Below are 144179 nucleotides of genomic sequence, written 5' to 3' on the forward strand. Positions count from 1 at the left end.
AAGTGGACATTCAATCTCCAGAATGTAACGTTTTGGGTAACCTTATTAAAACAGCAATAAAATATCAAGCAATCGTGAATAAAAGACCAAAAAGAACAGCTTGGCAAGCAAAAAGGTGTTGGGAGGGTTTGGTTGTGTTATACTGTAGATTCTTGAAGGATTCCAGCACTTGGGGGTGGGGAAGACTGAAAACTCTTTGGCAATACTTGGATAGCTCTCTCACAGCAATAACTCAGCACTCTTTTTTTTTTTTTTTTCATTATCCAAAGTAATGATCAGATTTACAAATCGTTGATTTTATTTTAGTCCGTAATGAAGGAATGAAAGAAGTAGCACGGTGAACAAAGTAGCATCCAGTTTTGGTCACCATATTATAAGAAAGATCTGGAAAGAGTGCAGAGAAGAGCAACAAAGAAGATTAAAGAACTGGAGGCTAAAACATATGAAGAACAGCATGTCTAGTTTAAGGAAAAGAAGGACCACATGTGACATAATAGCAGTATTCCAATATTTGGGGGGGGGCAGCCACAAAGACAAGGAGGTTAACTTATTTCCCAAAGCACCAGAAGGCACGACAAGAAACAAAGGATGGAAACTAATCAAGGAGAGAAGCAACCTGGAATTAAGGAGAAACTTCCTGACCGTGAGAACAATTAACCAGCTTGCCTTCAGAAGTTGTGGGTCCTCTATCACTGGAAGTTTTTAAGAAGAGACTGGACAACCATTTGTTTGGAATAGTATAGGGTTTCCTGCCTGAGATGGGGGTTGGACTAGAAGACCTCCAAGGTCCCTTTCAACTCTGCTATTCTATTCTGTTCTGTTCTGTTCTGCTCTGCTCTGTTCTGCTCTGCTCTACTCTACACTCTACTCTACTCTACTCTACTCTACTCTACTCTACTCTACTCTACTCTATTCTATTCTATTCTATTCTATTCTATTCTAAATGTCTTAGTCCAAAATGTGTGAACCCCTGCAAAAAGATGAAATAAACCAGCATGTGAAGAAGGACAGGTAAAGCCTGAAGGCAGAGTCAAGAGAGGAATCAGCCTAGAGTCGTTACATTCCCACAAGTGATCTAATTCCAACTCCTCTTGAATTCCATTAACAATTATCTAGAGCCAATTTAGGGCTGACCGTTAGTTGACTAGAATATGGTGGCTGTCAAAAATCAGTTCGATGGGTCTTTTTTTCTGTAGCCCAGTAAGGTATACCTGCAGCAGCTTGAAATGGCCAATGGGAGCTCCTGACCACCCTTCCCCGACAACCACAATGACCACAATCAAGATTTTGCTAGGAAAATATCACATCTGGGAAAGATGTACTTTAAAATCCGAAAAATCAAAAGTTAACTTGAAGCTGCCTCAGCTGTGGACCAAGAAAGAGCTGTAGACAACTTCATGAGGACATGGCATTTAACAACAACAAAAAAAAAGGTTAGTGGGGAGTATTGAGGTACATGAGGATAAGTCTTCCAGGCATGACATTCCTCTAATTAAAAATATGTTTCAAAATTGGACTTAATGGTAAATTAACAAAGGGCAGAATATCAAGGCTTATGATGTTCCACCAATGCATTTATGTGGCCAAAGAACTCCAAGTGATTGTAACATTCCTTGGCCACTGTTTAAAAGCTTTGACTTTCCTAAGCTTCATTTTGTTTATTCTGAACATTTTGGCATGGCTGAGATTTCTTCCTTTTAACCACTGCAATTTACCCTAACCCACCAGAAGGGGAAATATCTACCTGCCTTTCTTTGCCCATCCAAAATATAAACAAAGAAACTGTTCGGATCGACCCTCTTTCTGGGTAAAGAGAGACATGTTCAGTCTTTAGCTTTTTTTGCTCATCGCATCAACATGTCACAGATGCTTTCCCCTCCAAACCCATGAAAATAAACAAGGAAGAGAAAACCTTGCGCCATCTGGAAGGGCTTAAAACATTGACCTAAGGACCAACTTAACCTCTTGCTAAAGACGAGGCATTATTAGCACATGAAGGTGAACACTTTGGCTGTGGGAAGAGATTGCTGGGAAAAATCTGCTCCTGCAAACGTGGCATGCCTGGCTGAGGAATTCTGGGCGTTGAAGTCCACAAGTCATAAAAGGGCCCAGTTTGAAGACCCCTGCGCCAGAGTCTTTAGAGAGGGACCATCATAATAACATGTGGCCCAGCGGTTCAGTTCTGCCATCGGCACATGGACAGAATTGGAGAGAAGACTGTTGATGGCAATTCACCCAACCCTAGCTAAAGTGAAATTTAAAAATTGGGATGGATGATAAATAAGAGAAGGGAGCAGACCCTTTCAAAAGAAGATGTTAAATATTAGGGGGGGTGTGTGTGTGACACCTTGCTTAAATGTATTGGGAGATCCATAACTCAAGTTCATTGTTCGGGGGGGGGCTATTCTAGCACTGCCCAAACTTAATGAGCATAGACTTTCCATAGAGAAACCCAGTGAATGAATTTGACCCAAGGCTTTTTTTAAGCCATGATGATTTCAAATGCTTTCTAATTACCAATGGGGACCAAACATGTAAGAAGTAGGCTTAACTTCTGCCAATAGATAATGAGAAAAAATAATGCTCTAGCATACAACGGGAGTATATCTGTATCCTATACATACAGTAGGATAGCATTTGATATAGATGGAGATTAGATAGATAGATAGATAGATAGATAGATAGATAGATAGATAGATAAATGGATGATAGCGAGAGACAGACAGACAGACATATGGAGATGATAGATAGATAGATAGATAGAGACAGATAGATAGAGATAGAGATAGATAGATAGATAGATACATACATACAGAGATAGATAGAGATAGAGATAGAGATAGATAGATAGATAGATAGATAGATAGATAGATAGATAGATAGAGAGATAGATACAGAGATAGATAGAGATAGAGATAGAGATAGAGATAGATAGATAGATAGATAGGCAGACAGACAGACAGACAGACAGACAGACAGACAGACAGATAGATAGATAGAGGCAGGCAGGCAGGCAGGCAGACAGAGAGATAGACAGACAGACAGACAGGCAGGCAGGCAGACAGGCAGATAAATAGATAGATGATATAGATATAGGTATAGATAGATGGACAGATATTAATGATATATAGAGATGATATAGATACATAGATAAATCTAAAGACTTATTATATATAAATATGTACCTGTGATTTCCTTTTTAAAGAGAAATCTTAATGGTCAAAAATCCCCACACAGGTTCTCACTGAGTTGCGTACTGTCAAAAATGGAGCAAGCTGTAAATTACGACATTTGAAGCAAAAAAAAAAAAAAAAGTTTTGAAACAAGGAGAAGATGGTACCTTTCAAGAAGCAGCCTTTCTCGGTCTTTATGTGTGCATGAGCAAAATCACAGGTCAACATATCCTTTCTTTTTTTTAAAAGAAAATTGTTTTGATGCTTCAAGAAATATTATTTTTGCAAAAAAAGCATTTCCCTAAACTGAAATCAAAACAATTTCTTTTGGGCAGACTCTGTGCTAGATTTGGCTGACTGAAAAAAAAAAGAAAAAGAAAAAAAAAAGGAATTTTGGAGCCATGGTGCTTGAGTCAATGAAAATGTCAGGATTACAGAATGAGTATGATTTATCTCAGTGTGTTTCCTGGCAGCTTAATCAACCTAAGCATTTATTATTCAGTTTATTTGGTCCAGATGCTATTGAACCTTCTGAAGTTCTAAGTTTGTTGGAGGTTTCGGAGGAATGAACTGCATTTCCTAGGCCTTTAAAAAAAAAAGAAGTTGTTGAAGGAAGCTGATAAAATGCAATATTATTTTATTTTTATGATGTTATTTATGGGACGTCTGGAATAGCTGGCTTGATACACATTGAAGGGTTGTTTTAAACAATGTGAGATCAGTTTTCTATTAGAATAAAGCTAATATAACATTTTTGTTGAGTTTTTGACTTTGAATGTCTGAGAGAATGAAGGTTGAATGAGCTTGGTGTAGGGTCCCCTACTTGGGTGGGGGGGTTGGACTAGATGACCTCCAAGGTCCCTTCCAACTCTATTCTATTCTGCATTCTATTCTATTCTGCATTCTATTCTATTCTATTCTATTCTATTCTGCATTCTATTCTATTCTGCATTCTATTCTATTCTATTCTGCATTCTATTCTATTCTGCATTCTATTCTATTCTATTCTGCATTCTATTCTATTCTGCATTCTATTCTATTCTGCATTCTATTCTATTCTGCATTCTATTCCATTCTGTATTCTATTCTATTCTATTCTATTCTATTCTATTCTATTCTATTCTATTCTATTCTACTCTACCCTACCCTACCCTACCCTACCCTACTCTATTCAAGAATGTCTCCCGCCACTGTTGGCAATAACAGAGTTCCTTACAAGCACGTCCAGTTCCCGGCTGTTGGAAACGGGAACTTCCACCCACTTTCAATCCAGCTGAAAAAGTCGCCTGGCAGAATCAACGTTGGCCACAGCTGGAAGGAGAAGGGAGCCTGTCAAAAGGACAAGCTTGACTCAGGAAAGTCCTTCTCAAAGCCCGGCAGGCTCCAGACGAGACCGACAAGTAAGAAGAGGTGTCTACGTTTTTCGGGGTGAGTGGCGTTGGTGGAGGAGAGAGAGAGAGAGAGAGAGAGAGAGAGAGAGAGAGAGAGAGAGAAGAGCAAGGGGAAAGCAGGCGCTCCGCTTCTCCTCCGATCGGCCCACCCCTTCCCCAACATTCCAAGTTTTCCCAGGCCCGGAACTTTTCAGCCACCAATCGCCTTCCTTCTCTCGGTCCTCCCCTCCATCCCCTTCCCCTCCTGTCCCCCGCTCGGGCCCGTCCTCCCCCCCCCCACCCCTCTTCCACTGATTCCTCTTGCAACGAGGTGGTGCTGAAGTAGCGCGCGAGCCTTTCCCTCCGCCCCGGAGAAGGAGGGAGTGAGGATAAAGGCAGATAGCGGGTCGGGCTCGTAGGCCAGGAGAGGTGGAGGGCCAGGGCAGCCGGCGGGAGGGGGGGGGAAAGAGGAGGAGGAGGAGGAGGAGGAGGAGGCAAGTCAAGGCGCCTGCAAAGAACTTCGCCGCTGCCCAGCGACTCCCGCGGCTGGAAGCGCCCGAGTGGGTCGGCAGCTATGCTGGGGGGGAGCGGTGCTCCGCGGCTGGGGGGTCCCGGGGCGCTTTAGGCAAGGCAGGGCGAGGCTGAGCTGCGACGGGGCTGGAGAGAAGCCCGAGGGCGCCGTTTCCCCGCTTGCCTTCCTTCCTTCCCTGGAGCTGGGGAAGGAAGGCGCCCCCCCGGGAGAAGAGGGGGAGCCAGCCCAGCGGTCCCCAGGCAGTTGAGGAAGAAGAGGAAGAGGAGGAGGAGGAGGAGGAGGAAGGGGCAAGGATGAGCCTCTTGTCAGCCATCGAGACCACCGCCGCCTCCGTTTACCAGCCGGCCCAGTTGCTCAACTGGGTCTACCTCTCCTTGCAAGACACGCACCAGGCCAGCGCCTTCGACGCCTTCCGCCCGGAGTCTTCCTCCGCCCAGCACTCGGAGCTCAGCTACCCCAACAAGGGCAGCGCCGAACTGGGCACCTCTGCGCTCAGCTCCAGCTACCTGAACAGCTTCCTGCAGCTCCAAAGGAGCGAGGTGAGCGGCTCCCCCGGGGATGGTGTGTGTGTGTGTGTGTGTGGGTGGGTGGGTAGGTGTGAGGGGTGGGCTCAGACCCCCCCCCGCCCCGCCCCGCAAAAATGCTCTGCGGGAAGTCTGGAAGGGGGGGTCGGTGGAGAAGAAAGAGGAGGGGGCGTCTTTGCCGCGCGACCCTCGGGATTCAGCCGGAGGGAGTTTTGACTTTTGACGGCTGGCTCTGCCCAGGGAAGGAGGAGGGGAGGAGAGGCGAGCGAGGGAGGGAGGGAAGGAGGGAAGGAAGGGGGGAGGGAGCGGGACGGGACGGGGAAGGGAAGGACTTGGGGAAAGCGTGCGGAAAAGTTAGCTCATCCTTGAAAACTTTTGCGCCCGCCATGATGCCTTTTTTTTTTTTTTTTTTGTGCAGTAGGTTGGCTTTCGGGAAATGATTTCGGGATTGGTCCCTTCCTTCCTTCCTTCCTTCCTTCCTTCCTTCCTTCCTTCCTTCCTTCCTTCCTTCCCCTCTATCGCGGAGAACCCAAGCGCCCGCCCGCTGCAAAAGCAAAAACGGGCCGGCCTCCGTTCCCTTCCCCTTCCCTTCCCTTCCTCTTCCCTTCCTTCCTCTTCTTCTCCCTCCCTCCTTCCTCCCTCCCTCCCTTGCCCTCCCCTTCTTCCCTTCCCTTTTCCTTCCTTTCTCTTCCTCTCCTTCCTCCCCTCCCACCTCCCCTTCCTTTTCCTTCCTTATTCCTCTCCTTCTTCCCTCCCTCCCTTTCCCCCTTCCTTCCTTCCTTCCTTCCTTCCTTCCTTCCTCCTCCCTCCCTCCTTCTCTTCCCTTCCCTTTTTCTTCCTTCCTCTTCCTCTCCTTCTTCCCCCTCCCTTCCCCTCTCCTTCCCTTCCCTTCCCTTTTCCTTCCTTCCTTCCTTCTTTCGTTCCTCCCTCCCTCCCTCCCTCCCTCCCTCCTCTTTGCTGGATTATTTGAAAACTAGAAGGTATTTGGTGATTCAATCAGCAGAGTTTATCTATAATAAGAGGAAAAAATGCCTTGGAAAGAAATTGTGGGATCTCTATTCTTGGCTTAGTTTGGTCTTAAGCAAAGTGAGGAGGAGGAGGAGGAGGAGGAGGAGGAGGAGGAGGAGGAGGAGGAGGAGGAGGAGGGGGAATAACTGGTGGGCCTGAATGCGTGGGACAACCGAATAACGGGTTGTGACTTGAGTGCCAACACCGTTCACTTCGGTTTCCTATTTTGATCACTGGGCAGTGAGTTATTTTGAGAGACCCGGGGGAGGGGGACATATGTGAAGGATGCCCTCACCTCTTCAGGCTCAAGGCAGAGTTCACTGGAGCTTCACAACATGGGTATTGTGGTCAGGCATTACCGAGGCGTAGGGCAGGATGAGAATAAATATTGACCTGTAAAATCTGGGGAAGAAGACACGGGCACACATGTTACCATTGCAAATCAATGTTTGCATGGCCCGTGATGAACGTCTGGATCTCAGATCACCCAAGAGTAGCCCTGCTGGATCAGGCCAGGGTCTACCCAGTCCAGTCACGGGAGGGGGGGGGGCTCACAATGACAATCCCTCAACCATCATTGTGCTAAACTAGACAGGTTTCATTTTCCCTCTTCCAGAAGGCCTCAGGGTAGGTAGATGATAGAAAGCGCTGGTGGGGAGTGGACTTGGGTTCCCACAATGGCTAGTAGGATACTTTGAGGATGCTTGCAAGCAGAAGATGGAAAGGCGCTCTTCTCTTGCCGTTCATTGTTCTTCTGTGACCAGGATTTGGAGGCAGGTTGTCCCCAGTCCAAAGATAACACTGAGTCTTTTTTAAAAAATATTTTATATATAGTGGAGTGGAATGGAATGGAATGGAATAAGAGTAGAGTAGAGTAGAGTAGAGTATAGAGCAGAATAGAATGCAGAACAGAAGAATAGAATAGAATAGAATAGAATAGAATAGAATAGAATAGAATAGAATAGAATAGAATAGAATAGAATAGAATAGAATAGATTATGGAATAGAGTAGACTAGACTAGACTAGACTAGACTAGAATATGGAATAGAGTAGAATAGACTAGACTAGAATAGAATAGAATAGAATAGAATAGAATAGAATAGAATAGAATAGAATAGAATAGAATATTGAATAGACTAGACTAGACTAGACTAGACTAGACTAGACTAGACTAGACTAGAATAGAGTAGAATAGCAGAGTTGGAAGGGACCTTGTAGGTCATCTAATCCAACCCTCCCCCATCCAGGCAGGGAGACTCTACACCATTTCTGACAGATGTTAGTCCAGTCTCCTCTTGAAAGCTTCCAGAGATGAAGCTCCTACAACTTCTGAAGCCAGTCTGTTCCATGTTCCTCATTATTTCTAGGTTGAATCTCTCCTTGATCAATTCCGTCCCTTATTCCTTGTCTGGCCTTCTGGTGCTTTGGAGAATAGGTTGACCCTCCCTCCTCTCTGTGACAGCCCCTCATATATTGGGAGACTGCTATCATGTCATCCCTGTTCATCTTCACTAGACTAGCTGTGCCCAGTTCCAGCAGCCGTTCTTCATATGTTTTAGCCTCCAGTCCCCTAATCGTCTTGGTTGCTCTTCTCTGCACTTTTTCTCCAGATGAGAAAGTCTCTAGATGACGGTTTCTTAGCCTGGGAAGCTTGAAGATGCATATAGTTCAGTTCCAGCAGAAGTTCTAGAAGTTGATATCTTCGGGTTTCCAAGATTGAGAAACTCTGGTCTAGGAGTATTGTCTTTAAGAGATCTGTCTTTCAGGAAAGTATCCAAAGCCAACATCATTGCGTCTTGCGCAACTTGAATTCCCCAACTTAGTTAGGCAGTTTTCCAAATTCTCTGTCAATAACCTCACGGGATGACCCCACCCCTCCCTATCCTAGTGGGCAGAGAGAGGGAGACAAATGCCCTGCAGAAGTCTAGGGTCATCTCTGTAGGCTGTCTGTAGGAAGTCAAACAAACATCCCAGAGAAAAGCAATTAATTTCTTAGTTTTATTCTCAAAAAGCCATGCAAACATCTTGATGTCAACCTGGTGTTCAGATTGTGGTTTCCTTCCTTCCTTCCTTCCTTCCTTCCTTCCTTCCTTCCTTCCTTCCTTCCTTCCTTCCTTCCTTCCTTCCTTCCAGCAAGTGGCTTCTGAGTCTGTTGCCTCTACTCTTCCAAATGTTAATTCATGCCAAATGTTGCAGTTCTTCCAAGTGCTATATGCCTTTTGATCTGCAGTCACCAGTTTGGTTGATTTTAGAGACCAGAGAGATGAATTCCTTCAGTGTTTCCATGGTCTCCTTGTCGACCTGCATTCCCAGTCTGCAGTAGTCATTATCTTTGTTTTCTTGACGTTAAGGCAAAGCCCAATTTTTTTTTTCACTTTCATCTTTGACTCTCAGGATTAGCCACTCCAGATCCACCTTGCTTTCCACCAGCAATGATATCATCTGCATATCAGAGGTTGTTGATGCTCCTACCACCGATTCTAACCCCAATGGACTAATGTTGTAGACTAATGCCATTGAAGAGTAAGGATAAATCACTGTGTTTATGAGAGCTGTGAAAAGAGCAGAATCCCTCTTCCGTTCTGAACCACACTTCCTTTTCACAGTTTAATCTTGGATGTGTGTAAATGTTGACCTTTGCAACTGGTTGCGAAACTATTTCCCCCTCCAATCTTTTTTAACCCTCCCAACGAAGTGGTCACTCTGCCAATGTTTGCAGAATGCCTTCAGGCAACGCAGGAAAATGACGTGACGTGGTGGGCTGAATATCGCAGCAAGAGTTGCGTGCTTGATACCTACCCCTCTGTGGGATATCGGGGTGGGTCAGTTGTGTGGCTTGCAGGAAAGCTGCTTGCCAAGTGTGAGATGAAGTGGCTGCCAGCAGATGAAGTAAGGGCATTTTTCAAAGGTTAGCTGCTCTTAAATTTTAACCCGCCAGTAACCAAAAGAAAGTAGATGTGAGTAGACTGGTTGGCTGGCAATGTACGGAAGAGCCCATTGTTTGTGTTGTTGCTTGCAATGCTGCAGCAACGCTTGAGTAAAAACAGAAGTCTTGGTCCAGCTTGCAAAGGGCAAGGATCGGTTCAGTTACTCAATGCAGTAATTATTGCATCCTCTAAAGTAGGAGTGGGGGAACCCTGGCCCTTTTATGACTTGTGGACGTCAACTCCCAGAATTCCTGAGCCAGCCTCAGGAATTCTGGGAGTTGAAGTCCGCAAGTCATAAAAGGGCTATAGTTCCTGACTCCTGCTCAGGCAGGGCTTTACTTTCATTCACAAAAAAACAGATTCCACAATACAGCTGTTATTTATTTACACGCCATAAGCTGCTGCACTATTTCTGTGGCTACAGATTAATACAGCTCGGGAAATTTGCTCCACCTATTCGTCTTCCTGAAGCTTTTAGTCTTCAAGCTTTTAGATCAGTTCTTTCCCAATCTGGGCCAATGGTGTGAACTTCTGTAACTCACAGAGTGCCTCAGCCATGACGGCCCTTGCTGAGAGTTATGGGAGCTGAAGTTCGTACATCTGGAAATTGTCTGGTTGGGAAACACTGCTTTAGATTATATGAATATTCCTTACTGCAGTCATCTTGCCTACCACGGGACGTTAGAACCATCAGGAAAATGAAACATCGCTTTTTGTCTCAAGCTTGGGGTTATTTTCACACCAGCTGTGACTGTCCGGCTCCATTGCTTTCAAGAGGACCTCACCACACACAGTTCTTGTTGGACCTGGTCCAGTATCAATAAAGGAGAATATTTGCAGCTTAGGGTTGAAATGAGGGATCCTTGGTGCTCTCTGAGCTTGGTTGTTTTCTTGTAGACGTTTCATTACCCAACTAGATAACATCATCAGTGATGGAAGGGAATGGGGTTTGTGGACCAGAGGAAGGAGAAGGAGAAGGAGAAGGAGAAGGAGAAGGAGAAGGAGAAGAAGAAGAAGAAGAAGAAGAAGAAGAAGAAGAAGAAGAAGAAGAAGAAGAAGAAGAAGAAGAAGAAGAAGAAGAAGAAGAAGAAGAGGAAGAGGAAGAGGAGGAGGAGGAGGAGGAGGAGGAGGGGGGGGGGAGGAGGAGGAGGACTGTGGGATCCTTGGTGCTCTCTGAGCTTGGTTGTTTTCCTGCAGACATTTCATTACCCAACTAGGTAACATCATCAGGGCTAGAAGGGAGTGAGGTTTACAGGGAGGAGGAGGAGGAGGACTATGACTACGACTGTGGGGTCCTTCGTGCTCTATGTCCTTGGTTATTCTCTTGCAGACATTTCATTACCCAACTAAGTAATATCATCAGCACTGATGCCATTACATAGTTTGGTTAAAAAAAATCTGCAAAAAAAAAAATAGTCACCAAGCTCAGAGAACACCAAAGACCCCTTATCCGGTATCTGGCAAAACTCACTGGCCATCACAATCTCGGCTGGCCAAGGGGCTTTCTTCAATTCCAGAATTGTTCCCAAAGCTTGCCCTCTGAGTCCACTGTAGGCATTCTGCCCATTATAGGACACATTTCCAGGAGAAAGATGAATGAAGTCATAGCTTTACGGCTGCCGTTCCGCAGCGTTGCGGACTGAAATAAGGAAGACTTCGTGGAAGGAGAGTACTGGTGTGTGTTTGGGTGCAAAGATCCGAAGTGTAGAATAGTAGGCCGTGCCTTCTTCTGGGCGGTCGTTCTTCAACGCCACCCAGATAGCAGGTGGAGAACGTGGCTTCTGCTGCAAGGCTGCCGAAGGGATGAAGAAAAGAGTTTTTATCACCCTCTTCCCACCCCTTTATGGCCTGTCCTCCCTGCCCACTAGATAATCAATATTTCCCATCTTGCACGCAAACCTCTTAGCTTGGAAGGGGCTACCTGCAACTCAGAGGTGGCCTCTAGTTTCTTTATTATTATTATTATGGATCATCGCACAGTCAGCCAGATGTTCAGACTGGATTTGGCATTTTGTCTACCTATCGAGTCCTTACCCAGGACCTGGGATAGGCAGATGTGGATGTTGGATGGTATTACAGATATCGTCGCAGGATGGAAGCAGTTCCTAGTAAGGCCGCCTTTTGCAATTGACAATAGCAAATTTGTCAATGCAATGGTGTTCAAGTGGTGCTCCAGTTGTTTTGGGATTGCACCCAAGGAGCCTATTACTATTGGTACTACCCTTGCTTGCTTTTGCCACAGTCTTTCTATTCTATTTGTAGGTCTTTGTATTTTGTTATCTTCTCCAGTTCTTTCTCGTCTATTCTGCTGTCTCCAGGCACTGCCACGTCCACTATCCAGACTTTTTTGTCTTTCTTATCGACAATTGTTAAGTCTGGGGTGTTATGTTGCAGGTGCTGGTCTGTTTGAATTCTGAAGTCACAGAGCAGTTTAATTTTATCATTTTCTATGACTTTCTCTATTTTATGATCCCACCAGTTTTTGCTTACAGGCAAATGATATTTTTTGCAGATCTTCCAGTGCACCATTGTTGCTACTTTGTCATGCCGCTGCTTGTAATCAGTCTGTGCAATCTTCTTGCAACAGCTTACCAAGTGGTCCACTGTTTCTTCAGCTTCTTTGCATAGGCGGCACTTACTGTCTGTTGCTGTCTTCTCAATTTTGACTTTGTATGCATTTGTCCTTAAGGCTTGGTGGTTATTATTATTATTATTAAATTTTTATTAAGTAAACATTTAAAAACAGGTTGAACACAGTGTGACTTTTCTGGCTACTATTTTGCCATACATATTATACCATATACCATATATCTTCCTAGTTGTTGATCTTTTGTACCATTTACGTATTGCATTTTATACGATTTACATATTTATATATTTACATACATATTTACATCTATTTATAATATAACTTCCCTTTCCATTCTTATTTCATATTCTTTCTGATCTCTATCTTACGCTCACTTTGAGGTTGGAAATCTACACTTTCTCTCTTCTAGACGACCTTTCTCTGTTCTGATTTTTTTCTCCTCGAGTCTAACCAATAGTACATCTTATCCCGACCTTCGTAATACTCTGTTTCATCCTTGTCTTTAATTTCTAAGGATAATCTATCGATCTCTGCACATACCAATTTTTTTTTTTAATTAGTTCACTCTCCACCGGGGAATTTCTGTTTTTCCAGTTCTGGGCATACATCAACCTTGCTGCTGTTATGATATGCAACACTAGATACGTCTCTCCTTTGTTAAACTTCCCATCTATCATTCCCAGTAAAAACAATTCTGCTCTGGAATCCATCTTCAGTCCCAACATTTCCTCTAACCAAGTCTTTATTAACCGCCAAAATTCTTTGGCTTTGGAACAGGTCCACCACATATGATAGTAAGTGCCTAACACAGTGTTTCTCAACCTTGACAATTTTAAGGCATGTGGACTTCAACTCCCAGAATTCCACAGCCAGCAATGCTGGCTGTGGAATTCTGGGAGTTGAAGTCCACGTGCCTTAAAATTGTCAAGGTTGAGAAACACTGGCCTAACACTTTCTTGCACTTCCAGCATTGTGGCCTCTAGTTTCTCGGATCATGCCTTCGATATTCATCAGCAACGTGACTGAAAATCTAGTTATTTCATTTGTGGGTGTTTCTGTCTTGTTTGGGGAGGGACCTTTTTTTTTTTTTTTTAAGGGTGGTGATAGGAACGGAGGGAGAACTATAATCCTCACCGGAAGTCACTGCAAAGACAGAATGGGACTCTGTTCCTTCCTGGTGGTTAATCTGCCTGAGCAAAAAGGAAAGAAAAACAAAGAGAATGGATAGCCTGATTGGCTTGGAGCCAGCAGGGATGGAGTTATCAGGCGGCTTTTAAATGCCCACGTTGTGCTTGCTCGGAGATGTGATTGTGAAAAGGCCACTAGAGAGAGGAAGTTTTCTCCACTTTTGAAGGAACCACACTTGATGTTCCTCTGGGAAGGCAGGTGCAAGAGAGAAACAAACCCTTTATTAACTCCCTTGTGCCTCGCTGGACTGATTTTGGAAATGTGTTGGCTTGGTTTCGCTCCAGATCAATCCTGGGCTTGTTGTAAGCCTACAGCTGACTCGGTTCAGCTGTTCTCTTGGCACACTTTCTCCCTGTGACCCAGTTAAATGCATCTGCGAATACAGCTGCTGTGTGTACGTGTGTGCAAGGAAACACACCCTCTTGAGGGCCCTCCCAACCCATGTGTGGCTCCCACTAGAGAAATCTCAGTGGCCTCAGTTCTGCAGAGTGACCCACAGAGAGGTGGGGGAAGAAAGCAAATTTTAAAAAACAGCAACAACAACATAACAGCTTCTTTGTCCCAGTGATGGGACCTGGGTTGAAGAATTTTTTTCCCTCCCCCTGTTTGAAAGTTCCTTGTCATCTTGGCAAGCCAACTGGTCATCGTCTGAGAAGATGAAAAGAAAAATAAAGTTCTTATACACTAGAACTGCCTAGGAAATGTTTTCATTATCTAATGACGCCACGATGTAAAAAAGATGTTGAGACTCTAGAAAGAGTGCAGAGAAGAGCAACAAAGAGGATTAGGGGACTGGAGGCTAAAACATACGAAGAACGGCTGCTGAAATTGGGGATGTCTAGTCTAATGAAGAGAAGGACGAGGGGGTGACATGATAGCAGTCTTTCAATATTTGAGGGGCTGCCACAAATTCATATTTGGGAGAAGTGTCATGTTGCTGTCACATGCTCAGCCATGTCATGTCATGTGGTTCAAGTGAAAACATTTCCTTTTATACAGCCTTAGCATGCTCAATTAATGCTCAGTTAAATTCCCCAATAATTTAATTTATGGAGGAAATCGCATTGGAATGTGTAAATGGTGTTTTAATGCACAGCTAAATAGCAAAAACCTTGCAGCACATACAGCATTGCAATGCAATGTTGCTATTCTATTTTTTGATGCTGAACAAATCATGCCTCAATGTTTTTTTTTTCCTGAAAAGGGGATAATTATATGTTTACAATTGTCTTTCCATCCTCCTGCTTGAATTACTCTTGACTTGGACATTTACTTTTTTTTTTTTGAAACGTAGTGAGCTTTGGCCATGTGGAAGGTGTCCCTCATTCGCTAGCCGATTTTACCCCAAAACAAACTCTTTATTTTCTTGCTCCCCACCCCCCTTTGTCAACTGTATCCTGCCTTGGCCTAGCTGCGATGGAAGGGTGATGATTATGAGCACCACATAACATAGGTGGAATATTTGGGAAAGGGCAAAAGGAAGATAAAAATACAGCAGCAACTGGTTAAGACAGCACAAGAGAAAGAAGGAAGGAAGGAAGGAAGGAAGGAAGGAAGGAAGGAAGGAAGGAAGGAGAGTGGGAGGGAAGGAGAAGAGAGAGAGAAAAGAAAGAAAGAAAGAGAAAGAAAAAGAAAGAAAGAAGGAGGGAGGGAGAGAGGGAGGGAGGGAGGGAAGGAAAAGAAAAGAAAGAAAAAAGAAAGAAAGAAAAAGGAAAGAAAAAAGAAAGAAAAAGAAAGAAAGAAGCAGAGGGAGGGAGAGAGGGAGGGAGGAAGGAAGGGAAGCAAAAGGAAAGAAAGAAAGAAAGAAAGAAAGAAGAAAATAAAGAAAGAGAAAAAGAAAGAAAGAAAGAAAGAAAGAAAGAAAGAAAGAAGCAGAGAGGAGAGGGAGGGAGGGAGGAAGGAAGGGAAGGAAAAGAAAAGAAAAAGAAAGAAAAAGAAAGAAAAAAGAAAGAAAGAAAAATGAAAGAAAGAAAAGAAAGAAAAAAAGAAAAAAAGAAGCAGAGAGGAGGGAGAGGGAGGGAGGGAGGAAGGGAAGGAAAAGAAAAGAAAAAGAAAGAAAAGAAAAGAAAGAAAAAAGAAAGAAAGAAAAGAAAAGAAAGAAAGAGAAAAAGAAAGAAAGAAAGAAAGAAAGGGAAAAAGAAAGAAAGAAAGAAAGAAAAGAAAGGAAGAAGAAAAGAAAGAGAAAAAGAAAGAGAAAGAAAAAAAGAAAGAAAGAAAGAAAGAAAGAAAGAAACAAAGAAAGAAAGAAAGAAAGAAAAAAAGAAAGAAAGAAAGAAAGAAAGAAAGAAAGAAAGAAAGAAAGAAAGAAAGAAAGAAAGAAAGAAAGAGGCTAGAGCAGACAGACTCTGAATGGCTCCTGTTAAAGAGAACTCACAAAACTGCATGGCAACGCCTGCGTATGTGACTGGCATGCTGACCGAAGCAACTGGGTAGGAAAAATAAAAAGCGCCATTATGCGCCAGCCTTTTCTCTCCCTCTGACTTTTCCCACCAAAGGAGCTGCCTCCTTCACAAACCTCGCTGGCTGCATAAAAATCAGCAGCACCCCAGTTAAATGACCCTCTGAAAAGAAGCCGTTGGTTGTTCCGTTGGGAATGGAAGGGTTGAAAGATGCCCCCTTTCCGGTTGTTGTTTTGCTATCGCTTATCAAATCTGACAATGATTTGATATCAAATATCAAGCGGGTGGCTTGATATTTCTGGATCAAACAGTTCCTGGACACCGTCATAAATAAATCTGGCAATTGGGAAAAGGTTTGGAGTTGTTGCAGTTATCGGTCTGCTCCAAAGGGCCCAGTTGCGTTAGGGATTCTGGCTGAATGACGATCTAGGATTGACTTAATCCATTAGCTGGCCTGATTGCCCAACTTTCCTTAGAGAGGAACATTTCAAAAAGGCAACTTTGGGCACTCATAAAGTGGGTGGAAAGGAAGTTTCTGCCAAAAACTTCGCAGGAGAAAAAGGCTCTCTTCCTAGGATGGTGTCCATGATGGGGCAAGGGGGAAATAAAAAAAAAAAGTCAAGATGCAATCAAAGTCTTGACCCTCACTTAGGTGTAGTGGTGGCCACTGCCTTAACTTGTTTGACCCAGCCTTGTAGACACCCCTGCTAATGTTCATGGTTCAAATAACCCCTAGTCCTCCATCTTAGCAAAGGAATCGTGGTTGTTTTGGAATTCCCAAGCAACCCACATGACCAAATTCAACAGTTTGGAAAAGATGGTGATGATGAAGATTGATGATGAACATTGAAGATGATTAATGATGATTGATTATGATGATTGATGATGAAGATTGAAGATGATGACAAATGATGATGATGACGATTGATGATGATGACGATTGATGATGATGTTAATGATGATTGATGATGGTTGATGATGACAGATGATAATGATTGATGATGATGATTGATAATGATAATTGATGATGACGATTAATGATGATGATGGTTGATGATGACTGATGATGACTGATGACTGATGATGATGATGATTGATGATGATTGATGATAATGATTGATAATGATAATTGATGATGACGATTAATGATGATGATGGTTGATGATGACTGATGATGACTGATGATGATGATGATTGATGATTGACGATGATGAATTGGATGTTAATATGCCAAAATGCGAAACACCAGCCTCAAAAGATCCTTATTTCCAACTACAGTATTTTAGAAATTTTCTCAAAAAACAAAAGCAGTTGGTTATCAGTAAACTATAATCAAAGCTATGGTTTTCCCAGCAGTCATGTGTAGCTGTTGGAGTTGGACCGTAAAGAAGGCTAATGGCTGAAGAATTGATGTTTTCTAATTTTGGTTTTATTCTTGAGAGTCCGTGGGATGCAGGCAGCACACACAACCACATTCCCTCCGGTCCGCAGAAAAACCTCTCCATGCAACTGGTCCTCGGTGCCCAAAAGGTTAGGGACCTCTGCTTTATAGCATCTCTCAGTCTGATTATTTTCTTGCCAAGAAAAGTTTGCCTACTCCATTAGAGTTGCCTAGGACTAATTAACTCCAGAACTGGCTCACTCATTTTAAACAATGCTAAATATTATCAATCTGATGCATCTTTTTCTAGTTAACCAATGCTATTAATCTTCAGGCCTCACAGCAGCCACCCGTGTAACTTTTCACAGCCAAGGAGAGCGGAAGTTGGATTAGGAAAAAACAAACCCCAAACTATTATGCTTTGCAAGTTTGAGAAGAAGAGGAAGGCTAAGGAGGAATGAGATGGTGGGGGGGGGTCAAGACGTTGTCCACAATATCTTTCGAAGAGCTCCAGATGTCACCAGGAAGGTGGACAACTTGACAGGTCATCCTTGACTTACAAACGGCCGTTTAGCGGCTGTTCAACCTTTCAACAACCCTAAGAAAAGGGACTTATGACAGTGTTCACACTTAACAGCCATTGCAGGGTCGCAATTTGGGCGCTTGGCTGCTGGCCTGTATTTGTGATGGTTGCACAATCCTAGGCTCATGCGCTCACCGTTTGGGTCCTTTCCAACAAGCAAAGTCGACGGGGGAAGAAGCCATGTTTGCTTAAGCGATTCCCTTAATGACAGTGGCACGAAAATTTGTGAAATCGCGGGCAGCCCTCTTAGCTACTGCCTCGCTTAGCGACAGACGTTTTGGGCTCTCAGTTGTGGTCGCACGTTGAGGACTCCCTGCAGTGAATTCATTTGGTTCGGAGCTGAATCCGATTCAGCGACGTTGCACTACATTCCCAAAGTTCTAGAAGATACAAAAAAAAAAGAGAAAGAGTTGAACGAATAGGACAGTGATGGCGAACCTTTTAGAGACCAAGTGCCCAAACTCTGGCCCCAGCCCCACTCCACCCTCCTGCCCTGCCCCCACTCTGCCCCCAATCCCCTGCCCCACCTGCCCACAGGACCACTCACCCCCTCCAGGGCCCGCCGAAGATCGCCCAGGCAGCCCAGCAGCGCTATGGCGGCCATACCCTCTGCCCATGCCCTGCAGCATCAACTGCATGATGGGGTGCGAGGGCAGAGTCTTGTCTACACAGCCTGGCTGCCATGTCCTTGGCTGCGCTGGTCCGCATGGGCCACGCTCAGGGGCAACTCTCCTTCAGGGGGGCTGCTGGAGAGGAGGGGGTCGCGGGGGGAGGCAAGACTAGGGCAACGGCACTTGTGCCCACAGAGAGGGCTCCGAGTGCCGCCTCTGGCACCCGTGCCATAGGTTCACCACCACTGGAATAGGATATTAACAAAGGAGAATAGCTGCCTCCTCTTTTTTATAATTCCACCCTTTTTTCTGCTGATTAACCAGAGGTTTTTGCCTGCTGTGTAAGTTACATTTATTTCTTTTTGCCATTCTGGCCTATTATTCAAAACGGGGGCGCTTATCTTTTTCTCTTTCTGTCCGTCTGTTTCCAACATTCTTTTGCGCTCTGATCAGTCCAGGAAATGGAGCCCAGAAACTTAATTAAAGTTATCTACCCTCCAGACAAAAGTCGGGGGGGCGAAGCTCCTCTTTCCTCCTCCTCCTCCTTCTTCTTCTTCTTCTTCTTCTTCTTCTTCTTCTTCTTCTTCTTCTTCTTCTTCTTCTTCTTCTTCTTCTTCTTCTTCTTCTTCTTCTTCTTCTTCTTCTTCTTCTTCTTCTTCTTCTTCTTCTTCTTCTTCTTCTTCTTCTTCTTCTTCTTCTTCTAAAAAAAATCTCAGAAAGTAAATCAGGAAAAGAGAGCCACAGAAACACTCTTTCAGCTGAACATTGCCCGAGAGAAAATTCAGACGGTTCAATGGTGAATGCCTTTCCTTTCTTTCATATTTTGTCTCCTCGACTGGTTAAGGAAGCTGATAACCAAACTGCGTCAGGAAGGTTTTTTTTTTTTCTTTTCTTTTCCTGCTTTCCATAAGCCCTGGAAAGTCAAACCGATAAGTCAGAGATTGGAAAAGAAATAAAATGTTGAAGGGAGAGGGGAAAAAAAAAAGTTTTGGACCAAAAAAACCCCCAAAGTTTGGAATTGCTGACTGGTTTCCGTTTTGCTGAAGCAGGGGAAGATAGACTTTGCAGCTTTCGGTTCAGTCTGTTGCATCTTGTCACCAAGTGTTGCAGGACTGGAAAAAGATTTCGGCCTAAATCCTTGGAAAACCATGTCCAAAAAGAAAAGAAAAGAAAAGAAAACAGAGCGGAGGAAAAGAAATGAGCTGTGTCAATATTTGAGATAACTATTTGTTGGGACGCATACAGATGGCGCTGGCACTTGGATTGCAAACGTTGAGAAGGTTGAGTTTGATTTTTTGGGTGTCAGCAATGAAATAATGACATTTTAACAAGGTTAGCTTTGTGCTTTGGGATCGAAGTAACAGTTAGCTCATGATGTGAGCAGAAAATGAGAAAGCAGCAGTTGGAGGATCCGTTTCCCCAACGTCCTTCCTTGCTTCCTTCTGATTCTTTCCTGCATACGTTGGAGATTTTATTCTATTGATTTATTCGGTTAGAATATTTATATAGCTTCTCCGTCTTCAGTAACCCTGAGCAGCTCACAATAATTTTTTCACACAGGTCAACCTCCCCTGCTATCTTAGTCTGTGATATCTGCAGACAATAATGTTTTATGTAGGTATGTAGGTGTGTAGATATGTCCCGCCTTTACTATTTCTACAAATAAATCAAGGTGGAAAACATACCCAACATACTTTCCTCCGTTGTTTTCCACATAACAACAATCTTGTGAGGTGGGTTGGGCTGAGAGAGGGTAACTGGCCCAAAATCACCTAGTCAACCACCTGAGGCAGGACTAGAACACACTGTCTCCTGGTGATTGACCCAGAGTTACCCAACTGGCTTTCATTGGCAAGGAAATATATTGGATAGTACAATGGGTGTCTTCTGTTGGGAAGGAAAAAAACGAGACAGTATCAGACTCATGAAGCTCAGTAGCACAATGGATGGATATAAATGAGTGTGTAATAATGATAGTCCTTTTTTTCCCCCCTAGTAGAAAAGTTGTACTGTCACTACTCTATAGCAAGTAGTATAGAGTACTACTTGACCCCAAAGAATAGCAAGCCTATTCTTTGGGGTCAAGCTGAGTCAGGGCAAAAAATAACATAAATTGCTCCAGAACAGCAGTTCTCAACCTGTGGGTCAGGACCCCATTTGGGGTCGGATGACCATTTCACGGGGGTCGCCAAACAACGCAGTCCGCCATTTTTTTCCCCTTTTCCTTAGCTGTGCTACTACTCCCTTTTATTCTATTGGCTTTTGAAAGCCAATAGAATAGACTCTCTTGAACAGAGTCTAATTCTATTGGCTTTCAAAAGCCAATAAGAATTGTCCAGGCTATCTCTGCCCTGCTGCAAACGATGCTGCACCAGTTGAGTAGTCCTCGACTTACGACCGGTTGAGTAGTCCCCGACTTACGACCGGTTGGGGGTCGCGGCATTAAAAAGGTTGAGAACCACTGCTCCAGAAGATCAAAACATAATTTAGGAGATTGTTTTTAAGTGAGCAGGCAATCATCCTGAATATACTTTGCAGAACATTTTGTTGTTGTTGTTCCAATCTTCCTTGATAGATGTGGCAATGAAACAACTGAATCTTCTCTCACAAGTTTTATTCTTCCAAATCTTTATTCAGGGGGTACGTTATATTAACAGTCGTGAAAAACAGGAAAAGTAGGTCGAACTTAATAACAGATCACGGAATGTTGTTTATAATTGGACCACGTAAAGAAACACACAAGTGTCTACAGGCCTATTAAATGCAGAAGTACACCTGTTGGGCTGGAAAATGGCTCGGTGTTTTACACTAAATGGAGGGACATTTCCAAAGCCAGGTCTCTCAATCCAGTTGACTTCCGACAGGCTGTGTTTCTCTTAGGTTGAAAGGTCAAGTCTCATTTGCAGCCAAATGGTTTGAGATGTTGTATAAACAACATCCAGCTGGTTCGTCCTTTAGAAGTTCCAGATTGGAGCTAATTCCACTGTCCCAACATCCGTTTGATGCATCTTTATACGTAAATTAACCCATTCATTTAAAAAGGCAGAGATGGGTTAGCCAGGTAGTCAGTTAAATGAAATGGTCAGCTAAAAGCAATTTTCAGAATAATGAGCACGGTTTAGTCATCTCGCTCTGATGGATACTGGAGCTTCCATCAGTTCACCCTCCACCCTCCCACAGATGAGTGACTGCAATTTCTCCAGAGGAAATGAAAACAAACAGACAAACCCTAATAAAATGTCCACATCTTCCAAGATATGAGCAAATCCTTGGACAGTCCTGCCAAATTCCAGAGTTTTCGTAAGACGTGCCTCTGCGGTGCTTCTCGAAAACTTAGGAATGTGGTCTTCTTGTGAGCGAAAGTGACTTCATTGGACACGCCCATGTCATGAAATGGACATTTGTCTTTTTCTTCTTGGGTTCTTTTCTTTCCTGATCAAGCCTGATTTCCTGAGATCTAATCAACTCCAGTCATAGCATGGACCAGATGAGATCTGCTAGCTGAAGTGCCGGAACCAGGGCTGAAAAAAGTTTGTCAGCCTCTAGCTTTGTGCATAGCAGTCCTTTCCAGCTAGGTGGACAAACTCTTACAGCCACGTTGTATATCCTTGGCAACTGATAACATGTAAAATTGCCATTTTATTTTATTTTATTAAAAAAAATGTTACTTCTTTAATATTGGATGGAATATGTCTGTCTGCCTTAGGCTGGTAATGGGAAACCTTTTAGAGACCGAGTGCCCGAACTGAAACCCCGAACCCACTTAGTTATCACAAAGTGCCAACACGGCAATTTAACCTGAATACTGAGGTTTTAGTTTAAAAAAAAAAACCTCATACATTAACATTCTTTGTCTTAAAAGAAACAAAGCTTTCAATGATACAAACAAACTTTTTATTGAAAGGCAAAAATTTGCATTTGGCATGCTTTTTGAACAATTCATTTGATTTTTGCTGTTGTATGTATGCTGATAATTTGTCTAACCTTGGCTCATACTTTGTAAGTTTGAGAGCAACACATTTCTCAAGCCCCTTCCTAGCTAAAAGGAGCCTCCAGAGCGAGCTTGCTTGTTCTGGAGGCTTGTTTTCACAGGATTGCTCTTAAGAAGATGAGGCGTGCTCACTCCGGAGGTTTGTTTTGGCTAGGAAGGGGCTTGAGAAATGGTTTTTTCCTGCAAAAGCTTAGCCAAAGAGTGAGGCGCGCATGCCCACAGAGAGGTCTCTGAGTGCCCCCTCTGGCACGCATGCCATAGGTTCACCACCACTGGCCTAGGCTGTTGAGCGGGCGGCTCTACTCTTCCGACGTATGGTGAGGTGCTAGATAAATGTCAGGAATGAAGATTTAAGGTCCAGTAAAGCTGATTTATTGCCCCTGCCTATTCACAAGAACCTAATTTAGCACTAAATAATTTAAATTTAAATTTAGTCCACACTAAATTGGCCCTAGATAAGAGTCAATGCCATTCATGGGGGGGGGGAGACTGGACTTGGATCGTTTGTGGGAATGTAATGATTCCATGTAGATACCTCTCTTGACTCCATCCCTAGGCTCTTCCCCTTTCCCCCCTACAATAATATGGCAAATCTGCACGTTGAACAATTTATATGATTTCTACCTCCTCATCTGCACGGGGCCACAGTCTTGCAAAAAATGTTTTCCTGGGTGTTTCTCTCTCCAAGTCGTGAAGAGAAACAGTCTCTTAGATATCCCACAGAGCCAATTCATTTCCATCTTATTGAGCAACAGATATTACGGTACGAAATAAATCCAGCTTGCAAAAAGACAACAACACTTTAATCCCCCTCTTAGGAAATTGAAACTATTTTATTTATGTGTGCTCTTTGTTTTTGTTTATATGATTGCACTCGTATGCCATTTGATCAATCAACGTTGTACGGAAGACTGCCTCGCTCAGATGATACCGCTGCTAAGTTACGGCAAATTCTATAAACGCCCTAAAGACATGATTATTGGAAAGAATGAACATTCTGGATCATATTGTTTTGGAAACAGAGCAACTTTCTTGAGTTTCTGTGTACTGATTTATTTGCTGCTAAGTCGTTTGATCAGTGTAACTGCGCTGTTCCTTGGGCAGATAGTAAATTTCTTCTGCTTTGACCTCCAGACTGATCTCTTTTAAGACCTGCCATTTATGTCCCTCGGTTTGGCAAAGGTACTAGAACCGTCCTGAAATTATATATAAACAAAGCTCCAGCTCAAAATGGAATCGCAATCGCAAGATTTTTGAGCCAAACATTTAATCACCACGGAGGTATAACGGCCTCCATAAATGTTGCATTTATTTAATTTTTTTAACACATATTTTCCGTGCCTCTTTTTTTTTTTTTTTTTCCCTACTGGACTTAACAAAGTCCTTGCTCTGGTCTCACCTCCCTCTGTTCCTCTCCTCTTCTAACATTCACAGGATCAGAGACACCAGTAAAATGTTCTGGCTATTTTTAAATTTGAACACAGGCACAGCCTAAATGGAAGGCCCAGAAATGAGTTTGGATTTGTACACCTCTGGGTTTGGAAAAAAGGTCAAAGAGCCGAACTCTTGGCAATTTAACCATGCGAACAACAAATAAGCCTGTGTGTGTGTGTGTGTGTGTGTGTGTGTGTGTGTGTGAAGTGTAATTTGCAGAGTGAATGCTATTTTTGTCCCTTATATTGTACCAATGAGCTTATGGCTTCTCTTGAGTATTTGTAGCTAATTGATTAGAGTAGAGTAGAGTAGAGTAGAGTAGAGTAGAGTAGAACAGAGGAGAGCAGAGCAGAACAGAGGAGAGCAGAGCAGAACAGAACAGAACAGAATAGAATATGGAATGGAGTAGAGCAGAATAGAATATGGAATAGAATATAGACTAGACTAGACTAGACTAGAATAGAATAGAATAGACTAGAATAGAATAGAATATAGACTAGACTAGACTAGACTAGACTAGACTAGACTAGACTAGACTAGACTAGACTAGAATAGAATAGAATAGAATAGAATAACAGAATTGGATGGGACCTTGTAGGTCACCTAGTCCAATCCCTCACCGAAGCAGGAGACCCTACACCATTTCTGACAGATGTTAGTCCAGTCTCTTCTTGAAAGCCTCCAGGGATGAAGCTTCCACAACTTCTGAAGGCAAACTATTCCACTTGTTGATTGTTCTCACTGTCAGAAAATTTCTCCTTATTTCTAGGTTGAATCTCTCCTTGATCAGTTTCCATCCGTTATTCCTTGTCTGGCCTTCGGGTGCTTTGGAAAACAGGTTGAGCCCCCTCTTCTCTGTGGGGGGATTATTTATAATTGTTTAGCACTCAGTGGATGAAATGGCACTGCTGGGAAAGAGTTAGAAAAGTCCACTAAGATTCCACCCTGGTCTCCTGTAGTCCCCATTCTCCTTTGCATTGTTGGTTGTTGTTGTTGTTGTTGTTGTCCCTTTTGACTTGGACTCTCTTTCTTTGTCATGGCAGGAACTCGGCTATAAGAAATCTCTTCCTTTTCTAAGTTCTACTCCATCTCCAGTTGGTTTTGAAGGCAGAAAAGATGGGAAAAAGCAAATTTGCAAAGTTTGCAGTGGCTGGGACTTCAAGAGAGCATCCTAACCTTATTAGTGGTCATTTGGCTCCCTGTGGCCTCAAGAACTTCCTCTAGTTCTGTGGCTTTTTTAGAGCAGATGTGAGTTGGCTTGCTAGATCTATGTTGCTTTTCTCCCTAAGTATCATAGCTTAGGATTGGCTTAGCACCAAGAAGAAGACCCCCAACAGCCGAAACTCATTGGCTGAATCTGAGTCAAAGGATGCTCTGTCATTGAGTTGTAGGAATAAAGTCAAGGCAGAAATCCATATCAGTTGTTCTACATTCTTGGATAAAAAGCAGGATCAGAATTTAACCGATATAAATAATAATGTATGTCCAGGTAGATACTGTTGTGGTTCCGGCTAATGAAACATTCCAAAGAACTTCCAGGCATTTATTTTCCTAAAAGTCTTTTATTGTTACAAAATGTCGGCACAGGCACAACAGAGGGATGCTAGGATCTAAGTTCTCTTCCTCTGAGCAGTTAAATTATCAGCATGTTCCCTCCCTAAATTAGCCATCATATCTCACATTATCCAATTAGTTCGAAGGTCAAATGTTTTCTTCCTCTTTCTTTCCCGGGCTTTACCCCCAACCCCCCTTCTGCTCTGTATTAACCCCATAATTACCAGACAATTCTACATATTGTCAAAAGCAAGAATATACAATATTTACAGCGTTGACAGATACCCTGGATTAGGTTAGTCTCAGGACTGATCCGATTGCATATTCCTTTCCATTTTTTCCCCCTGTACTTCACGTTTTCTTCTTTTCAACCCCCTAACTTATTTATCTATTTATTTGTTGTGGCAGGCCATGAACGAGAGAAAAAGAAGCATACGAATGACACACTCTTGCAATTGTGATGGAAATGTTTTGAAAGGATTGTGATTTTTTTAATCATTCCTTTAAAAAAAAAAAAGAAAGAAATTCTTTTTTTTTTTTTTTTGCCTCCAGAAGTTGTGGGTGCTCCATCACTAAAGGTTTTTTGAAAAGAGATTGGACAGCTGTTTGTCTGAAATGGTATTTCCTGCCAGAACAGGGGATTGGACTAGAAGACCTCTAAGGTCCCTTCCAACTCCATTATTCTGTTAATTTGATGGGGCGGGGATGATTGTTCCCATTTTTAAAAGAAATGGGAACCGGAATCCTTGAAAGTTTATCCCACAGCTGTTAACAAACTAGGGTTAAATCACAGTTTTGTTTTTCTGCCTGCTCCAGATGGGATGTAGAAAACATTTTGAACTGGCCACATTGTGAGTCTGAAAAGCTGCTTTTTGAGTTGAAATATTGTTGTTTTGAACTTGCAGAGGATTATGTTGTCCATTCTGAGCGATACTTTGAGGACACTTGAGTGAGGAATTGGTGTTTTGAGCTGGAAACAATCCTGGGATCTTTGGAGCAAGCCATTTTGGCCTTGAAACAAAACATGAGGTATTCATGTTTGGATTTGAAGCACTTTGTGTTAGACCTAAGTGTGTTCAGTTGCAATCCTTCCAGTGGAAACTGAGAAGCAGTCATTTTAAGGTGTGATGGTGTTCCTTCAACACAGGACAGGGCTATTTCAGTAAAGGATAATTTCCAGGAACTTTGTGGGAAACGTGAGGTTAAACTGATACCAAACATAGATATGTAGCAGACACTTATAAACAAAATTTTAATTCTTTGACGTGGTGGTGCAGTGGTTAGAATGTGGCATTGCAAGCTAATTTACTGCCCACTGCCAGGAGTTCGATCCTAACCAGCTCAAGGTTGACTCAGCCTTCCATCCTTCCGAGGTCGGTAAAATGAGGACCCAGTATTGTTATTACCCCAGTATATATATATATATATATATATATATATATATATATATATATATATATACACATATATATATATATATACACACTTCCAATTTTACGCGGGAGAAAACCCAAACAACCAAAGACCTACATACAAATACCCGCGAAAACCTCAGAAAACACACATATATATATATATATATATATATATATATATATATATATATATATATATATATATATAGGTTGCTAACAAAGAATAAAGAAAGAACTGGTATAGCTATTTCTAGTTCCTTTAACTCTCTTCAGCCAGACTTACTCTTCTGAGATTCGAACCTGGGCTATCTGCATGTTAGGCAGTTGTTGGTGACTGCTGCTTGTGGATGGCTCTAGATTGAGCTGATACAGGCAAAAGAAAAGAAAAGAAAGAAGATTTCTTTCTCCCATATCTGGGCTGACAGGGTGTTCATTCAAGGTAAATATATATATATATATATATATATATATATATATATATATATATATATAAAGGAAGCATTTGCCAACAATAAAATAATAGAGGTCAGTGAAGAATCAAAGGTTAGCTGAACGTATGGCAACAATAACACAACTTAAAAAAATGTGATTCTAAAAAGTAACCCAAGAGTTGGCCGTGTCTCTGTTTTACCATATTGCAGAAAAATAAATAATTAAAATAGAGTCGGTTCGGTGTTGTGGTTTAAAGGCACCAGGCTGGAATCCAGGAGATGCGAGTTCTAGTCCCACCTTAGGTATGCAAATGAGCCGGGTGACTTTGAGCCAATCAGCAGGAGACTGTGAGTTTTAGTCCCACCTCAAGCACAAAAGTTAGCTGGCTGATTTTGGACCAGTTCCTCTTTCGTCTCAGCTCACCTCAAGGATTGTTGTTACAGGGAAAAACAGCAGAAGGAAGGAGCTCCAACTTGAGTTATTTACAAGTAATAAAGATGGGATTAAAATTATATAAATAATAAAATAAAAATAAAATAGGAAGAGATTCTGGGTCTAAAAATCTATTCTCTGATGTTGCTTTATTCCTTGTAGCTAATGCTGGGGCTGGCTGTCATTTTGGAAAGATAATTCCATTTGGCCTAATTCAGAAAAAGAAAGATGCTTGGGCTAAGTTTCTTCAGGCCCACTTTAAAATGTTGTTAGTTAATTTTACAGAGGCGAAACTCTGTCTGTCTTGCTTCTGAATGCCTACGATTTAACGTAGCAACTCGACCCGGCTCCAGTTACAATAACTTCTATAACCAACACAGCTTCTCCCTTCTGAACTGATGGAGAGATGGGGAACTTTCCAAATTTCTTTAAATGCTGAGGGATAAAGTCTAGGCAGAGTTGCGCATCTATTATTTTTTTTCTCCTCCCTAACGATCAAAGCAAACATCCCTGATCTGAATTCCTCATGATTTAATAGACATATTCAAGGAGTGTTCTTGGCCTTGCTGTCTCTCCTGGATTCCCCCCCCCCCAGCCTCACAGTTAATATTTTAAATGGTTGAGAAAAGCCAAAGCTGGCTAGATGCTGCTGAAAACTATGTTTATTTTGTTGTTGCTGTGAGGGCCAAAGGAAGCTTTGTGGGACGTTTTCAAAAGAGGGTGGACCAGAATTCATTTGGGAGGGAGTTTAAAAGAGATGAAATACATTTCTTAAGCCCTGGCAAAAATGTAATACCCCTTAAAACCTCCAAATCTCCTAAAAGGCAAAAAGCTGCAGCCTAATTGCAATCCAGCATTGCAGTTTTAAGTTTCAGTCATAAACCTCAAAACAGTCTATATGACCTGTTGCTTTCACAAAGCCTAGGAATAAACATGACATCTAACTTGTCACCATGATGTAAAAAAGATATTGAGACTCTAGAAAGAGTGCAGAGAAGAGCAACAAAGATGATCAGGGGACTGGAGGCTAAAACATACAAAGAACGGTTGCTGGAATTGGGTATGTCTAGTTTAACGAAGAGAAGGACGAGGGGGGGACAGGATAGCAGTCTTCCAGTATCTCAGGGGCTGCCCCAGAGAAAAGGAAGTCAAGCTATTCTCCAAAGCACCTGAAGGCAGGACAAGAAGCAATGGATGGAAACTAACAAAGGAGAGAAGCAACCTAGAACTAAGGAGAAATTTCCTGGCAGTTAGAACAATTAACTAGTGGAACAACCTGCTTCCAGAAGTTGTGAATGCTCCAACATTGGAGGTTTTTAAGAAGAGACTGGACAGCCATTTGTTTGAAATGGTATAATATGGTTTCCTGCCTGAGCAGGGGGTTGGACTAGAAGATCTCCAAGGTCCCTTCCAACTCTGTTATTCTATTCTATTCTATTCTATTCTATTCTATTCTATTCTATTCTATTCTATTCTATTCTATTCTATTCTATTCTACAGCATTCTAATCACTATTCTATTCTATTTTATTTTATTCTATTCTATTCTATTCTATTCTACAGTATTCTAATCACTATTCTATTCTATTCTATTCTATTCTATTCTATTCTATTCTATTCTATTCTATTCTATTCTATTCTACAGTATTCTAATCACTATTCTATTCTAATCATCTATTCTATTCTATTCTATTCTATTCTATTCTATTCTATTCTATTCTATTCTATTCTATTCTATTCTTATTCTATTCTATTCTATTCGCAAATGATATTCCAAATGTATAAAAGGAAGAAAGCTTTATAATGATACAGCATGTCCTAATCGTGGTACGCCAATCCCACACCATCTCATCTGGGTTCAGTGAAGGCCCACAATCTTCACCCTTCAAACTCCTGGCCCAACGGCAAGCGTTCATCTTGAAACATCTCTTAGAAGATAGATTGGCAGAAGTGAGAATTCATCTCTCTTTTCCCTCGTCAGCCCCCCCCCCTCTCCTCTTTATACAATTTCTGTTTCTGGGGATGCCAGAGGTCAACCTCCATGGGATGAATGTTTAAAGTCAATCCCTCGGAGGAGTTAGGAATCAAACAGCTTAGCATGTCACCGAATGGTGACAATGGCTTTGATCTGCCTCAAATATCCACTTGCGGATGTTGCATTGGATGAGGAGATAAAGTGAAGGTCACATCAGCAAACTGCTTACTCAGACTTGTTCTGCTCTATGTCCAAGGCTTGTTCGAAAGCGTAACCCTTCCTAGCCCTCCTCCCTTCCCAAAGGACCCCACTTGGCTGCAATATTTAACATTCCCAATTTTCATTCCTTTAGTTTGAGGATCCAGATGATGTCATAATTTCCACCAAAAGCCCTTAATTTTCACAGGGGCTTATGCTTCAGTTTGGGCCATAAGACTGTTCCCCAGGCTGGAAATCGGCACAAAAGGATGTGATAGTTGACCTTTTTACAAGATTAGGCACTCCACACATTTGTAGGTGCTTGTCTGACCCTGCACCCTCTGAGACCACTTTGCAAGATGCAATTTTGAAACAAAAGACTCATGTTTTTGCAGGCCAAAATAAAGCACGTTCATTGACTCCTCTACGTCAGCCATTTTGCCATTGTTTTATTTAACAAGTTTATGTCGAAGAACAATGATTGTTCAATCAACCTGTGTAATCTCCTGTAATGTTACAATAACATTAGGCGATATTGTCCTTTGTTTCTTTTTTTAGCTTAGTGAGATTTGCAGATCTGCCCATTTTATGGCTGGAGAGGGCTTATTCCAGGCCTGTTCAGCAAACTGTATCTTTAAATCTGGGGTTAGTTTTTAGTTTTTAGGTGTGAGGAGCTAGCTTGCCATCATCTGACAGCGCCGAGCATATTTTGAAGGGAAGCAAGAATTTGCAACGTCAAGGTGTATTGCAGTACACTAATATCCGAAAGGAATTGTGGTATGCTTAGACGTCCGATTGGGGGCTTGTAATGTTTTATTGTTTTACTTAAAATGTTGACATGGCCAACTGTCTTGTGGAGCATGACTCTGGGCAGCTAACGACAGTATTAAAAATATAAAAATATTGTTTTAATCGACTTCATAAAATGATATACACAATTTAACAAAAAAACAGTAAAACAACAAAAAGCTGCCTAATTAATGGATAACTTTAACGTTTACACAGATTCTGACCAGTGTCTTCATCTAAAGTTTAATTAGGCATGAATTAGGCACATTTTTGAATGAAATGTATGTAAGTGGCAGTTACCTTTTATACACACTTACCATCCTCCCCCCGTCCTTAATCCAGGGATGTTTTATCCTTTTGGTAGTTTTTTTTTTAAAAGAAAATGTTATTGATTTTCTAGTTCTACATTTAAATATTTGAAAAGCAACATGGCAACTGGGTTGGTCCATAATTCAATAACATACAAATCTCTTTAGTGCAGATCTCAAACGATTGCATTAAATATTTCCTCTCTTTTCCCCTTAGTATTCACTGTCTCATATTTAAATTAATACAATTCTTATTATATCGATTAAATAAAGATAACTTTCTTACATTTATCAATAATTTTTAGTTTATACATATCTTAGTTGTTTTAACATCTTTTTAGACAATCAATGTCCTAGTTAGTTTTTCCCAATTTTTAGTTTCCTGTTAATATTTAAATTTAATGTTTAATATTTATAATTTCCAAGTTTTAAATAACCCTAATTCCCTTTATCACAATTCATCACAAGATCTCATCTTCAGGATACATGTCTTATCTATTTGAATTCACACCATCTTACATCAACCAATTAATAATACAATATAATATTCTTATTTTCTGGTAATTACCAAATTACCAAAAATTATCTTTGGGTAGGTTTACCAATCCCATCAAAATTCCAGCAAATGATTGGGGGGGGGGCGAGGAGGGCTAAAACATATGAAGAAGGTTGGCAGGAATTGGGTACGTCTAGTTTAATGAAAAGGACTAAAGGTGACATGATAGCAGCGTTCCAATATTTGAGAGGATGCCACAAAAAAGAGGGGGTTAACTTATTCTCCAAAGCACCAGAGGGCAGGACAAGAAACAATGGTTGGAAACTGACCAAAGAGAGAAGTAACCTGGAATTAAAGAGAAATTTCCTAACAGTGAGGACAATTCACCAGTGGAACAGCTTTTCTTCAAATGTTGTGAGTGCTCCATCACTGGAGGTTTTTAAGAAGAGACTGGACAGCCACTTATCTGAAAGGCTATAGGATCTCCTGCTTGAGCAGGGGGCTGGACTAGAAGACCTCCAAGGTCCCTTCCAACCCTATTCTGATGGATGGATGGATGGATGGATGGATGGATGGATGGATGGGTGGATGGATGGATGGAAAGAATGCCTTTTTACTCATCCCACCTAACTTTCCATGAATTCTTTCTTAAATAGCTTTTTTAGAGGTGCCCAAGTTGGTGCCAAGTTAGGAGGTTGGACTAGAAGACCTCCAAAGTCCCTTCCAACTCTATTATTCTGTATTCTATATAAATTTGGGAAGAAAAAAGAATAATAAAATGCATGACTGAAGAATCCTTTTGAGTGATCTCTTTCCATCCAGATGGGGGAGGAAAAGTAATATTTAGAATAGAATAACAGAGTTGGAAGGGACCTTGGAGGTCTTCTAGTCCAGCCTCCTGTTCAGGCAGGAAATCCTACACCATTTCAAACAAATGGCTGTCCAGTCTCTTCTTAAAAACTTCCAGTGTTGGAGCATTCACCACTTCTGGAGGCAGGTTGTTCCACTGGTTAATTGTTCTCACTGTCAGGAAGTTTCTCCTTAGTTCCAGGTTGCTTCTCTCCTTGATTAGTTTCCACCTGTTGCTTCTTCTCCTGCCTTCAGGTGCTTTGGAGAACAGCTTGACTCCCTCTTCTTTGGGGCAGCCCCTGAGATATTAGAATAGTGCTATCATGTCCCCCCTCGTCCTTCTCTTCCTTAAACTAGACATTCCCAATTCCAGCAACTGTTCTTTATATGTTTTAGCCTCCAGTCCCCTGATCATTGTTGCTCTTTGGCTGATGGTCCCAATTTGTATCTTAATCTGGATCTTTGCCCTCCCCCTTTTTTAATTAAAAAAACCCGACCTAGTCACGCAGACACAATTAACCATGTTTGAGTTTCCTATCCTGAGATGTAACATTGGCCTTTCCTTTGTGTGTGCATAACAGGAACATGTGTGAGTAAGAGCATGTGAGTAATATCAGCTCGGAGAGGTGAAGAAAGGATTTTGGAAGGCTCCCAGTAGGTTGACATCCATAACACTTCCTCTGGCTGTTTTCTTGCCAACGATGAATTTCCCTTCTGCAATATAGCTTCAAGAGGGATGCTCTCAATGCAATCCCCATAAATCAAAGGAGACAACTAGAGATAACCAAGACTTAGTCGAGCAATCCAGAAATATTCCCATAAGGGCTTCATAAGGAGTTCTTTCCAATCCCAAAAGATGTTAAGGATGGGTGTATCGCACACTCTGTTGTAGGTTGATTGATCATGCAGTGAGGCTGGCTGGGCCTTCTCAATCTCTGTCTCTTAATCAGGAAGTCCATACCTGGCCCTCAAGAGGAAAGCACCAGGCAAGTTCTGTTTCCCAGCGCACAAACTATAATCCAGAATTCCAGGAGAGAAGTCTGTTCGAGAAGGGGGAAAGGAAGTGGGCCACGCCAGGCGAACAGCAGGAAAGGCTAGGAGTGAAGTTCATCTGAAGGGCAGCAGGAATGTTGCCAAGGATGACACTAGCCTAGTCCAGGGGTAGGCAACCTTGGCTTTTTTATGACTCGTGGACTTCAACTCCCAGAATTCCTGAGCCAGCCATGCTGAGGGGAAAGGGAGAGGTTTCCAAGCTGAGCCAGGCTGGCTCAGGAATTCTGGGAGTTGAAGTCCATGAGTCCTAAAAGAGCCAAGGTTGCCTACCCCAACCTTGGACGAAGATTAAGAGCAGAGGTCTTCAACCTTGGCTCTTTTATGACTCTTGGACTTCAACTCCCAGAATTCCTGAGCCGGCCATGCTGAGGGGAGAGGGAGAGGTTTCCAAGCTGAGCCAGGCTGGCTCAGGAATTCTGGGAGTTGAAGTCCACGAGTCCTAGAAGAGCCATGGTTGCCTATCCTAGGATGAAGATTAAGAGCAGAGGTCTTCAACCTTGGCTCTTTCATGACTCGTGGACTTCAACTCCTAGAATTCCTGAGCCAGCCATGTTGAGGGGAAAGGGAGAAGTTTCCAAGATGAGCCATGCTGGCTCAGGAATTCTGGGAATTGAAGTCCACGAGTCCTAGAAGAGCCAAGGTTGCCTACCCCTGGCCTATGGTGAAACTGAGATTGCAGAGAGCAATAAGAAATGAGCTTTTGGTCTTAGATGATTGCAAAGATCCTAGGGATGTGCTCTGAGTGCTTTTGGGAGAAAAAGGAGGCACTAAATTGCTCCTCCTTGTCTACTGGGATTCTCAGAATTATTCTCTCTCTTCCTTGCCAGATGCAGTGGCCATCTTTAAAGAAGCAACACGTAAACCGAGAAATGCTTCCTTTTGCTCTCAGTTTACATAATCATCACTTACGTAACTGATTCTTTTTTCTTTTTTAATGAACCAGAGTGGTAGAAATGTAGGGAGAATGGCACAGAATCACAGAATCACATTGCTGGAAGGGACCTTGGAGGTCTTCTAGTCCAGCCCCTTGCTCAAGCAGGAGAGCTTACACCATTTCAGACAAGTGGCTGTCCAGTCTTTTCCTGAAAACCTCCAGCGATGGAGCCCCCACAACTTCTGAAAGCAAGCTGTTCCGTTAATTAATTGTTGTTACTCAGCAATGGAATTTTTTTGTGGTCGTAAGTTGAGGACTACCTGTATGCTAAATATTTCGATGGGAGCGCTTCCTTTCTACGCTCTGCTCAACCTCGCAGTGAACTTGCCTTGAAAAACCCATGGAAGGGAAAGAAATGTTCATGAAGTCAGAGGGAGCAGATTATGTTTTTCGATCTGACCTCCGGTTCTTGAGTCCTACTGGATCAGCGGTTCTCAACCTGTGGGTCGGGACCCCATTTGGGGTCGAACGATCATTTCATGGGGGTCGCCAAACAACACAGTCCGCCATTTTTTCTCCCTTTTCCTTAGCCACGCTACTCCCTTTTATTCTATTGGCTTTTGAAAGCCAATAGAAGAGACTCTCTTGAATAGAGTCTAATTCTATTGGCTTTCAAAAGCCAATAGGAATTGTCCAGGCTGTCTCTGCCCTGCTGAGCCCACCAAAAGTCCCATTCTGCAAACAGTGCTGCACCAGTTGAGTAGTCCTCGACTTATGACTGGTTGGGGGTCGTGGCATTAAAAAGGTTGAGAACCACTGTATTGGATGGAACTTGACTTGAGCTTCTTAGAGTTGCAGCAGTCCTCAAATAAACCCTAAACTGCTTGAGTTCTGGAGGAAGTTCAGACAGAGGTTGCTTCCTTTTCTTGCAAAAGTTTTAACTGTGTATAGTTTACCCAAACGAAAGGCAGGGAACTTTGAAGGTTCTCCGTTTCATTCCCTACCACTCAAGATGAAACTAGAGTCCTTCCGCCAGCCAGGAAGGAGAAAAACCAAGACTGAAGAGAAGGAAGCAGCAGATCAAAGGGTCTGTGAAATTAATCAGAGTCCTTTTTAAAGAGCCCAACGAGGCTGTCTTTGTCTCCTTGGGATGTCTGCCATCTCAACCTGTCCATGCAGATAACCCAGAACTCTTGTTGTGTTAGCCATCTTGACTATCTATTCCATTCACTGCCTTCCCTTTTATTTCTCTTAGTCTGGAAGAAACAAGAGAAAGCCAGAAACAACCAACACTTTGTTGTTCAACTGCTGAATCTGTTAAAAAAAAAAAAAAAAAAAAAAAAAACACAACCAACCCAGAAAACAAAGGAAATAAAGCAAAGTGGGGAGGGGAGACACCAGAGGTCTGGCCCTTTGTGACAGGCAGCCCAGCCACAAAATGGCTGTCAAAGGCAGGGAGTGGTGAATCAATCTCTCTCTCTCCCTCCCTCCCCCCCCCCTCTCTCTCTCTCTCACACACACACACACTTTCTCTTTCTCACTTTCTCATTTTTTCTCTCTATTTCTCTCTTTTTCTCTCTTCACAATAATGTCTTGGTTCTATAAAAAAGGGTTGCTGGGATTAGGTATGTCTACTTTAATGAAAAAAAGGACTAGGGGTGACATGATAGCAGTGTTCCAATATCTCAGGGGTTGCCACAAGAAAGAGGGAGTCAAGCTATCCTTCAAAGCGCCTGAAGGCAGGAGAAGAAGCAAGGGATGGAAACTAATCAAGGAGAGAAGCAACCTGGAACTAAGGAGAAATTTCCTGACAGTGAGGACAATTAACCAGTGGAACAACCTGCCTCCAGAAGTTGTGAATGCTCCAACAGTGTCTGAAATGGTATAGGGTTTCTTGCCTGAGCAGGGGGTTGGACTAGAAGACCTCCAAGGTCCCTTCTAATTCTGTTTTATACTCTACTCTACTCTACTCTACTCTACTCTACTCTACTCTACTCTACCCTACTCTACTCTACTTTATTCTACTCCATTCCATTCCATTCCATTCCATTCCATTCCCAGTTTCTCATATGGCCTCTTGGAAAAATTATTTATCTACCCTTGCATGTCCTTCACAGAGAGAAGAATTTCCACCATTGGACTGTCTTCTATATATTGCCCTTTTTTTAATTCTCAGGATTTTAATTTCTCAGTTCAGCCAGAATTTGAAAGCAGATAGAGCTTTGCAAACACAAAGAAATATCCTAGAAAGTCAAGGTCCTTTTTTTTCTGACTTTGAACTTATACTAAAACAAGCAGGCATCTCAAACAAGAAAAACCCAGCCAGGGAGCAATTAACAAGGCATAGTTAAGTGACCACAGCAACAAAATAAAAACAGATGTAGATCTAACTTCTCTGTATGGTTTCCTTTTGTAAAATTCAGAACAGAGTATTTAAGGCCGTTTTAACCCGCCACAAATAAGCAATTACTACTTATTTTACGTGTTTGACCTTTACTGACGTTTTAAAATGTCATATATATATATATATATATATATATATATATATATATATATATATATATATATATATATATATATATATTTTCAATAGCTCTTTGGGTGCCAAGAATGTCCTGGCTTGTATGTGATGTGTGTGTGGGGTGTGTGTGTGTGTGTGTGTGTGTGTCTCTATGATTATTATTTTTTTTAAATCGTTCTCGTCTGTAACTACGCAAGGATTATTGAAAGCCGGAGCATCAAATAATAGCTCTTTGTGTCTGAATCGCGCTGCTTTTTCCATTTCCTGAATGCCTTAATTCATTCTTCATCCTGGGGACTTCCAGATGAGTGGTGAACTTCAGTGCCCATAATCCACTATATCGGAAGAGGAAGGCCAAAGAAATAATAATAATAATAATAATAATAATAATAATAATAATAATAATAATAATAATAATAATAAATTGACAAATTCACTATTAGTCAATTGCAAAAGGCGGCCTTACTAGGAACTGCTTCCATCCTGCGACAAGATCTGTAATACCATCAAACATCCACATCTGCCTATCCCAGGTCCTGGGTAAGGACTCGATAGGTAGACAAAATGCCAAATCCAGTCTGAACATCTGGCTGACTGTGCGATGATCCATAATAATAATAAAGTTGGAAGGGACCTTGGAGGTCCAACTAAGGCAGGAAACCCTGTACCATTTCAGACAGATGGTTGTCCAGTCTCTTCTTAAAAACTTCCAGTGTTGGAGCATCCACAGCTTCTGGAGGCAAGTTGTTCCTCTGATTAATTGTTCTCACTGTCAGGAAATTTGTTTTTTAGTTCCAGGTTGCTCCTCTCCTTGATTAGTTTCCATCCGTTGCTCCTTGTGCTGCCTTAAGGCGCTTTGGAGAATAGCTTGACTCCCTCTTCTTTGGGGCAGCCCCTGAGATACTGGAACCCTGCTATCATGTCCCCCCTTGTCCTTCTTTTCAGACATACCTAATTCCAGCAACCTTATACTGTATGTTTTAGCTTAATGGTCTTTCTAAGTAGACCACAGGGAGAAGTATAAAACCGAATGTGGGTGCAATTTACATTGGCTGTTGCAAGCTCAAAATTAACAGCAATCCCCCCAGTGCGCCCCCCCCCCCCCGACTAAGGGAGGATTGTAACACACCTATCATGGCAATGAAACATGAACTTCTGGTGTAATAGAACTGGCAGCAGTTGTCTCTGGTGCAGTTATTTATATCGTTAAAACAAAGCTTTGTTTACAAGGAAGAACTGGGCAAGAGAGCCTTGCACTCAGCTGGGTTGCTGAAAACCCACGGAAGATTTGTTAGGAACCGGGCCCCAACTTTGGTTTATTCATTTGATTTTCCACAGGAATCAAATACTAAATAAATTTATACCAGTGGAATTTGAAGAAATGTATTTACGCCGCTCTCTCTTTGACAACTTGGTCGTCATCTAATGACCAATGGTTATCTCTCTACTCATCAGTCTGTTACCCTTCTGGCTATCCCTTGATTATCATGGAACGAAGGCTGAAATGGGCCTTGGAGGTCCTCTAGTCCAACCCCCTGCTCCCCCTATACCCGTTCCGGACAAATGACTGGCCAATCTTTTCTTAAAAACCTCCAGCCATGAAGCACCTACAACCCCCGGAGGCAGGCTATCCCACTGATTACTTGTTTTCACTGTCAGGAAACGCTATGATTCATTCATTCTGAACCTCTTCCCCTTTTCACATTCAGTTGAATCATGAAGGTTAATTACCATCTTTCTGAATGTGCGTGCAATGCAGTTTCGTATTTGCTGTAAATGCTGGTTTTATTAGACCAGGGAATTTTAGACCCTGAAAGAAGAAGTCTCTACATTAATCTTCTAGATGATTTGGCAAATATCTCTATCTCTATCTCTATATCTTCATCTATATCTATCTATCTATGTCTATGTCTCTACCTATATCTATATTTATTTATTTATTTATTTATTTATTTATTTCTAAAATTTATATGCCACCCAATCCCAAGGGACTCAGAATGGCGTACAAAATTAAAACAATAACCTGACAATAAAACAATAAAATAAATACATTCATACAGCGTTTCCGATCATATATATATCATCCATCCATCCATCCATCCATCCATCCATCCATCCATCCATCCATCCATCCATCCCTATCTATCTATCTATCTATCTATCTATCTATCTATCTATCTATCTATCTATCTACAGTATCTATCTATCTATCTATCTATCTATCTATCTATCTATCTATCTATCTATCTACTTATCTACCTATCTACCTACCTACCTATCTACCTGCCTACCTACCTACCTATCTATCTACCTACCTACCTCTATCTATCTATCTATCTATCTATCTATCTATCTATCTATCTATCTATCTATCTACCTACCTACCTACCTACATCTATCTATCTATCTATCTATCTATCTATCTATCTATCTACCTACCTACCTACCTACCTACCCACCCACCTACCTACCTACCTCTATCTATCTATCTATCTATCTATCTATCTATCTATCTATCTATCTATCTATCTATCTATCTACCTACCTACCTACCTACCTACCTACCTCTATCTATCTATCTATCTATCTATCTATCTATCTATCTATCTATCTATCTACCTACCTACCTACCTACCTACCCACCCACCTACCTACCTCTATCTATCTATCTATCTATCTATCTATCTATCTATCTATCTATCTATCTATCTATCTATCTATCTACCTACCTACCTACCTACCCACCCACCTACCTACCTCTATCTATCTATCTATCTATCTATCTATCTATCTATCTATCTATCTATCTATCTATCTATCTATCATCTATCTCTACGTATCTACGTATCTATATCTGTAGCATCCTGAAAAAAATCATGCTAGGGCTTATATTAAGAGCATCCTGAAAAAAAAAAAACCATGCCAGGGCTTATCATAACCTTATAATTGTTCCTGTCTTAATTTCAAGTATGGCTTTGGTTTGAATGCAGGATGAATGAGAAGGGCTCCCTCAGGGGTGAAAAGAGAGTCATCAGATTTTTTTCTGTTTTTCCTTCCCAGGCCTTGAACAGCAGTCTGTATAAGAGCGGCTCTCCTTACGGCTCTCTTAATAACATCGTGGATGGCTTAAATTCCCTGACGGAACATTTTTCGGACATTTCCCTTTCCTCAGATGCCCGCAAGCCGAGCAAGAGACCCCCACCCAACTATCTCTGCCATCTTTGCTTTAACAAGGGACACTACATCAAAGACTGCCCACAGGTAAGGACCTGCCATCTTGGAGGCCTACGTCCTGCAAAGGAGAGGGCGAACACGTAGTCTCCGTCTTAACGACCACAGTGGAACCCCCAGAATTTTCAGTTGCTATGCGAGACAGTTGCTAAGTGAGTTTGCCCCCCCCCTCATTTGCCGCCGTACAGATAGGGCCGCAAATGGAGATGCCCGATTTCTGTGGGAAAGCGAAACATTCGTTAAGTGAATTTTGCCCCCATTGGACGGCTTGCCGTTAAGTGAATCCCTTAGCTTGTTAAATTAGTCAGTTGGAAAAGTTGCTTTAGGAATATCAAAATCCTGTTTATACTTGTATTCCATGAATAACTTTATTGGAACATAGAATAATAGAGTTGGGAGGGACCACGGAGGTCTACTAGTCCAGCCCCCTGCTCAAGCAGGAGACCCTATATCATTTCAGACAAATGGCTGTCCAGACTTTTTTTGAAAGCCTCCAGTGATGGAACGGCCACAATTTCTGGAGGCAGGTTATTCCACTGGTTAATTGCTCTCACCATTAGGAAATTTCTCCTTTGACCTTGGTTGCTTCTCTCCTTGGTTAGTTTCCATCCATTGTTTCATGTCTTGGCTTTTGGTGCTTTGGAAAATAATTTGCCCCCTTCCTTTTTGTAGGAGCCCCTCAAATATTGGAACACTGCCATCATGTCATCCCCCCCCCCCAGTCCTCCTTTTCGTTAGGCTACACATACCCAGTTCCTGTAACCGTTCTTCGTATGTTTTAGACTCCAGCACTTTGATCCTCTTTGTTGCTCTTCTCTGCACTCTTTCCAGAGTCTCAACATCTTTTTTGCATTGTGGTGACCAGAACTAGATGCCGTATTCCAAGTGTGGCCTTACGAAGGCCTTGTAAAGTGGTGCTAACACTTCACGTGATCTTGATTCTATCCCTCTGTTAATGCGGCCTGGCATTGCATTGGCTTTTTTGGCTACTGCCGCACACTGTTGGCCCATATTTATGGGATTGTCCACTAGGACTCCAAGATCCCTCTTGCAGTTACTGGCATTAAGTCAAGTTTCACCTAGTCCAGGGGTAGGCAACCTTGGCTCTTTTATGACTCATGGACTTCAACTCCAGCTATGCTGGCTCAGGAATTCTGGGAGTTGAAGTCCACGAGTCATAAAAGAGCCAAGGTTGCCTACCCATGACCTAGTCTATACCTATACAGTTGGGTTTTTTTTTCTTCCTTATATAAGGGTAGAACTTTACTTTGATCTACATTGAGTTTCATTTTCTTAGACAGGGATCCAGGTTTTGGCTTGGAATGAGGTTCTAAAGATCCTGAAGATTGGGAGAATGCATAACAGTCAACTTGAACCATCTTATACGTGTTGGAATTAGTTAGATTTCTTTTTTACCAGGTTTAAAAATACTCCTTCAGCTATGTACGTACAGGCAAGACCTAATCTCAAACAATAGAAAATTGGAACCAGTGCCCAGGAGAGATGAGGAAGCTGACCAGATACAAAGCAAGTAAGAAGAGCAGAAGAAGAAAACAGCAGATGGTATAAAACAGGGGTCTTCAAACTTGGCCCTTTTATGACTTGTAGACTTCAACTCCCAGAATTCATCAGCCAGGCACATGTGCCTGGCTGAGGAATTCTGGGAGTTGAAGTCCACAAGTCATAAAAGGGCCAAGTTTGAAGACCCCTGATATAAAATAACCTGAGCTTGCTGTCGTTAGCTAAGATTGCACTAATTTGGGGGCTCTGTTGAATTAGCAATTAGCCTTGTCAGCTTTTTTTTCCCCTAGTGCAAAGTCAGTCAGTGCAGACCAGATGCAAAAGAGTGATGGATGCACAAAGTGGAGTCTACTAAGCATTGAGGCATAGGCACCTCTGTGTGCCAACTTCAGACAGGATTTTTAACAGGCAATGCCACCCTTCGTTCCACTAAAAAAAATTGTGGACTTTCAGGAAGTGTGAGCAGATGTTGGTCTTCTCGGTGTTTTGATAAGTGTTGGATTGTTTCCTCCAGAATAACAAACAGGCATGGATAGGAGCCAGTTCATCGCCTGGAAAAAGCCCTTATGTGCATCTTTACAAGTTCACCTCCCATTAATGAGGGCTTTAGACTATACTGATTCCTTGGGTCAGGGACCTATTGAATATTTAGTATGCGTGTGGGAGAGAAAAGAGGGAATGAGGGAGGATCACACAGCCTGTTTGATTTCCTCTCATCTTTTTTTCTTCTCAAATTTGGATAAGGTCTTTTGAAAACAAAACAAAACCAAACCTTGCATAACAAAGGTTAAGTTCTTTAGCACAGGGGCTTTTGCTTAGTGCCTCCCACTGCTCTCCTTCTTCTCAACCCAGGTAGATTCAAATCAAGATATTAGCGTGTGGTTGACACAGGTCAACCAGCTGAAAAGCAAATGTTCTTGCCAGTATTTTTCTTTTCTTTTCTTGAGCTTCTGTCAAAGTCTGCTTCCTCGGTTTTCGCCTTCTAGCTTTCTGATCCTCTTTTATCCCCAGGAGAGAAAGAATGGGAGAGGGGGAAGGGAGGGAGGAAGGGAGGGAGGGAGGAAAGAAAGAAAGAAAGAAAGAAAGAAAGAAAGAAAGAAAGAAAGAAAGAAAGAAAGAAAGAAAGAAAGAAAGAGGGAGGGAGGGAGGGAGGGAGGGAGGAAGAAGGAGAGGGAGAGAGAGAGAAAGAGAAAGAAAGAAAGAAAGAAAGAAAGAAAGAAAGAAAGAAAGAAAGAAAGAAAGGAGGGAGGAAAGAAGGAAGGAAGGAAAGGAAAGAAGGAAGGAAGGAGAGAGATGGAGAAAGAAAGGAAGGAAGGAAGGGAGGGAGGAAGGAAGGAAGGAAGGAAAGAAGGAAAGAAAGAAAGAAAGAAAGAAAGAAAGAAAAAGAAAGAAAGAGGAAGGGAGGGAGGAAGAAGGAGAGGGAGAGACAGAAAAAGAAAGAGAAAGAGAAAGAAAGAAAGAAAGAAAGAAAGAAAGAAAGAAAGAAAGAAAGAAGAGAGGGAGGGAGGAAGGAAGGAAGGAAAGAAAGAAGGAAAGAAGGAAAGAAGGAGAGAGAAAGAAAGAGAAAGAAAGGAAGGGAGGGAGGGAGGAAGGGAGGAAAGAAGGAAAGAAGGAGAGAGAGAGAGAAAGAAAGAGAAAGAAAGGAAGGGAGGGAGGGAGGAAGGGAGGAAAGAAGGAAAGAAGGAGAGAGAGAGAGAAAGAAAGAGAAAGAAAGAGAAAGAAAGGAAGGGAGGGAGGAAGGAAGGAAAGAAGGAAGGAAGGAAGGAAGGAAGGAGAGAGAGAGAGAGAGAGAGAGAGAGAGAGAGAGAGAGAGAGAGAGAGAGAGAGAGAGAGAATGAATTTATTTGGCAGAACAGGAAAAGGTCTCGAGAGGGGAGGGGACCGAAATTTTGGTTCTCACTGTGCTCAAAACACACCTGGCATCTCCTGGGAAATGGCCAGATTCCCCCATCTGATGACGAAGATGAATGCGGACACAAAGCTGGGGGGAAACCATTTGCCAAGACTAGGCCTGGTTTACAACCATAAAAGAAATAATCACTTTTTATTTTTATTTTTTTGCTAAATTATCGCAGGGCAAAATTATCACAGGGCTTTCCTTAAGCCAGCAATTCAGGGAATGTTGCCCCCTCTGGTGACTTTTCTTGCCCCAGTTCTTAAGTTGTTGAGCTACTAATACGGTTGTTAAATGAATTTAGCTTCCCCATTGATTTGGCTGGTCCGAAGCTCATAAAAACGGGATACGTGAGCCTGGGACACTGCAACCGTCCTAAGTACAAGCAAGTTTCTCAAGCCTCTGAATTTGGATCACATAGGGAAGCTTGCGACGGTTGTAAGACTGAAAAATGCCCTTAAGCCACTTGTCACAGTCGAGCAGGTTGCTAAACCAACAATTGTTAAGTTGAGAAATATCTTTATGTACTGGGGGTGAAAAAAAAAAACACAACAGAATAAGAATTGCAGGCCCGTTAGCATTCCTTGTAAAGTCCACTGAGAAAGTTTTTTTTTTTTTCCCCCTCTCCCCTGAAATACATTTCTAAACGCTCAACTGCATCATTCCTACTTTGGCACTCATAAGCTGCTAATGGGAACCAGATGTGAGATCAACCCCCCCCCCTTTCTCTCCAAATAAAAACAGCCTTCTTTTTTTTGGTGCATCAGGTTTCTTGGAGGAGAAGATTCCTAGAACAGCTGAAACTTTAGAATCCAAGCAGTAAAATAACACTGGGAAAGTTTTCGAAACAAAGCGGGGTGGGGTGGGGGGTTGGGGGGGTGAATGGAAATGCGGATAGCAAATCAAGGCTAGCAAATTTGGCCATGTGTTTCCCCAAGAGAGGAAGGAAGTCAGGAGTTTTGCAATTCTTGTCCAGCTTCCAGTCCACAAATTTAATTGTTGCTGTTGTTGTTTAAGATTCCTAGGGATAGGAGAACATGTATAAGTTTATGCAACTATTAAAATCACGCGCAGACAAAAAAATTAGACAACAGGCAATGCTGGGAGTGGAGTAGCTTGTCTTTCCCGAGTTAGGGCTGTCTAACTAACACAGCCATTTCTTCGGAGAGTGTCCTATAACAGAGGTCCCCAACCCCCGGTCTGTGGACCGGTACTGGGCCACAGCATGCCAGCAACTGGTCTGCACAAACAAGCAAAGCCTCATCCGTGGGATGCAGGCAGCACACAAAACTACGCACTCTCTGGTCTGTGGAAAACCCTTTCTCCACGGAACTTGTCCCTGATGTCCAAAAGGTTGGGGACCTCTGTCATATGAGATAATTGGTACCATTAATTGGTTTCAGGATGCGTAATGAGTATCAAAAAATGATGATTCCCAAACAATGTTTTCCCGGAAGGAATCAATCAATCAATCAATCAGAATAGAAGCTGGAAGGGACTTCAGAGATCTTCTAGTCCTCCAAGCTCCCTTCCAGCTCCTATTCTATTCTATTCTATTCTATTCTATTCTGTTCTCTTCTGTTCTGTTCTAGTTTAGTCTAGTCTAGTCTAATCTAGTCTAGTCCATTCCATTCTAGTCTAGTCTAGTTTATTCCATTCTGTTCTGTTCTGTTCTAGTCTAGTCTAATCTAGTCCATTCCATTCTAGTCTAGTCTATTCCATTCTGTTCTAGTCTAGTCTAGTCCATTCCATTCCATTCTAGTCTAGTCTAGTCTATTCCGTTCTGTTCTGTTCTAGTCTAATCTAATCTAGTCCATTCCATTCCATTTTAGTCTAGTCTATTCCGTTCTGTTTTAGTCTAGTCCATTCCATTCCATTCCAGTCTAGTCTAGTCTAGTCTATTCCATTCTGTTCTGTTCTAGTCTAGTCTAATCTAGTCCATTCCATTCCATTCTAGTCTAGTCTATTCCGTTCTGTTCTAGTCTAGTCTAGTCTAGTCCATTCCATTCCATTCTATTCTATTCCATTCTATTCTATTTTGTTCTGTTCTAGTCAGTTCTAGTTTAGTCTAGTCTAGTCTAGTCCATTCCATTCCATTCTAGTCTAGTTAGTCTAGTCTAGTCTATTCCATCCTATTCTGCATTCTATTCTATTCTACATTCTATTCTACTCTACTCTACTCTACTCTACTCTATTTACTCTACTCCTATTCTATTCTATTCTATTTTCTATTCTATTATTATTTGCGACCTTCTGACAAGCAAAATCAATGGGGAAAAAACAGATTCGCAAAAGAACTGTGTTACAACTGTTGTGATGCCCTTAACAAAAGGGGCAAGACAGGTTGTGGAACTCAGTGGTCTCACCTAACAACAGAGACTTTGGGCACCATGGGCTTGTATGGTGCCCTTGCTGCTCATTTAAGAACCGGAGTGATGCATGCGAAGGCTAGGCTAGGCGGGGCCAAGATCAGCAACTGCTCTGAATGAGAGTCTGATGGGGTTTCTCTCTTGAACGGGATGGGACTTAGAGAGAGAGAGAGAAGGCAGTTGCCTGACATCTGGTGTAATATGAGATAGGAGAACCGAAGCTAGTCAGCCAGTGAGGAGCTGAATGTTTGCATTCCCCAAAGGTTATCTCAACACGGGGCCTGTCCAACTCCTGTTTGAAACTATGGGGGGAAGATCCAAATACGAAAAAGTTGTTGAGACTTTGGAAAGAAAGTGCGAAGAAGAGCAACAAAGAGGATTATAGGCCTGGAGACTAAAACATATGAAGAACAGTTGCAAGATTTGGGAATGGCCTCATTAGACTTAATTAAATTTCTTCAGCTTCAGGGATATGTCCTAAGGCTAATGCAGGCTAGGGTTTAATCTGCATTAAACAAGGTTACATGGAGAGTATGAATAAATCACGTTCACCTTATTATTTCTTCTCTCATAAATAATACTGTCAATTAAATTGGGGCAATGAACATTTCAGAATAAATTTCTAGCTCTTCTTCTCTTTTCCTCCAAAATTGAAGGCTTTTAGTGGAATCCAGTTTTACACAGTGATTTTCGTGGACATTAATTCAATTTCTGGAATCGCTGACACACTTGAAGTGATTTCTGGATAAAACTAATGAAATTAAACTTACACATACTTGAGTTGAATGAGTGAATGAATTTGACAGTTCCCATAAAACTGCTTCCTCCAATTATTTTCAATGGCTCCATAAATATGTGTTTTTGCAAAACACTGATATTTACAGTGTTTACACTTTTTAGAGTAGAATAGAATAGAATAGAATAGAATAGAATAGAATAGAATAGAATAGAATAGAATAGAATAGAAAACAGAGTTGGAAGTGCCTTGGAGGTCTTCTAGTCCAACCTCCTTCTCAGGCAGGAAACCCTATACCATTTCAGACAAATGGTTGTCCAATCCTTTCTTGAAAACTTCCAGTGATGGAGCAACCACAGCTTCTGGAGGCAGATCGTTCCACTGGTTAATTATGCTCACTGTCAGGAAATTCCTGCTTAGTTTTAGGTTGCTTTTCTCCTTGATTAGTTTCCATCCGTTGCTTCTTGTCCTGCCTTCAGGCGCTTTGGAGAATAGCTTGACTCCCTCTTCTTTGGGGCAGCCCCTGAGATATTGGAATATTGGCTATCATGTCCCCTCTTGTCCTTCTCTTCATTAAACTAGACATATCCGATTCCAGCAACCGTTCCTTATATATTTTAGCCTCCAGTCCCCTGATCATCTTTGTTGCTCTTCTCTGCACTCTTTCTAGTGTCTCAACATCTTCTTTTTTTTTCCATCATGGTGACCAAAACTGGATGCCCTATTCCAAGTGTGGCCTTATCAGGGCATTATTAAATGGTATTAACACTTCACGTGACCTTGATGCTATCCCTCTGTTTAAGAAAGGAAAGAAAACATTGTCTTAATTTATTAAAGAGGTCAGAGATTGGTCTTCTGCAAAAATGCATCTCATGGGTGTTACCTGCTTAGGAGCCTTGAGCTTGAACAGATTGCAGCCTATTCAATGTGGTAGCCTGTCTTGAACTGCGATGGTGATTCTTCTGCTGTAGCTTCTGCTTATTCTACTTATCATAAACAAAAACCCTCCCTAGTGATAACTGTATCAGCAGCTCAGGGCTAACCGGCTAATTGTGAATCCTATGACTGTTTACTGTTTTACGTTTCCTCCCAAAGACTAAGTGGTTCTAATCTAAATTAAGAAAAGAGGTGGCCCCCCAAAAGGAAGATTGAGAAGGCATGTGGGGGGCCCTGAGTGGATAGTGTAGGCAGAAAGGGAGAAGCCAGGCCTCCACTTTAAAAAAAAAGGAAACAAAAAACCTTCACACCCAAAAGTGAAGGCTTCCTGCCAGATGTGAGTTTTAGAAAGGGGACATCGTTTTTTTTGTTTTTTTTTTCAGGATGGTTTGCTGATCCAGCAGTCCCACAGCTTCCCTTTGCTCTGCTGAAGCCGCTAAGATTGAGCCTCACATCCGTTTGCGAGGACCAGCAGATAAACCCTGTGCCTTGGTCGTTTGGTTGTGCCTTAACAACCATTTAGCCCAGTGGTTCTCAACCTGTGGGTCGGGACCCCATTTGGGGTCGAACGACCATTTCACGGGGGTCGCCAAACAACGCAGTCCGCCATTTTTTCCCCCTTTTCCTTAGCTGTGCTACTCCCTTTTATTCTATTGGCTTTTGAAAGGCCAAAAGTCCCATTCTGCAAACGGTGCTGCACCAGTTGAGTAGTCCTCGACTTACGACTGGTTGGGGGGTTGCGGCATTAAAAAGGTTGAGAACCACTGATTTAGCCAAATTGGGTGGGGAAAAAGAAGCACAGTAATTTATCATCCGGTCTCCTTTTCAATGGCGCAGGACTGGACAAATTCCTTTCGTTGGCCCTGTGCACTCTCATAGACTTCCCTAAGGAGAACAGAATGAGTTCTGCCCTCAAATTATTTCCACACAGCATGTACTCACCATGAAAACAGTGAAGACTTGTGGTCTTCCTGCCTCGTTTCTTGAAAGATAAAGTTTATCACAGAGTCTAATGAAGAGAAGGACTAGGGGTGACATGATAGCAGGCATTCAATATTTGAGGGGCTGCCACAGAGAAGAAGGGGGTCAACCTATTCTCCAAAGCACCTGAAGGCAGGACAAGAAGCAGCAGATGGAAATTTGTTCAGGAGAGAACCAATCTAGAACTAAGGATAAATTTCCTGACCATGAGAACAATTAACCAATGGAACAGCTTCCTTTCGTATGTTGTGGGAGGTTTTGAAAAAGAGACTGGACAGCCATTTGCCAGAAATGGTGTAGGATCTCCTGCTTGAGTGGGCGGTTGGCTTAGAACAGGGGTAGGCAACCTTGGCTCTTTTATGACTCGTGAACTTCAACTCCCAGAATTCCTGAACTAGCAAGGCTCAGCTTGGAAACCTCTCCCTTTCCTCTCAGTGTGGCTGGCTCAGGAATTCTGGGAGTTGAAGTCCACAAGTCCTAAAAGAACCAAAATTGCCTACCCCTGGCTTAGAAGATCTCCAAAGTCCCTCCCACTTTGATATTCTGTATTTTATTCTGCCTCTCAAGTGAAGCCCAAGACCCCCTTTTTGTGCAGAATGCGGAATGATGAATTCAAGTTACGGGAGTGGAGATTCCAGTTACATTTTTAGAGGGATGGGGGTCTTTCTAACTCAGAAAGTTTGACAAGAGAACCAAAAGCGGAGAGTTGAATGTGCTGCCTTCCATTGTGCATGTTCAAGAGAAGGCTGAACAGAGACATCTGTTTGGAATTGCTTTCTTTGGATTGCTGCAGGGAATTGGAATCTGTAACGTAACTCTTCCTTCCAACTCTACAACTCAACATTTTATGAAACTTCCTTGCTGTGTTCTTTGCTGTGGCTGGGAATGCCGGCCAACATGGCATATTCCTCCCAGCCAGTCTAGGAAAAAAAAAACTCTGTTTCCATACCACTGTGAGGTCTTCTGCTGCTGATCGTGCTTGATGGGAGAAGATTCCCGTCTGTCTTCTCTGCATTTAATATTGTTTTGCATAATTTACTCTACTTTGTTTAGAGTTCATAAGGGACTCGGCTAGGGGAGGAATAGGGAACTAGACAGATACACAGAAGCCTTAGGTCTCTGTTGCTTAATACGTTTTACTGTAACATTATTATATGTATCTTAACATGTCGGGGACTAGAAACCCAACATGTGGATTTTTAGGAAATTAATGCTGCATGCAATATTTCCTTCTCCTGTCTGTGTAGAATTAGCTCTAAACTTCACCGTTGGCTGAGAAACAACCTCATAGTAATTTTCTGCTATGAGAAAGTACTGCTAATTTCCCTTGTCACCAAAGAGGTCCTGAAGAGAAAGAAGACCAGACAGGTCTTTGAGGAAAGGGTGGCAGAGGAAATAAGAGAATAAATAAGAGAATGGGGTTGAGCTCTTCGAAGCAGAGGATGGAAGGAATGTAACAGAATAACAGAGTTGGAAGGGACCTTGGTGGTCTTCTAGTCCAACCCCTTGCACAAAGCAGGAGATTCTGTACCATTCCAGACAATCTCTTCTTAAAAACCTCCAGTGATGGAGCATCCACAACTTCTTAAGGAAAACCGTTCCACTCACTGTTTTGTCAGGAAACTTCTCCTTCGTTCTAGGTTGGTTCCCACCTTGATTAGTTTCCGTCCATTTCTTCTTGTTCTGCTTTCAGGTGCTTTGGGGAATGGGTGAACCCCCTCTTCTTTGTGGTGGAAATGTCAGAGGGCAGAAAGCATAAAAAGCTACGGATTTAAGGAAGACTGAAGTTCATGTTGTGGTTTGAAAGAGAAAGCCAACACTTTGGTTGCAGGGCTTCAATTCAACCAGAAATTGGTGCAGCAAAATCTTCGAGATGAAGATAGTTGCCTGGCTGCCTGGAGTTCAAAGCATTAATTGCGTAGGATGTTCTTTAGATGATGTCTGGGGAGGATATTTCTTTCCTTTGAATGTACTTCAGACATGATAGTTAAAAAGCTGTTCTCAAGACTGAATTGCTATATATTTAAAGACGGGATAAACGCTGCACTTTCTCCCTTGAACCTTCTCTGACCTCTTTAGGGTGGCCTGCCAAACTCGGCTGGAAAGCAAAGAGGGGCCAGAATTGTTGTTGTTCCAGGCCAGACTGAAACAAAAGAGGAGGGGAGAAACTCAGCTTTTCCCATGGATATGTTGAAATATTCCCTTTACCCTGGCTCCATCTGTAACCTGGAGGAACGGAATCGTGTGTGGAAAAAAGCCACTTTAACCAACACTTTTGATCTGCAGTTGCAGACAGTGGAATTCATATTACTATTTGGTCCATTGTTTATATGCTTGGGTTTTGAACAAATTCTTCTGCCCTCATTTAGGTATGTGGAAAACTTGCTGGATCCTTAACGAAAGTTGTAAATCTTAGAGAGAATCAGCCATGTGGGCAGAGTAAATTTTCCTAGCAGGCCATTTGCCATGAGAACTGGGCAACTGTTGCAACTTCTTGGAGACTTAAATCATTTTAGGATTTATACATAGAAAACCCATAATTGTAAAAGTGAGGACTCCTATATCCGTGCTGCAAAAAATCAGTTGACCAGTAGGTGGTGGAATTTATTCCCATCGCCACCACCATATCTCTTTGCTGACATCTAGTGGTTGCATGTGGTTTAGCAACCCTGATCTGATTATCATATTTAAGTCAAGGATACTGTTAACACACTGTGTCTCAACTGTATATTATTAGGATGAATAAAAGCAGTAGACTAGACTTGTCCTCAATCTGTGGAGTTCTCTAGATGTGTGGACTTCAGCTTCCCCAATAATGGTCAGTAATGACCACGCATATTGGGAATTCTGGAGTTAAAGTCCTCACATCTGGTGGCCACCCAGTTGTGGAATGCTCCACTAGAGAAAACAATGGGAGCAATCATAGACTCATAGGATTGGAGATCTTCTAGTCGAACTCCCTGCTCAAGCAAGAATCCTCATACCATCTTGGACAAATGGTTGTCGAATCTTTTCTGAAATTTCCAGCCATGGAGCACCCACGATTCTGGGAGGCAAGCTATTTCATTGCTTAATAGTTGTGAACATAGGCAGCTTTGCCTCCATCACTGCTGTCTTCAGTTTCTTTAATCCAATTTCTGCTGGGCATCATGTTTCATGTTACTACACACTTTGTTCAATCTACTTAGCTAGAAAAGTGTGACAGGCACCTCACTGTCCCTATTCTATTAGCCATCAGTTATTGGGTCTTTCTCCTGGAGTCATTATGGGAGCAGTGGTGGGATTCAGCTGGTTCGCACCAATTCAGCAAAACCGGTAGCTAATTTTTTTGTTGAGTTTGCAAGGCCCAGAACAGCCCTCCGGAAGTGCATGGACACTATTTCCAGAAGTCCATTCTGGGCCTCAGAGGCCCGGAGGAGGCCTTCCAGGCCCAGAACGGCCCACCAGAAGTTTGTGGACACTGCTTCCAGAAGTCCATTCTGGGCCTCAGAGGCCCAGGCCCAGAATGGACTTCTGGAAGTGGTATCCACGCAGAGAACCGGTTGTTCACGTGTTTGAATCCTATCACTGCAAGGGAGCCTTCTTTCTCTTGAACCAGATTAAGTTCACTCAGCTATAATTCTGATCCCATATATCTTACCTGAGATGGTGTGGTGGCTCAGTGGTTAAGGTGCTGGGCTTGTCGGCTGGAAAGCTAGCAGCCTGGGCTCAAGACTTGAGCTATCTGACAGGGTGAGCTCTCGTCCTCGCCGTAGCTCCTGCCAATCTAGCAGTTCGAAAGCATGCAAATGCGAGTAGATAAATAGATACCACTGCACTGGGAAGGTAACAGGGCTCCATGATGTCATGCTGGCCACACGACCAGGGAAATGTCTTTTGAGAGCACTGGTGCCAAGGCCTTGAAACGGAGATGAGCAGCGCCCCCCCCTAAATGTGGCAACAATTACTGGAGCAACATCTGGAAGGACTCCTTTTAGAGCTAACTGAATGAACCAGGAATATATTTATGTACTTAAATTACAGAGTTTTCTGTTCCTTTTTGAACTGCACTCCACGGGGAGTGAATGCCGGATATCTTACCAGCGCTGAAATTTTCATTCGGCGTGGTGTTTTGTTTATTTGACTTCCCTCCACGCAGCTGTTTCTCGAGCGGTAAAAATAGGTCGCGGCTAAATTTGCTTTGGCACCTGCTGCTTTACAAAATGGAGGTAACGAGGAAGGTGGGGAAGGGGCTGCTGCTTGAAGAAATGTTTAATAAGAATAATTTTTTTATTAACGTCCACAGAAGATTTTTGTATATGTTCGCAGAAGACTTTTGAAAATGCTGGGCAGATGGAGGGAGGTCATTTCCTTGGCGCAAAGTGGCAGTGCGTTCTTGGGTCGGGAAGGAACCATTCTGGTGTGAAATGTGATGTTCCTATTTACAGTCAGTCCTTAACGTATGACCACGTTGCTAAGTGAGACAGTTGTTAAAGTGGGTTTTCCCCATTTCCCAACCTTTCTTGCCACTGTTTGTTAATTGAATCCCTGCAGTTGTTAAGTCGGTAACCAGGTTGTTGAGTGACTTTGTCAGAAGGTTGCAAAAGCTGATCACGTGGCCCTGGGACCCTGCAACCATCCTAAGTACACGCCAGTTTCCCAGCATCCAAATTTTGATCACGTGACTATGTGGATACTGCAATGGTTGTAAGTGTGAAAAATGGTCATACATCACCTTTTCCAGTGCTGTTGTAGCTTTGAATGGTCACTAAATGAACTGTTGTAAGTCAAGGACTGCCCGTAGTTAGTTATTTATTAAATTTATAAGCCCCCTATCTCGCTGTCCATCCTTCTCCTGCCTCAGTTGTTTCTCTTGCGAGGCAAGGCAAGGTGACCCAATAGGAACTGATTTTTTCACCTCTTAAAGTTTCGAAACATGTTGTATGGGAAAAACAACTTGATTCAATACAGCCAAAGATGATCTCCTAGGACAGTTGAGTTAAGTTGATCTCCTAGGACAGGGGTCTTCAAACTTGGCAACTTTAAGACTTGTGGACTTCAAATCCCAGAATTCCTTAGCCAGCCAGGGCTGGCTGAGGAATTCCGGGAGTTGAAGTCCACAAGTCTTAAAGCGGCCAAGTTTGAATACTCCTGTCCTAGGTGGATTAAGTGCTGAAAGCCTAAGTGACCTCTTCTGGAATCTGACATTGCTTGCCAGAAAATCACCAAAATGAATAGAATAGAATAGAGATGGAAGGGACCTTGTAGACCTTGTAGACCATCTAGTCCAATCCCCTGCCCAAGCAGGAGACCCTACACCATTTCTGACAGAGGGAAGTCCAGTCTCTTCTTGGAACCCTCCAGGGATGAAGCTCCCACAACTTCTGAAGGCAACTTCATTCCATTGGTTGATTGTTCTCACTGTCAGGAAATTTCTCCTTATTTCTAGGTTGAATCTCCCCTTGATCAGTTTCCATCCATTGCTTCTTGTCCTGTCTTCTGGTGCTTTGGAAAATAGGTTGACCCCCCTTTTTTCTGGGACAGCCCCTCAGTTATTGGAAGAGTGCTATCATGTCTCCCCTGGTCCTTGTCTCCACTAGACTAGCCATACCTAGTTCTTGTAACCGCTCTTCATATGTTTTAGCCTCCAGTCCCCTAATCATCTTTGTTGCTCTTCTCTGCACTCTTTCTAGATTCTCAACATCTTTTTTATAGTATGGTGACCAAAACTGGTTGTGATATTCTAGATGTGGTCTTACAAAGGCTTTATGGAGTGGTATTAGTACCTCATGTGATCTTGACTGGATCCCTCTGTTAACACAACTTAGGATTGCAATAGCTTTTTTAGCTGCTGCACACTGTTGATTCATATTTAACTGATTGTCCACTAAGACTCCAGATCCTTCTCACAGGTACTGCTGCTAAGCCTGGTTTCACCAAATCTATCTGTGTCCTTTTGCCTAATTGTGAGACTTTACTTTTCTCTACATTGAATTTCATTTTGTTAGGTAGGGCCCATTGTTCCATCTGTCAAGATCCATCTGGATCTGGAGCCTATCTACGGTGTTGGCTATTCCTGCCAGCTTAGTATCCTCTGCAAATTTGATATAATAGACGGTAGAGAAAATCTTGTATCAAAGAAAAGTCTGCAGGAAATGTAGATATGGTGAACAGCTTAGGATTCAATGGCTGCTTAGTCGTTGCAGACTTCTTTGTCAGGCTAATTTAAATTAGCCAAAGCAGTTACAAAAAATATATTCCCCCCCCCCCCCATTGCTTCTTCACTCCTTCACCCACCTTCTTTCTTCTACTTGGAGACTGTCACTACTCCCCTAAATTCAAAAGCAGACCAAGTTCAGAGATTAGATTGCTTTTAGAATTTGTAAGGTACTGTAGGATGTATATTTTAATTGCATTCCCTGGATAGTTCAGCCTAATGGAATGTAATCCTGGAATCTCTACAGTCAGTTGCAGAGTAATGTTGGAAGCAAGGAGAAAAATAAATCTAGGCTGAGCAAGACCCCCCCCCCAAAAAAAAGAAAAAACGAAGAATAAGAACTATGTCTGCTGTTGAAGCCACTAATGATATAAAAATAGACTTTTAATGATGTAGGTGGATCCCGCCTGAAGCACAGATAGCTTTTGTCTTCCATCAGTTTATTTAGTGACCATTGCAGCCTCCCCCGTGGTCATGTGATCAAAATTGAAAACCTCCAATGATGGAGCACCCACAACTTCTGCAAGGGAGCCTTTCTACTAATTCATTGTTCTCATTGTCAGGAAATTAGTTCTAGGTTGCTTCTCTCCTTGATACGTTTCCCTCTGTTACTTCTTGTCCTGCCCTCAGGTGCTTTGGAGAACAGGTTGTCCCCCTCGTCTCTGTGACAACCACTCAAATATTGATAGATTGCTAATCGTATCACCCCCTAGTCCTTCTCTTTGTTAGACTAAATATATCTAATTTCCTTAGACAGGTCATTCCACTGATTAATTGTTCTAACCGTCAGGAAATTTCTCCTTAGTTCTAGGTTGCTTCTCTCCTTGATGAGTTTCCATCCATTGCTTCTTGTCCTGCCCTCTGGAGCTTTGGAGAATAGCTTGACTCCCTCTTCTTTGGGGCAACCCCTGAGATATTGGAACACAGCTATCATGTCCCCCCTAGTCCTTCTTTTCATTAAACTAGACATACCCAATTCCATCAACTGTTTCTTATATGTTTTAGCCTCCACTTCCCTGATCATCTTTGTTGCTCTTCTCTGTACTCTTTCTAGAGTCTCAACATATTTTTTACATCATGGTGACCAAAACTGGATGCAGGATTCCAAGTGTGGCCTGACCAAGGCCTTGCAAAGTGCTATTAACACTTCACATCATCTTGATTCTATCCCTATTCTCCACCAGGCAGCAGGATTGCAGCTTTTGAAGTCCTTTGAAGTTTGTTCCTTGCCAGATTGTCTTGTTCTCATCAGAAAGAAAAAATGCTAATCTTTACAGCTTCCTAATAGAGTGGCTTTAAGTGTCATTTTGGCAGAAGAACTGGACTGCCATTTCAGCTTCTAGATGTCAGCTGATGTTTATCGGTGCCTTTTAAGGCAGGCATTTGCCATGAAGCTGTCACAAGCCTACAACAGCTGTAATGTCCTCTCATCGTCCATTGCATTGTTTCCAAGATAACCATTTCCTGTCCATTAATGGGCCATGTTTGTGTCTTGTAACAAAACCTCCATTTTCAGCGCTTCTCTTTCTTGCTAAACTGGAATCAGCACATGCAGGTTAGCCAGTGTTTAGAAAATCCCTCCTCTGTGTAGATCTTTGTTTCTTTTTACACTGCCTTGATTGTGTTCAAAAATAGTTTCGGGCAAGTGTATCAGCCTACACTGGAATCCATTCGTTGTTTCTGATGCCGAGGTCAAAGGTTGTCTCCTGACTTACCAGCTTCAGGAGTCCAAAATGTTTTCTGGTTACTTTACAGATTGGGACATGGTTCATTTGGGATTAGTGTCCAGAAACAGGTGTCACAATAAAAAAAAAAAGAGTAGGGTACTTGATAGATATTTCTTTCTCTGATAACTGATGACAGAGCATTGTTCGAATGGAATGGAATAGAATAGAATAGAATAGAATAGAATAGAATAGAATAGAATAGAATAGAATAGAATAGAATATATGGATGGAATGGAACAGAACAGAACAGAATAGAATAGAAAATATGGAATAGAATAGAATATAACAGAATAGAATAGAATAGAACAGAATTGAACAGAATAGAACAGAATATAGAACAGAAAATAGAATAGAAAATAGAAAATAGAATAGAATATAGAATAGAATAGAATATAGAATATAGAATAGAATATAGAATATAGAATAGAATAGAATAGAATAGAATAGAATAGAATAGAATAGAATAGAATAGAATAGAATAGAATATATGGATGGGATGGAATGGAACAGAACAGAATAGAATAGAATAGAAAATATGGAATAGAATAGAATAGAATAGAGTAGAATAGAGTAGAACAGAGTAGAGTAGAGTAGAGTAGAGTAGAATAGAACATAGAATAGAATATAGAATATAGAATAGAATAGAATAGAATAGAATAGAATAGAATAGAATAGAATAGAATAGAATATATGGATGGGATGGAACAGAACAGAATATAATAGAAAATATGGAATAGAATAGAATAGAATATAGAATAGAATATAGAATAGAATAGAATAGAATAGAATAGAATAGAATAGAATAGAATAGAATAGAATAGAATATATGGATGGGATGGAATGGAACAGAACAGAACAGAATAGAATAGAATAGAAAATATGGAATAGAATAGAATAGAGTAGAATAGAGTAGAGTAGAGTAGAGTAGAATAGAATAGAACAGAACATAGAATATAGAATATAGAATAGAATAGAATAGAATAGAATAGAATAGAATAGAATAGAATAGAATATATGGATGGGATGGAATGGAACAGAACAGAACAGAATAGAATAGAAAATATAGAATAGAATAGAATAGAATAGAATAGAATATAGAATAGAATAGAATAGAATAGAATAGAATAGAATAGAATAGAATAGAATAGAATATATGGATGGAATGGAACAGAACAGAACAGAATAGAATAGAAAATATGGAATAGAATAGAATAGAACAGAATAGAATAGAATAGAACAGAATTGAACAGAATAGAACAGAATATAGAACAGAAAATAGAATAGAAAATAGAAAATAGAATAGAATATAGAATAGAATAGAATATAGAATATAGAATAGAATATAGAATATAGAATAGAATAGAATAGAATAGAATAGAATAGAATAGAAGAATAGAATAGAATATATGGATGGGATGGAATGGAACAGAACAGAATAGAATAGAATAGAAAATATGGAATAGAATAGAATAGAATAGAGTAGAATAGAGTAGAACAGAGTAGAGTAGAGTAGAGTAGAGTAGAATAGAACATAGAATAGAATATAGAATATAGAATAGAATAGAATAGAATAGAATAGAATAGAATAGAATAGAATAGAATAGAATATATGGATGGGATGGAACAGAACAGAATATAATAGAAAATATGGAATAGAATAGAATAGAATATAGAATAGAATATAGAATAGAATAGAATAGAATAGAATAGAATAGAATAGAATAGAATAGAATAGAATAGAATATATGGATGGGATGGAATGGAACAGAACAGAACAGAATAGAATAGAATAGAAAATATGGAATAGAATAGAATAGAGTAGAATAGAGTAGAGTAGAGTAGAGTAGAGTAGAGTAGAGTAGAATAGAATAGAACAGAACATAGAATAGAATATAGAATAGAATAGAATAGAATAGAATAGAATAGAATAGAATAGAATATATGGATGGGATGGGATGGAACAGAACAGAACAGAATAGAATAGAAAATATAGAATAGAATAGAATAGAATAGAATATAGAATAGAATAGAATAGAATAGAATAGAATAGAATAGAATAGAATAGAATAGAATAGAATAGAATAGAATATATATGGATGGGATGGAATGGAACAGAACAGAATAGAAAATATGGAATAGAATAGAATTAGAATAGAATAGAACAGAATAGAATAGAATAGAATAGAATAGAATAGAATAGAATAGAATAACGGAGTTGGAAGGGACCTTGGAGGTCATCTACTCCAACCTCCTGCTCAGGCAGGAAACCCTATACCATTTCAGACAAATGGTTGTACAATCTCTTCTTAAAAACTTCCAGTGTTGGAGCATTCAACACTTCTGGAGGCAGGTTGTTCCACTGATTAACTGTCAGGAAATTCCTCCTTAGTTCTAGATTGCTTCTCTCCTTGATGAGTTTCCATCCATTGCTTCTTGTCCTGCCTTCCAGTGCTTTGGAGAATAGCTTGACTCCCTCTTCTTTGGGGCAACCCCTGAGATATTGGAAGACTACTATCATATCACCCCGAGCTCTTCTTTTCATTAAACTAGACACACCCAATTTCAGCAACTGTTCTAGAAATTCAATACTTTTTTCATGTGATGATACCATAAAAGGAGACATATTAGGGTTATAATAAATGGTTCATGAAGTCTTCAAAGAGTGCAGAGAAGAGCAACAAAGATGATTAGGGGACTGAAGGCTAAACCATTCAATGGACATTTGAATGGAACTGGGAACATCTAGTATAATGAAGGGCTATCACAGAGAAGAAGGGGTCAACCTGTTTTCCAAAGCATCTGAGAGCAGGACAAGAGATAATAGATGCAAACTTATTAAAGGGGGATCCAAGCTAGAACTAAGGAATTTCCTGTCAGTGAGAACAATTGATCAACGGAATAGCTTGCCTCCCAGAGCTGTGGGTGCTTCATCACTACAGGTTTTTAAGAAAAGATTGGACAATCATTTATCTGGAATTGTATAAGGTCTCCTGCTTGAGCAGGCGGTTGGACTAGAAGACCTTCAAGGTTCCTTCCAACCTTGTTATGCTAGGTTCTAGGTTCAGGTTGATTCTCGGTGAGTTCATCAGCATATCCTGGTAGAATTATTGGGAATAAAACAAAGTTATCATTAGTCTGCTCTACAGCCCTTGAATTTTCCAGGATTATTCCCATCCAAATACTAACCAGGACTGAACCTGCTTAGCTTCTTACCTCAGACATTTTGTTCAGGCAGATGCTGCCACCTGCTGAGGTAACAGGTGAAGATGGGAGTGTAAAATACAGCACGATTCGGTCTTGGTTTTTTATTTTCAAAAGGCCTGATTTGATAACAGACTGTGCAGCCTGTCTTGTTTGTAACTCAATCAAACCACACAAAAAAATATGGTGAATAGTTTAATAAACAGAGGAAAGTCCTCTTGGTAACAGCCCTTGTGCCAAAATAATCAAATCTGTGAGCTCTCTCTCTCTCTCTCTCTCTCTCTCTCTCTCTCTCTCTCTCTCTCTCTCTCTCTCTCTCTCTCTCTCTCTCTCTCCCCCACTCTCTCTTCTGGCATCGCATGTTCTGAGTTTGGAAAAAGTGAATATCAGAATTGAATTATTGGTTCAGAGTAGCTTAATGAAGCTACGTTCGGAGCTCAAAGAAAAGCATACAAACTTACTTTTATTTCTCATCTGTTGACGTGTAGTCCTCAATGGAACTACATCTACATGGAGGGAAGTGTGTAATGGGGTGCCCCAGGGCTCTGTTCTGGGCCCAGTGCTCTTCAATATCTTCATCAATGAGTTGAATGAGGAGATAGATGGGAAACTCATCAAATGTACAAATGACACCAAACTGGCAGGAATAGCCAACACTCTGGAAGATAAGCTTAAGATACAGAAGGATCTTGACAGACTTGAACATTGGGTGCTAGCTAATTAAATGGAATTCAATGGTGAATAAAGTAAGGTTCTACATTTAGGCAAGAAAAACCCAATGCACAGGTACAGTATAGTAGTTGCTCAATAGTAGTAACTGTGAGAGGGATCTAGGAGTCTTAGTTGACAATCACTTAAATATGAGCCAGCCATGTGCTGCAGTTTCAAAAAAAACCCAGTACAGTTCTAGGCTGCATTAACAGAGGGATAGAATCAAGATGATGTGAAGTGTTAATACCACTTTATAATGCCTTGGTAAGACACACTTGGAATTCTGCATCCAGTTTTGGTCACCACGATGTAAAAAAGATGTTGGGACATTAGAAAGTATGCAGGGAAGAGCAACAAAGATGATCAGGGGACTGGAGGCTAAAACATACAAAGAATGGTTGCTGGAATTGGTCTAATGAAGAGAAGGACCAGGGGTGACATGATAGTATCTCAGGGGTTGCCCCAAAGAAGAGGGAGTCAAGCTATTCTCCAATGCACCTGAAGGCAGGAGAAGAAGCAACAGATGGAAACTAATCAAAGAGAGAAGCAACCTAGAACTAAGGAGAAACTTCCTGACAGTTAGAACAATTAACCAGTGGAACAACCTGCCTCCAGAAGTTGTGAATGCTCCAACACTGGAAGTTTTCAAGAAGAGATTGGACAATCATTTGTCTGAAATGGTATAGACTAGAAGTTGTCAATGCCTCCAGAAGTTGTGAATGCTCCAGTACTGAGCATGAAGAAGATCCCGTGCAGTTTTCGGTGGAAACAAACCCCATCACATAGAACGGGTCTTTCTTGTACAGGCCACAAATTGTACTTTGAATACTGTGAAGTGGTTGAGATTCTTGGAAGTCTAAAATTAGAGCTTGGAGAGAGAAGCCTGGAAAGATCTTTCCATTATAAATGGCATCTTCTGTTTTCTGGTCCTAACACAACCCTTGTTTATTTCCTGTGATGGTCCTGTTTCTTTCAAAGCCTTGAATGAAGGTTTGGCCAGTCTTTCTTCAAAATAGATCCCTGAGGTCAGACGTTCTAGCCTCAATTTACCTCAGTGGCATCTATGTAAAAATAGGCCTTACCAAGTTCAGCAGGATTTATGGCCAGGTGCCTATCTTAGATAGTTAGCCCTAGATAGTTTAGCTATTTTGAATTCGAGTACATTCAAGGGAAACTTTCATAAGATGATCTCCACTTGGAGAGCTAAGTGTGATCCCAATTATATCTAAGTGAACTCTTCTAGCAGAATGCCAAAGCTCTGAAATGGACTATCACAAGACATGGAATTGAGAAAGACAAAACAAACAGTAAACTGAGAAATGTACCTGGTCTTCTTTGCTTTCTGTCTATAAAAATACAACCATGAGGGCTAGAAAGTTGATGAGGAATATTAAATGGAAAACAGTAAATACTAATCTCTGATATTTCTAGAGCCTTTATATTATCTATCTATCTATCTATCTATCTATCTATCTATCTATCTATCTATCTATCTATCTATCTATCTATCTATCTATCTATCTATCTACCTACTTACCTACCATATCTATCTATCTGTCTGTCTATTATCATTCCATTCTATCATTTGTGCGTGTCTATCTATCTACCATTGTTCCATTTATCTCTTTCTCTGAAATGTATAGATTCCCCATCTCACTCATATGTATTTCAATGATTTGTTATTAAAGTCATAATATTATTAAAGCAGAAATGTAGCAAATGAATTACTATTCTATCATATTTAAAAGAGTGAAGCATCTGCTAAATTTTAGCAATTTTTAACACAGTGAAACACTCTTGAAAAAAAACCTCATACAACTCCATGCTGCATCAAAATAAAAAATCAATTTGGGTGTGTTTTCACAAACAGTGTGAAAAAAATATTTCAAATTAGAAATGTTTTGAGCTTGATCAAGGTCACGTTGATATGTTCTGACATACTTTTGTTCCAAGCTCTGAACATTTCCAGGAAGTTTAAAGCAAGCCACCCAATTTGCAACTCAAAACAACAGCCATCGAGCTTGAAAATTAGTTCCCAAATAGTAAACATTTTACATCCCTTCTTATTTTTTTTGGGGGGGGGATTGGGGTTTTTTTTTTTTTTTGTCTTATACCTTTGCCCTCCTTAGGAAAGATCTTTGTTATTTTGTAGTGCACAGAAACAAGTGCATCAAAATAATCGTTTCCAGTGATATTCTACATCGTTTTGCCTAGAGATGCCCGTCTCGTTATTTCTTTTTTTAAATAAAATAAAATAAAATGAAAGAACTGTGTAAGGTTACTCTTGATCTCTCACCTGTTCCTGCAATTCATATCTTCTGAAATTAGATCTATCTATCAGTCTGCTGCATTTTTAAGGCATTTCAAGCTGGTCATAGATTTTCCAGCAGCTGGCAGCACAAACTGTAAATATAAATTTCCCATTGCTCAAACATTATATTAACAAACGAGACTTTCTTCTCACCTTTCAATCAGACAATATTAAACTTATTCATTTTCATTCACACTCTTTTTCCAAATTTAGTTTCAACAATATTGCCTACGCTGCTAACATTGGATGTTTTTGCATTGACAACAGATGGAAATGTAGCCATCTTTTACCTTTTGCTTTTAGAACTAGATGAGGCTGGGAGGGGGGATGTGAACAAGAATCCAGCTGGACATAACAACACTAAACCTAGCCTGAGAAACAAGGTTATTGTAACCAGAGCTGATAAGGAATTGGCGGGCTGGAGAACTGGAGAGGAAGCCCGCCTTTCAAGCTAATTGGGGAATGTGATTTATGACTGATTATTGGAGGAGGGAATTGTGCTTTGATACTATGTGCTCAGGGGAGGGGAATTCAGTTTTTGGCTTGATTATGCAGTATCGATGTTATGCTACTCAAAATAAAGATTCTTTAAAGTAAACAATGCCTCGAAGTTGTTTTGAAGAGTTTCATCTGTCGGAACCATGACATCAAGCCAAAAACTGAATTCCCCTGCCTTGTAAATCTTAAGTGATAACTTATCCATTGGATTTTCAAACCACTTTTTTTATATATATATATAAGTAAGGAACAATGACTTTACTCTTTTTTAAATTCAATTTGTTAAATCGGTAAGAGATTTCCCCCTCCCCTCCTCTGGCTTTCTGGCTCCAAATTCTCCTGTTACTTTTAACCCCTCTGTAGATTCTACATCCAGACTTTTATTGGTGAACACCCTTTAGGCAAGAGATGGATAATAGCAGTTAAGAGAATTGGTCCAAAATTACTTTGAGAGATACTTAGAATGTAGAACGTAGAATCAGAAACGTGGTGGCGCAGTGGTTAGAATGTGGCACTGCAGGCTACTTCTGCTGACTGCCAGCTGCCAACAGTTTGATCCTAACCAGCTCAACATTGACTCAGCCTTCCATCTTTCCAAGGTTGGTAAAATGAGGACCCAAGTTGTTGGGGGCAATCTGCTGACTCTATACACCGCTTAGACAGGGCTGTGAAGCATTGAGAAGCAGTATATACCGCGTTTCCCCAAAAGTAAGGCCTACACAACAATAAGCCCTAGCTTGATTTTTGGGGTAGGCCTAATATAAGCCCTATCCCAAAAATAAGCCCTTGTTTTGGGGTGAGGCACACACCTAAAAATCAAGCTAGGGCAGGGGTGGGGGTGTGGAGCTTCCCCACCTGCCCCACACCCACTTACCTTGCAACCAGGCCTCTCCTTGCCGCCCACTTCTTCTGGGGGGGTCTTCTGCAGCCAGGTCTGCATTTCTCAGTCACAGGGCTTTCCGGAAGGCCTTCTGCAGCCAAGAACCGAGCTATGGATTCTCGGTTCTTCTATTCTATTCTATTCTATTCTATTCTATTCTATTCTATTCTATTCTATTCTATTCTACTCTACTCTACTCTACTCCACTCCACTCCACTCCACTCCACTCCACTCCACTCTACTCTACTCTACTCTACTCTACTCTACTCTACTCTACTCCACTCCACTCCACTCCACTCCACTCCACTCTATTTTCTATTTTCTATTTTCTATTTTCTATTCTATTGTCTGTGCCCCACTTTTCCCAGGCTTGTCTTTTGTTGGTGAAAGATTTTGAGCAGAAGCAACGTGCATCTTTGCCACAAAAATGGGTTTTCTATTATGTTGCTTCAGATTCTTGAGCAGAGCAGGGGAAATCTCCAGCTTCCCGAGCTTGTGGTGTCTGTCATTTAGTGATTGATTCCGAAGCAGACCCACCCCAGATCAAGGCAACGGCCCATGATTTACACTCTGCAGAACTGATCCTTCCATATAAGGAAGTTTAGCTTGGAGGCATGCTCAGATTTCAGAGTTAGAGATGAGGCAGGGATCCCATTTACTTTTTTTTTTTTTTAGGTTTACCCCAGTTTGGTGGGTGTTTAAAGCTCCTTCTTAACCTCATCTCTAATAGTTCTCACACACACACATACACATTCATGACAAAAAGGTCTGGCATCTGGAATTTGCACACTCACCGCATTATGCAGAGGCTTTGCAACACAAGTCATATTTGGAGGCATGCTTCTAAGTGTTACCTACCCATAATAGACAAGCCAGCTCTGAGAAGCCGTGTCTGGTGTCAGTTTTCCTCCTCTGCCCACACACTGTGTGTCTTTTTTTCATCTTTATAATTCCAATGCTTTCATTATTCTGTATTTATTTCATAGCTAGGGTCTGGCATCTGAAGCTCACCAGTCTTCATGCAGAGGCCATTTAAAATATCTTTCTCTTTAGCTTTGACTGGACTTTTTTGCTCAAAACTGAAAAACAATGAAATTTGGGGTTTAGATTTTGTTTGATTAACAATGATTTTGGAATTCTAGAAATCACCTACAATGTCGTGAAGTTTTGTAAAGCAAAAGGGTGAGGTTGTAATTTTTGTTTCGGGTTATGCTGCGTGAAAGAAGTCACTCCTTTTTTTTTTCTTTCTTTGCCTTTTTCTGTTTCTTTCTCTCAAGTTCTCTAACTTTTGTTTCTTTTTGTATTTTGGTCTGTAATTTAATAAAATGTATTAAAAATGAATTAAAATTCAGAGAGAGAGAGAGAGAGAGTTGAGAAATACTAGATGTGATTGGCAGCAATTTCACTGGCGTGGCTCCACTTCAGAGGGGAGCAAATACAGATGTGCTGTTGCGTAATGCCTTGAAATGTCAGCTGCATCCAAGAGATTCCCAGTGGATTAAATTCAGAGAAATGATTTCCTGGGTTTAAGAGGGCAGAGAGAATCTCTTAGGTAGATCCTGGAAAACATGGACTTCTAATTGTTAAAAACATTTGATTATCTTTTTTTCAGGACAGCTGCATTTGCTGTGATTCTTGGCCAAGGAAAGGGAGAATTCATGTGTAATGTTACAGCCTCGAATAAGCAGATATTTTGTTGGCAATGGCCACAATAGCCATTATAAAACAAATCTGTGGTTCTTCAATTGTCCTTCCTTTACTAATCTCTACAGCAGGGGTCTTCAAACTTGGCCCTTTGGTGACATGTGGACTTCAACTCCCAGAATTCCTCAGCCAGCAGTCCTGGCTGAGGAATTCTGGGAGTTGAAGACCACAAGTCATCAAAGGGCAAAGTTTGAAGACCCCTGATCTACAGTGTTCTTGACAAGATTTCGGAAGTGGTTTGCCCATTGCCTCCTTCCTAGGGCAGAGAGAAAGTGACTGGCCCAAGGTTGTCCAAATGGGTTTGTGGTAAAGCAGAACTAGAACTAGAACTCAGTCACCTGGTTTCTGCTTAACCACTACACCACATGGATTTTGATTGACCTTTCCATCTTCCCCATTTATTGAGGTGTTGCTAGTTTGGGTTTGAAACTCACCCCAATGACTGCTCTGCTGAAGACTATTTTAAGTAGACAGGGATTTATGGTGACCAAAGCACCAGGAGTTCACTCCCAATGACCCTGACCTTGTGTAACCTCCCCATCACAAGACCCTCACTTAACACACCCACACCCACACCCAAAGCCCTTCTAAACAGAAGAACACTGACATCCCCTAAACCAGGGGTAGGCAACCTTGGCTCTTTTATGACTCGTGGACTTCAACTCCCAGAATTCCTGAGCCAGCCATGCTGAGGGGAAAGGGAGAGGTTTCCAAGCTGAACCATGCTGGCTCAGGAATTCTGGGAGTTGAAGTCCTAAACTCTGCTGAAGATGTCACCTAGCCTGGTAATGAAACGTTCAGAAACCAACCCACAAGCTCGGAGACAGAAACTTCACCCTCATGTTTGAGTTTATTATCACTCAACATTTCTGTGCAATTTTGTGGTGGTTGTTTTTTTTACCATCCCCTTGGCCTTTTTTCCCATTTCAGTTTGGCCTCTGTTGCACTTTTTCTTAGCTCCTTCAGTCATTCCAGTCTATAGTGTTTCAGAATTACCCTTTTGCGTTGGAAGTGCGAAGTATAAATGAACATAGAAACAGCAAATTTGTATTGGGGTTTTTTCCCCCTCAACTGTGTAACCACTTGGGGCATTTCCTGCCAGACTTTCAACTCTGCTTTAAGTACTGACCTTTGATCTAAGTATGGCATCCCATAAATATTATCAGCTTGTTGGCATTAACCAGATGAGTCCGCCTACATGGAAAAAGCTGAGATCACTCAAGCAAAGGGTGTGGAGAGAGAGCCCACTGGGAATTGCTTAATAAATAATGCCCACACTTGGAAAAATGCAGACATGACTGTGGGGTCCGATGTGCTCATAATCCACCATTCTATTGGAAATGAAGTTAGATTGGTTCACGATGAGTATTTCTCTCCTATGTGAGACTCTGTGATTTGAGCTAGGGTAAAGTACTAGGAGAAGAAAGCTCATCTCCAAGGATTTATAGTAGGAACTAGAGCCATGGGTCAATGCCACCTTGCATAGGCCATCTGTTGATTCCCAACAGTACAGATAGACCTCTGTTCACAGCCATCCATTTATAGTGGCCATTTGAAGTTACATCGAAAAAAAGTGACATGCCCATTTTTCACACTTAGGACTGTTGCAAGCAACCCCGTGAATACAATTTGGGCAATTGGCAACAGAGAGATCCTTGGTGCTTCTCTGAGCTTGCTTGTTTTCTTGCAGACCTTTCATTACCCAAACGAGATAACATCATCAGTGCCCGCAAGGAGTGCAGTTTGCTGTCTGTTTATATTCTGGTGTCTTGCCTGTCTGGGTGGGTGGATGGGTGGGTCTTAAGTATTCTTTGGTTGGGTTGTTTACTAAGGGCTATTTGGCATTAGTTTCTTGACTGGGATCTTGCTTACTTGATTGTTGGTCTGAGGTTGACCTTGGAGTTAATCTATGTTGATCTGAGTGCTGATTGCTAGTGATGGAGAGGTACTGGGGTCTTTTTGTTTCCTTTTGGGCTGATGTTGATTGTCTCTTTTGGGTACTCTACAGATGTTGTTAAGATCTATGTGTCTATTGATGGCTGATTTGTCAGAGTGCCAGGCTTCTAGAAATTGCCTGGCATGTTTGGATTCAGCCTGGTCTAGGATGGTCACATTTTCCCAATGGAAACTATGGTTAAATCTGTCTATAAGTTGTGAAATGAAAGAATTTCCATCATGCCTTTTGACTGCCAGTTGGTGTTCATGGATGCCTTCTGCCAGTCTTCTGCCTGTTTGTCCTACATAGTGGATGTTGCAGTCCTTACACTGCATGTTGTAGAAGACTCCTGTTTTTTCTTCTGGGGTTGCTGGGTCTTTCGGTCGGCTTAGGATGCTTTGAAGGACTTTAGGTGGCTTCTGTGCTACGCTGATTCCATGTGGTAGTAACAGTCTATTTGCAGTTTCTGAGATACCCTTGATCTATGGCAGTGTAATTCTTTTTAGAGTTTGTGTTGGTGGTGCTGTATTGGGTTGAGTGGTCCGGGACTTTTTGATGAAGTTGCGTGGGTATCCATTTTGTTGGAATGTGTTGTATAGATCAGAGGTCCCCAATCTTTTGGGCACCAGGGACTGGTTCCGTGGAGAAAGGTTTTTCCACAGACCACACAGTGTGTCGTTTTGTGTGCTGCCTGCATCCCATGGGTGGGACTTTGCTTGTTTGTGTGGACTGGTTGCTGGCATATCGCAGACCGGTACCAGTCCACAGACCCCTGATATAGACATTCCATTTCCTTTTTCTGCTGTTCCAGGTTGCTACAGTGTGTTTGGGTTCATTTAAATAAAGTTCTTACACAGCTTCTCTTGTGGGAGATTGAGTTGTTGCTTTGGCAGTGGAGAACCTGGTTAGTATGGGTGGTTGGCAACTGGCTTATACTGATGACGGTTGCAGTGTCTCAGAATCACATGATCTCCATTTGTAACCTTCCCATCCATCAAAGCAAAGTCAAAGCGGAAAATCAGATTGGCTTAATGATCGCATGACAACAACAGTGATTAGCTTAAGAAGCAAAAGAAATAAGGTCAAAAAAAGGGGTGAAACCCACTTAAACAACTGTCTAGATTAGCAATGGAAATTTGGGACTCAATTGTAGTCTTACATGGAGAACTAGCTGTAGTGCCATAATCTGAAATGTTAGCCTTTCCCATTGCCACAAATGTACTGCTCCATGGTAGTTCTTGATTTTAATATATCATGTTTCCCTGAAAATAAGACGGGGTCTTATATTATTATTTTTTTGCTCCAAAAGATGCATTAGGGCAGGGGGTCTTCAAATTTGGCCCTTTTATGACTTGTGGACTTCAGCTTCCAGAATTCCTCAGCCAGGCACACTGGCTGAGGAATTCTGGGAGTTGAAATCCACAAGTCATAAAAAGGACCAAGTTTGAAGACCCCTGTATTAGGGCTTATTTTCCGGTCAGGGCTTATATTTGGGGAAATACGGTACTAAATGCATCTGTCTGGCTGACAATCTTAACTGAGACTTATTAAGGGTGGGGAATTATTAAGGGTGGAGCGTCCTAGGGCTTATTTTCAGGGAAACATGGTAGACGTTTATTTTTTCAACTTTTTTTAAAAACCTTGGCCATCTTGATTAATCACCTCTATAAAATAAAATAAATTTGTTTCCTGTTGCAGCAACCACCTTGAAGCAACGGTTGAATTCAACGGTGCAACAAATGGTGGTAATTTGGCCCCAATCTATAAAGAAATTGCTTCATGAACATATTTTGGGAATATGTTGGATTCATAATCTACGTACGCCATAATTATATGCACAGCATGCATGCACGTCTTTTAATTTTGATTTTACCAGGAGATTCTCTAAGTATAGCGAAAGAGAAATGATCTTTTTTCTTTAGGATCTTATTTTTTATAATTAAGACAAGTGAAGCTCATGTTTTTACAGCCAGCTATACAGAGATGAGGGTGTGTAAGTCCTCAGACTTCAATCAGCTTCAGAAAAGCTAACTGTGAATTAATATTGGGCTGTAAGCTGCTTTTTTTTTTTAAAAAAAAGGGATAAAGCAAAAATATATCTGCGCCAAAACCAGGCAACTCCCAAACCATCTGTTTTCTAATATTTTGCAGACATGCACAGTCATAGACAATTGATTCCATCTTTCTTCCCTGAATAAAGATAACAGTCACAAGTTTGCCTGAATTTAAAAGAGCATTAACCAAGACATAAAAGGAGGGTTTGTGCGCTTTTTCAGAGACTTTAAATGTATACAGGTTTTATACATGAAACAAAAGGGCCTGTGGTCTATGAATATTTCTTTCTTTCTATCTTCCTCTTTGCTCAACCAATTTCTCTCTCTCTCATTATGCTAATAGGACAGCCAAAATATTCTCCCGGTCTTAAAAGTTGGAATCCTGATTTTCCTATATTACATAACAGAATAACAGAGTTGGAAGGACCCTTGGAGGTCATCTAGTCCAACCCCCTGCTCAAGCAGGAAATCCTATAACATTTCAGACAAATGGCTGTCCAGTCTCTTCTTAAAAACTTCCAGTATTGGAGCACCCACAACTTCTGGAGGCAGGTTGTTCCACTGGTTAATTGTCCTCCCTGTTAGGAAGTTTCTCCTTAGTTCTAAATTGATTTTCTCCTGGATTAATTTCCATCCGTTGCTTCTTGTCCTGCCTTCTGGTGCTTTGGAAAATAGATTGACCCCTTCTTCTTCTTTGTGGCAAGGGGGAAGAGTTAGTGCCAAAGGCCAGGAAATTAAAAAAAAAAAAGTTTCACTTTAAAAAAAAAACGATCAAACAATCTTTGCTTTAATGTAGGCCCAAACATTGAAAATATAAAAATGTTATAAGAGAAAGTCTATTGGTAACCACATTCTTAAAGGAGAAACAGAAATAATGCTCTATCCAGCAAACATCATCTGATAATTATTGTCTTTATAAGATTTTGTTTTATGCCTATCAGAGGATACGGGTTGTCAGTCCAACTACTATAGGGTTTCCGTGATTCATGGATATTTATTCATTTATTTAGATCAATTTACATAGCCACCAACCTCGCGGAACCTCAGCTAACAAAAATTTAAACACTGCAATAAGCGAAACGAAACTATATATTATATGCTGAGGAAACTATGCAACCAACGGATATGAGAGTCCTTGGTGCTCTTGGTTCTTTTCTTGCAGATGTTTCGTTATCCAACTGGATAACATCACAGTTCAGCACAAATATCCTCTTCTGTGGGTACAACAAATGTGATCTCAACTACTTCTCCAGGCTTCAAAAAAAAAACAAAACACCAAAAACAACCAGATCATAAGGACTACTATATCTTGGGTAAGGTCAACCAAATCTTGAATGGGATTATCTTCTGAAGATTAAAACTTAAGGTTCTGCTCCTCAACCTGGACCAGAAGTTCTATTTTCCTACACAATTCTAAGAGAGGAGAGCACTGTTCTGATTCTCTTTGTAAAATATGCTGTTTTCACGCACACACACACACACACACACACACACACACACAAGGTTTTCAGGCTGTGTGTCTGCAGCAAAATTACTCAGAAGACACACAGTCTATCATAGTGGCAAACAAACAAGGATCAATAAAGGTGACTAATATAATTTCATGTTAGCAGAATAGGAAAAATCTTGGGTTTTTTCCCCCAGAAGTATAAATCTTGGTTGCAAGCTCCAAATGATTTTGGGGTGTGTGTATGTCAAAGAGGGCTGTTTCCATGGATTTTATTCATAATTCAATTAAGTAAAAGGAATTCTGATTCTTCTCTACACCAACTAGCATTTGATTGAGGAATAAAACTTTTCCTTAGCGCCCCAAAATTGCTTTTTTTTTTTCCTAAAACAGCTTTGCTCTTTGACATATTGCTTGGTGTGGTCTCTTCCTGAAGCATCCAGCGTAACTTGGCTTGTTAGACTGAAAAATTGGTTGGCATTCCTTTTTAATGGACAGAATTCAATTCTAGACTGTTTTTTTTTTTTTGGTTTTTTTTGTCCGTGCAGGCTGAAAGACTCACATCTGTTTGTCCATATTATAAGTTCCCACAGCAACAAGTGGGGTTTGGTTGAAGTTGATCCCTCTACAATTACCCCAACCTTTTGTGGGACAAAAGTTTTCTTTTTGTTTTTTAAATGGACTCTGATATAAATATTTATCCGGAGACTTTGAAAACTCCCGTCTTTGTTTGGGCTCGTCTTTTTATCCCTCAGCATCACATTGTTTGGTAATACTTCATAAAATGCACGGTATTGCACAAGCCGTGCTTTCCAAGCTAGATTTCCCGTAACTGACTCCACAAGTTCCTGGAGATGGATAAAAATAGAAGAATGTGTGCCCAGAGCACTGACTTGTGCGAAGGGCAATAAGCCCAAGGGGCAATAAGCCCAACCTCAGTCTAATCAAGACGTGGCTGAAATTTAAAATGTTGCTTCAAATTACTAGGCCAACATTCAACAGATTTTTAAGAGAAAGATAAAGTTTACCCAACAATTATTTTTATTGGGTGTTATTACAGATTGTGATGCTAAAGAAATTAATTTGATGTTGAATTTGATAACAGCTGCAAGGTTATTAGTAGGGCAATATTGGAAGAAGGATTGCTTGCCTACTATAGAAGAATGGACGATTAAAGTGTCAAATTTAGCAGAAATGGCTAAGACTCCTGCTTATTTGAAGGATCATTCACAAGAAAGATACATTTTGGTCTGGAGAAGATGGATAAATTATATTCAGAATAAATATGGGACTAAAAAGTTTCATTTAGCCTATGAGTGAATTTTAGAGTATTATTATGATATTATTATTATTATTACTATTAGTATTGTTTAACTATTTGGGGACTGTATTGTTTAATAATTAGGATATTAATTTGTTTATGTTCTCATTATTATGTTCACTTTTAATTTGCTTATATTTATGTTAAAGGGGAGTTAAAGTGCATTATGGATTTGGTTATTTATATAGTTGGTAATGTTAGTTAGATTATGATTATCATATTTGTAACCCTGTATTCAGCTCTGGGAAGTGGGGGAGGGAGAGGGGGGTTATTTTGGATGGGTTAATATTGTAATTTTTATAAAACTTTTTAATTAAAAAAAAAAATAGAAGGATGTGTGCCCAGAGCACTGACTTGTGCGAAGGGCAATAAGCGCAAAGGACCTGAGGAAGTAGCTACCACTTCCAACCTCAGTCTAATCGAGACGTGGCTGAAATTTAAAATGTTGCTTCAAGTTACTAGGCCAACATTTGGGGTTTGAGAAGAATGAATGAGACTAGTTTCGTACATTTCATGGGAGAAGATTCTCACATTTTGGCTCTTGCGTTCGTATCTTCACTTCTCCCTCTTTGCATCATTCTTCCATTTTCACACGAACATAAAAATCCCTCCTTAAAAAAAAGGAAAAGAAGGACTAGGGGTGAGATGATAGCAGTATTTCAGTATTTGAGGGGCTGCCACAAAGAAGAGGGGGGTCAACTTATTTCCCAAAGCACCAGAAGGCAAGACAAGAAACAATGGATGGGAACTAATCCAGGAGAGAAGCAACCTGGAATTAAGGAAAAACTTCCTAACAGTGAGAACAATTAACCAGTGGAACAGCCTGCCTCCAGAAATCGTGGGTGCTCCATCACTGGAGGTTTTTAAGAATAGATTGGACAGCCCGTTGTCTGAAATGGTATAGGGTCTCCTGGTTGAGCAGGGGGTTGGACTAGAAGACCACCAAGGTCCTTTCCAACTTGGTTATTCTGTTATGTAATATAGGGAAATCAGGATCCCAACTTTTAACACTGGGAAAATACCTTGGCCGTCCCTTCCACCTCTATTCTGATTGAACTTCTGGTCTACCAATCTAGAATCTAATCCAGCAATGTTCAGCTATATAAGATAAAATCAAAGAGTCCAAAGAATTTGGACTCTCAAAATTCCATACGGCCATTAAATGTTTGGTGGAACTTCTCATTGGAAAGATTGGAAATTTGTCCGTTCTTAAATATTTTTGTTTATTTATGTTCTCCATCACATCGGTTCTCCTCAGAACGAAAAGAAACTTAAGAATCCTTTTTAAAACAAAAAACAAAAACAAAACCAACAACTCTTCTTTCTGAAAACTACATCTGCAGATGTTGAGATACTTTGCTTTATGGTCAATGCAGCATTGAAGATTGGACTTAAAGTTTTCACTCCCTTTCTTTTGGTGAAGAATGATTATTTCCTCTTTGGCAAAGCCCGTTAAGACCCTTGGCTTAAAATTACCAGAGAACCTGAAACACAGCCAACGTTGAAACGTTGGGCTGATATATCTTACACTGTGTAATATCTTGGGAAATATGAATGGATTAACATCTATATCAGAGGTTTTCAAACTTGGTCCTTTTATGACTTGTGGACTTCAACTCCCAGAATTCCTCAGCCAGGCACGTGTGCCTGGCTGAGGAATTCTGGGAGTTGAAGTCTACAGGTCATAAAAGGACCAAGTTTGAAGTCCCCTGATATAGATGGAATCTTAAGTATTATAACAAGAACAGATTTTAATCTCTCCCCCCCCCTTCCAGCTCTCCAAAGAATTCATAGGTAATTCAGATAGAAGCACATTGGTGTGCAAATGAAACACATTTAGTGTGCAAATGAGTTTCTTTGTCTTGCATGTCCCTCTTCCTTCTTTCGGATCTTCGGTTCGTCTCCGATGTCCAACATTTCCAAAATGTATCCTTGGCTTTAATTAAGGGAACAGAATGTGAGTCTACAACAGTGGTTCTCAACCTGTGGGTCGGGACCCCATTTGGGGTCGAACGACCATTTCACGGGGGTCGTCAAACAACGCAGTCTGCCATTTTTTTCCCCTTTTCCTTAGCTGTGCTACTCCCTTTTGTTCTATTGGCTTTTGAAAGCCAATAGAATAGACTCTCTTGAATAGAGTCTAATTCTATTGGCTTTCAAAAGCCAATAGGAATTGTCCAGGCTGTCTCTGCCCTGCTGAGCCCGCCAAAAGTCCCATTCTGCAAACGGTGCTGCACCAGTTGAGTAGTCCTCGACTTACGACCATTGAGTAGTCCTCGACTTAAAAACGGTTGGGCATCGCGGCATTAAAAAGGTTGAGAACCACTGGTCTACAAGAAGGCAGAGTTGCCAATAAATCAATTCGATTTTGTTTTCTTTCTCTCTTTCACTCCCATCATGGTCACTAATAGGTATCCAGTGAAGACTCTGAACAGGTCCTTTCACTCAGAGGTCACCAAGCTTTTCACGCTGGTGGCCTGGAAGGAAGCAGCTGTGAAATTTGCACGGCTAGCAACCCTGTTTGTTAGCGCCGCGCACATGCGTAAATGGGTCGTGCAACTGCACAACGCTAGTGGCCCCGTTTGCGCGAATAGGTCTGCGGGCTCTAGCATGAGTGAGGGTGAGTGCGCACACACATGTGCACCCACTGGCCAGCCTATCCCGTGGCCCAGTGGCCAGTAGGCGATGGCCTGGCAGTGGGCTGTGGACCATAGGTTGGAGACCCCTGCTTTAACTGATATTAACCTGGATGGGACAAATAATTGAATTCCAGTAGCTCGTACCAACTCTGATCAGCTTTATTTTGTAGGCAGTTCCCTCGGAATTCGAAACATTATACTCTGGAATTTATTTATTTTTTTCCCCTCTGCAACTAACATCCATTTGTCCCTTCAAACTTAACCATGGAATAGGCGAACACGGTCATCTGCTGTGAAGTTCCCAGTACTGTTTATTCTTGAAACCTGGCAGCTGGATTGTCTTCTGGACTAAATGGAAACATAGATGCACATTTATCTGAAGGACTCCCCATAGGCCTATACAGGGAAGAAAGGGACAGGAAGCTTTGAGGGTTACTGGCGTTTCTCTGCTGCAGCTGTCTTTTCTTTAATGCTTCCACACATTTTCAGACAGCGAGGCTGAGGAACCATCTTGAGGGATGGAAACAGAGGCCTATTCAGCCCAGGCTTCTTTCTCTCTTGTTTGATCCAAAACAGAGAAAGTGTTCAGGAAAAGTTTTTGAAGAGAACGAGAGGGAGAGAAAGAGAAAGGATGCCTTCACTTCCAGCCTACACAAAACAGATTGAAGGAATGGGTTCTTTTGGTGGGGTGTGTGTGTTGGTTTGGTTTTTATATATATAGGTCTTTGGTTATTCGGGTTTTCTCTCGTGTAAAATTGGAAGTGTCTTGGCGATGTTTCGACGAAGTCTCATTCGTCATCTTCAGGCTGGTGTTTTCAGCTTCGTGCTTCTAGGAGACCTACATACAAACACCCGTGAAAACCTCAGAAAACACACACACACACAACACACATATATGCATATACATATACATAATCTTCTAAACTGAGGCTATCCAGGACATGGTGGGAATCTGCAATGCTGTGGATCTGTGGAGGGATAGGGCCTCTAAAAGCTGCCAAGAACAGCACTACAATCCCACAAGTGCAAAGAGCAACTAAGATGATCAAACGGCCTGGAGACAAAAACATATATGAAAGAACGGTTGCAGGAATTGAGTATGGCCAGTCTAGAGAAAAGGAGGACCAGGGGGGATATGCTAGTAGCACTCCAGTATTTGAGAGGTTGCCTCAAAGAAGAGGGGGTCAACTTATTCTGCAAAGCACCAGAGGACAGGACAAGAAACAATGGTTGGAAACTGACCACAGAGAGAAGCAACCTGGAATTAAGGAGAAACTTCCTAACAGTGAGGACAATTAACCAGTGGGACAGCTTGCCTTGGATGTTGTGAATGCTCCATCACTGGAGGTTTTTAAGAAGAAACTGGACAGTATGTACACTGGGCCACAAAGTGTGTAAGCCAGGGGTCCCCAACCTGTGGGCCGTGGCCAGTGGAGGGATTCAGCGATTTCGCACCACTTCAGCAGAACCGGTAGCTAATTTTTTGTTACCCAGGCCCAGAATGGACTTCCAGAAGTGGCATCCACACAGAGAACTGGTTGTTCACCAATTTGAATCCCACCTCTGGCCAATCGTCACTGGGCCATGTGAATGGCTGGCTGGCGCACGCGCAGCTGCGTGCACTTGCACATCCTCACTTGTGTGAGCCTCGTTGCAGATGGTTGTGGCCCAACTCATGCCAGGTGCTCGCAGTCCCGCTTGCACAAATCTCATTGTGGCCATTTGTGGCCCTGCTCATATGAGCTGTGCTACAAACATCATGGGTGATCATGCGTGTGTGTGCACACATGAACGTGCCCCACCCACAAAATCATCCCCTCTTTCCCCCTTCATCCCTCCACTCTGGGCCACCAACCTGGAAAGGTTGGGGAACTCTGGTGTAAGCCATAGTAGAAGCTTACTACGCTCTGACAAGCCAGCTCCGAACACTTGTGTGAAAGACAGCAAACCCAGCTAGCTGAGTTTGTGATCTCTGCTCAACTTGACACATGCTTCAGAGTGCTGCCTCCCACTGGTTGTAAATACCAGACAGGAAACACTTCCCAGACCTAAACTGAGAGAGAGAGAGAACATCTCATTTTTTAAGGACAGTTGACAGGAGCAGGGTCAAAGAAAGCATCAGATTGCAGTGAACAAAACCCAGGATATGATTATTATCTTTGCTCGCTGTTTGCTCGGGTTAAAGTTTGTTTGTTTATCTGTGTGATACTAAGGGACAGGATGTGTCCGATGGAAACATCTTCCTGGAGAGTTTTTGGAATGACTCTGTAAACCACATTGTACAAAAAAACCACATTGCCCCTTGCTTAGTTTTTCTGGAATGAAACAGAGGCAGCTGCTGCAGACAGGAAGATCTCCAGAAAGTTGGACCTGGACCAAAGCAGAAGACAAACCAACCTATTACTAGGGAAATAGACCATAGAAATAATTCTCATTCTTGTAATTAATTCCACTAAGCATGTTACTCAGTCCTTGGAGATAGTTCACTGCATTAACAGAAACTTGCACGTATGTATCTCTCTCACCCCTGACTTTACGTCCCGTGAAAAGGGCTCCTTCTGTGATGCTTTTTCCACCTCCACTTCCTTTGGACTCAAAATCTCATTTATCAAACTCTGATCTGGGTGCCAGCTCTCCTGCCTGTCTACCAAGGTCATTTCCACATACCATTACAGGGACTCAGTATGTTTCAGGCCCGAAGAATAAGGACCACCCATTAAATTCCAATTAAGCTAATGTATTGCTCTGGCTTATACCCAGGAATCTAGGCCTAGATTCCAATGCAATAAATAGATAAGAGCTAAGAGAATTCAAGAGGGGTTGGATGTAGAAACTTTGTGGCAGTGTAATGACTGCAGGCTGATTCCTCTCTTGACTCCACCCTCGGGCTTTGCCTATTCTTCTCCTACAGTACATTGAATGCAACCTATGAATCATATACAGCAGACATGTCAAACACAAGGCCCGAGGGCCGGATGCGGCCCGCGAAGTGGTTTCATGTGGCCCGTGAAGCCATCCTGGAAACAGTGAGGGAACGGCCCCCTCTGCTTTGGCCCTGGCTGGCCGGGAGCCAATGTACAATTTTGTGGTGGCCATCTATTCTGAAACGCATTCAGTCTTAGCTGAATGTACAGCCACTACTGTACATGCCAGTTGTCAAGTGTCCCAATTTTGATCACACAACGATAGGGATGTTCCAACAGTTGCAAGGGCAAACACCGATCATAAATCACTCCCCTGCTTAACAAATGGTTGTAAATCAAGGGCTACTTGAATTAGTAAACCACCATGGTGAATGGATAGTATGCAACAGATCACCACGATGATATCTGGAACCACTGTATAAAATGAGGAAGTTGTTCTAGAACAGGGTTCCCCAACATTTCGGGATTGGTGGCCCGGAGTTGGGGGGGAGGAGGGAAAGAAGGGATGGTTTTGTCTGTGTGTGTGTGTGTGTGTGTGTGTGTGTGCTAGAAGGGAAGGGGGAATCCATTTTCAGACTTGCAAGTTTCTTTTACTGTAACTTAATAATAAATTAGAATTAACTCATCTGGGTGTGTTTCCCCTCTGGTCTATTTCACAAGGCTGACATTAAGGGATCTGGTTTCTTAGCAACGTTAATCTTTAAGGTTCTTTGCATCCTTCTAAGAATTTCTATCCAATTTTATTTTTTTAGCATTTTTAACAAAAGTCCGCCACGTGGGATAAACGGCTCCCCCCCCCTGCTTTTCACATCCCCAGCCCTGATTTGAAATCCCCTTCTACATTTTTGAAATTCATGTACTGCTTTAAAAATTCCGACAACTCTTCTCTCGATGTAAATCTTTTGGCCTCTAGCTAACATCACACTGGGAAGGAAAACGCTGTAAAAGACGACTAACGTGAGGAACACATGGATTCTGTTTAACTTAAGAAATTATATTGTTTTCTCCAGACCACAAAGCTAAAAAAAGTTGGCGTCAAGATTTATAGCCTACCTTCATTTGGTACAACTTGAGACAGCAATCATAACGCTCTGCCCTTCTAATAACCTCACAAGAAGAACACTGTGAGTTGTGTTGGTTTAAGAGAAGGCGGCCAGCCAAAAGTCAGCCAACTGACTGCCATGCCTAAGGTGAACTAGAATAGAATAGAATAGAATAGAATAGAATAGAATAGAATAGAATAGGGAATGCAATAGAATATGGAATGGAATGGAATAGAGCTGGAAGGGACCTTGGAGGTCTTCTAGTCCAGCCCCCTGCTCAGGCAGAAGAACCTATACCAGAGGTAGGCAACCTTGGCTCTTTTATGACTTGTGGACTTCAACTCCCAGAATTCCTGAGCCAGCATGGCTGGCTCAGGAATTCTGGGAGTTGAAGTCCACGAGTCATAAAAGAGCCAAGGTTGCCTACCACTGACCTATACCATCTCAGACAAGTGACTGTCTAGCCTCTTCTTAAAAACTTCCAGTGATGGAGCGCCCAGGATTTCTGGGGGCAAGCTGTTCAAACTGGTTAATTGTCCTCACTGTTAGGAAGTTTCTCCTTAATTCCAGGTTGCTTCTCTCTTTCATCAGTTTCCAACCATTGTTTTATGTCCTGCCCTCTGGTGATTTGGAGAAAAACGTGACCCCCCCCCCCCTCTTCTTTGTGGCAGCTCCTCAAATATTGGAATACTGCCATCATGTCACCCCTATTTCTTCTTTTCTTTAGACTAGCCAAATTGTTCCATTTGCCCTTATAGTCCCCCCCCCAAAGTCCACCAGGGTTGAGATGGGTTATAAATATTTTTACATAAACAAATGATAAATACTGTGGTTACACAGTGAATAGATAAGGGATTGTGAGGGAAGCTGCAAAGGCTTACAGAGAAATCTCTGAAAGTTCTTGCAAATGTTTAAAACAGAAAAAGAAACTCTAGTTTACAGATTTAAAATGGAAAAGCAGATTTTCCAGGAGGGGTGGATCTGGGACCTAACATCCTTTCTGGGAATCTGGGACAATGCCAGGTATTATGTCAGTTATGAACTATTTAGCACTTCATCAATTTCACTACCCCTGTTTTTATGTTCATTTTCAGAGAACAATTTCAGAAATTTATCGGCTGCAGTAATTTATTTCTGTAGTCAGCCAGAGATGGAGAGGAAATAAGGAAAACTTTCAAATGCCCTAACGTTTATCCCATGCTGCAACAGGAAGGGAATTAAGCATCATCATCATCATTATTACTTTTTTTGCTAAAATAGCAAGAAAGGAAAGAAATATTGAACTTTAAAACTATTTGCCAAGCGGCAGAGGTAGCTCATAGTAAGGAAAAGCAGAGTTTCTGAATTTTTGAAACGTGTGTATTTTGGCAGCTGCTGAAAGCAGGAGGAATTGAAAAAGGGCCACTTTTTTCTTAAAATTGAGCTTTGACTCATTTCATTCATTTTAAGGTGAATATATATACACTTTATATATATATATATATATATATATATATATATATATATATATATATATATGTAGATCTTTGGTTATTTGGCTTTTCTCCCGCGTCAAATTGGAAGTATCTTGGCGACGTTTCGACGAAGTCTCATTCGTCATCTTCAGGCTGGTGTTTTTGGCTTCGTGCTTCTAGGAGTTTGCTCCTAGAAGCACGAAGCTGAAACCAGCAGTCTGAAGATGACGAATGAGACTTCATCGAAACATCGCCAAGACACCTCCAATTTGACGCGGGAGAAAACCCAAATAACCAAAGACCTACATACAAACACCCGCGAAAACCTCAGAAAACATATGTATATATATGTATGTATGTATGTATGTATGTATGTATGTATGTTTTCTGAGGTTTTCATGGGTGTTTGTATGTAGGTCTTTGGTTATTCAGCTTTTCTCCCGTGTCAAATTGGAAGTATCTTGGCGACATTTCAACGAAGTCCTATTCGTCATCTTCAGGCTGGTGTTTTGTTTATGTAAATGCTGATGCGGCCCTCAATGAATTTGACTTTGACACCCCTGCCCTAAATGCGAAAGGAAACCTGTCAACTCAAAACTTTCGTGAGGAGTGTGGGGACAGAGGTTCTCCATTTTCACGTTGTCTTCCCCCATATTGTGGCCTGCAGCCAGAGGTTGCCTCTGCCATCTGGAAGCCATCAGTGGAAACAATAAAGCGCTAGGCTTTGGAAGCAGTATCTCAAGTCCCCTGGAACTCCACTCCAGAAAACATGAGAACAGAAACTATCGAACACCATGTGGTCCATTACTTCAAACTCAGAAATCTATGCGCCTTCCTCTTTTCTGTTTGGCTTGGCACCACCTGACCCTTTCGGAATGAAATGCAGCTGTTGGAGAAAGAGAGTCACTCACTGTTTTTTCATTTTTGTCTTTTTGTCTTTTAACCTCTTCCGTCCCCTCTGTGTTTCTCTCTGTTGCAATGTTCACAGGGTTCCAAAATGATCTAGCTCTGTTTATAACTCGTTTCTGCTCTGGTTGGTTTATCTAGAAAGCCCCAAGTCAGCTTCCTTCCTTCCTTCCTTCCTTTTTTTTTTCTTTCCCCTCCCCAATGTCCTTTCTGCAAATGGAAAATAGTCATTTTGAAAGCTATTGATCAGGAATGCTTCTGGTTTTGATAAGGGGTCCTGGACAGATGGTAACCACATTCGTCCGGAAGCAGTCGGGTGAAACAATGAAGGCTTAGAACCAAGGAGGTCCAGATGTCTGCATTGCCATCCACGGTCCTCTCTGGACCTGGGTCCCAGCCTTCTGTCTCAGCCAACTCCACCTAACAGGGCTGCTCTTGGTGTCAAAGGGAATCTTGATGTGAGTTAGCTTCAACGTTTATTGCAGCAACTTTATCCATGCTTATTTAGACTGGGAGCTTTTTTTAAAAAAAAAAGACTTAAAAACCTGCAGGGCCTATGAAGCCTGTTGGATAAAGACTGATAAAAATACAAAAAATGTACCAATAATATATTCATTCATATTGCTGCGACTATATAAGACTCCATCTATCTATCTATCTATCTATCTATCTATCTATCTATCTATCTATCTATCTATCTATCTATCTATCTATCTATCTATCTCTATCTCTTTCTATCTATATCATCTCTATTTATTTCTCTCTCTATCATTATTTATCTATCTATCTCTATCTATACCATCTCTATTTCTATCATTTATATCTATCTATATCATCTCTATTTCTATCTCTCTATAATTATCTATCTATCTATCTCTATCTCTTTCTATCTATATCATCTCTATTTATTTCTCTCTCTATCATTATTTATCTATCTATCTCTATCTATACCATCTCTATTTCTATCTCTCATTTATATCTATCTATATCATCTCTATTTCTATCTCTATATCTCTATCATCTCTATTTCTATCTCTCTATAATTATCTATCTATCTATCTATCTATCTATCTATCTCTTTCTATCTATATCATCTCTATTTCTCTCTATCATTATTTATCTATCTATCTCTATCTCTATCATCTCTATTTCTATCTCTCATTTATATCTAGCTATCTATATCATCTCTATGTCTATCTCTATATCATTATCTATCTATCTATCTATCTATCTATCTATCTATCTCTATCATTATCTATTTTTATCTCTATCATATCTATCTCTATCATTATCTATTATCTATTATCTATTTCTATCTCTATCATATCTATCTATCTATCTATCTATCTATCTATCTATCTATCTATCTATCTATCTATCTATCTCTATCTATTTCTATCTCTCTGTATCATTCTCTATCTATCTATCTACCTACCTAATGTATATGCTGCCCATCTCCTTGATAAGATGACTCTGGGTGGCTTATAGATCATAAAAAAATATAAAGAATATAAAAGAATATAAACATAAAAGCAATTACATATAAATTGCTGGCACTCATATTTCAAGGACTAGCCCGGATGCAGCAAAAAAAACAAAACCAAACTAAGGAGCCAGCTCCAACAGACGGATAGCCTTAGGATGAGATCTTCTTACCCATTCACCATCTCCAGTGGCTGAACAACCCCTCCCCAGGGCCCCAAACCTTATAATCTTACCATAAGTTCAAATCCCTTCCCTTCCCTTTTTTTAAATAACAAGCTTCTAACCCCAAAGGGTCACTGAGACACAGCTTGTCAGCCAGCTAAAACAACAGAAAAGGAATTTCCTTGATCAATATCAATTGACGGCAGAAAGCGGATCCTCTAACCCTTAAAGTCTTTCTCTTCGCCTTCCGTGCTTTTTAGCAGGGTTCATTCTGCTTCTTTGAAGGGGAAAATACACGCAGGATTTCTGGATGTCATATGAAAGTTGCTCTGTGTTAAAGATACGATCCCTGGGTTGAGCATCCGGGCTAGTCCTTGAAATATGAGTGCCAGGAAATACATATATTTAAGTGAGACAGGGCGAGCCAAAAGTTTTAAGAGGCAGCCATGTAAGGAATGATCCTCAAAGCAAGTTCAAGGTGAAAATAGTTGGTCATCCTAGTTTTGTCAGAAAATGGCCTAGGAATAGCTTGCCTCCAGAAGTTGTGGGCGCTCCATCCTTGGAGGTTTCTAAGAAGAGATTGTTGTTAGTTGCGAAGTGGTGTCCGACCCATCATGACCCCATGGACAACGTTCCTCCAGGCCTTCCTGTCCTCTACCATCTTCTGGAGTCCGTTTAAGCTCACACCTACTGCTTCAGTGACTCCATCCAACCACCTCATTCTCCATCGTCCCCTTTTTCTCTTGCCCTTCATCTTTCCCAGCATTAGGCTCTTCTCCAGTGAATCCTTCCTTCTCATTAGGTAGCCAAAGTACTTGAGTTTCAACTTCAGGATCTGGCCTTCTAAAGAGCAGTCAGGGTTGACCTCCTCTAGGACCGACCGGTTTGATCACCTTGCAGTCCAGGAGACTCACAGGAGTCTTCTCCAGCACCAGAGTTCAAAGGCCTCCATTCTTTGGTGCTCAGCCTTTCTTATGGTCCACCTTTCACAGCCCTACATTGCAACTGGGAAAACCATGGCCTTAACTATACGTACTTTTGTTGGCAGGGTGATGTCTCTGCTTTTTAGTATGCTGTCTAGACATTGGACAACCACTTGCCTGGAATGGTACAGTGTCTCCTGCCTGAGCAGGGGGTTGGACTAGAAGACCTCCGAGCTCCCTCTTATTCTGTATTCTGTAAGCCCAAAACAGGAATGGTGCCCCAAAAGACAAGCATCTGGCAGGTTTTATCTCCTAATCCAGTTAAGCATTAAGTAAAGCACTCATTCTTTGGAGAGGACTTCACAAAAGGGAGAGTTGTTTTCTTACAATTGTGATCAAAGAAAGGAGATTTAGCGTCTCCTTATTCCTTGTGGGTTTTGCCAAGTCTTAAAACAACAGCCACAAAAGCTTCCAGACCTTCAAAGTAGTTTGCTTCTAAAAAAAATCTAGGATTTCTGATACAGAAACTTATTACCATAATAGCCTTTGTGGTATGTGTGACCGATGAGAGGTAGTGTGACGTCTCCAGATCCATGCCACGGAATGAATGAGTCAGAGTCAGAATCAGAATAGAGCTGGAAGGGACCTTGGAGGTCTTCTAGTCCAGCCCCCTGCTCAAGCAAGAGACCCTATATCATTTGAGACAAGTGGCTGTCCAGTCTCTTCTTTAAACTCTCTAGTGATGGAGCACCCACAACATCTGAAGGCCAGCTGTTCCACTGGTTACTTGTCCTCACCATCAAGAAGTTTCTCCTTAATTCCAGGTTGCTTCTCTCCTTGATTAACTTCCATCCATTGCTTCTAGTCCTGCCTTTAGGTGCTTTGGAAAATAAGTTGACCCCCTCTTCTTTATGGCAGCCCCTCAAATACTGGAAGACTGCTATCATGGCACCCCAGTCCTTTTTTCTCTAGACTGGCCAAACCCAAGTCCTGCAGCTGTTAGTCTCCAGGCCTTTAATCATCTTAGTTTCTCTTCTTTGCACTTTTTCCAAAGCCTCAACATCTTTCTTGTAATGCGGTGACCCAAACTGGATGCAGTGGATGAGTATTTTGCTCCAAAGAATCATCTACAAATTCCTTGTGTGTCCAATCACACTTGGCCAATAAAGAATTCTATTCTATTCTATTCTATTCTATTCTATTCTATTCTATTCTATTCTATTCTATTCTATTCTATTCTATTCTATTCTATAATTATTCTATTCTATTCTATAATACTCTACTTCTATTCTATTCTATTCTATTCTATTCTATTCTATTCTATTCTATTCTATTCTATTCCATTCCATTCCATTCCATTCCATTCCATTCCATTCTAGTCTACAAGGTCCCTTTCAATTCTATTCTATTCTATTCTATTCTATTCTACTCTACTCTACTCTACTCTACTCTACTCTACTCTACTCTACTCTATATACAGATACAAATATGAATACAAATAGTAAATCAAATCAAATAAACAAAAGATTACAGAATTGTATCCATGGAACCAAATGTTAGTGTCTGAAAATGCTCTGCTTTCATTCTATTGCTTGTTCTCACTTTGTTCACCTAAATTCTATTAAAAATATACATTAGAGTTTGATGCCACGGGTTGAGAATATTCTGTGCCCTACTACTAATATTCTTGTTGTTTTGCTCACATGGCTACGATTCCTACTCTTGATTGTACTACTCATTTTAGTACAAAGCTAATTGTGCAGTTGTGTAATACTTGTATCATCCCCTGCAGCGGATAAGGTGATTGAAGCCATCGATAAGATACATTTCGCTCATTTTAAAAAAAAAGAATCCAAGGTCCAAATAGAAATGTTTTTGTCTCTACTTTGTAGATAAATATACACTCGTTTCTCCAGTGGGAATGTGTGAATGTCTTCATTTCCAAGAGTGCAAAAAAAAAAAGCTTTAAGTTTTGATCAGGGCAAAAAGAGCTTTAATTAACAGGGAAAACTTAGCAAAGAACTTAGCCACCTTCTTTTGGGCATCATATATTTATGTGGGGGAAAAGAGACAAATCTGTAGGAGACTCAACTACAAAGCTGAGGTTTAAATTCTTGCTCCAGTAAAACTGGTGACAGAGTTTTTCTAGCGATATTGGCAGGCTGCAAAGTCATCTGTGCTTTTGGCTAACATCCGACCACAGCTGGAATACGTTCCTTTTGAAAATGATTTCAGATTGATGTGGGCTTTGCATCCATCTTTGCTCCCTCTTAAGAGAACCTTTGGGTTCAAAGGAAAGAAGTTTATCTCAAGGGGGGAAAATGTGGTCCAGGGCTCGGGTCGTAAGTTATTTCCTTTGTTACTTCCAGTTCCTCAAAGGAATGCATCTGAAAAACAAACCAAGGACTGCAATTAGCAACTGCGGTTTAACCTTCCTGCCTTCCATAGTCTTCAGGGCTCAACAGTGTTGAATTGCGTTGAGCCACTGATTAGGCCTCTGAAGATGTTTTTAAAAAGACCGTGAAACCAAGCCACTGTAATTCAATCATTTTGGTCTCAAAAATGTTGGCATTGGGCTCTTTTTTTTTTTTTTTTTTGAGGAGGTGGGGAATAATGGAAGGATGAGTTGTAGACTTATAGATGAGTTGCAATCTTAGTCCATCTCAGTCTTTGAAGGTATCCCAATTTTGCACTGCGAGAACTTGATTAAGTAAGTGGTCCAAAATGGATATGAAACAAGTAACAAATTACCTATTTTCTGGAGGGAGAAAGAACTTGTTCTCCATTATTAGTGAACAAGCTACCAGGGTTTTCAGGGCCCTTTAAAACCCTTTTTTCTTCTCCTTGGGGCACAACTGTAGTCACTTTGCATCTCTAGCTTTGCAGGTTTTTTAAAATCCCTGTAAAAGGTTAAAGCTAACAAAGAGCTGCCTACTGTAGGAAATTTCTCCGCTAAATCAGTCAAAGTTGAATAGTTGGCACTGTCGTATTGGGCTGAGGTTCATATTCTGACTCATCCATGAAGCTGGCAAAGAAATATCGGGCAAGTAATTGCAACTTAACAATGGACGAAGTAAAACTTCCTTAGAAGCTGTCAGTTTCTGATGGCTTTAGGGATGTGTCTGGCTAGTGTCTTCTTCCACATCTGTTTTCAGGAGGGAGAGCTACTTATTACACTCCCCTGCTTTCCCTGGAAAGTTAGGGCATGTTGTTGTTGTTGTTAATTGTAAAGTCGTGTCCGACCCATCATGACCCGATGGACAATGTTCCTCCAGGCCTTCCTGTCCTCCACCATCTTCTGGAGTCCATTGAAGCTCATGCCTGCTGCTTCAGTGACTCCATCCAACCACCTCCTTCTCTGTCGTCCCCTTCTTCTGTTGTCCTCCATCTTTCCCAGCATCAGGCTCTTCTCCAGTGAGTCCTTCCTTCTCATTAGGTGGCCAAAGGACTTGAGTTTCAGCTTCAGGATCTGGCCTTCTAAAGAGCAGTCAGGGTTGATCTCCTCTAGGACTGACCGGTTGGATCGCCTTGCAGTCCAGGAGACTTGCAGGAGTCTTCTCCAGCACCAGAGTTCAAAGGCCTCCATTCTTTGGCGCTCAGCCTTTCTTACGGTCCTATGGCATAGATCATGACAGCTGCACGGTTTGATAACAGGAGAGTCCAGCTGGAGAGAGGGGCAAGGAGAGAGCATAGTAAAGGTTATTTTCAAATTGAATGGCACATCCTACTGGACAAAGCTGCTAGAATTCAGTTGTGAGTGTGAAATTGTGCCAGGGGGTTGGGGCCTAGCTAGGAACAGAGGCTCCTAGATTCAAAGGCAGGCTTCCCTATGGAATCTCACAAGGTATTTGGGAACTCTCCCTAGCCCAGCCGAGAGGCAGGGTTGTTGTTGAGGGGGGAAAGGAGGAATTGTAGGTAAGTGGGTGGGAAAGGAAGGAGGAGGAGAAGGGAAAGGGAAAAGGAAAGGGAAGAAGAAGGAAGGAAGGAAGGAAGGAAGGAAGGAAGGAAGGAAGGAAGGAAGGAAGGAAGGAAGGAAGGAAAGTGGAGGGAAGGAAGGAAGGAAAGTGGAGGGAAGAAAGGAAAGGAAAGCAAAGGAGGAGGAAGGAAGGAAGGAAGGAAGGAAGGAAGGAAGGAAGGAAGGAAGGAAGGAAGGAAGGTGGAGGGAAGGAAGGAAGGGAAAGGAAAGCAGAAAAAAGGGAGGGAGGGAAGGAAGGAAGGAAGGAAGGAAGGAAGGAAGGAAGGAAACTTCTGGTAAGGGAAAAAAGAAGGGAAGTAAGGAAGAGAGGGAGGGAAAGAGAGAGAGAGAGAGACTGTGTGGTCCAAAGCTACCCAAGGAATTTTCATGTCATCAGGACTTGAACAACTACTTCAACTTCTACCATGTGTGTAGCAAGGAACAGAGCCCTCCTCCTCTTCATGATGACAGCATGGTTCCTAGTTGGGGCAACGCGACCTCTCGGAGTGTCTACCTCTGTCTTTCTGGCCTTTCGAAAGAAGAACTGAGACTGTATTCTACGAAATGTTTTGAATGAACTTTGGGAAAACCAGCCATGAGGGGGGAGGGGCAAGGTTAAAAACGGGCATCGTGTCCGCCGCCCCTCTCTGGCTTTGAGTTTAGCCCACTCTGTGTCGAGGGGCAGCTCATGTGCAGACCCAGGCCCACTCGGCAGACCGCGATGCACAAAGCTCGCTCCTGTTTCCATAAAGGCTGCCTTTGTTCCCAGGGAATGCCCATGGTGCTCGAAGAATGGATGACATTTCTGTGTGGCACAGGAGGGGTGCCGACTCGGGGTGGAGTAGGGGAGGAAGGGAAGAATCGGTCTGTTGAGATTCCACCCTGACAAGGCCACCTTTGAAAGCTCGCCTGCTCAGTGGTATCCAAACACTCCAAGCATTGTCTGTGGCTACGTTCCCTCTCTCTCCCGCTCTTTTTTGTTCTCTCTCTCTCTCTGTCTCTTTCTCTCTCCCTCCTCCATAGCACACCTATTCCTTCAGAGTTTTCCTCTGAAGCCTTTTTAGCTTCTTCTCCTTCCTCCTCCTCCTCCTCCTCCTCCTCTCCTTCTGCATTTCTTCTTTTCACCCTTCCTTGTTCTGAAGACAATCTGTATTTTTAATCTGTGGCACCACCTCCTCCTCTCCCTCTTTGCCTCCTTTCCTCCTCCTCCTCCTTCACCTCCTCCTCCTCCTCCTCTTCTTCTTCTTCTTCTTCTTCTTCTTCTTCTTCTTCTTCTTCTTCTTCTTCTTCTTCTTCTTCTTCTTCTTCTTCTTCTTCCTTTTCCTCTTCCTCTTCCTTCTCCTCCTCTTCTTCTTTCTTCTTTCCTCTTCTCCTTCTCCTCTTCTTTCTTCCTCTTCTCCTTCTTTTTTCTTCTCCTCCTCCTCCTCTTCTTTCTTCCTTCTCCTCCTCCTCCTCTTCTAAAAAAAATAATAAAGGGACAGCTGTGAATGAGTGGAAGACCAAAATAACCCAAAGGCATAATCCACAAGGGCTCAGGTTTGTTGACTTCATTTATCAAATGGATGGTGTCCATCAGAAATGGCTCTTTGACAGAACTGGTTTTGTAAAAGAAAGTCAGCAGAAAGGGAAACGGAATCATTAGCGAGTGGTTGCAGAGGCTTTGTGGCATCGCTTTCCTAAACAGTATTAAGGAGAGGTGGATTCTGTAGTCGAAAAAGTTCTAATTACCAGTCCTTTTTGTCTCTAATGTGCAAAATTAGTTAATTGGGTTGGTTTCGGTGTTTCTGCCATGTAAGAGTGAAGTTTGGGGCTACCAGATAGAGACTGCAAAACCTCGGATGGCCACTAGAGGGCAGGAATGGGATTTCTGCATATTGTTGTGGCCATCTAGGGGTCATCTGGAGTTCTGCAGATTTTGTAGCTCTAGGGCAGGGATAGGCAGCCTTGGCTCTTTTATAACTCATGGACTTCAACTCCCACAATTCCTGAGTCAGCATGGCTCAGGAATTCTGGGAGTTGAAGTCCATGAGTCATAAAAGAGCCAAGGTTGCCTACCCCTACTCTAGGGGTTTATTGGATGCTGTGCATCTCCCTATTTGGGGATAAGGGTAAATTAAATTTTAATTAGCCTCTTTTAACCCCCCACCCACCCCCATGATTCAGCTAGTTTATCATAGAAATATGGTCTCTGTGTCTGTATCTATCTCTCCAACATTAGAAGTATAGAATTTCATCATCAACGTTCTTATTGTATGATTAAAAAATTGAGTTAGACAATTTAACCGTAGGGAACAATACGACTTTTAAGGAATCCAAATTTTCTTAAGCAATTCCACCAAGATATTTCTCCACGACAACAAAAAAAGGGGGGCAATCTTTACCTTATTTGCATCTGCCCTAATATTTGCAAGAGGTTAAAAAGAAGATATCCTTCAGGATCACTCAAACAGTGAATGCAAAGAACAGTACAAATAAATTGTTTAAACCATTTGCATTTTTTAAAATCAATAAATTGTTTAAACCCAGACTGCTCTCCTGGGGACGACTAGATATGTTTTCTTCTTGGAGAAGCTCAAGCTTATGCTGCTTGTGGCTCTGTAAGGACTCCCAAGCTAGGCCCTCGTTTGACCCCTTCTTCCAACCTAGCTGCAGTTTCCCAATAATGACATACTTATGTGAATATTGGGTAGGAGAGTGGCATGAGAAAAGAGAAGAATGAAATATTTCAATGAGTTATTATATTACCGTATTTTCCGGCGTATAAGGCGACCCGATGTATAAGACAACCCCCGACTTCGGTGCCAAGTTGCATGCCTAGAAAGTCGTCTTATACGCTGGAAACTACCGTAATTTCCGGTGTATAAGACAACTCAGCATATAAGACGACTCCTAACTTCGGCGCCGATTTCCGCACTTTAGAAAGTCGTCTTATATGCCGGAAAATACAGTAATATAATAATATAATTATAAGTTATGGGAGGATTGTGAAAATATCTACAGACCCCTCACATCCTGGACATAAACTGTTTCAACTTCCTCCCTCAAGATGACACTATAGGGCATTGCATTCCGAAACAACTAGACACAAGGATGCTATCACTCTGCTTAACAACTGATTCCCACAACACTGTCAAACTAACTAGTAGGGCTGTGTTATCTTCTCATCTTTTCTATGATCTATTTTCTTATCCTCTTATAACCATAACTTTGTGGCTTGTATGTTACGATTTATATTAATGGCTTTATTTAGTGTCCTAGTATGATTTATGTTGATTGCTTATTTAGTATCCTATGACCCTCACTGAGTGTTATATCGGATGATTTATGATGAATGTTTTTTAATGATTATAATCATGATTTATCATTTCTTGCTTGTCTGTGCTCTGGGAGCTTATGCACCGGAGACAAATTCCTTGTGTGCCCAATCACACTTGGCCAGTAAAGAATTCCACTCCACTCCACTCCATTAATTTACTGTATTAATATATACTACTTAATATATATTACTATATGCTCCCAAGGCTGAATGCAGTGTGTGCAGTTTGATGTAGCAGAGATGGATATCCATGGGAGGGGAAGGGTCAAAAATAGCCACGGTGGTGCCGTGGTTAGAATGCAGTATTACAGGCTAATTCTGCTGACTCCCAGCAGTTCGATTCTCACCAGCTCAAGGTTGACTCAGCCTTCCATCCTTCCAAGGTTGGTAAAATGGAAGCGAGTTGACCTCAGAAGACCGTTGTAACCTTAACTGACCCCACAATTACCCCTTGAAGCTTGAGTTGACTTCAAATAACCCCTGTAATCTTAATTAACTCCAGAATTACCTCTGGAAGCTTGAGTTGACCTCAGATGACCCCTTTGACCTTAGTTAACCCCAGAATTACCTTTGAAAGCTTGAGTTGACCTCAGATGACCCATGACCTTAATTGACCTCAGAATTACCTCTGGAAGCTTGAGTTGACCTCAGAAGATCTTTGTGACCTTAATTAACCCAGAATTACCTCTGGAAGCTTGAGTTGACCTCAGAAGATCTTTGTGACCTTAATTAACCCAGAATTACCTCTGGAAGCTTGAGTTGACCTCAGATGACCCGCGACCTTAATTGATCCCAGAATTACCTCTGGAATCTTGAGGTGACCTCAGATGACTTTTGTAACCTTAATTGACCCCAGAATTACCTCTGGAATCTTGAGTTGATCTCAGATAACCCCCGTAACCTTAATTGAGTTAACTCTGGAAGCTTGAGTTGACCTCAGAAGATCTTTGTCACCTTAATTGACCCCACAATTACCCCTTGAAGCTTGAGTTGACTTCAAATGATCCCTTTAAACTTAATTAACCCCAGCGCTATCCCTGGAATCTTGGTTGACCTCAAATTTTCCTTTTAACTTTAATTAGCCCCAGAATTACCTCTGGTAGCTTGAGGTGACCTCAGATGACCCCTGTGACCTTAATTGATCCCAGAATTACTTCTGGAAGCTTGGGTTGACCTCAGATGGTTTTTGTGACCTTATGTGACCCCGGAGGTATTCCTGGAAGCTTGGGTTGACCTCAAAGGACTCCTGGAACCCTACTGACTTCAGAAGTACCCCTGAAAGTTTGGGTTGTGGCAATAATTATACCTGGAAGCTTGAGTGGATCCTATAATGACCGCTGGTATCTTTAGCTGATGCTGTAAGGCCCCCTGGGAATTTGAGTTGATGCTTAGCCCAGTGATGGCAAACCTTTTAGAGACCGAGTGCCCAAAAACTGACTCCGCCCCAGCTCCACCCCCTCCTCTGACCCCCCATCCCTGCCCCGCCTGCCCACAGGACCACTCACCGCCTCCAGGTCCTGCCACCGATCGCCCAGGCAGCCCAGCAGCGCTATGGCAACCACAACCTCTGCCCGCACCCTGCAGCATCAACTATGCACGATGGGGTATGAGGGCAGAGTCTTGTCTACACTGCCTGGCTGCCATGTCCTTGGCTGCGCTGCTCCGTATGGGCCACACTTGAGGGCGACTCTCCTTCAGGGGGGCTGCCAGAGAGGAGGGGATCACGGGGGGAGGCAAGACTAGGGCAACAGCACGTGTGCCCACAGAGAGGGCTCCGAGTGCCACCTCTGGCACCCGTGCCATAGGTTCACCACCACTGGCTTAGCCATTTCCTCTGGGCTGAGTAGCTGAAACCTCTTGGATCCATTTTTCATCTTTGTATGTATGTATGTATGTATGTATGTATGTATGTATGTATATATTTAACTTGAGTGTTTCTTGATGCACCCTGTCAGCCCAAATATGGGAGAAAGAAAGAAGTCTGGCTGAAGAGAGTTAAGAAACTCGAAATAGCTATCCCGGTTCTCCCTTTATTCTTTGTTAGCAATCTAAAAATGTATATAATTTTTTACAATAACAATCTTTAGTACTTGGTACTGAATGTACCAAATGTGTTCTCTGGGTTCATATATTTAACAACAATCAATAATAGTTTCTATAATTCCATAATGAACCTACTAGTTAGTGATACATTTCCTTGATCTTCTCTTTTGCCAACATTAAGTAGATACAATTCTTAGTAGATACCATTCTTAGTGGTTTCCATACCATACAAAGTAAACGTAAATATTTTTCTAGCGTTTGTACAAATAGCACTAACATCAGCATATACAGTAGCACCTTTTTTAAATCAGCTTATATTTCAGTTGTATTTGTGAAGAGTCATTTTATTATATCACCATAGGTTAGTGATGGCGAACCTTTTAGAGACAGAGTACCCAAACTGCAACCCAAAACCCACTTATGCATCGTTGGGTGCCAGGTGGGTGTGGCCATTGGCTGGGTGTGGCCATTGGCTGGGTGTGGCCAATTGGGTGGGTGTGGCCCATTGGCTGGGCGTGGCTGTGGTGGTAACAGCAGACTGGGTGGGACTAAAAAGTTCAATCAATCAATTCCAACTTTGCAAGATCTTTTTTTTTTCCCGCAAGTTGAAATTGACTGATTGATTGGACTTTTTTTTTGTACATGGCGGTGGAGGCCTAAAGCGAAAAGGTTTTATAAAACCCAGCTGAAGGCCTAGGACTGGGGCGACGGCGCGCATGCCCACAGAAAGGGCTCTGAGTGCCACCTCTGGCACCCGTGCCATAGGTTCACCACCAGTGCCATAGGTCCTGTTTTATTTAATTTAATTATTTATTTTATTTAATTTCCCCTTCAACTTTTTCCCCCATTGCCAGCAATGGGGTGGGCGTGGTTTCCTTGTGACGCATCCGGCCCATGGGCTGGCAGTTTGACACCCCTGGTCTAGAGTCTCAACATCTTTTTTTTACATGGTGGTGACCAAAACTAACGGCAATCAGAGATTTAATAATAAAAATACATCATCTCACATCATAAAACTTCATTCGGGGAGTGCACAGGTTAAATCTCTAATTGAATAGAGATTTAATGTATTTCCTCCTTCTCTTGGCTGTTGCCTAAGTTTCTTTTTTTCCATTTCCCAAGGCTTCCCCAGCTTCGGATTGCTTTCCTTTGTTTGTCTTTTAGGTTTCACTTTCATTTCTCCTCTCTTGTGCTTTTTTTTTCAGTTTCAGTTCTTCCTGCCTCCCTTCAGTTAGTAAGTGACACCTGCTTCTCCCTCTTTGCTCCCTCCCTCTCTTGGTTCCTTCCGGTGTCTTCAGACAGTTTAAATAGTCCCAGATCTCCAGGCTGCTTGTCCCCTTGATTGCCTGTGGTCTGCTTCTGCATCCGTCAGCCACCAGTTTTGCTGAACAGGTCGAGACTTTCCTATAAAGGTCTGAAATCCTTCTGTCTCCCATCAGCTGGAGATCTTCTCCAGGGATATTTTCCCACATACATTTCAGCTTCCACTTCTTCTCTGAAGAACATCTTCAAAAAAAAAACCACCCCCTACTACGGTAGGACTATGCCTACCTCCAAACGTTCTCAAAAACGTCTCTCACCTGCAAAGGTAAGGAGGCTAGGTCTTTGGGGGCACAAAGAGCTACAGTCTGGAGACAACCTGTTATGCTAGGAGGGGGTGGGGTCTCCAGGGGGCTGTAGACAACAGGGGCGGTGGGAAAGGTTGTTTTGTCTTTTTTCTGGACTTTTCAGAATGACAAGAGTTGAAAGGGAGCTTGGAGGTCTTCTAGTCCAACCCCCTGCTCCAGCAGGAGACCCTATCCCATTTCAGTCAAATATGTAATGTAATCCAAATAGAGCTGGAAGGGACCCTGGAGGTCATCTAGTCCAACCCCCTGCTCCAGCAGGAGACCCTATCCCATTTCAGTCAAATATGTAATGTAATCTGAATAGAGCTGAAAGGGACCTTGGAGGTCATCTAGTCCAACCTCCTGCTCCAGCAGGAGACCCTATCCCATTTCAGTCAAATATGTAATATAATAGGACCTTGGAGGTCTTCTAGTCCATCCCCTGCTCAAGCAGCAGATCCTCCTATCCCATTTCAGACAAATATGTAATGTAATCCGAATAGAGCTAGAAGGGACCTTGGAAGTCATCTAGTCCAACCCCCTGCTCTGGCAGGAAACCCTACACCATTTTGGACAAATGGCTATCCAGTCTCTTCTTAAAAACTTCCAGTGTTGGAGCATTCGCCACTTCTGGAGGCAGGTTGTTCCACTGGTTAATTGTTCTCACTGTCAGGAAGTTTCTCCTTAGTTCTAGGTTGCTTCTCTCCTGGATTAGTTTCCATCCATTGTTTCTTGTCCTGCCTTCAGGCCCCTTGGAAAATAGCTTGACTCCCTCTTCTTTGGGGCAGCCCCTGAGATATTGGAAGACTGCTATCATGTCCCCCCTCTTCATTAAATTAGACATACCCAATTGCAGCAGCCTTTCCTTATATGCTTTAGCCCCCAGTCCCCTGATCATCTCTGTTGCTCTTCTCTGCACTCTTTCTAAAGTCTCGACATCTTTTTTACATTGTGGTGATCAAAACTGGATGCCGTATTCCAAGTGTGGCCTTACCAAGGCCTTACAAAGTGGTATTAATACTTCACGTGATCTTGATTCTATCCCTCTGATGATGCAGCCCAGCACTGTGTTGGCCTTTTTGGCAGCTTCAGCACATGGCTGGCTCCTATTTAAGTGATTGTCCACTAGGACTCCAAGGTCCCTCTCACAGTTACTACTATTGAGCAAGGTAACCCCTATACTATACCTGTGCATTTTGTTTTTCTTGCCTAAATGTAGAACCTTGCTTTTTTCACCATTGAATTTCATTTTGTTAGATAGCGCCATTGTTCAAGTCTATCCAGATCCTCCTGTATCCTAAGCCTGTCTTCTGGAGTGTTGGCTATTCTCTGTGGACATTGCTCTTCTCTGTGGACATTCATTCCCTAATTTTCCAGGAGCTGAATTTTCCATTAGCCATCTGACCCCTCCCCCCCAAAAGCAGGACAAGCTGCAATGTTTTGAAAATAAGGGAATCCCAGTTTTCCCACCCATGCAAAAAGAAGGAACTGCTTTCTTCCATCCTCTAGTTCAGCAGAGTCGAACAGGCCTGAATGTAGTTTTCTGAAGTTCTCACCTGCTCAAACACCGTGATCACCACCAACTATGGTTTCTGCTGTCCTTCCCATGTTCAGATTTCCTTGGTAGATACCTGTTTTCTCTCTTGAACAATCAAAAGCTATTTGGATCTCTGTACCAAAGCAACGTTTGACTGTCTGGATTCGCCTAAAGCAGGGGTAGGCCACCTTGGCTCTTTTATGACTCGTGGACTTCAACTCCCAGAATTCCTGAGCCAGCTATGAAGTCCACGAGTCATAAAAGAGCCAAGGTGGCCTACCCCTGTCTAAAGTCAAGAATTCAATCAGCTTTTGAGAAGTTTGCATTTCTTCTAAAAACCCTAGCAACTCTGTTGGCTAAACAAGGAACGGGAATTGTATAAATGGGTAAAAAAAGGGACCTTGATCTGTTGGGTTCACATTACCAACAGCTTTTTGGAATAAGATCTCCAGTGAGCGTGTTTTGAGGATGACCCTGGAGAAACATAGGACTTGTCCTTTTGGAAAAGGTTTGTTTCTTGAACAAAGGTCACTGTAAATTAGGATCCATCCATCTCAGGGAAGCAACTAAATAAACAGATGTCCAAGAGAACAAATGATGTGAGCATTAAATTCAGCTATCTCCCTTCTGTTGGGATCTTGGAAACGAGTTTTAGCATAACGGGAATATTTGATCCAGAATGTCTGCTAAAAGGAAAGCCTGGCATTTTTAAAAAGAATCATTGAAATGGTATATTGGAGTTGAAGTGGAATCTTTGGTGCTCTCTGACGTTTCATTACCAAATTAAGTAATATCATCAGCGCTGGGAAGCAGTGGAGTGGAAGTTCTTTCTTTCTTTCTTTCTTTCTTTCTCTTCCTTCCTTCCTTCCTCCCTCTTTCTCTTTTCGTTTTCTTTCTTTCTTCCTTCCTTCTTTCCTTTCCTCTTTTTGTGCTTCGTTCCTTCGTTTCTTTCTTTCTTTCTTTTTCTCTTTCTTTTCCTTCCTTCCTTCCTTCCTCTTTCTTTCTTTCTTTCTTTCTTTCTTCCTTTCTTTCTTTTTCCTTCCTTCCTTCCTTCCTTCCTTCCTTTCTTTTTCTTTTCTTTCTCTCCTTCATCCTTCTTTCCTTTCCTTTTTTCCTTCCTTCCTCTTTCTTCTTTGTTTCTTTCTTTGTTTCTTTCTTTCTTTTTCTTTCTTTCTTTTCCTTCCTTCCTTCCTCTTTCTTTCTTTCTTTCTTTCTTTTTCTTTCTTTTTTTCTTTTTCCTTCCTTCCTTCCTTTCTCTTTTTCTTTTCTTTCTCTTTCTTTCATCCTTCTTTCCTTTCCTTTTTTCCTTCCTTCCTCTTTCTTCTTTCTTTTTCTTTCTTTCTTTTCCTTCCTTCCTTCCTTCCTTCCTTCCTCTTTCTTTCTTTCTTTCTTTCTTTCTTTCTTTCTTTCTTTCTTTTTCCTTCCTTCCTTCCTTTGAAGGAAGCAAAGGCAAAGCAAGACATCTAGGAAACAAATGAACTTGTCTCCTCCTTGGAGAACTTAACGAGGACTTGACTTATCTTCAGTAATGGGGCATCTGTATAAAATAAAGGAAATGTTTACACTGCCAGAATTTTAATTGTGTTATGTTTACATAGAACCCCAAACAATTACGAAATGTTAGAGCTGTTAGGGAACGTTGAGTAACCACAAGAGATAACAATATCTGCACACAGGCTCATCAGATCTACCAAAGCTATGATTCACAGTTTCCAGAAATGGGATAATAAAATAATAACATTGAAAAGAACAACTGAAGGGGGGGGAATGATTGGTGAATGCAAGGGAATGGCAGGAACTACTGTTATAGTCCCAAGGGTCTAACTTTGGCATTGAGCACAAATATTCTGTGACTGAAAAGTGGGGCAGCCAAAAATATTTCCCCCTGTGGGTGAAATTTCCAAGGAAGCGGAGGGTTCAGAGTCAGAAATAGGAGAAGAAAGGTTGCTAATTGCAGGAAGGAAAGCTGTGCCAGCAATTGGGGTAATGGAAGCAGCCATCTTTTGAAATGCACCATAGAGTTGGAATCCCCTTCAAAGAAATTCCATCCTGAACAGCAAACTCTGAAGGCTGGTTTTGTTTCAACTCTGACTTTGAAACTGATCAAAGCAAAGTATTTTTCAGTGTATTTTGCTCTGCCAATCACTAATAGGGTATCTTTAATCTTTCTTTCTTTCTTTCTTTCTTTCTTTCTTTCTTTCTTTCTTTCTTTCTTTCTTACTTACTTACTTACTTACTTACTTTTTCTTTCCTTCCTTCTATCTATCTATCTATCTATCTATCTATCTATCTATCTGTCATTTCTCATCTATTTATCATCTACCATTTATCTCTGTCATCTGTCATCTATCAATCTCTATTGATCTGTTTATCTATTATCTATCTATCTATCTATCTATCTATCTATCTATCTATCTATCTATCTCTATCTATATATCTATCTCTATCTATTTATATCTATCTATATCTATCTATTATCTATCTATCTATATCTATCTGTTATCTCTATATCTATCTATCTATCTATCTATCTATCTATATCTGTCATCTATCTGGCATTTATTATCTATATATACACACACACATACACACACACACACACACACGTATCAATGGTGTACTTAGGGGGTGTGCATAAAAATAAATCTATGAGAAAAAAAGTTGTCTGCAGAAATATATTGTGCTGGACTAAATTACCTTTTTATTCTTTTAGCTGACAAACCTGTCACCTCTGTCCATCGTCGTCCAATGAAACAAAGTCCAGGAATGCTGGTACAAGGTGGTTAGCAAGGTTTATTCCCAGCAAACGAAAAGTCAGCACTGGGGGTGGTTTGCTCCCAGTGCTTTACATAACCGTGCCCCGTCCTACAGCCCCATCCCCCAGCAGCAAACCAGCATCCGCCCAAACGCATAAAACCCCCAGGTCCATTTCCGTCCTTCCCTCGGCCCGGCTATGCCTTGCTGGCCCTCCGTCCAGCATCTAAAGTCCAGGGCCTTCCACCAGCTCACCAGGCTTTCTACGTCGTCCACGCCCTCGACTGTCCCCTCCGGTCTTCTGCAGGTCCACCAAGACATCAGCAGCCTCCTATCACTTCCTGGAGCCCTCCTTGTCTTCCAGGGAAACTTTTAGTGCCCATCGGATAATAAGTAGAATTAAAAATGAGGGGAGAGAAACGCATTGCAGTTAATGTAACCGTTGAGTAAATGCATGCATAGGATTATACTATCCATGTGTCAAGATATGTGTGAAAGCCTGAGAATACTCAGGATAATATAGGAGCAATAATACGATATATTTTGGAACGTACTTCAGGACGGATCCAAAGAATTTAAGTGCAATCAAGGACAGGCAGCATCGCTATCTTTCCTTTTTTAAAATATAGATTATCCTTCCAGTATATTTATTAATAGAGAGATAATTTCAGTCTACAGCATATACCTTGCCTGTTGACCATAGCGAAGAGCTGAAAAACAAAAGATTGTAAAATATAGAGTCCAGTTCACCGCTAGAGGACAGCAGAGAGATGCAAAATCTTACTCTAAGCCAGGGGTTCTCAACCTTGGCAACTTTAAGACTTGTGGACTTCAACTCCCAGAATTCATCAGCCAGTCGGCTGGAGAACTCTGGGAGTTGAAGTCCACAAATTTTCTTAAAGTTGCAAAGATTGGACAACCCTGCTCTAAACTTAGCTGACACCTGAATATAGTAGCCCAAGTTGAACCTTCCTTAAAATCCTTATTAAGCCGACTCAGAAAGCATAGCTGGGAAAAAAACAACTATTTTCTGACAATCAGAAATTCAAGGAGATGCATTTCAGACTTCAGGAGTGCTAGAAAAGAAATTTAGAAAATTGGACTTCCCTTTCAGTTTCCAAATGGATTGACCTGGTTATAATGAAGCTGCTGTTCTTGTTCTTGTTATATTAATACAATCAGCAAAGATCACGTGTTTTCGTTTTTCTGTTCTGGCCTTAACTAAGATTGTTTCTCTCTTTCTCTCTCTCTTTCTTGTTTTTAGGCTCGTCCAAAAGGAGAAGGCTTGACGCCATACCAAGGGAAAAAACGCTGCTTCGGTGAATATAAGTGCCCCAAATGCAAGAGAAAATGGATGAGCGGCAACTCGTGGGCCAACATGGGACAAGAATGCATCAAGTGCCATATTAACGTTTATCCTCACAAGCAGGTAGGGAGGGGGGTTCAAAAAGAGGGTAGAAATAGAACTTATCCTGGCTGAAGACCCCCCATGGATGATGGCTGGATACGATGGCCATCAAGCACAGCACAGCTATGGAGCTCCTCAACCTTTCTAGAATGAGTGGAGTGGAGTGGACTGGAGTAGAGTAGAGTAGAGTAGAGTAGAGTAGAACAGAATTGGAGTAAAATAGAAGTATAAAGTAGAAGAGGAGTAGAACAGAAGAATAGAATAAGAATAGGATAGGATAGGATAGGATAGGATAGGATAGGATAGAAGAACAGAATTAGGAATGGAACGGAACGGAATGGAACAGAACAGAACAGAACAGAATAGAATAGTGATGATAATAATAGAACAGAATAGATATTGGAATATAGAATAGAATAGAACAGAACAGAATTAGGAATGGAACGGAATGGAACAGAACAGAAAAAGAATAGAATAGAATAGAATAGAGTGATGATAATAATAGAATAGAATAGATATTGGAATATAGAATAGAATAGAACAGAACAGAATTAGGAATGGAACAGAACGGAACAGAACAGTATAGAATACAGAGTTGGACAGGACCTTGGAGGTCTTCTAGTCCAACCCCCTGCTCAGGCAGAAGACCCTATACCATAGCTCCAGGTTGCTTCTCTCCTTGATGAGTTTCCATCCGTTGCTTCTTGTCCTGCCTTCAGGCGCTTTGGAGGATAGCTTGACTCCCTCTTCTTTGGGGCAGCCCCTGAGATATTGGAAGACTGCTCTCATGTCCCCCCTCGTCCTTCTCTTCATTAAACTGGACATACCCAATTCCAGCAACCGTTCTTTATATGCTTTAGCCTCCAGTCATGAAACTTCAGTAAGTGCTAAAAACTTAAGTGTAACAATTCAAGTGAAACAAGGCATAATACTATGAACTGCATCAATAACTGAAATTTAGCACCCCATAGTTAAGCCAAAAGTTATAGTTTATTTAGTGTGTTTTTGGGAGATGTGAATTTCCCATCGGATTTTTTTTTTTTTTTCATCCTACTGCAAACCCTTTGAAAGAGCTGCTTTAGAATAGACAAAATTATCTGTCTGAAGCTTCTTTATTGTTTAATCACTAAAGTCCTGTGTGTGTGTGTGTGTGTGTGTGTGTGTGTGTGTGTGTGCGCGCACGCGCGCGCACACGTGTGTGCTTCCTTTGTTGGAATACACAAAGGGGAAAGGAAATCCTTCTTTATGGAAGGATAATCTCTTGCAGGTTCTCTAATAGGCCTTGGAGGGAAGATTTCTGGCGGAAGATAGAAAGGCTGGAATGCAAGCAATTCCACTTTCCTAGAGAGCAATTCAGTTCAAGCAAGGAATCCTACACTGCCCAGGGTTTAAGGGACTCAATCTGATTGAAGGCACACAGCAAAACTCTTTCCGGTTAGGGGGGATGCTTCGCTCATGCAGTTCACTGAATTCAAAGTACGTAGGTCAACAGGAAAAGGGTCCCTTGCAAAGGAGATTCGGGCTCTCTGACCGATATCTCAGAAGGCTGAGCCAGAAGCCCTGCTGGATCTCTGACTCCTTGTTGAAACACATTACAGAACTAGGGAGGAGGAGGAGGAGGAGGAGGAGGAGGAGGAGGAGGAGGAGGAGGAGGAGGAGGAGGAGGAGGAGGAGGAAAGAAGAGGAGGAGGAGAAAAAGAAGAAAAGGACAGGAGGAGGAGGAGAAGGAGGAGGAGGAGAAAGAAGAGGAAGAAAGAAGAAAGAAGAGGAGGAGGAGGAGGAGGAGGAAAGAAGAGGAGGAGGAGAAAAAGAAGAAAAGGACAGGAGGAGGAGGAGGAGGAGAAGGAAGAGGAAGAAAGAAGAAAGAAGGAGGAGGAGGAGGAGGAGGAGGAGGAGGAGGAGGAGGAGGAGGAGGAAGAGGAAGAAAGAAGAAAGAAGAGGAGGAGAAGGAGGAGGAGGAGGAGGAGGAGGAGGAGGAGGAAAGAAGAAAGAAGGAGGAGGAGGAGGAGGAGGAGGAGGAGGAGGAGGAGGAGGAAGAGGAAGAAAGAAGAAAGAAGAGGAGGAGAAGGAGGAGGAGGAGGAGGAGGAGGAGGAGGAAAGAAGAGGAGGAGGAGAAAAAGAAGAAAAGGACAGGAGAAGGAGGAGGAGGAGAAAGAAGAGGAAGAAAGAAGAAAGAAGAGGAGGAGAAGGAGAAGGAGGAGGAGGAGGAGGAGAAGAAGAAGAAGAAGAAGAAGAAGAAGAAGAAGAAGAAGAAGAAGAAGAAGAAGAAGAAGAAGAAGAAGAAGAAGAAGAAGAAGAAGTGTCTCTAGGTTATTGGGGTGCAGGAAAAACAAGCCATGTTAAGCCCAACTTTCAGACTAAGGATTTTGAGAAAGAAAAGAAAAAAAAAAAGATTGAGGACTACCTGAGATGCAGGGATGAACGTTTTAGTAAAGATACCAGATCTGAAATGCAGCAGATCATTGGAACTCCAGAGGACAGGAAATCTGACCTGGGTTTCTGTATCTCATCTGCTTACATAATAAGAACTTGGTGACTCTTGATTTTCATTTTGTCTGCTTTTTATATGATTTATTCAAGATGGATAGTTGTTTATTGTACCACGAGAACCACAAGTGAAATACGGATGTTTACTTCAGTTTCTTTGGATGAATTTAGGGTTGATTTAAAAAAAGAAGAAAAGAAAAGAGGTGGTAAAAACATATAAATATTCCAGATAAATGATCGCCTAAGCTGTAAATTAAACATATTGGAAGGACAGTGTAAACACTGTAAATATCAGTGTTTTGCAAAAACACATATTTATGGAGCCATTGAAAATAATTGGAGGAAGCAGTTTTATGGGAACTGTCAAACTGTGCTTATCTAGCTCATTCACTCATTCAACTCAAGTATGTGTAAGTTTAATTTCATTAGTTTTATCCAGAAATCACTTCAAGTGTGTCAGCGATTCCAAAAATTGAATTAATGTCCACGAAAATCACTGTGTAAAACTGGATTCCACTAAAAGCCTTCAATTTTGGAGGAAAAGAGAAGAAGAGCTAGAATTTTATTCTGAAATGTTCATTGCCCCAATTTAATTGACAGTATTATTTATGAGAGACGAAATAATAAGGTGAACGTGATTTATTCATACTCTCCATGTAACCTTGTTTAATGCAGATTAAACCCTAGCCTGCATTAGCCTTAGGACATATCCCTGAAGCTGAAGAAATTTAATTAAGTCTAATGAGGCCTATCCCTTCAAATGGGACAACGATGAATAAATTCCAATAAAATATTGTGCTCTTACCTGCAAATCATACTGATTTCTGCGGGTGATATGTGACCCTGGGATTATGCAACTGTCTTAAGTACATGCCAGTTGCTAAGCCTCTGAATTTCGGTCACAGGGATGCTGCAACAGTCGTAAAGGTGGAAAAACCTGTGATAAGTCACTTTTTTCAGTGCTGTTGTAACTTCAAACGGTCACTAAACTAACTGTTGTAAGCTGAGGACGACGTGTAGTTTAGGACAATTGACAATCCTGGCTAAAATATAAGGTACAAGCAAATGGTAACATTATTAACAAAATTGAGTTAGATTCTCTGTTTTCATTTGTCCTCCTGGTTGATTGACTTACTACTTTTGACTTACACCTTTCCTATGTTTTCTGCAAGGTTGCAAAAGGAGTAGCACAGTATCTGTTTGGTCAAGCATCAGATGCTGCAAAACAACAAAGAGAGAGAGATGACTAAATTTGTAATAGGGATGTTGACTCTGGATGTGAAGGGTGATCTGGCTTTAACATCTGTCACTCCATTAGTTTCCAGAGTAGGTTTAGCTGATCTGGCTGGCTAGTCGGGTGTCCCCTTCCTCCTTCACTACTCCATGTGTATCTTTTCCATTCGGTGTGAAAAGGACAACCATCCCAGATGAGAGTGTTTGGTGAAGGGTGGGTGATGGCTGTGCTCTCCTGCTAGAACAGAGGTCTCCAACCTTTGGGGCACCAGGGACTGGTTCCGTGGAGAGAGGTTTTTCCGCAGACCAGAGGGTGTGTGGTTTTGTGTGTTGCCTGCATCCCGCAGATGGGGCTTTGTGTGGACCGGTTGCTGGCATGCTGTGGCCTGGTATCGGTCCATGGACCAGGAGTTGGGGACCCCTGTGCTAGAGCCTCCGAAGAAGCTCAAGAGGTTGACCTCAAGTGATCTATTCATGGTTTGATAATGAACACCAATCAGACAAACCTAGTGATGATTAATTGAATGGGCAACCCTCTTGTGAAGGTTGGGTGGGCATTTCCTGAGCTGCTTCTTGAAAAAGACCCTTGTGTCTGTCTGGATTCAGATGTACAGCAGCAAAACCTGGGACTTGCTCACCCCAAAGGTGCTTTTTTTTTTTCAGGAGGCAACTGGAACTTCCTTGTTTTTCTTTGAAGACGTTTCGCTTCTCATCCAAGAAACTCCTTCAGCTCTGACAGAATGGTGGAGGATGGAAGGATTTATACTCCTTGCAGACAGCTGGTCATTTGCCTCCTTTCAGTGCAGACATGTCAAATACAAGGCCCGGGGGCCAGATGCGGCCCGTGAAGTGGTTTCATGTGGTCCGCGAAGCCATCCTGGAAACTGTGAGGGTACAGCCCCCGCTGCCCTGGCCCAGGCCGGTCGGGAGCCAATGTTGTGGTGGCCCTCTATGCTGAAACACATTCAGTCTTAGCTCCACAAGGCCAACTGGAAACAGTGAGGAACCAGCCCCTGCTATGTCGGCCCCGCCCCCTGGGTGCATGCTGGGGAGGTGTCACCCTTTGTGAGGAATGAAGGAATGGACCATGCTTTGGTGCTTGCCCCGGTCCCACCCCCTTCTGCCAGAGACCCTCAGATCTGTCCCACTCCTGCCCAGGCCCCCACAGGCACCCTTGACGCGAACGATGTAGAGCTGGCCATGCCCACTCAGTAGGCCACACCCACTCCATCCACACCCACCCAGTAGGCTGCACCCACCCTGGCCACACCCACCCGGCCTCCCAAGGGCAACCACAATGCTGATGTGGCCCTCAATGAAATTGAGTTTGACACCCCTGTTTTAAAGAGTCCTTGAGGCCACTTGGAGGTTTGCCTGTGTCCTCAGGGTCAGCTGTGTAGTGCAAACGGGTGTGGAGCCTTCTTGGAACTGTTGAAAGCAAAACGTCTTCAAAGAAAAAACTAGAATGTCCAGTTGCCTCTTGAAAAAGCACTTTTGGGACAACCAGGACCTGGAGGTCGGAGAATCACCGTAGACACTGGGGCTGGTTCACGTTTGACGACTAGGTGTAATCTCTGTGCTTGCCTCCTCCATGCAGAGACCCCTGGAAAAACCCGATGGGCTAGATGTCTCAGATCAAAGCAAAGAACACCCTCAGCATCTCTGTGAGAAATGTAAAGTCCTGGGCTACTACTGCCGCCGGGTGCAATAAAGGAACCCATGGAGACTGCAATAAAGGAACCCATGGAAGAAACCCTGTGGCAGCACTCAACAGCCAAAAGGGAAGGAAGAGGACCCATCATCTAAGAACCTTCATCCATCACCAATATTGCCTAACCTAATCATATGCCTTTCCTTCAACTGAATGTAACACTTCCCCTGTGCGCCTACGGACGTACAAGTTGTATCTCTAGGTCTATGTGGTGTTATGTGTATTCCTTCCTTAAGGGTCTTGCAAAACAAGCCATGTTAATATGGGTGGAGACCAACTGGCCACTGGCTCTTACTGGACTATGCCCGCCATACTCACGGTGGACACCCACCACTACGGTGGTTTTCCACTGATCGTTTACAGAATTCCAGTATTTTACTCCAAGTGAACTAGTATTGTTGGTTCCAGAGAGATCTGTAAGGTCAGGAACATAGGCTTGGATGAATTAAGGAGTTGGGGTGGGGTGGGAACAGGCAGGCATGACTCAAAATGCATTTTATGGGGCGGTATATAAATCTAAATGCTATTGATCAGTGCTCTTTTAGCTAATGCTGCCAGCTAGAATTCTTTAAAAGCTAAGATCTTAAGAGGTATTACAAGGATGTGATGTAAACATTCAGTTTTCTTGGCGGTGGAGATAGCTTGGAAGTTCTACCAGCTCGCTTGCTTTCCAAGATGGAATCCTCTAAAGCTATAGGATTCCTGAGCTAAGGGAAGAATGAAGGATGTGGTGCAAATATTCATTTTTCTTGACGAGGGACGTGGTTTGGACGTTCTGCCAGCTTGCTTGCTTTCCAAGACTTTTGGTGAGCTTCAGGTTTTCCTTTTGGTTTTTTTAATCTGAGGGCTTCAATGAACAAGTGAATAATTGTCTGACGAGCGGTTTTTATGGGAACGTGACGATGGTAGAACACGTAGAGTGGAATAAGACTTTGTCTTTCTTGTGTAGCACGTTTATGACAATGGAGGTTCCACTAAAATCCAGAAGGCCTATTTCAGAACAAGCTTGCATAAATGCACTCCTTTTTACAGGCTGCTGTTGTTTACCCTGACTTCCCATGGCATCTGTTACCTTAACCTTTTTCTTTCGCTCCCAATGATGGCTAAATTTTCTATCCTCAGGCTGCAAAACCAACGTATGTAGCCTACAAGAGAAGCATCACTTTACCCTCAACAGACCAAGAGTATCCAAATTCAGTTCCCCCTCTCCACTTGGGTCTGTTTCTCTACCATCCTTGTCCCCCAAATAATAATTTTTGGTGGAGTTTGGCTTGTTCCTCCATCAACAATTAGTGATGGAGCCAGCCAAGGCAAGTCTTCAAACATGGCCCTTTTATGACTTGTGGACTTCAACTCCCAGAATTCCTCAGCCAGGCCTGCTGGCTGAAGAATTCTGGGAGTTGAAGTCCACAAGTCATAAAAGGGCCAACTTTGAAGACCCCTGAGCCAAGGTTTCATATCTCTCTCCTCCTCTCCATTTCTCTCTCTCTCACAACAGACACACGTGGGCATCTGCAGAGGAAAGATTTTCAAACGTCGAAGTGGCACATTTTGACAATCAAAGCCTAACTGTTTCTGACACCCCAGGGGCTAGGCAAGTTTTGATTGCATGTGTGTGGGTAACTTTTTTGATCAACCTTCGGGTACTTTCATACCTACACCATTACAGAGAGGAAGAGAGCAGGAAGAAATGTGACAGCCATCCATTCAATATCTCTGGAGTGGAGTTCTGAAGGTCTTAAATCAAATCCTCTGTCCTTTGTTTTTGAACTGTCTTGAGCCACATGAGGTTCTAAAAACATGGTAAGAGAGAAGGCAAGAACAGCTAAGGAGCTGTCCCATGTAGAGTAGAGTAGAGTAGAGTAGAGTAGAGTAGAGTAGAGTAGAGTAGAGTAGAATAGAATAGAATAGAATAGAGTAGAATAGAATAGAATAGAATAGAATAGAATAGAATAGAATAGAATAGAATAGAATAGAATAGAAGCTGGAAGGGACCTTGGAGGTCTTCTAGTCCAGCCCCCTGCTCAAGCAGGAGAACCTATATCATCTCAAGACAGGTGATTGTCCAGTCTCTTCTTAAAAATTTCCAGTGATGGAGCGCCCACAATTTCAAAGTTGGAAGGCACCTTGGAGGTCTTCTAGTCTAATCCTGTTGCTCATGCAGGAGACCCTATATTATTCCGGACAAATGGCTGTCCAATCTCTCTTAAAAACTTCCAGTGATGGAGCACCTACAATTTCTGATGGCAACCCATTCCACTGACTAATTGTTCTCATTGTCAGGAAATGTCTCCTTAATTCTAGGTTAGATCTCTCTTTAATCAGTTTCCATTTATTAATTCCTGTCTTGTCCTCAGCTCTTTGTTGTCCCCTTCTTTCTTTATCTACAGATTGCAATTTATTTCAGTTTTGCCTGTTGCCATTACTTTTAGAACAATCTCTAATAGAAATGTGTCTAGGATCAAGATTTAACCTTGAGTTTAGAACACCAGGAATTTATTGTAGGAGTCTCTTTACATACTTCTGTTGACTAAATGGGTAATCTCCATGGGATCACACCAAATCCAATGGAGGTGACCAATTGGTACATTCAGAAGATGGTCTATTACGATGATTAAGACTTTTCCTTGGTGGCCTCTCAATAATTTCAATTAGCCCCAAGTTTAGAACACCAGAAAAAAAGATAATACTGACACTTACTGACACTCAATGTGATATGCCATACGATAGATCAAAATTTCATTTTTCCAAGATAAGCTGCATTGTAGCACAATAGAAGGGCAAGCAATAGACCTCTGAAAATGATTCCCAGGGACGTGTGAAAGTTAAACTAATGGTAAGAAAGTTATTAAATGCACAACTGGGAAAACTATTCTTTTTAACCGTCTTTAATTCTTAGTAAATCAGATTTGGTTTTTGGTTTACCTACTCCTTTTTTTAAAAAAAAAAAAAACATTCTTGGTTGCCATTCAACGTCTAGCTTTGGTTCCATGCCTATCTTAGAAGGAAGCACCTCAACCATGGTTCTTCCTATGTGCCCACAGTAAAAAAAAAATGACAATAAAGGTTATCTTATCTTTCATCAATCCAGGTGGATTTGCTAATCAAAATTCTTCAGCAGGATTAGAAAGGATAGCAATAAACGTCCTGCGAATGTTGGGAGAATTCGTCCCAGACGTTGTGACGGAAAAAATATATCCGTTTTATTTATGAATTTTAGATGTCATGACATCTTCAGAAAGTGTCTGTTCTGTCTAAATGCACTCATTTTCAGTAAACTGATAACTGCTCTGTCTAGATAAGTAAGGATTTCTATGAGTGCATAAAGACATTGTCCTTATGTAGGCCTTCTCTATACTTCAAACACACTTAAGCAATTCTGTTAAGCAGGAGAATTTTGAACCTTTACAACAAAGCAGATCTATGACTGGGGCTGTCCTGAATAATAGTTGAACTTCTTTTTAAAAAATTACCCTCATTTAAAATGCTGCTAAAAGCAGAGGTTTGAGTTGTTCTAGATATCCCCTATTCCTATGATAAACTAGTGTCAGGCAGTTAAGATTTATTGCTCAAGCTTATAGACAAGAATCTAGTCAACTAACATTCAGCACTAAATTAGCACTAGATAAGTCAATGAGATTCAAGAGGGATTGGACTTAGACCAGGGGTCCCCAACCCATGGACCAGTACTGGGACGCAGCATGCCAGCAACTGGGACACACAAACAAGCAAAGCCCCATCCGTGGGATGCAGGCAGCACACAAAACCACACTCCCTCCGGTCAGTGGAAAAACCTCTCCACGGAACTGGTCCCTGGTGCCCAAAAGGTCAGGGATCTCTGACTTACACCATTTGTGGAAGCATAACTCTGCCCACTGGCTCTGCCTGTTTTTCTACAACTCGAGGTGGATTAGGAATTCAGATCAGGACCATCTTGGGAAGTGGAGTTATTTTGTACTAAATTATCTCACACCATTGTCAGGTCATTAGGAAGAGTGACACCATGCTCTTTACTGCAGATTACAAGCGAGGAGAGGTTCTTTGCAGCTGGAAGAGTTTCAAGATACTAGTAGGAGTCTTAAGACCTTAGCGAGCTGGATCTACCTTATTTTGCCAAATCACAAGAGTTAAGCAATATAAGAATTACAGAGTAAGGATATACAAGGCAGGGAGATATTTAACTGATCTAGCTACTCCTGTCTAGCTATTCTTGGTCTCTTTCCTATCAATCCCAAGTCAATCAAAACCTTTCTGCTAAAGAACTCAAGCAGCAGTGTCCAAAAGTTATCTATTCCAGCTATTTCTACGTACTCTCCAGAGACCACAGCTTCCCTACAAGCCAGCTTTACGCCAATGGCTTGGTAGATGGGACTTGTTGGAGATGGTGGTCCAGCACATATTTGGGGGGAAAAAAAATCATTCTTGGCAAAACACCAAGAATTATTTTCCAGATGTACGTGGAACAGATACAGCTTACAATTTCTTGCGAGCAACTTTTTTTTCTTTTTGGAATTGGTGGGAAATTCCTGTTTCTCCATACAAATAAGTCAGTTGCAGCATCTAGCAAGGGAGTGACCTTCCTAATTTAGAAAAGTTGCTAAATCTGTTTGGGCTTCCATGAAAACAACGCAACTAAGGTGTCTCTCTTCACGGGGGTATTAGGAACCTAAAGTAATCCAAAGTATTTTAACTTCAAGTCAGCGTTCTTGATAACAGTTGGATAAAATCCATTAGCAATTTGGCCATCATTTGTATTGGATTCGACAGTTGTATGTAAACTACTACTTTAAATTCCATTATTGTCAGTGGATTTATTCTAAAAAGTGAGTAAGCGTAGATGAATCCACTGTAATTCTCCAAAAGTCAGCGATTAGGCCATTTCTGTATCAGTTCTTGTTTACAAAGCAACTCTTCTAAATTTACAAAGCTGAAAGTTTGCCTCTGCATTGTTTACATGATTAAAGACTCAATTGGTGTCCAGAAAAAGAATGCAAAGATTAATGGTATTATAACGTATTTTTAAGAAAAGAGAGAAATCAGAGAATCTCTGGGTAATTAAGACTCCGGAAGTCACGTTACCCTTTCTAGCATTGTGCCGTTATCCAGAGCAGGAAGAACTGAGTGGTGGATTTTGAAGACTTGAACTTCAGCGTTAGAAGTTTTTATTTTTAAGTAGGAGTAAGAATTGAATAAGAGGAGCAATACCTTACAATATAAGTAGCCTTATATTAAACCAGCTGCAGGTTTTGTTGTTGTTATTGTAGTTGTGTGAGCACTTATAAAATATTAACCAAAATCTTTCTAGTTATTGGTCATATCTGCCTACAGCAGTGTTTCTCAACCTTGACAATTTTAAGGCATGTGGACTTCAACTCCCAGAATTCCACAGCCAGCATTGCTGGCTGTGGAATTCTGGGAGTTGAAGTCCAGATGCCTTAAAATTGTCAAGGTTGAGAAACACTGGCCTACAGAAAATTCCTCAAAGGTATACTAGAAGAACGAAATGTAGATATGATTCCCCCCCCCAACTGATGTTAAAAATGAAGGCCAGTTCAGCACAATTCATGTTAAATAGCACGTGGTTGTTTTTAATTGCAGAAATATCTGGTTAGTACACAAAGGGAGCTGTGTGCAGGACTAATAGGGCTAAAGAAAGACTTCCTAATTTTGATTTCCGCCTGGGGTTTCTTCCTGGAGGCCCCCAATGTTCAGAAATGACATCCAAATGACATTAAAATATACGGCACCCATTACTTTTCCCGGGGATTCTCATTAACAGCCAAACCTTTTCACCCTGATTCCAATTAACGTATGACAGCTAAAAAGAGACTCCATGTGATGTGTCAGTCTTCAAAGGAGCAGGGAGCTTTTCACAACAGCTTGACTAAAGCACAATCTTGATAGGATAACAAGAGTTGGAAGGGACCTTGAAGGTCTTCCAGTCCAACCCCCTGCTCAGGCAGGACGTATTACCACTGCGGGATCCGTGTGATGCAAAGTGCAGCCCAAGCTGTTTCATGTAAGGTTTAATACATGATGCTAAAAGATCTCTTCTGGATAGGATTCTGCGATTTGATTAAGATCAGCGGCAGACAGGACAAAACTCAGAATATGGGGTTGGTGTGCACGAGACTCCAGAAAAACTTTAAATTATAGACAGCTGAGAAAAGAACTCTGAAATGTCATTCGCAGCAAGGATGAACAGCAATCCAGAACTTGATGGAACCATTGTGTAGTAAGGTATTGTTCTGCGTATCTGTTGAGATCGCTTTGTCTCCAAATGGGTTGATTTTAAACCGGATTGTCAAAATTTTCATTCAGGTTATTGCAAATGACCCACAAGGAAAAGGGGGGGGGGTATCTGAGATGAGGAAAGTGATGTCCTGCATGTCTTATATTGTATTCCTCTTACCAGCCTTGTTGCATTGCAATTCAACAGAGTGTAGATTCCAATTGGGTCTACTAAGAAGTGTTCAAGCCACGTCATCTTTTAAGGCCTGATTTTATAATCTAGCTCAAATTTAGCCCAAATTTCAGTGCTCTTTCCTTTCATGTCTGCAAAAACCACTGCCTTAGAAATATTTCTGTCTGATTGTAGCACTGATTGAGCCTGACCAATATGGTAACTAAAAAAAAAAGATAAAAATAAAAAAAATGAAGGCTTGTGTTTTCTTAGGATAAGTGTCAAAGGGACAATCGTGTGCAGTTAATAAATATAGTTAATGGATATTAATGTTTACTCTCCCTGTTATGAAATATTTTACAGTTTTACTTGCAGGGAGTGTATTTATCTTGAGTTATACTTGACATAGCGTTCCTTTCCATTTTTTTTTAATACTGCGTGTGTGTGTGTGTGTGTGTGTATTTTGGAGAACTTTTTAGATGTTTAAATTTTTTTTTGAATGGTTACAAATATTTCTTTGTAACACTGAATTGTTATGGGAAAACTCTGTGCAGTATAACCATTTCTGTATATATTTGAGGGCCTTTTAAAATTACTATTGTTAGTTTTGCTTGAGGTTTTTTTTTAAAGTGTTTTTACAACTCTGTAGCTTTCGGAACAATAGTTTTCTATACTATGATACTAACAGAGCTAAGAGTTTTCTTAAGTATTATACAAAATTAAGGGTGTATCCTCAAGAAAATATTTATGGAAGGAATTTGTTTTTTTTTTCTTTTTCCTTTTTTTTTACAGTGCCTTTGTCTGTATAAAATATGCAATCGAACTACATTAAGAAGGAAATATTATCTACGTAGAATATTATATGAAAGTTGGTACATAATTCTGACAAAAAACGCTTGCCATTCTTTGAAAGCCATATTGTTCTTGTTGCTTATATTTGGATGAAAATATCAGTATTAAATAACCAGTGTATTATTTGGGTGTTTAGAACTTATATTAATATGCTTATTCAATTTATTTATATGTGTATTATGGAAAAGTATTATTGCCTCTTTTTTTTTTTTTTTAAGCTAAGACTGATTTTGTAAGAATCAGGCGTTGGAGCTACTTTTTCGCTTAATGGCCTTGAGAGAAAACCCATTAACGGTCCAATCTTAAAATATGCATTTAGACCGACCTATACATTTAGACTGATCTAAAATAGGCATTTAGACCGGGCCTAATTACTGCCATATCTGCTTATTGTCAAGAAGACAGCAGACAAACTCTAATGCAAAGATGAGAACTAAAATACAAATGTTCTAAGGACATTTTTCACGCATTCCACTTTGACGCACACCTAGGATCTTTCTGTTAAAAACAACAACAATCTTCACTTCCACATCTGAAGGGTCAAATTTGAGAAAGTAAAAAGCACACACACACAAAACCAGATTGGTTCCATTAGTTGTGCACCCCTCTTTGTGGCACATCCTCCTTCAAGGAGAACTCCGGGTTGTCTTGTTTGTGTAATGCGTGGAAACATCCAAAGTGTGGCGGTTTGTTTTTCAGAAATGCCATACAGGAGCGTGGTTGGATGTATTTATTTTATTTTATTTTTTTACATTGCATCTTAAGAGGTGAGCAGGGCGTGCCTTGCCCTTATTGAGTGATGCTGCAAATTGTTGAAGAAATGTCTCACGGTTGTCTGGAAAGCAATAAGATCGGGGTGAAAGCAATGCACCGAGAAAGGGTCGCAGTAATAGAAGCATTTTGTGTTGTATTTTTTATTTAGAATGCATAATGTGATACAATATGCATGTTAGAATCATGTATATTATGTGCATCTTATTCTTTATGGCTTCCCATAGTTCTGTTATATTAAGATTGTTTGTGTCTTTGTTTTAAGCTCTTTTTGAAACGAGCCGAGTCCCTGCTCTTAGGTCTCTTACAAACGTTATTTAGAGCAGCAAACTATATGAAAACTAATGTTGTTATATTAATTTCTGCCGACTTCAATTAGATTAATTACTTTTTTGTTTTTGTTTTAAATCTAGCTGTACTCATTCAGTTCTCAGTTTTCAGTTGTATAATTCTTCTCTTCTTTAACCAGTGATTAACTTGTACAGCTTTAAAAAAAAAAGAAAAGAAAAAAAGAAAAGAATAACTCTTCTATGGACATGGGCCTCAGAGAAGACAGGCTTAACTCAGCTGCCAAAGCGACAACTGACTATATAAAAAAGGGTTGCGGGAAAGACTGTCACAATTCTGCTGTGGATTGTCCATAAAATGGCATTCCGACATGTGCCTTAATTGCTGGATAGTATTAGCTTGCCTTTAGTGTTATGGCAGTTTAATGCTGTATTAAAATACTGCAAACAAACAAGAAATATTGCTGTCTCCTCTGCTTTGTTTCTTTAGAGCCTTGCAAGGGTTGCAGTTGTGCTAAACCCAGAATGGAATTGTGTGTGTGTGCATGTATGTGTGTGTGTATGTGTGTTGTGATTCCTTGCCAGCCAGTGGACCCGGCAGCTGAGTCTGAAGAATCAGAGGAGGAGGAGGAGCCTGGAGTGACATCAGAGTCAGAGGAAGGCTCTGACTGTAAGTCTGATGAGGAGCCTGGCCCCTCTACTCGCGCTCAGGCTGAGACACAGCTGTGCTGGGAGCCTGAGTTGGACAGTGATGAAGAACAGCTGGGACAAATCCCGGATGCACAAATGCGCAGGCAAGAAAAGAGAGTAGGACAGAGGAATGCAATGGGGCGGCTCCAAAGGCAAAGGAGAAGGCATTAGGAAGCCACGCCTTGGCTGAATTATAAAAGGGAAGGTGTGGGAGGTGCTGGTTGCTGAAGGCAATCGTTTATGTTGAGGATGGAGTTTCTGTGAACTGTGTTTGTTTGCCTTGGATGCTGACTCAGGTCTGTGAACAATAAAAGAGGATTATTTTTTTTCCTGCAGTTCCAGCCAGCTTGTTGGAAGAGGTTTCTCCTTGTGAGCTTAACAAGGACTCACGTAGGCTGGGACAGAACAAGGGGGGGGGGAGTTCTAGAAGCAGAAACCATGAAATCCAGATCTGGAAATTGGAGACTGCTTTTAATAGTTTTGAACTTTGTGTTCAATTTTGTAAGCCGCCCAGAGTCTATTGGGCCGCCACAATAAATTCAATGAAATAAATAATTACGCTGCCACACAGACAAATCCGTCACCAAGCAGCACCTCGAGATATAGAGACAAGCAAACAGAGTGGGCAAAGGAGAGAATCAAAAAGCCCAACAGGGAACAAAAAGACCAAAACACTTCCTTGCCGGCAATTGAACACCCAGAAGGGCAGAGATTAGCACCAAGATTAAGATCAGGCCAACAATCAATAAACTATCAAGAAAGCCAACAGTATACAGCTCAGTCAACAACCGCCAAGACCACTTCCACCAAATACCGAAGGGCAATCCACTAGAAAATAAACTGAGAGTAAACCCCATTCCCTTAGCACTGATGATGTTACCTAGTTGGGTAATAAAATGTCTGCAAGGAAACCATCAAGCTCAGAGAGCACCAAGGACCCCACAGTCCTCCTTCTCCCACACTCTGCAAATCCTACTCCTTTGTAGCACTGATGGTATTACCTAGTTGGGCCATGAAACGTCTGCAAGGAAACCACCATGCTCAGAGAACACCAAGGATTCCACAGTCCTCCTCCTCCTCCTGCTCCTTTTGCTCCCCACTCCCTTCTAGCATTGATGATGTTACCTAGTTGTGTCACAAAATATCTGCAAGGAAGCCGCCAAGCTCAGAGAGCACCAAGGCTCTCACAGTCCAATCCTGATCTACAAATATTATCGCCTATTAGTAAAAATAATAGTTCTTCCTACACTGGATATTTTTGACACAGAAACCCAATCTCCATTGCCTATCCTGAAGGGGTTATTGTTCCCACAACACTTTCACACTAATTGCTATAAGCACAATGTGTTTGCTGGTTACAAACTCCCCCCCCCCCAGATGACAGTAACATGAAACCAGGTTTAAAAGCAACCTAAATGAGCAGGGGGATTGTGTTCCATCACCGTTTTTATCGGTGCTCCCTGAATAAGGATTATTGTAATTTATTTTCACCAATGCCAGGGATAACAATAATTTCCTTTCCTGGGGATAATCCAGGAGGCGAGACAGCTTCATATCTCTGGGCCTGTCTGGAGAAGGAGGAGAGCCATGTTGAAGAGGCCAATAAAAGACCTGAACATGACAGATTTCCTGTCGACTTAACAGGCTTTGGAGACAGGCAGTCTGGACCCTTTTTGGAAAAGAGATAAAGAGAACAAAAGACTCTAGCCTTCTCCCTGAAACCCAGAAAAATGTCATTTGACAAGAATATATTTATGTTCATATTTCAAGTTCCTGCACTTCAGTTTCTCTTGCACACAGGGAACACACCACATCATGAGGAAGCCCAGCAAGGGAGGGCAGTACTGAGAAGGCAGTAGCCAAGTTCAAAGGTTAAGCTCTAGGGATATGTTGACATTACATACCCGTAAATTTATTTTGACCTTTCATTCTTGCCCCCAGTTCTTATTCTGCAGTTAGGATAATGGTGATGGTCCTAGAATGGAGGTGTCGTTCTTGGTTCAGAATGAGTTCAGCTTCCCAGTGTCCAAATGATGTTGACTATAAATTTGCAGAAATCTCTGTATATATACTCTATTGTCCCAAAGGTGCTTTTTTCAAGAAGCAACTGGACTTTCTTGTTTTTCTTTGAAGATGTTTCGCTTCTCATCCAAGAAGCTTCTTCAGCTCTGACTGGATGGTGGGGAGTGGAAGGATTTATACTCCTTGCAGGCAGCTGGTCATTTGCATTCTTTTAGGGAGTCGTTGAGGCCACTTGGAGGTTTACCTGTTACGTTTCAGAGATGGCTGAGGGATGTTATGAAGGTGCTACGAGTGTGGAAATGAGCTTAGACATAAATCCACGTCCCAGGAAAAATAAAAGAATTAGGCCACCTCTGTTTCCAGTATAAAACTCCCAATACATCAACTGAAATGTAAGCCTGACAGACCAGCTTGTTTTCCCGTGAATCTTGATTATGCAATCACCACTATTAAATCATGCTTTTTCTTTCGATGTAGGCCAATTATCGAAGGTCAGTCTGTCCCAAGACAGATAAATAAACACACCCTTGGCCATCTCCTGTATATACACTCCAGATGTCCCCTATGAGTTTGGTGTCATCTTTACACCCTTCAGTTCTGAAGCACTAAATGTACTTTTCAGTTTCTGAACCCGGGAATATTTTATTCTTGCTAAAATATTTTGTTCTTCTCTCCATTTGTCCACTTTCGGTCACCACAGTAGAAAAAAAGATGCTGAGACCCTACAAAGAGTGCAGGGAAGAAAGAGCAGGATAAGGGGTCTGGAGACTAAAGCATAGGATGGACGGTTGAAGGAACTGGGTATGTCTCGTCTAACAAAGAGAAGGACTAGGGGTGACTGACATGATAGCAGTCTTCCGATACTTGAAGGGTTGTCAAAGAGATAAAGGGATCAGCTTATTCTCCAAAGCACCTGAAGGCAGGACAAGAAACGATGGATGGAAACAAATCAAGGAGAGATTCAACCTGGAAATAAGGAGAAATTTCCTGACACTGAGGACAATCAACCAATGGAACAGAAGTTGCCTTCAGATACTGTGGGAGCTTCATCATTGGAGGATCTCAAAAAGAAACTGGACTGCCATCTGTCAGAAATGGTGTAGGGTCTCCTGCGTGGAGTTGGACTAGATGACTTACAAGATCCCTTCCAACTATTCTATTCTATTCTGTTCTGTTCTGTTCTATTCTACTCTACTCTACTCTTCTATTCTGTTCTATTCTATTCTTCCATTCTATTCTATTCTATTCTTCTATTCTATTCTATTCTATTCTACTCTATTTTTCTATTCCGTTCTATTCTGTTCTGTTCTGTTTTATTCTACTCTACTCTATTCTTCTATTCTGTTCTATTCTATTCTTCCATTCCATTCTATTCTATTCTATTCTATTCTTCTATTCTATTCTATTCTATTCTATTCTATTCTATTCTATTCTATTCTATTCTACTCTACTCTATTCTTCTATTCTGTTCTATTCTGTTCTGTTCTACTCTACTCTAGTCTACTCTATTCTAATTTGAAAAGAATTAAGAGTCAAACATGTCTCATTCTAAGGAACCAAGTGTCAAAAGACTTGTTTGTGAAGGATGGCCTATCTATCACAAGAAGATTGGACACTGGTGGGACAAAATGATTGGGTGATACCTTGAGGTCTAAGTGGTATTTGAGCCCCAGGCTCGTGTGATAAAATATTGGCTAGGGGTAACATTTCCTTTCAGCAACCACACACTTCTCCAATAATGATTTATTCATATTTAGCATCTGGGGATAGATTCAGCCAGCGGTCAATGTGTCAGAAGCCGTATTTCACACACTAGGCACAATCTACATGCACGTTCTGGAATTTGAAGAATAAACCTTATGTCGAATTTCCATTTCTTTCTTTTCCCCCTTCCCCCCCCCCCCGGTTTTAATTCTGTCCAGTTCTCTATTTTTTTGCAAAACAGGGCAGCTAATAACAGAACAGGGTTTATCTTTGCAACGTTTGACAGATGAATGGCAGCTGATTCCTAGTTTGAATGACAAGACCAGTCCCAAAGTGGGGTTCTTCAGCCATCTGGGGCGATGTGGTTAGAGATAGAAACCATATGCTTTGTGTGTGAACACGCCATGTACAGCATTAACCGTAAGATAAATCACCATCCTTATTAAAGAAACACTGATTATATTTCAGGGTTCTCTGTGTGGAAAATGATATTTTTTTTCCTCCCTGAACTCTTTCATAATTCATGAAACACACCATGCTAGGACACCCCAGCCAAGAAACACAACTTCAAAGGGAGCTATTTTATCTGTTGATCCTGGTTCTTGAGCCTAGCAAAGGTTTTAATTAAACGACTCATTGATTAAAAATGCAGCAACTCGTCATTCTCCAATGTGCTGTTATTTCTCATTGGAACATGCTTGTCTTTTGAAACGGAGTCATGCTGATTAAAACTGTTCCTTAGTTTACGTTAAAGTACACACATACACATTAAAACGCACAAACCGCACACACACACACACACACACAAACATTTAGGAATAGTTGCTTCTTCCGCTCATCGTCTCAAAGAGTTGAGCTCTATAATCTCTCTTGGTACTGGAGATTGAAAAAAAAATTTACTCTGGAAAAGATACGCTGAACGTATCCCCAAAAGCAAAACTGGGATTACGTTCAACTACGAACAAATGTTTTTTTTTAAAAAAAATCTGGACATTTACATTGTCTTACTTTATCTCAGATCCAAAGAACCATCATCTCCAAAATGAGCTATCCTTTCAAAGCTTCCCACTAACTTTTAAAAAAACCTCTTTAAAAAAAGGGGGGGGCATACTTAATAACAATAGCACTTAGACTTATATACTGCTTCACCGTGCTTTACAGCCCTCTCTAAGCAGTTTACAGAGTCAGCCTATTTGCCCCCAACAATCTGGGTCCTCATTTTACCGACCTCGGAAAGATGGAAGGCTGAGTCAACCTTGAGCTGGTCAGGATTGAACTGCTGGCTGTGAGCAGTGGATTATCCTGCAATTCTGCATTCTAACCACTGCATACCATGGATGGATGGATGGATGGGAGGGAGGGAGGGAGGAAGGAAAGAGCAATAACAATAGCACTTAGATTTATATACCGCTTCACAATGCTTTACAATCCTCTCGTTTCACGTCTAAAATGGCATAGGTTCTCCCGCTTGAGCAGGCGGTTAGACTAGAAGACCTCCAAGGTCCCTTCCAGCTCCTATTTTCTATTCTGTGATGGAGAAAGCTGATCTATCAATAGATCTCTGCTTCTTCCGTTAAACGAGCCTGTGCTATCTCATTCCTCCAAGCCATATTTCTTAACACAATTTTGTTCTTGGTGGACATCACACGGGTCATGTGTTACCTGGCTTTTCATTGGCTCTGGAGGAATGGTGGTCAGAAAATAAGTGACAGTATTTATCCACTTTGCAAACTTATGAGCCTAAGACCATTCCTCTGTCGCCACCTCCTGGTAGAAGAAGAGTACAACCACAGAAAATCTCCACTAGCTACAGCTGGAAAGGGTGAAAAGATCCTAAATACTTCAGGATAGATAGATAGATAGATAGATAGATAGATAGATAGATAGATAGATAGATAGATAGATAGATAGATAGATAGATAGATAGATAGATAGATAGATAGATAGATAGATAGATAGAAGATAGATAGATAGATAGATAGATAGATAGAAATATAAACAAATAGATAGAAATTAGATACATAGATAGATGATAGATGATAGATAGATAGAAATAGAAAGATATATAAATAGAAATAGAGATAGATATACAAGGACATAAATATAAACAGAGAGAAATAGATAGAAATTAGATAGATAGATAGATAGATAGATAGACAGATACTCAGACACAGAGATATAGAGATGGAGAGAGAGACAGACAGACATAGACAGATAGATATATACACTGACAGAGGTAGAGAGAAAATATACATACATACATACAATCTTGTTAATGGAAGGAGCTTATTGCATCTTTTCTGATTAACAGCTTTTAGTCTTGGCTTTAGTGTATGGAACAGTTAGCCCAGAAAAGCCTTTCTTAACCTTAGCAACCTTTACCTTGTGTGGACTTCAACTCCCAGAATTCCAAGTCCACACCTCTTAAAAGGTTGAAAAACACCAGAACAGAAAATGTCACAGAGTCACACCTTCATTGGAGATCAGTGTGAACATTTACTTCTTTAGTAAAACTTAACAATAACCATCATGATTCTTCCAAGAAAGCAAAATTAATAGCTAAAACGAGCAACTTGCAAGTTCTGATGCTGTCAAAACGGTTTCAAAGTCCACAAGTCCTAAAAGGCCCAAGTTTGAACACCCCTGTTCTAAACCAAGTTGTGTAGCTATTATGATAATTACAGCTATAATATATTTGGAAGGTGTTCAACTATGGAAACGGCCGATCCTGAAAGTAAAGGGAGAGTAAGAACGTTGTTTTGAGAACTGGGCCTTAGGTTCACAAAATTAAATCATCTTAATAAGAAGTCGCTTGAAGTCGGGGAAAGAAAAATGAAACTTTGGTTTTTCTCCTATGAAAGGTATTTAATATATTACACACTTAAACAAACATGCTACAAAAATACCATGTATTATTGATAGAGGTTCAAAAACACCTTTCCAAGAATGAGAAATTCATCAATCAAGGTATCGTATTTGTTGTCACACTTTTCTGCATAAAGGTAGTCCTCAACCCGCAACTGTAACTGAGACCCAAAAAATTCACCGTTCAGTGGCTTGCTCGGACTGCAAGCCGATGTTACGACCTTTTCCTGCCACCGTTGTGAAGCCAGACATCACGCGATTGTGTGAATTGCGACGTCGCTTGCCGGATTCCGCATTGACATTGTCTATCGGAAGTCACCTGTGATTGTGCGGCTGCAAGACACCGCAACTGTTGTAAGTGAGCTGGTTGCCAAGGGCTGAAATCACAATCATGGGATCGAGGGGGAGGGACGTGATGGTTGTTAACTTTGAGGATGGTCGTAAGTTGAGGATACCTGTACACTGCAGCATTTTGTAACTTCAGTGAAATGACCATTTTTCAAGAGTAACTAGACTTGCTTGCTTTTCTTTGAAGATGTTTTGCTTCTCATCCAAGAAGCTTCTTCAGCTCTGACTGGATGGTGGGGAATGGAAAGATTTATACTCCTTGCAGACAGCTGGTCATTTGCCTTCTTTTGGAGAGTCGTTGAGGCCACTTGGAGGTTTACCTGTGTCCTCAAGGCCATTAATGAGTAGTGCAAATGGATGTGGAGCCTTTTTGGAAGTGCTGAAAAGACTGTGTTGTGGACTGGAGATCGATGACGTCCTTCCATTCTCCACCATCCAGTCATAGCTGAAGAAGCTTCTTGGCTGAGAAGCGAAACATCTTCAAAGAAAAATAAGAAAGCCCAGTGAAAAAGCGCCTTTTGGGATGACCATTACAGAGTTACAAATTCACATAAGGAGGATCGTCACATTTTAGGATCTGACAGAAGACAGACATATATGGCTTTTAACTGCTCCCTTCGCAGAGACAACGTGCAATCGCTTAACGGTCGACAGCATGGATATTCTCGGCTTGCCTTCAGCAGATTTCAAGATGGCGGCTTACGCCAGCAATTCAAGTTCATCATAAACCCCACGGTGCAAGGACAGATAAAAGAGTATTTTTCTATTTCCTATTTTGCAGCAGTGACTGCAATTCTATTATTGTCGGATTCTGGGGATTTCAGAACCCTACTTTTAGATTCCTGAGATAAATGGTGTGGCCCACCAGCCTTAAACACAGGGGTCTTCAAACGTGGCCCTTTGATGACTTGTGGACTTCAACTCCCAGAATTCCTCAGCCAGGCACACGTGCCTGGCTGAGGAATTCTGGGAGTTGAAGTCCACAAGTCATAAAAAGGCCAAGTTTGAAGACCCCTGCTTAAACATATGCTACATCTATGGTGTGAAACTGGATGTGGAGATCCAGGATGGTAAATCTGTTGTGAAGTTCACGGCTCACGATACAAACCAACGAACTTTCTGAGTTTGGGATTCCCCTTTTAACTGAGTATGGAAAGCTTAAGAGCACAAAAAATCAAATTAGTAATCCATCTACTTACAACCTTAAATCTGTGCCTAGTGGCCTGCCAGCTGTGTATTTAATCTACTTTTAAATAAAGCAAAATGCAATGCAATGCTGGTTCTGAGACAGGATGGTAAGGGGAGAAATACACCATTGAGTATAGAGGTCAGCCATCCTGCTATATTTAGAACAATGGATATAATCAGTTGGGTACATAAGAGTTTTTTCCCCCGATGCTTGATTTCAATCGTTCATCGTTGCATCCGAAAAAAGTAACCTTCATTTTTTTTGTTTTTTTGCAAGTTAATAAAAATATTCCAGTTGTTCTGTACCATATTCCTACATTCAGATTCCAACAGCAGCATATTGCAAGCGCTAATTCGAAGCAGCCCAAATACATCCCATTTTGTTCGTGTTGTAGTCCAGACACAGGAGTAGTTCAGAAAAAACGGTAGGAAATCCATTAATTCCATGTTTGCGGCTTGGAGGGTTTGTTCACTCTTCAAATCACAGAAATGGGACGAGCTTGAACGGAAAGGCAATCCCATTTTTTTTTAAGAGTTTGGGTTTGAAGTTGAAAGACTATGAAGTCACCTTGACTTCACTGCCCACACAATGGGAAAAATTCAAGTACTAATTTAACCTACGGCGGGATAAGCTTTAATACAATCCGACTAACTGTGGTCCTCACATTTTCTGCTACCCAGTACTGGATAGAAAATTTAATTTGGATGTTAAAAAGGGACACGAGGGTATTGAAATTCAACGAGCGCAAGGTGGTTCAAAGGCAAAGTGGAATTCTTCATGGATTCTTCTGTGGTCTCTGAGAAATTTCTAAGTAGATAGTTTGAGGGATTTTATTTTTAATTTTTTTTTTTTTTTTTGCATCTCTGATTCTTCAGAGAAGACATTTTGAGGTCAAAGGTTGAATGATCACAGCTGGCCACAGTCGGTAATGATGATCTTCTTTGACGTTTTTCCGCTCTTTGATCCAAAGCTTTCGATTTTTTTCACAACGTCCATTCCTTCTTTGACATGGCCAAACACAACGTGCTTTCCATCCAGCCTGCAACAGAAAGAAAAATAGACAAATAACAGAAGAATAACAGAGCTGGAAGGGACCTTGGAGGTCATCTAGTCCAACCCCCAGCTCAGGCAGGAAACCCTATACTATTTCAGACAAATGACTGTCCAGTCTCTTCTTAAAAACCTCCAGTGATGGAGCACCCACAACTTCTGGTGGTAAGCTGTTCCACTGGTTAATTGTCCTCACTGTTACGACGTTTCTCCAGGTTGCTTCTCTCCTTGATGAGTTTCCATCCATTGCTTCTTGTCTTGCCTTCTAGTGCTCTGGAAAATAGGTTGACCCCCTCTTCTTTGTGGTAGCCTCTCAAATACTGGACTACTGCTATCATGTCCCCCCCACTAGACTAGACATAACCAATTCCTGCAACCGTTCTTCCTATGTTTTAGTTAAAGTCAATGTTGAGGCTACTTTTGTGACAGCATATTAAAAACGGACATTTTAAGATCTTCTGCCTAAAAGAAACCTTTGTAATTTCCCTTCCTGTTTTCTTTTTTTTATTAAAAGTTTTAAAAATTTCACACAATATATATCCCTAATCCCTCCCCCCCTCCCCAGAGCTGATTACAGGGTTACAAATAAACAAACATAATCTAAATAACATTACCCAACTATACTATTAATCAGATCCATAATATACTTTAACTCCTCTTCAAAATAAATATTAACAAATTGAAAACAAAAAAAAATTATATGATTCTATAATTATATAATTAAACCATAATACTAAAAATATAATATAAAATATTATATAAAATAATATAAATTCAATCATATTAAACTATTAATAATAATCTAAAAATTACTCATAAGCAAGATAAAATTTTTCAGTCTGATATTTCTTTTGAATATAATCAATCCAAACCAAAATATATTTTTCTTGTGAATGGTCCTTTAAATAAACGGAGATTTTTGCCATTTCTGCTAAATTAGACACCTTAAGTATCCATTCTTCCATAGTAGACAAAAAAAATTTCTTCCAATATTGCCCCACCAGTAGTCTTGCAGCTGTTATAAGATTCAGTTTTGTTTTTTTTTTTAAACCCTATTCTCCACATGATAAAAGCTGAACCAAGATTGGTTAAGAAAGTTTGACCCATGCTTAGCAGCATGCCGGAATGAGCAAGCCTTAATTTGAAACCATCCAGCAAACGGCGATATAACATGGTTTGGGACAGCAGTGCAACTGGAGGCCTCTTCAAGATTAGAAGGTGGTTATTGGATGGTGATGAAAGAGTGCAATTCCCAGCAAAGATGCCTGGATAATTTACAGCACCACAGATCCTTAAGTAAGTTTTAAATTCAATGTGATTAAAGCAAATTCGTTGTCTTTGTTGGGGATACGGGCTGGCAAATCCTCAAAAAACTGTACTTCTCCCATTAGCTACCAAGCAGGCCTTCTTCATTTTTAAACCAGCCGTCAACGCTGCTAACATTGGATGTTTTTGCTTTGACAACAGATGGAGATGCAACCCTTTTCTTCTTATGTTTTACTCTTAGAGTTAAAGTTAGAGTTAGATGATGCTCTGAACTTTGGTAGGAAAGCTAACGGAGAGGCGGGATCATCAGAGGCAAAGTCTTTGCAACAGAAGGCTGGAATGTTGACAAGAACTTAAAAGGCTGGTCAACAAGGCAATTCTTGCTCCCAAGTCTAAAGATCATTGATCAGCAGACTGAGCTTTGACTAAGCTCTAGCTGAGCAACCAAACATCATCATCATAACAACAACAATAACAATGATGAAGATGATGATGTTGGAAGAGATCTTGGAGGTCATCTATTCCAACCCTATATCATTTCAGACAAATGGTTGTCCAATCTCTTCTTAAAAACTTCCAGTGTTGGAGCATTCACAACTTCTGGAATGGCAGGTTGTTCCACTGGTTACTTGTTCTCACTGTCAGGAAGTTTCTCCTTAGTTCTAGGTTGCTTCTCTCCTTGATTAGTTTCCATCCATTGCTTCTTGTCCTGCCTTCAGGCGCTTTGGAAAATAGCTTTATTCCCTCTTCTTTGGGGCAGCCCCTAAGATATTGGAACACTGCTATCATGTCCCCCCTCGTCCTTCTCTTCATTAAACTAGACATACCCAATTTCACCAACCGTTCCTTATATGTTTTAGCCTCCAGTTCCCTGATCATCTTTGCTGCTCTTCTCTGCACTCTTTCTAGAGTTTCAACATCTTTTTTACATCATGGTGACCAAAACTGGATGCAGTATTCCAAGTGTGGTCTTACCAAGGCGTTGTAAAATGGTATTAACACTTCACATGATCTTGATTCTATTCCTCTGTTAATGCAACCTAGCACTGTGTTGGCTTTTTTGCTGCCCATGGCTGGCTCATATTTAAGTGATTGTCTCTCTCACTGTTACTACTATTGAGCAAGATACCACCTATACTATACTTGTGCATATCAAGACATCAAAGATATCTTGATGGATAGTAGGCTTCTCTTGAACACCAAGAGTAATTAAAAAAGAAATTAAAAGGCTCAGATTCCCTCACACCCACCCAAACCTGTAGCTTGATCCAACACACACACACACACACACACACACACACACACACACACACACACACAGAAAGGCAGAGCTTGAGTCATTTCAAGGTTACTAAGCAACTGGAGATATTTAGGCTCCGTGAAATGATTGATGTCTGTCCAAGAAATACAGACTCTCCAGCTGGTTAATGTGTTGCTTCTTCACACATCTCTTCAAACTTGTTGGCAGAAAAATATCCAAGTTCATAAAAAACAGATCGCTCTAGTCTGCAACTCTCCGCCTGCCTCTGTGCTTTGCAAGCTTCATCTGACTTTTCCATCCCAGGTCACTGCTTATCTCTTACGCTGCATGTGCACCCAACCGTTTGTAAGAAGAATAGAGTTTTGGTTACTTTGGTCTCCTCCTGTTTTTGTGTTTGGCATCACGGAAAGGAGATCCGGGTCAACTCAAGGCTGTATTGTGAAAGCACCAACGGCTAATGATCAACAAGTTGGAGAATGTTTCCTTAGGAAACTTCAAGGCATCTGAGCTGAGCAGTAGTTAAGATGCTTAAGCTTCCACGGATATCAAATTATAGTATCTATCCTATTACGATTCCATGGCGCCATGTTATGGTGATTTTATCAGGGTTTTAACCTTGATATTTTAATCTCGTATATTGTACTACGACCACGATGGAGCCGGAAATTGATGTTGGTAAGTGAGACAGGGGTTAAGTGATTTTTTCCTTTCCTGTCATAATTGTTAAGTGAACCACTGCAGTTAGTAACATGGTTTGTTAGGAATTTTTTCCTTGTTTCTAGGTGGCTTCTCTCCTTGATTAGTTTCCATCCGTTGTTTCTTGTCCTGCCTTCAGGTGCTTTGGAGAAGAGCTTAACTCCCTCTTCTTTGGGGCAACCCCTAAGATACTGGAGCCCTGCTATCATGTCACTCCCGGTCCTTCTCTTCCTTAAACTAGACATCCCCAATTCCTGCAACCGTTCTTTGTGTGTTTCAGCCTCCAGTCCCCTGATCATCTTTCTTGCTCTTCTCTGCACTCTTTCCAAAACCTCAACATCTGTTTATGTGTTGGGGTGACCAAAACTGGATATTCCAAGTGTCAATCAATCAAACTGAGTACATTTAAGAACGAACATTTAAGAGTTACATTTTAGGCATTCCTCAAGGCTTACCAATCGGTTTTGGCCGTGCAAATGAAGAACTGAGATCCGTTCGTATTGGGACCGGCGTTGGCCATGGAGAGGACACCTGCAAGAAACAAGGGAGCAATTTAACTTGGCTAAACAAAAGCAGAGAACAGTCCATTCATGGAGAGGGATTTCTCTATGAAGCCTTTAGTGTGGGTTTTAGTGTGTGTGTGTGTGTGTGTGTGTGTGTGTGTGTGTGTGTGTGTGTGTGTATCTTGTATTCAAGCTTAGGGAACACAATCCCCCAAGAAGTCACAATGCAGCCCGTTGTTGGAGCTCAAACTCACAAACATTTGCTGGGAGAATCACATAGTTGCCTTTCTCTGAGGACCATCAGAAGGAGGATCAGTTACAGGTGATCCTTGACTTACAAACAGTTCATTTAAGGACCGTTCAAAGTTGCAACGTCACTGGAAAAAGTGGCTAATGGCCATTTTCACCTCTACCTTGATCTAGAACCACATATGGATTTCGAATCAAACAAGTCGAAAAACAGAAAGCTGAATGTTGCTTTGGCATATAACCACCAATATAACCTGCTTGAGCAGGGGGCTGGACTAGAAGACCTCCAAGGTCCCTTCGCTCTGTTCTGTTCTATTCTGTAAATCTATTCTATTTTGTTCTATAAATCTATTCTATTCTATATTCTATATTCCATTCTATTCTATTCTAATTCCAATATCTATTCTATTCTATTATATATTCCAATATCTATTCTATTCTATTCTTTATATTCCTATTCTATTCTATTCTATTCTATTCTATTCTATTCTATTCTATTCTTTATATTCCTATTCTATTCTATTCTATTTCTATTTCTATTCTATTCTATTCTATTCTTTATATTCCTATTCTATTCTATTCTATTCTATTCTATTCTATTCTATTCTATTCTATTCTATTCTATTCTATTCTATTCTATTCCATATTTTCTATTCTATTCTATTCTATTCTATTCTATTCTATTCTATTCTATTCTATTCTATTCTATTCTATTCTATTCTATTCTATTCTATTCTATTCTATTCCATTCCGTTCCATTCCATTCCATTCTTATTATTCTGGAAAACCTGCTTACCAGGTCCGATATGTTTAAGAATGAAATTTTCATCAGGAAAGCGACTGCCATATATAGATTTTCCTCCCGTGCCGTTGTGATTAGTAAAGTCACCACCCTGGGAGGAGAAAAAAAAATCATGTTTTGTGTCAAATCATACATACATATATTAAACAATAGCAAGCCTAGCAATCAATCAATCAATCAATCCATCAATCAATCAGAATAAAGCTGGAAGGGACCGTGGAGGTCTTCTAGTCCAGCTCCCCGCTCAAGTAGGAGAACCTATATCATCTCAGACAAGTGACTGTCTAGTCCAGTGCTTCTCAACGTTTGTGTGACGGCGACCCCGTCACACAAACGTTCTGCGCATGCGCGGCGCGCCGCCGCCCCATGCGCGATGCGCGTGCACGGCGCCGCCCCATGCGCGGCGCACGTGCGCGGCGGCGCCCCCGTGCGCGGCGCGCGTGCACGGCGCCGCGAAAAATGGCGGATCGCCACCTTTGGCGACCCCCCAAAAATGGTCGATCGACCCCAAATGGGGTCGCGACCCATAGGTTGAGAACCGCTGGTCTAGTCTCTTCTTAAAAACCTCCAGTGATGGAGCGCCCACGATTTTTGGTGACAAGCTGTTCCACTGGTTCATTGTCCTCACTGTTAGGAAGTTTCTCCTTAATTCCAGGCTGTTTCTGGTGAACGGACGAATGAAACGTTGCTTAAAATATTGGGCAAGAAGCACGGACCAAGATACCAACGCACACAATATGTCCATGCAATTTACAGAACTTTGTTTCCATATACTCCTTTCTATTTAATGGCTAAAAGTTCTGGGACTGTGTTTTGCAATTTCCTAATTCGCCCAACGAATGGGTCGATACCTCTTTCACTCCTGCACAATCCAGACATGGCACCCCGGAGCCGTTAAGGTGGCCTTTCGCCCTGTTACACAGAGTCACTTGTCTTTTTCACGATAACTTCACAAAACAGACATTTGGGGTTATCTTACCTGGCACATGAACGAAGGTATCACTCGATGGAAGGTGGATCCTTTGTAGCCAAATCCTTTTTCTCCCGTGCATAAGGCTCTGAAATTTTCTAGTGTGGGGGGGGGGGAATAATAAGCAACATTACTAAGGAAAGAGACCTCAATGATGCGATAAAGTATTGCAAGGGCTGCAGAAGCCACGACAAACAAATATATAGGTAGTCCTTGTTTAGTGACTGCTTTGTTTAAGGAGTATTCAGTTACAGCAGGGATTTAAAAACCAGTCCTCATATTTCACAACTTTTGCAGGTCTGTAAAGCAAAGGAAAACTGAAAAGTCAGATCATAAACGCAGTGAGCTTTTCCTTAGCAAGCGCTTCCCAATTGCGGTCACTAAACAAGGACCCCCCTGTGCAGTACTAAAGCGATATTTAGAATAAGTTAAATGCGTTAATCTATTCTGCCCCCCCACACACACACATGAACCTATATAGAGCCACAGATATGGGGTTAACAGTCTTTTTTATACTCTTCTGCCTGCTCTTCTGAGTTGCTCTGGGTGACGACGAGCTACAATCCAAAATAACCAGGTCAAAATGTGGAGCAAGGTTTTAGTCTTCTCCGTAAACGGCAAGAAAACCCCACTGCTTCCTCTGTCACTTCCTGGTTTCTCCGTCTCCGCCCTCCTTCTTCGTTTTTTTTTTATTTTGGGGACTTTTTAATATTACCACAGGCCGTCTAGGGTTGACAGCCCCAGGCACTTTGGCTTGTACAACTCAGCTGGATGCACGGGTCCAACATGACCACCAAAAAGCAAAGGTCCTGGGTATAGTATTATCTATCTATGAAATCAGTCAGTCAGTCAGTCTGTCTGTCTGTCTATCTATATCTATCATCTCTATCATTATCTACCTATCATTATCTCTATCATTATCTATCATATCCATCTATTATTATCATTTTCTATCTATCATTATCTATCATCTATCATCTCTATCATTCTCTATCATCTATCTATCTGTCTGTCTATCTATCATCTCTATCATTATCTCTATCATCTATCTATCTATCTATCTGTCTGTCTGTCTGTCTGTCTGTCTGTCTGTCTACCTATCATCTCTATCATTATCTATCTATCTATCTATCTATCTATCTATCTATCTATCTATCTATCTGTTTAATGTATCTATCAATCTTCTATCTATCAATCATCTATCAATCTACTATCTGCTATCAATGTGTTTTAACAAACTGCATACTGTCGGGTTTGGTGGAAGCAGAGCCTCAGACAGAAGGTCCATACAGAGAGTGGTGAGGACAGCTGAGATTATAGGACATCCACTTCCCCTGCTTATAAGCACTCATATGTGCTTACAGTTCAAAGCATTATTAGAGACCCCCCACTTCATGGTTTGTTCCTGTTGCTCCCCTCTGGGAGAAGGTTTCAAAGTATTTATAGCAGAACTACTAGATTCTATAACAGTTTTATTTCTTATGCCATCCATTTTGTAAGTTCGCAGGCTGCTTTTCTCCCCACCAGGTATATGTATACATTTGAACTAGTCTGTGTTGTTTCTCTGTCTCATATATGTTTGTGTGTGTATGGGTATATGCATAATGGTTTTTTGTTTTTTTTGAGAGCTGAATGCAGTGAAATTTCATTTTAATGTATGCTGGTTAATGTACATTTAAAGTGACAATAAAGTTTCTATTCTATTCTATTCTATTCTATTCTATTCTAATTTCCTTATTTCTATTCTATTCTATTTCCTTATTTCTATTCTATTCTATTCTATTCTATTCTATCATCCATCAATATCTATCTATTTTTTATCAATCATTCATCTATCAATCTATCTTCTATCATCCATCCATCTATCATCTATCATCTATCAATCTCAATCAATCATCTATCAATCAGCCATCTATCAATCACATATCTAGTAACTTCTATCCTCCACCATCCATCCGTCTAATGATCTATCTGTGCATCTATCATCCATCATCTATCCATCCACCCAGAATTTTTCAAGATAAAGTATAGAAAGAAAACAAAAGTGAAAAAAAACAAACCCAAATTTGGACTTCCTCTCTTTGCTAACTTGTCCTTTTCCCTCCCTTTAAAAAAAAATCTTTTTAATCCCCAAATTCATAAATCCTCAATTCAGTCTGTTCTTCTCTCTGAAAAAAGCCCCAGTCTTTGGGTACAGGATCAATAAACAATGACCTATGCTTATTTAAGCATCCTTAAAATTTTAACTAGAGCGCTGAATCAGAGCCTTCTAACCCAAAGAGAAAAACCACATACTACAAGGAGAGGAACCAAAGGGATTCTGTTTCTGCCACTTGTGCCCGAAGAAAATATTTATTCATTATTTAAAAGCATTTCATTTTCTTGCTGAGATGATCTCCGAGCCAATCTTAAAAACATAATTTAAGGAATTTCTTACCTGCTGTCTTTGGCACCACATCAGCTTTTAGCTATCCGAAGAAAAAGAAGAGTATAAAAACACACATTAGCCTCATGAAATATAGGCCTGTATTTCAGAAATAAACCACACAGAGTCTTAACAGTTTAGTAGGAGATTGTAGAATGAAAACACTCTAAAATTACAAGTCAAATTCTAACTGCCCCCCCCCCCCAGCCTTTAAATCAAACAGTTTTAAACCATCGGTTTCAAGATTATGCTTTCTAAGAAAGTCCTATGCCAGGGAGACAGCTAAAAATGTAGACTCTGAAATGTAAAACACGGCAATTCTATTTTGTCTGAAATATAAAACACATTAATTCAGTAATTATTAGTTCGGCTGTATTTGCTCATGGAGAGAAAAGAGGAAAAAAAAAAACCCCGGTCGAATTATAATTTTACGTACCAAGAATACCTACAGAATCATAGTCTATCTTAGCTATTGGTATTTTTATTTTAAGGTTTGCACAAACACGTTCTTTCTTCCAGCTGCTCCGTTTAAATATGGCATTTGTAGTTTGCAGTTAGTTCTCAACTTACAACAGTTCATTTAGTGAGCGTTCAAAGTTGTAATGGCGCTGGAAAAAAGTGACTTATGATCCTCACACTTTAACAACCATTGTAACATCCCCTGTGATCAAAATTCGGATACTCGGTCGCTAGCATTGGAAGGATGCCTGAAATGCGTAGGACAAATTTTCCCCAAATTTTTCTAACATCCAACGATTTTGGGAAATGTGTCGTTCAGCACAGGGGTCCCCAAACCCCAGTCCGTGAACCGATACCGGGCTGTGGTGTGCCAGCAACTGGTCCGCACAAACAAGCAAAGCCCCATCCATGGGATGCAAGCAACACACAAAACCACGCACCCTCCGGAAAAACCTCTCTCGACGGAACCGGTCCATGGTGCCCCAAAGGTCGGGGACCCCTGGTCCAGAGGACAACCTCAAACGGCGATAAAGCTTTAATTTCCAAGCATCAGAGGCAAAGATTCTGCAGTGTGCATGGTGACATTCTCATTCATAAAAAATAATAGCTCAGCTGCCTTAGTTAAAATAACCTCTAAAGCAGTGGTTCTCAACCTTTTTAATGCCACGACCCCCAACCGGTCGTAAGTCGAGGACTACTCAACTGGTGCAGCACCGTTTGCAGAATGGGACTTTTGGCGGGCTCAGCAGGGCAGAGACAGCCTGGACAATTCCTATTGGCTTTTGAAAGCCAATAGAATTAGACTGTATTCAAGAGAGTCTATTCTATTGGCTTTCGAAAGCCAATAGAATAAAAGGGAGTAGCACAGCTAAGGAAAAGGGGGGGAAAATGGCGGACTGCATTGTTTGACGACCCCCGTGAAATGGTTGTTCAACCCCAAATGGGGTCCCGACCCACAGGTTGAGAACCGCTGCTCTAAAGCAAACCTCTACAAATATTGTAGATTCATTTTGTATAACCCAAGGACTGAAGGAAAGAATTGGCAATGGGCCTACAAAAACATCTAAAGGCTCAAAGTTTCGGCTGGGACATTCCAATCTCCAATGCAAAACTTGATTGAGCACAGCAGTTACAGAGCTTTGCTCAGCTTAATAGCATGTGACATTTTTCTAAATGGTTATTCACAGCCATTTGAATGTGTCACCGGGTGAGTTGGTGACATAAGGCATAACAACACACTAGGCACATGGGTGTGATCCTGCAAGTATTTACATGTGAATTCATTACATCAGCAAATGATTCAGGGAAGGAACATCCCAGAAAATTGCCTTACACATGATGTGGCAAACATTCAGAATCATGCCACCGAAGGTGAGGGAGAAAAAAATTCCAAGAATATTTTAAAGTGTCTAAGAATAACCTTGATATGTCTGAGTATACACACAGGTAATTAAACAAGATATTTAAAAATCTCCCAAAAGATAAGCTATTTGACAGTCTATGGGATGGAAGGGATCAGGAATTGAGTGAGTGAGTGAGTGAGTGAATGAGTGAGTGAGTGTGTGTGTGTATAAAAATAAAATAAAAGATATTTCAAAAATTTTGAAAAATTTCAAATGGGCTTTTCAAGCTTCCTTTAAATCAGTTGAATAAGAAATGCATTTAGTTCTGGGGTCTTCAAACTTGGCCCTTTGATGACTTGTGGACTTCAACTCCCAGAATTCCTCAGCTAGGCACGTGTGCCTGGCTGAGGAATTCTGGGAGTTGAAGTCCACAAGTCATCAAAGGGCCAAGTTTTGAAGACCCCTGCTTGTGGACTTCAACTCCCAGAATTCCTCTGCCAGGCATGCTGGCTGAGGAATTCCGGGAATTGTCCACAAGTCATCACAGGGCCAAGATTGAAGACCCCTGATTTAGTTGGAAGAACTAATTTTATTTTGCTGGCCAATTAGCCCAAAGAGATAACAAGTCCAGGTGGCCACAGCAAGGAGGTGTTGACTAGTGACCGGGTCACCATCACGTCACGGCTGGCACACAACTAGCGCTTGTTTTGTACATGGATCCACTACATGCACATACAAAAGGAGCATGCAGTGGTGGCACTGCAACCACACAACGTTGGCTTTTTATTCCTGCCAATGCCTCTGTAAAGAAGAGGGATCTAGTCATGGGAAAGATCTGGACAAGATGGCGGACTATGACCAGAAAGGCGAGGGAGAAAAAGACAGCAAGCACAATCCATTCCTGAGGATCTCACACAAGTTGGAAGTTTGTTATCTTGTCAAGTCCCAAAGGTGCTTTTTTTTTCTTTTTCAAAAGGCAATTGGAATTTCTTGGTTTTTCTTGAAGACATTTCGCTTCTCGTCCAAGAAGCTTTTTCAATTCTCTCTGAATGGTGGAGACGGAACGAGACCGCGTTCTCCATCATTCAGTCAGAGCTGAAGAAGCTTCTTGGACAAGAAGTGAAACGTCTTCAAGGAAAGAAGCAAAGGAAATCCAGTTGCCTTTCGGGACAACCATGACCTGGATGGCTGAGGATCTCCATAGGGTATATTGGAGGGTATATTCCAAGGATAAAACCAACTGGGCATCCAACCGAGACGATATAGGTTCTCCTGCTTGAGCAGGGGGCTGGACTAGAAGACCTCCATGGTCCCTTCTATTCTATTCTATTCTATTCTATTCTATTCTATTCTATTCTATTCTATTCTATTCTATTCTATTCTATTCTATTCTAGCTCCAAAAACAAGGAATAGAAGAGAACAGTTGAAATAATTCAATGGAATTCAGCACAGGGCTGAAAATTAATCTGAATATATATATCACTAAAGAAGTGCTTTATACAATACATACTTTTTAAATAATTGTCCCAACAGGAAAGAAGTTTTGCCCAGTAGAAAAAGCATCACTTTGACTACTTGCTTGGACAAATGAACATTTCAAGGGCAGATCCGATCAAAACTTAGCCTTTATTCTGGAATGTTGGCCTCTCTTTGTAACTGTTTACATTTTATGGATTAATGCAGGAGGGTTAGATTAGATTAGATAACCTTTATTGTTATTTTTTTCCTGGCACACACATTAAAAATTGAAATTTAGTTGCTTCCTCTCAAAGTGTAAACATAAATAACACACATTTGAAACATACTATACACAACGTATGTATAGACCTACACCCTTACATATAAGTAACAACTAGGGAGTCCTAAATTCCCTCTAAACAGGATGGGGCATTTAATAAAGAAATGGGATTAAGACTCCACCCTTAATGTCCCACAGGTAGCTTTGATTTTACCTTTATTATATATCCTGTAGTGGAGGGGAAAAAAATCCTAATTCTTCTTCCAGGATGGAATGCTTTACCTCAAACTCAAGAGTTGTGCTGTTTTGTTGGGAAAATGTAATAAGTAACAAGAAGTGACTCCAACAAATGGTAGGATTGAAGACAAAAATGATAGTAAACTCTTAAGAATCAGAAGCAGAATTAAAAAATTAAAACAGATCAGCTGAAGCCAGAAATAATAAAAAAAAAGAGTGGAGTAAATTCTCTGAAATTGAGCTGTTGACTTCTTTTTTCGGGTCTATTTTGCCCTCTGAAGTACCGTAGTGAACTTTGTTCAGCATGGAGATTTGTGAAATCTCTTATTTGTAGGCCTGCTTAGTGCTGGCATTATGGGATGGAGAGAGGAGAACAGGGACCAAATAGCCTGACTGCCGCCAACTGGCAAAACACACACCGAAGAGCATAACGGGCAGACTATTTTAATTTTAATATTCAATATTAAACTATTTTGCCAACTGCAGCTTTGCGTAGAGAGAAGGGCAGCCCCAACCAGCTGCAAATCTTAAGTTGAGGGAAGAGAAAAAAGGAAAAAGCCTGGATACAATTCCATTCCTTAAAGCAGGGGTGGGGAAGCTTGGCTCTTCGGTGACTCTGTGGACTTCAACTCCCAGAATTCCTGAGCCAGCATGGCTGGCTGTCATCAGTGCTGGAAGAGAGTGGTGTTTATTATGGAGAAGGGGGGGAGGAGGAGGACTGTGGTGTCCTTGGTGCTCTCTGAGCTTGCTTGTTTCCTTGCAGATGTTTGATTAGATGCTAGCCCTGATGACGTTATCTAGTTGGGTCATGAAACGTCCGCAAGAAAACAAGCAAGCTCAGAGAGCGCCCAGGACCCCACAGCCCTCTCCATAAACCCCTCTCTCTTCTAGGATTGATGATGTTACTTAGTTGGGTCATGAAACGTCTGCAAGAAAACAACCAAGCTCAGAGAGCACCAAGGACCCCACAGCCTTCCTTCCTTTCTTTCTTTCTTTCTTTCTTTCTTTCTTTCTTTCTTTCTTTCTTTCTTCCTTCCTTCCTTCCTTCCTTCCTTCCTTCCTCTCTCCCTCCCTCCCTCCTCCCTTTCCTTTTTTTCTCTTTCTTTCTCTCCTCCTCCTCCTCTCCGCAAGCCCCCCTCCCTTCTGGCACTGATGAAGTTACCTAGTTGGGTCATGAAACGTCTGCAAGAAAACATCCAAGCTCAGAGAGCACCAAGGACCCCACAGCCTTCCTTCCTTCCTTCCTTCCTTCCTTCCTTCCTTCCTTCTTTCTTTCTTTCTTTCTTTCTTTCTTTCTTTCTTTCTTTCTTTCTTTCTCTTCTTTCCTTCCTTCCTTCCTTCCTTCCCTTTTTTTCTCTTTCTTTCTCTCCTCCTCCTCCTCCTCCTCCTCCTCCTCCTCTCCGCAAGCCCCCCTCCCTTCTGGCACTGATGAAGTTACCTAGTTGGGTCATGAAACTTCTGCAAGAAAACAACCAAGCTCAGAGAGCACCAAGGACCCCCTCAGGTCAACCCTGAGCTACAAATATTCTCCTTTATAGGCAAGCCCGCTGGCAGTATGGCCTAGCGGTCAACTGTCTCAGCAAAGGCTCAAAAACCCCAGTGGAACAGCCCTTCCTTTGGCCCAATCTACCTCAAGGACGGCTGTCAAAAGACAAAAACCAAATAAACACAATTTACAGTACGCAGCCTGCGATTTCAAAGCAAAAAGTGGGCGCAAACGCGATCAAAAGCAACGCGCATAGAGAGCCACCGTCTCCACCAAACTATGATAGCCCGGAAGCAGCAAGAGAAGCCCAGGACGCTTCGTGCTGAACTGGGGAGGTGGGAATACAGGTCACCCCGAACTTACGACCACAAACGCAGCCCCGAATTTTCCTGTCTGCTAAGCGAGATGTTCGCCAAGCGGGTTCTGCCTTATTTCACGAGCTTTCCTGCCAGGATTGTTAAGGGAACTCACTCACTGCAGCCGTGAAGCAAGACAGCCGGTCGTTAAGCGAATCCGGCTTCCCCCCCCTTGAAGGTCACCCAAGGGGGGAATCGCGTGAGCCCCGGGACACTGCGACAGCCGTCATAAAGGCAAGTCAGTTGCCAAGTCTCCGCGCGGAGGTCAGGTGACCGTTGGGGATGCTGCAACGGTCATAAACGTGAAAAATAGTTCTAAGTCCCTTTTTTTCACTGCCGTTGTAACACTGAACAGTCACTAAGTGAACTATTGCAAGCCGAGGACTATTCGTACAACAGAGCCAACAATGTATTTTCTGAAGGATTTTGCTCCAGTCCAGGGAAGCTATCGTACTTTTGACCACCCACACAGAGGAAAAAACAACCGTTTTACACCCTTCTCTCCCCGATTCCCACGTTATCAGTGCATCCGATCCTGGCCTTTAGGCGGCTTGACTTTTAAACCAAGTTAATTCATTTCTGCTCGATCAAAGGTGACTTCTAATTTCGGCGCAGGGGAAATGAAATCTCATTGCTTTAGGGTTCCCATTTCTCCTCTTAAGTCAGGTTTTTTTTTTCCTTTTTCAGGGCCGTCGCTCCCTTGGAATGGTCACTAAGCGAGTCGGTCACTAAACCGAGGACGCCCCCGTAAGGCGGCGCGCAAAGCTGGACGCAAAGCTGGGAGGGCCTCGGAGGGCATCCCAAGGGCGCCGGGGCGCTCCCGCCCGCCTTACCTCCAGCACCAGGCGGCCCAGCGGCTGGTTGTCGGCGCCCACCTCCAGGAAGACCAGCGGGTTCCGCCCGGCGCCGCTGCTGCAAGCCCGGGAGGCGGCCGGGCTGCCCCGCAAGAGCGGCGAGAGGCGGCCGGCCGAGCGCAGCGCCAGCATCCCGGCAAGAGGAGGAGGAGGAGGAGGAGGAGGAGACGCGGGAGGGCGAAGCGGCGTCCAGGCACGCGGTCCGGAGGCGACTGGCCAGGCCGGCCCGCTGGGAGCCCTTATAAGCCCTCCCCGCCTGCCTCCGCAGCGCCCCGCCGGGAAGGGAAGGGAAGGGTTGCTTTCGCTTTTGCGGGGGGGGGTTGGGTTTCTCCGTGATGGAGGGAGGGAGGAAGGAAGGAGGGAGGGAGGGAGGGAGGGAGGGAGGAGGAAGAGAGGAAGGAAGGAAGGGAGGGAGGAGGAGGGGAGGAAAGAAAGAAAGAAAGAAAGAAAGAAAGAGAAAGAAAGAAAAGAAAGAAAGAAAGAGAGGGAGGGAGGAAAGAGAGAGAGAGAGAAAGAAAAAGAAAGAAAGAAAGAAAGAAAGAAAGAAAGAAAGAAAGAAAGAAAGAAAGAAAAGAGGGAGGGAGGAAAGAGAGAGAGAAAGAAAGAAAAAGAAAGAAAGAAAGAAAGAAAGAAAGAAAGAAAGAAAGAAAGAAAGAAAAGGGAGGGAAGGAGGAAAGAGAGAAAGAAAAAGAAGGAAGGGAGGGGGAAGGGAGGGGTGGAGAAAGAAAGAAGGAAAAAAGAAAGAGAGGGAGGGAGGAAAGAGAGAGAGAGAGAAAGAAAAAGAAAGAAAGAAAGAAAGAAAGAAAGAAAGAAAGAAAGAAAGAAAGAAAGAAAGAAAGAAAGAAAGAAAAGAGGGAGGGAGGAAAGAGAGAGAGAAAGAAAGAAAAAGAAAGAAAGAAAGAAAGAAAGAAAGAAAGAAAGAAAGAAAAGGGAGGGAAGGAGGAAAGAGAGAAAGAAAAAGAAGGAAGGGAGGGGGAAGGGAGGGGTGGAGAAAGAAAGAAGGAAAAAAGAAAGAGAAGGGAGGGAGGAAAGAGAGAGAAAGAAAGGAAGAAAGAAAAAGAAGGAAGGGAGGGGGGACAGGAGGGGAAGGGAGGGGTGAAGAAAGAAAGAAAGAAAGAAAGAAAGAAAGAAAGAAAGAAAGAAAGAAAGAAAGAAAGAAAGAAAGAAAGAAAGAGAGGGAAGGAGGAAAGAGAGAGAAAGAAAAGGAAGGGAGGGAGGGGGAAGGGAGGGGTGGAGAAAGAAAGAAAGAAAGAAAGAAGAAAAAAAAAGAAAGAAGGGAGGGAGGACAGAGAGAGAGAGTGAGAGAGAGAGAAAGAAAAAGGAGAGGTGAAAAATGAGGCATCTATGCAACTCAAATCTTTGAGGTTTCGGCAGGAAAGATTCTTGGATGTATTTATGTCATTTTATTTAAGAAACTCGTAGGACCATCTAAACTGAACAAATGTAACCACGCAAGAAAATAGTAAGCTTAAGAACTGTTGACAAACATTAATCGACAATTGGAACCGGTTAAATGTAAAGCACTTCTTTCTAAAACCATTGTGTCTCTAAAGCACGGGTTCCTTTCGCCATTGCAGAAGCCTTTTTTTTTTTTTTTTTTGGCCATCTCACCACAAGGATAAAAAATGGGGAATATCCATTCCAAACCGCTGGGATATTCCAAAGAAAAAAAATCAGCATCCATATGCAAAAGCACCCTGAGCCCTACTGGCTTTTGACCTGCATTGTATATTGTCCCAGCAGTGGTTGCGTGAGACTATATGAATTGTTTGAATGGTGACCCTCAAATATTGAGAGAGGGGTTGTGGCTTTTTCACTGTAAGGTTCAGAAACTAAATGGAAGGGTCTAATTCGTATTTGAGAGGCTGGTGTGGGAGAGAAAAAAAATGGCAGAAGCTGGGGGCAGAGTCAAGAGAGGGATCTATCCCAGTGATGGCTAACCTTTTAGAGACCGAGTGCCCAAACTGCAACCCAAAATCCACTTCTGCATTGTTGGGTGCTGGGTGGGTATGACCTATTGGGTGGGTGTGGCCCATTGGGTGGGCGTGGCTGTGGTGGTAACGGCAGACTGGGTGGGACTAAAAAGTTCAATCAATCAATTCCAACTTTGCAAGATCTTTTTTTTTCCCAGGAGAAGTTGAGATTGACTGATTGATTGAACCTTTTTTTTTTTTTTGCACATGGCAGTGAAAATGTTTTATAAAACCCAGCTGAAGGCCTAGGACTGGGGCGACGGCGCGCGCTCTGAGTGCCACCTCTGGCACCCGTGCCATAGGTTCGCCACCACTGACCTATACTGTCCCTGTGCGTTTGGTTTTTTTTTCTCGTGATTGCCATTGTTCGTATTTTCTACAAGGACTTCCACACCGCTGAGTTTACTTTCATCCTTCTGATGTGTTTCCGGTATAATTAACATAGAGAAGATCCAGCTTGTCCCAGCAATAGTTCCACCTTGACCAACATTGCTTCTGTTGCTATTGTCCTAAATGCCAATCAGGAAGCTGAACTCTTCTTCCTGTTCCTTGCCTCGCATCTGGAGATTAGGATTGTATCTGAGTTTCATAATGATGGATGGCTGAATGGACCTGCTTGCTGGGCGAGGCTGGGCGTGATCTCAGCCTGCAGAAATTAATTGGGCATAACATCAGATCAGCTTTGCATTGTTGCATATTAAAGGCTGGCATTCAGTGCACATGTTTTTTTTTTAATTAACTCACTTAAAAGTTAAAAGTAAAAAAAAAATAACTTCAGAGTTAACTTTTTTTATTAGCATACCATGCTTTAGAAGAGTTGACGATAATAGCAGGGGGTTGGACTAAATGACCTCCAAGGTCCTTTCCAACTTTATTATTATTATTATTATTGATCATTACACAGTCAGCCAGATGTTCAGACTGGATTTGGCATTTTGTCTACCTATCAAGTCCTTACCCAGGACCTGGGATAGGCAGATGTGGATGTTTGATGGTATTACAGATATTATTATTATTATTATCGATCATCGCATAGTCAGCCAGATGTTCAGACTGGATTTGGCATTTTGTCTACCTATCGAGTCCTTACCCAGGACCTGGGATAGGCAGATGTGGATGTTTGATGGTATTACAGATATCGTCGCAGGATGGAAGCAGTTCCTAATAAGGCTGCCTTTTGCAATTGACTAATAGCGAATTTGTCAATGCCAATGGTGTTCAATATATTATATTATTATTATTATTATTATTATTATTATTATGGATCATCGCACAGTCAGCCAGATGTTCAGACTGGATTTGGCATTTTGTCTACCTATCGAGTCCTTACCCAGGACCTGGGATAGGCAGATGTGGATGTTTGATGGTATTACAGATATCATCGCAGGATGGAAGCAGTTCCATTATTATTATTATTATTATTAATAATAATAATAATAATAGGATTGCCTCTGCCTATACTTGATGTGAAAAATTCCACGTTAGAAATTTCTAGTGTAATCAAGCCATTAGCATGAGCAATAGCAATAAGACTTATATACCGCTTTATAGTGCTTTACAGCCCTCTCTAAGCGCTTTACAGAGTCAGTATATTTGCTCTCAACAATCTGGGTCCTCGTTTTACCGACCTCGAAAAGACGGAAGACTGAGTCAATAGCAGTAGCAATAGCACTTAGACTTATATACCGCTTCACAGAGCTTTACAGCCCTCTCTAAGCGGTTTACAAAGTCAGCCTATTTGCCCCCAACAATCTGGGTCCTCGTTTTACCGACCTTGGAAGGATGGAAGGCTGAGTCAACCTTAAGCTGGTCAGTATTGAACTCCTGGATGTGGACAGAGTTTTGCCTGCCATACTGCATTCTTAACACCCTGCACCACCATGGCGCTTTCCACATTAATGAAATATAGTACAATGAAATTTATTAGTGGGGTCCTTGGTGCTCTCTGAACTAGTTTTCTTGCAGATGTTTCAGTACCAAGTGAGGTAATAATCAGCGCTATTTATTAAAACATACGAAGAATGGCTGCAGGACTTGGGTTTGGCTAGTAAAGAAAAGAAGAAATAGGGGTGACATGATAGCAGTGTCCCAGTATTTGAGGGCTGCCACCAAGAAGAGGGGGTCACGTTATTCTCCAAAGCATCTGAAGGCAGGACAAGAAACAATGGTTGGAAGCTGATCAAAGAGAGAAGCAACCTGGGATTAAGGAGAAACTTCCTGACAGTGAGGACAATCAACCAATGGAACAGCTTGCCTCCAGAAATTGTGGGCGCTCCCTCACTGGAGGTTTTTAAGACGAGGCAAGATAGTCACTTGTCTGAGATGGTATAGGTTCTCCTGTTCAAGGGGGGGGGGCTGGACTAGAAGACCTCCAAGGTCCCTTCTATTCTATTCTATTCTATTCTATTCTATTCTATTCTATTCTATTCTATTCTATTCTATTCTATTTCATTCCATTATTTACTAGACAATGTACATTATCGTCATACTGTTGATTGTATAATATTGGACATTCTCATTGTAATAGCCGTTAGATTAGAGCAATACTTTCTACACAGGGTGGTTATTCTACTTTTATCTGGAGGTCTTTGTAGTTTGTGATTCCCCCCCCCCCCATGTATCTCAAGCTAACTTTGGATATCACCGTGGCTTGTTGTGAATCTTGCTTTGTGCCAGGAGTGTCTTCTGCTAATGAGTAGAGATCAGGAGAGATAATTCAGGCCTGATGCTCAAAAAGTGACGGGAGAGATAATGCAAAGACTTACAGTAGTTGGCAAGCCAAACTTGATGTCAATCTTTGCAGTTTATCAACATTAAAAACATTTCCTAGTTACGTGATAGGCATGACTTGGCTTGTGTAATTAGAGTCCTTACCTAGAGTACACCGGGAGTAATTACAGAACAGGCGTCTTCTGCCATTCCGGTGTAAGCCTTCCGTTCCAATTGCAATCGTTCTGCTGAATGATCCAACTGATGGATGCCATGATTCAGCTAAGGGATTTCTGCAGTGCTGGGATTCAAAGAGGTGACCAGCCGGTTCTCTGTGTGGATGCCACTTCCGGAAGTCCATTCTGGGCCTGGGCAACACAAAATTAGCTACCGGTTCTGCCGAAGTGGTGTGAAGAACCGAAGTGGTGTGAAGAACCGAAGTGGTGTGAAGAACCGGCTGAATCCCAGTCACTGCCTCTCTCCCTTCCATGACCTTCTGACCTGCCTTCCTCCTTCCTTCCTTGACCTTCCTTCCTTCCCCTCCCTCCCTTCCATGACCTTCCAACTTCCCTCCTTCTTTCCTCCCTCCCTTCCTTCCTTCCTTCCTTCCTCTTTCCTTTCTTTCTATCTTTTTTCTTTCTTTCTTTCTTTCTTTCTTTCTTTCTTTCTTTCTTTCTTTCTTTCTTTCTTTCTCTTTCTTCTTTCTTTCTTTCTTTCGTTCTTTCTTTCTTTCTTTCCCTTTCCTCCCTCCCTCCCTCCAGTGGTGGGATTCAAATATGTGAATAGCCGGTTTTCTTCATAGATGCCACTTCCAGAAATCCA

At 41.6% G+C, this 144179-nt stretch overlaps 2 protein-coding genes across 2 annotated transcripts; one reads left to right on the top strand and one right to left on the bottom strand.

Moving 5' to 3' along the window:
• Positions 1–5012: 5012 nt before the first annotated feature.
• ZCCHC24 (zinc finger CCHC-type containing 24) lies at positions 5013–107813 on the top strand. The gene is made up of 4 exons (XM_039340766.1): positions 5013–5614; positions 39668–39868; positions 100274–100438; positions 105735–107813. The coding sequence occupies exons 1-4, from the start codon at positions 5369–5371 to the stop codon at positions 105846–105848; spliced, it is 726 nt and encodes a 241-aa protein (XP_039196700.1). The 5' UTR covers positions 5013–5368; the 3' UTR covers positions 105849–107813.
• A 13608-nt stretch (positions 107814–121421) lies between these two features.
• On the bottom strand, positions 121422–138937 carry PPIF (peptidylprolyl isomerase F). Its single transcript, XM_039340767.1, has 6 exons — positions 138655–138937; positions 132214–132244; positions 129786–129874; positions 128801–128897; positions 127708–127783; positions 121422–124018 (listed from the first exon to the last, which is right to left on the bottom strand). Exons 1-6 carry the CDS (start codon positions 138805–138807, stop codon positions 123886–123888), a joined length of 579 nt encoding a protein of 192 aa, XP_039196701.1. The 5' UTR covers positions 138808–138937; the 3' UTR covers positions 121422–123885.
• Between the last annotated feature and the right edge of the window lie 5242 nt (positions 138938–144179).

The sequence above is a fragment of the Crotalus tigris genome, unplaced genomic scaffold (assembly GCF_016545835.1).
Source record: "Crotalus tigris isolate CLP2741 ecotype Arizona unplaced genomic scaffold, ASM1654583v1 scf7180000017753.6788120, whole genome shotgun sequence".
Taxonomy (NCBI): domain Eukaryota; kingdom Metazoa; phylum Chordata; class Lepidosauria; order Squamata; family Viperidae; genus Crotalus; species Crotalus tigris.

Bases quoted from the DNA above. Each gene is read 5' to 3' on its own strand.
- ZCCHC24 (XM_039340766.1), top strand. From the start codon at position 5,369: ATGAGCCTCTTGTCAGCCATCGAGACCACCGCCGCCTCCGTTTACCAG. The intron at 5,615-39,667 runs GTGAGCGGCTCC...TTTCCTTCCCAG, and splicing joins TGCAGCTCCAAAGGAGCGAG to GCCTTGAACAGCAGTCTGTA. The intron at 100,439-105,734 runs GTAGGGAGGGGG...TCCTCCATGCAG, and splicing joins ACGTTTATCCTCACAAGCAG to AGACCCCTGGAAAAACCCGA.
- PPIF (XM_039340767.1), bottom strand. From the start codon at position 138,807: ATGCTGGCGCTGCGCTCGGCCGGCCGCCTCTCGCCGCTCTTGCGGGGC. The intron at 128,898-129,785 runs GTAAGATAACCC...TTCTCCTCCCAG, and splicing joins TACCTTCGTTCATGTGCCAG to GGTGGTGACTTTACTAATCA. The intron at 127,784-128,800 runs GTAAGCAGGTTT...TGTTTCTTGCAG, and splicing joins TCTTAAACATATCGGACCTG to GTGTCCTCTCCATGGCCAAC.